The sequence below is a fragment of the Phocoena phocoena genome, chromosome 14, assembly GCF_963924675.1.
Source record: "Phocoena phocoena chromosome 14, mPhoPho1.1, whole genome shotgun sequence".
Classification (NCBI taxonomy): Eukaryota; Metazoa; Chordata; class Mammalia; order Artiodactyla; family Phocoenidae; genus Phocoena; species Phocoena phocoena.
The window spans coordinates 54,098,090-54,242,268 of record NC_089232.1 but is presented as its reverse complement, the minus strand read 5'-3'; the positions used below and the strand labels follow the sequence as shown (position 1 = coordinate 54,242,268).

At 37.5% G+C, this 144,179-nt stretch overlaps 1 protein-coding gene and 1 non-coding gene across 4 annotated transcripts; one reads left to right on the top strand and one right to left on the bottom strand.

The window, feature by feature from the left end:
• Positions 1-16,137: 16,137 nt before the first annotated feature.
• On the bottom strand, positions 16,138-16,262 carry LOC136134250 (small nucleolar RNA SNORA25). Its single transcript, XR_010656534.1, has one exon. It is a non-coding gene; the product is annotated as a small nucleolar RNA SNORA25 (small nucleolar RNA).
• A 39,708-nt stretch (positions 16,263-55,970) lies between these two features.
• Positions 55,971-136,162, top strand: PPM1B (protein phosphatase, Mg2+/Mn2+ dependent 1B). Of its 3 annotated transcripts, none has more exons than XM_065890971.1 (6): positions 55,971-56,395; positions 102,416-103,275; positions 117,657-117,774; positions 122,633-122,744; positions 123,123-123,195; positions 132,508-133,554. In XM_065890971.1, the coding sequence occupies exons 2-6, from the start codon at positions 102,430-102,432 to the stop codon at positions 132,811-132,813; spliced, it is 1,455 nt and encodes a 484-aa protein (XP_065747043.1). In that variant the 5' UTR covers positions 55,971-56,395; positions 102,416-102,429; the 3' UTR covers positions 132,814-133,554. The 3 variants fall into 3 exon arrangements, with proteins under 3 accessions (XP_065747043.1, XP_065747045.1, XP_065747044.1); XM_065890973.1 differs by lacking the exon at positions 132,508-133,554 and adding an exon at positions 134,409-136,162 and having other exon boundaries at positions 56,329-56,395; positions 123,138-123,195; XM_065890972.1 differs by lacking the exon at positions 55,971-56,395 and having other exon boundaries at positions 102,430-103,275; positions 123,138-123,195; positions 132,508-132,813.
• Positions 136,163-144,179: the final 8,017 nt, after the last annotated feature.

Sequence of the window (144,179 nt, the reverse complement as noted above, 5' to 3'; positions counted from 1 at the left end):
ATAGACCCACCAAGAAGTGGTATCATGAAGTGACTTCTAGTAAAATCTGCCCTTTATTTTATCACTCTGGTCCTCACTAGACCCTGCAAATATTTCATCATGCAAACCCGATCAAAAGTTATTGATCATGAAGAAAGAATATATATATATATATATTCATATATATATAAAGAATATATATGTGTGTGTATAACTGAATCATTTTGCTGTACATCTGAAACTAACACAACATTGTAAATCAACAATATTTCAATAAAACGTTTTTTTTCAAGTTATTGATCGTGAGTCTATGCAATGTAAGCAGTCTCTTTCTCAGCTTCTTCCTGGAAGGGAATGGAAAAAAAAGATGGCCGTGGATCAGTTAGAAGTAAAAGTGGCATCTCCTCTCCTTGACATTGAGTGCAGAGGCATAGCCCAGGGAAGGAGAGCAGATGGAATAAAAAGTAACAAAGGGCAAGAAGTTTACCTGTTCCTGACCTTGATGTGCTCCCATCTCCCTAGTCCCACCCCACCCTCATCACATTTCACCTATATACACCTGTATGTACACCTATACCTCTTATCACCTTATTGTAATTTCAGTGCTGTACAAAACTAAAGCTTTTGTGTCAGCAAAGTATTCCCTCCTTCCCCCACAAAAGAGCATGAAATTTTGTAAAGCGGTTCATTACCTTCCTGGAACTTACCTCATTGTAGAAAGACCTGAAATTAAAGGGGCTTCCGTTCCCTACGGGCAGAGACTCGACATGAGACTCGACATAGACTATTTTAGTTCAAGCATCTCTTCCTTTTTGGAAATTAACAGCTCAAGTCTCTATTGATTTAACATGCTGTCCCTGTGATGCAGTGGGGATTTCACACAACTAATGAGGACAGGCCGTTCTGTGATTACTTAACCCTTCCGGTCTTTTGTTTTTCATATTTTCTTTAAAATGAAAACAACTCAAATATATGAATCTCTTAGAGCAAACAAGACAGAAATATCTGCACTTCCTCTTGTATTTTAAATATATATATTAAAATATACGGTCAAAATAAGGGAATTTCAGTCTGTGTCTCTGCAATGTCCTTCTGATTTTTTTATAAAAGAGCAGGCTCCATGACACATTAGGACAAGAAGTAAGTGACTGGGCAGAGGAGGGAGGGAGGAATGAATATAAGCCTTCATTTTCTTTCTTGGGTCTCTGTCTCTCTGCCTTAGAGTAAGTCTGGGGCTGTGTTTGCTTGCGATGATATCAGCTTGCTGTGGGTAGAAATTATGATGGACTAAATTAGGAACCATGACCTCAGTGTAGGAAGAAGGAGGAGGAGAAAGGAAGGGAGGCCAGAGCTGCTGTTTAAAGTACAGTTAATGGAATAATTGCCAGGATCCATCAGGTACTTTATACAAAATTGAATTGTCAGGGAAGATTCTCCACACCACCCCCCCCCCACCCCCCACCCGCCCGCAACTCTTTTTTATTGAGGAAGAGACAAAGTCCTTTTACCTCATGATTTTAAGGGCAAGGAAATTCTTCCAAATTATGGGGGTAGGGGAGAGATAAAAAAGAAGTCTTATTACCCAGGCCACTTAGCAAATGTTCAATGAGCACCTGCTATGTGCAAAAGCCTGAGCGGGGCAGAGGAGAAACCCCACCCCCATCACGGAATGTGGAGTTGCCTGGGTGGAGAGCTCACTGTAACATCCTGGCTTGGGCCCTGCTTAGACAATGTCTCAGTCTCACACACTATCATAAGTTGGTAAAATTTGTCTCTGGAATCCTCCTCTCCACCCCTACCTTGTCTGGGGTCATTGCTGTGTGGTTGACAGGTATTGCTTTTGTGGCCCCCAGCCAGAACTCTTCCCTTTTGTTTGTTTTAGTTCTTTCCTGAGTGGGGTAGTTGAAAGAGCCCTCCCTGGGTGAATTTTGGTGAGCCATTTCACTTCTTGGAGTCTCAACTTTTTCTGTAAATAAGAATAGTAATAACGCTAACATTGTGAGGATTAAATTAAATAATGAATGTGAATTAACCACAGCTAATTTTTATAGAGATTGTAGCTTATGACAGGTACTGTGCTGCGAAATGTTCTGTGTACAACATCCCATTTCATCCTTCCGACAGCCAGTCATGCAGGCGTTCTCATCCCCCTTTTACACGTGAGGAAACTGAGGCTTAGAGAGATTAAGTAGCCTGCCCAAGTCACAGTGCTAGTTCCTTTAGGTGTTAGGATTTGAATTCAGTTCTGTCTTACTCCAAAGTCTATGCTGGTAACAACAGTGCCCCACTGCCTCTATAAATATCCCTGTAAAATGCTTTGTCAACAGAAGATAATTTTATTAGATACAGCTAATACACGGAACCATTTATTATTTGATAGATTTGAAGGTACCAAAGACCACATCATTTGCATACAAAAAGTACAGAACAATTAATTTACGTAGAATTTCAGGCTTTTACAGGTGAAAGGGAACTTTGAGATGATCTAGGCTGTGTTGTTCAAACTCAGCTTCTCAGAGGCCCCGTACTGAGCTATGCTTTTATCTGTTTTAAAATTTATTATGATTTCTAAGTAGGATTTTGTCTAAGATTTACTCTTTTCTAATTCACTCACTGTCATTTTACAGTGGCCTTTTGGCAGGGCATTAAGAGATAAAGAGACTCAAGATTTCCTGACTTCTGTGCAGGTCTCTCTTTACTCCTCAGGGCTAACTCTTGACACGATGTGTCCAATATGGTAAAGAATTGAGAATATGAAAAATTATAATCAAGGGAGGCTTTTTCAAAAAAAAAAAAAGAGAGGCTTTTTCAAGGGAATTTCTTAAGAACGCACATACATCTTTGCTGATCTAAGCAAAGGCAGTGAAGGACTCAACAAGTGGAAAGTAATTAGGCATGGTAACAAAAATGAGAAGAAAAGATTTCAAGGGGGGCTTGGAAATGATGTCAGTGATAACTATTCTGTTGTTGTCTCCTGTGGGAATAAGCAGATAAATACCATCCAGTGAGGCCCTTAACTTCATTCGTTCCTTCAAGCATCATTTATGAAACATCTACTGTTTGTCAGGCACTGTACCAGGCAGAAGGACCACAAAGATGAACGTCCCTGCACTCAAGGGGCTGACTAACTGGAGCGGGAGGCAAGGAGGCATAGGCATCAGTGTGGTGAGAGCAATGATAGAGATTTACAAAGAGTCCTGGGGATACTTTGAGAAGAGACATCTCATCCTGGTATTAGTGGGGAGAGGATGGTGGTCAGGAAACCCTTCCCAGGAGATGTAACATCTGAGAAGAATTTAAATTCGAGGAAACTGACATGGGAGGACATTGTTCTGGCCTTAAATAGAAGAGAATTTAGGTTTTTTCTACCTTTTTCTGGTGAGGCAGAGATGGGCCATCCAGCAAGCCTCCTTGACCATAAGCCACACACTGATCAAAACCCTAACCACATTGCCTCAGGGATATTGCTAACTAGAAGTTCTGCTTTCAATTACTATAAATAGTTTCTTTTTACAAAGATGAAAACAGCTATTCTTCAGAATCAGAGCTGGGTGGCACCTTCCTCAGTGATCACCTCGGTCTCATCTCCTTTGGATGATTTCTAAATAAGCTTATGCTGTGGGAGCCACGCTACATATCTATTGGGTACTTGAGAAAATACAAAAATGAAGTGTACTAGTTAGGGAAGGCTAAATTGTTGAAACAAATGGACCCTCAAATACAGTGGTTGAAATCCAGCAAAAGTTTATCACTAATAAATTGGAGAGTATTCCAAGTCAGCAGCAGCTCTCTTCCACATGGAGCATTGTAGCCCCAAGCTCCTCCATCTGAGATTCTGCTTCCCTGGGGCCTTGATGTCTATGTTCAGTTAGAGGATGGGGAAATAAGGAGTAAACACTTTCTGAGAGAGCTACACCCATGACAGCACCTACCATTTTTTCTTGTATTTTATTGGCAAAAATGAGTCACATGGCCACATGCGGTTGCAGGATCTGCTGGGAAATGTGTTTCCAGACTGAGCAGCTGATTTCAAGCACAGCCGTTGATAAGGAAGAAGATTTTGATGGGCAGCTACTGCTTTCATCGTATAAACTGAGAGAAAGAAAATGGATAATCACAGAAAAATCTAAGCTAGAAAGTTATTAATAAAAATGGCTCTCACAGGGACTTCCCTGGTGGTCCAGAGGTTAAGACTTCATGCTCCCCATGCAGGGGTCTCAGGTTCAATCCCTGGCCAGGGCACAAGATCCCACATGCCACAACTAAAAGATCCCGCATGCTGCAATTAGAAGATCCTGCACACGGCAGCGAAGATACCACACGCAGCAACGAAGATCCCACATGCCGCAACTAAGACCCAGCGCAGCCAAATAAATAAATAAATTTTTTTAATAAAAGGGTGGGGAGCCACTGGAGAGCCCTGAATGAAGATGAGGCTCACTGCCCTGAGAAGACCTTTAAAAAAAAAAAAAAAAAAGAATGGCTCTCACAAATCAACAAGTGGTACACCTTAAAGTTACTCAAGGTTATATGTCAATTATACCTCAATAGAGCTGGGAAAGAAGAAAAGCATGCTTCTTAGCTCCAGAGCATTTTATAGTCATTCGCTTGGAAGTATCAAAGGATTTATCAACCCTTTCAAGTGGATCCCCAACAAGGGTCCTCCTGCCCAGTGTCATTGGAGCCAATCGAACAAGACCAAGTTTGGTTCAAAGCAAAGTTCTATCCTTTAATCAAAGAACGGAGAGGTGCAGCCTTGCGCGCTAGAGCACAGGCTCTCAGGACAGGCCGTGGGCGTGGGCGGGGCTGCTTCATAGGGAACTTGGCAGTAGGGGAACGGAAGGGAGTGGAGTTCCCGCAGGCAGTGGGCGGAGGGGTTGGCGGAGCCGGGCGCGGTGCCGGGTGCAGCATCTCTGCACACGGCCTGCCACCGCCATCTTGAATTGGGTGTAGTTTGCAGCTTCTGCACACGGTCTCGAAGCTGAAGTGTGGGGTGCAGCCACGTTGCACCAGGATCTCTGGTCTGAGGTGCCGGGGGCAGGGCCTCTTGACACAACGCCCCGTGAGCAAGTGAAACCAGACTAAGCACAAAGGAAAGGAAAAAAAAAGGTTAGACTTTATTACCCAGATTCTGTTTTTATTTCCTGAGTATTGTTAATGGACTTTGCCGGTGACACCTGCCTGCTTTCTTAGAAGAGTCAGAAAAAAAGCCTCTTCATAAATGGAAAACACAGGGCCGCAGCCACAACCAGGTGATGGCTTGTTGGTTAAAACGCTGATTAGTTTAAAAATAATTAAGGAAGCTAACAACTAGGTAGATAATATCAACAGCAGTAAATCATGAGCAACTGTCAGATTTTTCCAGTCAGAGCAATTTAGTAATACTACAAATATTTTCCAATGCCTTTCCTGCACTGAATACTTGGGAGTAATATAAAAAAAGGCGTTGTCATTTGAAAATTTAAAAAATATATGTGTGTGTATATGTATGTCTAAATGAAGATTGAAATAGAAGCGATATAGCCCAGTGATACTACTGATTGCCAAATGGATTGCACAGAAGAAAAATGTAGGTATGGTCAGAAGCATGGAGAAGGCAGGATTTGGGCAAAGTCTCAAAGTGTATGTGAAATGTTCATAGGCGTAATGGATAGGAAGGCATTATGTATGTGAAAGTTCCAGAAATGAAAGAGAACAGAGAGAAGATTGTGGATAAAGAAATGGATGACGTTGCGTCATTATGGTGGTGATTGTCTATGAATGGGGCGAGGGTGGGTAAAATAGGAAGCAGTCTTCTCCCTGTGGAGCAGAAATGAGGCAGAAAGCTGTGTGTGTTGCTTTAACAGCTCCCTAAGTAATGCTCTTATACATCTTCACTGAAACATTTTGAAATACTATTTAAATATGTTATATTCGTTTATTGAAAATATTTTGCTTTTGTTTAAACCTGGAGTAGACTTCAAGTTTTGAAGCACCTGAAAAATCTTTCAGACAAAAATTAAGATTCCACTTAGTATAACTGTAACTGGTACAGTGTGCTTAATAAGTGGCCAGTTGACTATTGAATTGATAGACACCTTAAGGTAGGTTTACAGAATAACACGGGATAGGCAGAATTCTAAAGGTGTCCCTCAAGATTCCTGTCCCTGATTATTCAGTCAAAACTAATATAAGTAGTGGTGTGAAGCAGCTATAATTACGGTCCCAAATTAGTTGCCCGTAAGACACAGAGAGCCCTTTAAAAGCAGAGCTTTTTCTCTGGTCGGTAGCAGAAGAAGCAGAGATTGGAAGTGTAAGGACTCAGTGTACCATGGCTGACTTTGAAGATGGAGGAGGCCATGTGAGAAGGAAGGTGGGTAGTCTCTAAGAGCAGACAGTGGCCCCTGGATGACAACAACCAGCTGCCAGACACTAGATTCTACCAACAAGCCAAATGAAGTTGGAAGCAGATTGTTTCCAAAAGCCTCCAGAAAAGAGCCCCACCTGGCCAACACTTTGATTTTGACCTTGTGATACTCTAAGCTGAGAGCCCAGTTGAGCCTGCCCAGTCTTTTGTCCTGCAGAACTAAGAGCTAGTAAATAAATATTGTTTTGAGCTGCTAAATTTACAGCTATTTGTTACATGACAATAGAAAACTAACATAAACAGATACCTGAATTCAGTTAAGCAGAGGTTGTACACTTCAAGACTCAGCTCCAATCCTCTGTGAAAACTTTCCTGATCACCCCAGAGTGATCCTTTTCTCCTCTTTAGTCCTAATGGACTTTGTTTTTATCATTTCGGAGTTAGATATCACAGTATTGCCTGGTAGTTTGTGTACATGACCTTTTTATGTCCCTAGATGGTAAACTCCTTGATGGCAAGGAATCCAGTCTTTATGGTTCTGCTTCTAAGAGTATGGGAGCATAGGAGGAGGTGGTAGGCAAGTCTGATTTTCAAGAATTTTCTACGAACAAAAGCAAATGAAATGTTCTTGAGACAGAGCAAGTAGCTGTCGTTTTCTCTCAATAAGTAAGAAGCTGAAACAACATTCAGCTGCTAGGATCAAGGTTACGGATTTCCTGTAACTGGCAGCCTGACCAGGTCCTATCGCTACATAATGGGCAAACCAGAATGACTAGTCTGACTCATAAAGGTATAATTGAGACCCTTCTAGTTATGAGTCTGTTTTATTCTTAGTGCCAGTTATTACTCCATAAACATTGCTTCATCCAGTCCCTGTCAGCTGCTGAGGCTGTGACCATGGCAGGGTGGTAAGCCCTGACTTGAAAATTATTGATACAACGTTCTTTTCTTAGGTAATCACATGAAGACAGTCTTACCAGCTTCCAGGAGCAATATCCTTTTTTTTTCCTATAACTTTATTTATTTCATTTATTTATTTTTGGCTGTGTTGGGTCTTCATTGATGCGCACGGGCTTTCTCTAGTTGCGGCGAGGGGGTGCTACTCTTCGTTGTGGTGTGCGGGCTTCTCTTTGCCGTGTCTTCTCTTGCTGCGGAGCATGGGCTCTGGACTCGTGGGTTTCAGTAGTTGTGGCACATGGGCTCAGTAGTTGTGGCTCATGGGCTCTAGAGCACAGGTTCAGTAGTTGTGGTGCACGGGCTTAACTGCTCTGTGGCATGTGGGATCTTCCCAGACCAGGGCTCGAACCTGTGTCCCCTGCACTGGCAGGCGGATTCTTAACCACTGCGCCACCAGGGAAGCCCAGCAATATCCTTTATTTCTGAGAAACTCTCTCATGCATATGTAATCCTAATATGAGTGGATTTTATCCTTTTATCAGTACCTCTATGTGTGACCCACTAGTGTAAATAACAAATTTTAAAAGCACCCAGCACATTTTATACACCTGTAGACTGATTCTGTAACGAGTTAGCAACGTTCTTACATAGTTCAGGAAGAAAACGTCTGCTCCAGGACAGGGAATTAATTTCTCCTTCATCCCCCCATAGGTAGGAAAGGAAGAATGATCCTCTTTTGAGGTGCTCTATAGTGCCAGAAGGAGTGATCAGACAATACCTGAAATAGAAGAGTTTTGCTTGGGACCAGTGTCTAACCTGAGGTTATAATGCCTGGTTTTAGGAAACTCTCATGACATTCAATGGTGATTTTATTTGTTAAGTTTCAGAAACTAAGTCAAACACAGATTTAAATTTTTTTTCAGATAAAAAAGATTTTTAAATTTACTACCAATATTTTTATTGGACTTTCTCAGCCTCATGCTGTAATTGTCTTTTTATTTCTAGACTGATCTGTCTACTCATTTTCCAGTTTTGCAGTAATTCAGAAAGTATCCTAAACTCCGCCTACTCAGTCACCATTCCCCCCCACCACATTCAAGTTCAAATCCAGGATGTTCTACCTGCAAAATATCTTTCAAAAACATTCTCATTTCTCCATCTTTATCCTCACTGCATTGGTTAAGGTCCCCAGTCTCCCAGACAGTCTTTCCTGAAAACTAGACCTGGAATTATTTTTCTAAAACAACAATCTAGTCACATCATTCACTGTTTTGCTTAAAATGTTCTGTCCCGCCGCCAGAGTATACTTCAAACTCCTGAGCCAGACGGGTTGTATCTTTGCCTGCTTTACTAGCCTTACCTCCTCCCTTCACCCACATCCTTTACTTCTTCAGTGTTTCTCAAAATGCTGTCCTTGCACCATCCCCAAGAAAATCACCACTTATTGGGAATTCCCTGGTGGTCCAGTGGATAGGACTCCGCGCTTTCACTGCTGAGGGCGAGGGTTCCATCCTTGCTAGGGGAACTAAGATCCTGCAAGCTGCATGGTGCGACCAAAAAAAATCCTGGGTCCTGTCTGAGGTCTATAGAATCAGAAACCGTGAGGTACGGGGCCAGAAATATGCATTGTTAAACTCTGGGTTGATTCTCAGGCAACATGAAGAATTCGGTAACTGCCAGGAGCATTTGCCAACTACTTGTTCAATGTCCCACATTCTCTCCCCTACATGCCTTTACCTTGTGCTGTGTGACACACACACACACGCACACACGCGCGCACACACACACACACACACACACACACACGGGTTTTTTTGCCTGGCTGAGTTTGGACTCTGCTTCTAAATTAGTTCTAAATCTTCCTTAAGAGTCACCTATGGCAAACCTTCCTTGACTCCCCTAGGCTGGCTGAAGAGCTAACCTCTGTATTGCCCTTAAGGCATACAAGTGCAATTTGTTATTGTTGCTGCCGGTTACGTGTCTATTTCACTGCCAGGTGAGCTGTTTACAAATAAGTGCTGTTTCTTTCACCTGTGTCCCCAGAGTCAGAGTCCTGGGAATGTAGTTAGTGGTCCCTAATAAGTATTTGTGAATGTGTGAATAAATAAATGCACAATTTTAGGATCTTATTAAGAAAACATAATTACCATAAAAAGATAAAAATTTTTAAAACCTGGGAGTATGATTAATCCAGACGATCATGTCTGAGAAAATTGATTAAAAAAAGACAAAGAAAGAAAACATAATCTGATATAGAGGAAAAAATTAAAAGAGCTTTTCAAACTCAAGGAATTTTGCTTTTCTCTGGTAGATGGTCATTGGTTGTGACTCATAGCATCAGTGATTCCAATAGCTATCACTGATAGATTGCCCTGTTAGAGATAAAAATTCCTGCTTCTCTGAACTGTATTTCTTTTTTTGCGGTACGCGGGCCTCTCACTGTTGTGGCCTCTCCCGTTGCGGAGCACAGGCTCCGGACACACAGGCTCAGCAGCCACGGCTCACGGGCCCAGCCGCTCCGCGGCATGTGGGATCTTCCCGGACCGGGGCACGAACCCGTGTCCCCTGCATCGGCAGGCGGACTCTCAACCACTGCGCCACCGGGGAAGCCCTGAACTGTTTATTTCTTCCTGATGATGTTCTGAGTTTGGATGCACTGTGCTATAGAAAGCGTAGATGAATCTGGGAGTTGGACAGTCCTGCCAAATACTAGCTGTATAACTTCAGGCAAATTGTTTTTCTCTGAGTCTCCTTCCTTATTATGTAAGTCAGAGAAGACTTTCTACATATGCCCAGAGGGAATAATACATGTTCTCCTAGAGGGAAAATGGGGTAAAATGAAATAAAGTGTGTAAGACATACTAGGTAGTGAAAAAAATTATTCTTCTCTTTATAGTAAGAAAAAAACCTAGATTGTTTGAGTATCTATTGTATGTCAATTATTTTATTAGATATTGGGGAGGGAAGAGGAATGCAAAAAATAGAGAGTGCATATACCTTCTAATTCAGGGCTGCCATAACAAAACACCACAGACTGGGTGGTTTATACTCTAGAAATTTATTTTTTCATAGTTCTGGAGCATAGAAGTCTAAGCTAAGTTACCTGGCAGGTTTGGTGTCTTCTGAGTCCTCTCTCCCTAGCTTGCAGATGGCCACCTTCTTGCTGAGTTCTCACATGACCTTGTGTCTGTGTGGGCACATCCCTGCTGTCCCTTCCTCCTCTAAGGACACTAGTCATATTGGATTAGGGCCCATCTTAAAAGCCCCATATTAACTTAATTACTTATCTTTAAATACTTATCTCCAAATACTGTAGGTTGGAACTTCAAATATGAATTTAGGAGGAGGACACAATTCAGCCTCTTAACAGTCACTGCAGTTTGGGGATTTACTTTGTCATCACAGCGTGGAATAGCTTATTGTGATCAAAACAGTTTTCCTAGGAACAGGAATGAAGATGTGTTTGTTTTGAACATACAAATTTATGTTTATATATGAGGATGTGTGTTGGCGTAGGTGTGGGTATGTGTATATGTGCTGTGCAGAACGTTATAACCTGTGAATGAGTTATGTGATACCAAGATATTGTTCATTCATCCTTGAGATAGCTAGGTAGGTCCTGGGAGGTGGGAATCCTAGACTACTCAACTTAGGTCATGAGCAGCCCCCTCTGTTCACCGAGTGTATCATACAAATATTATCTTCTATGTACGTAATGGTTTTTAAAAAATTCCAAAGTACTTTTACACACTACGAATAATTATATACCATGTCAACATAAATATTTTATGAATGTCCCCTATTTTATGGAATATAGAGAAAATTTATTGATAACCTAAGTGCCAAGCACTGTTCTAAATTCACTATTCTAATACATAAAACTCTAAATGAGTTATATATATTAACTCATTATATTCTCAAAATAACCCTACAAAAGAACTTTACAAAACTATTGATATCCCATTATACAGATGAGGAGACTGAGGCACAGGTGAGTTAAAGACTTGCCCATTTACAAAGATGGTAAAAAGCAGAGCCAGAATTTGAACCTAGGCAGCCTGTCTCTAGTCTTTCTGGCACAGCACTTAAAGCCGTTGACAATTTCAAGCAAAAAATAAAATTAGTGAATGAATTTCATAGTTGAATTTTGGGATTTCCTTTTTTCCCCCTCATGTCTAACAGGCAGTGATTGAGTCAAGTTTACCTCTTTGATGCCTTTGAAGTGTGGTTATTTTGCTTTGTAACAAAATTAAATCCTTGCTCTGAAAAACGATGTACTCCAAGACATGAGTAAGCACAGTGTAAGCTGAAGATCAGTGCCATAATTCCAATCAATTCGATTCAGCAAAGTATTTGTTGAGTAACTACCGTGTGCTAGGCTTTGTGTTGTGTGCATGGAATACAGTAAAGACTGAGATGACACTGTTCCTTGCATAATAGCCACCGTTACAGAGGGGTTTATGGTATTTTCCTCAAATGTGTTACTGAAGAAAAAGTTAAGGGCCATGGTGGTTTAGATGTCTACTGAGCTACTAAGGAGAACTAAGAAATTAAAATGGAGAATTTAAAAATATTTATTCATTCATTTAAAATGTAATAAACCCATTATATGTTAACAAAATATATTTTATGAAAAATAATTATTTCCAAAACCAAAAAATCCAGTGAGAAAAGTGACATTTGATTTGTTTTTTTATTTGCTTGGCTGATTTCCATAATGTCATGCTTAATAAAAACCAGATTCTCGTATTTGCTTCTCATATTTGCATTCAGTTTGTTGACATATGTTGTTTGGGTTGAAGCCCATGAAAAAAATCTAACCTCACACAGGTAGTTGGGAAAGGAGGAGAATTTTTAACAGTCTTTTCAGATGATTATGGACAGTCTTTGATATTATACCAAAACTTGACAAGTTGTAGTTTCTTAAAGGTTAGCTGGAATCTAAAAGCTGACCTTTTCATATGCTGTTATATTAAAATCAATTTATCTATCTCACACTTTGAATGGACATTTTACCTATGCATGATTTTATAACATCATGCGTTATCATTCAGAAGATATTGAATGATAACTTCTGTGAAGTTAAGCAGATCTTCCAAGTGTTGACACATGTTATACAAACAAACAAAAATCACATTCTTTAATATTACCACTGATCTCATTGGCAAGGTCTTTAAACACTGGGAAGCTGTCAAGTTCGCAGTGTCAGATACAAGGTTCCTAAAGCTTGAAAGCTCAAATTTATCACTGGCTACAAATACCGTCAATTGTTTTCCTTGAAGTGACAGACCTACTTCATTCATTTTTGAGAAAATGTCTACCAAATACCCAAGTTTAAATAGCTATAATTTGTTTACCAGTCATTCTTTTAAGTCAAAATGGTGTTCCATGAAAAAAGCAGTTAGTTCAGCTTGTAACTCAGGGAACAAGTGCTTTTCCTCATAGCCCCCTATTTCAGTATGCCACACAAGGGCTTTATGTGTACTTCCCATTTCATCACAGATATTAAAAAGACACGTACTCAGGGGTCAAGACTGAATAAAATTGAGATGTGTAATTGTTTCATCAGGAACATTCTTAAGTGAAAATGGCATCTGAAATTTATTTTTTTGTTTGTTTACTGCTAGTGTTTGGCAGAGAACAATATAATGGCTATTATTACAGTTTGGTACAAATGCTTTCATTTATGTTAAGGCACCAGGAGTTTTACCCACCATTGCTTTTGTAGCATCAGTGCAAATGTCAACGTAATGAAAAAGGCAAATAATAGTTAATGTTATTAGGAAAATAGTTTTGACCTTGTGGACCTCATGAAACGGTTTTGGTGACCCCAAGGGGTAGGCAGACCACAGTTTGAGAACCACCATCACAGAAAATAACCATATTTCCTCACAAAGAATCTTTGACATCTGAAACAGAATGCTGGAGTAGAACACTGATTATGATATATGCCTTTTTAATAGGGCAACTACTATAAAAATCACATAATGGGAAAACAATATGATTTAGGACTAATTTAGATTTTCTAATATGCTTAAAAACAAACTTCGGGTCAAAAGTTTAAAGACTTTAAAGTTAGCTTAGCTAATTATATTTTTGTTTTCAAGCATTAAAAGATCTGTCAATGAGATAGTTTTCTCTCTCCTGTTACTTATTCTCTAAAAAATAATTACATTAATGGGAAAGTATCTGAAAAGGCATTTCTCCAAAGAAGATACACAAATGGCCAATAAGAATATGAAAAGATACTCAACATCATTAGTTATCAAGGATATACAGATCAAAATCACAATGAGATACCACTTCACACCCACTAAGATGGCTAGAAATAAAAAAGCCAGATACTAACAAGTATTGGTGAAGATGATGAGAAAGTGGAACCCTCATATACTGCTTATGAAAATGTAAAATGGTCCATGTACTTTGGAAAACAGTCTGGGAGTTCCTCAAACAATTAAACATAGAATTTCACCAAGAGAAACAAAAACATGCCTACACAGAAATTTGTATATAAGTTCATAGCAGCATTATTTATAATAGCCAAAAAGTGAAAACAACCCAAATGTCCATCAACAGACAAATGAATAAACAAATGTGATATATCCATACAGTGGAATATTATTTGGCCATAAAAAAGGAATGAAGCACTGATATATTCAACAATATGGATGAATCTTGAAAACATTATGCTACCTGAAAGAAACCAATCACAAAAGACTACGTATTATATGATTCCACTTATATGAAAGTTCAGGATAGGAAATCTATGGAGATGGAAAGTTGATTAGTGGTTACTTGGGGTGTAGGGGTAAGGAGTTTGCAGGGGTAGATGAGTGATAGGGGTTTCTCCTTGAGATGAAAATGTTCTAAAATTGACTGTGGTAATGACTACACATACCTGTGAATATCCTACAAACCATTGAACTATACACTTTAAATGGGTGAATTGTACGGTATGTAAATTATATCTCAATAAAGCTGTTCTCTGCCCCCCCCCCCAAATCAACTACATTATAGAAAAAAATTAACCGTATGAAAAAATTTTAGATAATTTTATAGAGGGGGAGACTAAAGCCCCAGAGAGAGGGATGATTGACCTAAACTCACTCAAAAGCTGGGACTAGAACCCAGGTTTCTGGTTCCTGTAATAGAATGCATTTCATCCCCCAGAACAGTATTACAATACCCCTTTCACTTCTGGGAAGAAAATTCCAATGATCATACCAAATACATTCAAACTGGAGTCAGCCTAAGAGGTAAAAAGAAAGTATCTACTAGAAAAGTACTCTATCTACAATTCTGCTCTGAACAAGGTCACCCTTTGTGGAAAGAAATGGGAAAATGAGCAGAATAAGAGAAGAGAAATAGAATTCACCTTCTTGCTTTAAACACTAGGCCATTTATGGGCAGGCTTGTAAGTAGTCACACTAGTTGCACAGGCTTTTGCCAACTCCTTTAAAAATAGCTATTCATAAAAACAGTAAACACAAAATGTAGCACAAACGTTTTTGTAGGTCCACAGACTAGTAAATATCATACCCCTTCATGGTCAAACATATTGTAGTGGACAGCTTGGTGCTTGTCTCACAAATGATTTGGTTCCAGTGCTAGGCAGAGCTATAGGGATGCCTCTGATATGTGTAACACTTTGAATTTCAACCTGCTTTTACATAGTATCCCTTCTGATGCTTGCAACAGCCCTGTGAAATCAATAGGGTAGGTATTATTAGCACCATTTTGCAGAAAGGAAACTATTTTTAGGTAAGTAGGACAAGGTTTTGTTATCATCCTCATTTTATGAATGAGGAGTCTTATTTTACACAAGCAGTATGATATAAATAGCTGCAAGAGAGAACTTAAACTTGTAGCTGATACATGAAAATTTGGGAACTATTTAAAACTGGAGAACAAGGGAACAGTGTACAGCAGGGATACTCATGGAAATGACAAATTTATTGGTGCTTTATATTTATGACTTCCATAAACTACTTTTAACCAGACCAGACCCTGAACTTGCAAGCCCTGATATGCTGTAGAATGATTGAGAGTGCTGCCTCCTTGCACAGCTTCAGGGGACACCATTCATATGGAGGTGACACCATCCCCATAGCATTAGACATTAGTGGTAGGTGTCCCGTGGAATTAAATCAGATTCCTAAATTAGACATGCTATGTAGATATCACAGACATGAGTCAGGAAAATCTCAAGGTCCATCACAAATTCCACCTCCGCCAAGAAATCTGCCCCAATATTCTGTCCTAGCAGTCCATTATATGCATTGTATATTTTGGTATTTCTTTATATTTAATTTCATTTTATTAATTTTTTAAAGACACATTGTTTTCTTTCTAATCTTACAACTGATACATGTTCATTTCAGACAATTAGGAATACATAAAATCATAAAGTAAATAATAATTAACATCCATAATCTTCATCCCTTAGAGATAACCACCATAGCCTTTTGATGCATTTCCTCCCGTTTCCCCTCCATTTTAACTATAATTTATCTTTTTATATTATTCTTCCATGTTTCATCTTTAAGTATTTGACCCCTGTTAAGTTTTATCTTCTTCAAAATATGGTAACTTTTTGAGGATAAAAACCATATTATTTTCTACTTCTTTATGCTCTATGCTTTCTTATGCATAGTGATAAGTACAGTAGTCAATAATTCAATTGAATTAGTTTATCTTCAATAATTTGAGTCATTTGGTATTATAGGTACAGTAAAGAATGTAAGTAAATCTACAAATATATCAGTTATTCCATGAATAATAGTTCCCTTTGAATTTACTAGGTTACTTACATTTCATGTATATAATTTTTTGTTTGTTTGATTGTTAGTTTTGGTTAAACTTGGGAGACTTTATTTACTTCCCCACATCACCAATCATGGATATGAGTGGCTAAGGCTTCTATCTCCTCAGGAAAACACAGCACAATTGAGTGATCACAACCTTTGGAGAACTTCAGTCTTTGGTTGCAGCATTTAAGAGCTCCTGGTTTTGGTCCCACAAGCCCTTTTTGAAGTGACCTATGTATGTTTTTGGGGTTTTTTATTTTCTGTGTTGGGTGTTCATTGCTGCGCGCGGGCTTTCTCTAGTTGTAGCGAGTGGGGGCTACTCTTCGTTGCATTTCGCGGGCTTCTCACTGTGGTGGCTTCTGGTTGCAGAGCACGGGCTCTAGGCACGCAGGCTTCAGTAGCTGTGGCACGCGGGGTCAGTAGTTGTGGCGCACGGGCTTAGTTGCTCTGCGGCATGTGGGATCTTCCCCGACCAGGGACCCAACCCATATCCCCTGCGTTGGCAGGCGGATTCTTAACCAGTGCGCCACCAGGGAAGTCCCTATGTTGTGTTTTGAGGTTGGGATTATTGCCTTAAATCTTTTTGCTTCTTTTGATGAATCATATGGAAAACAAATTTGAATTCTGTTTATTAATGCTATTAAGTTTCAAGTGCTAACTTCTGGTAGAACAAATACCCAATGATTTGAACTGTTAAAAGATAAATTGAGGCATATTAAAAATTTTAAGAGTTTATTTGCGCAAAAATCAGTTTAAATCAAATCACCAAAGTTAAATCAAATCACCAAACTGGAAAGTGCTCCACCAACAGGAGCTAGGGGAAAGATTTTACAGAGAAGAAGGAAGCAAAGCAAGGAGATTATTTGATGGGCTATAGCTTAAGCATTCACTTTACTTGGGAAAACCTTATTGGCTGTTTATGATCGGTTGTCCTTAGAATTTAATTTCTTAACCTTGAGAAATTTACAGGATTGGGTTTGGTTTGCTTATGTAATGCCACTAACACATTAGAACCATCTCAGTTTAATGACTTCCTTTTTAATTAATTTAACAATTGCTATATCTGGATTGCATTTTCTAAGAAAGAAAATATTATGTAGCTCATAATTCCAAATAGTTAATCTAAAAGTTAGGGCTTTAAGGAAAAGTCTAAAATAATTTATAACAATTAATTATTTAAAAAAAATCAGGGGTTGACTTCAGATGCATATAATAGAAACTTGACTACAGTAGTAGCTTAACCAAATAGGAATTTAATTTTCAAATAGCAGGAAGTCTATAAGCAGATAGTGTTGCCAGCTTTAACAAATAAACATACAGGGCATCTAGTTACATTTGAATTTCACATAAACAATTTTTTAGTATAAGTGTCCCATGGGACAAATGTAACTGGGCCACATGCATTTTATTTGGCATTCATAGATGCAAGCTGTTTAGGGCTGGTGCAGCTGCTCAAGGATGTCAGCAAGTTCCTTCTAGCATCCTACTCTACTATCCTTTCTTTGTGGCTTTTGTCCTCATGGTTGTAAGATTGGATACTGTACCTCCAGGCATCAAATCCATGTTCTAGGCAGGAATATTGGGGGAAAGAAAAATGGAGAATACAGTAGTCCTAAACCAACTGAGTCTGATCCTTTGAAACAGGAAAACAGTAGCTTCTCTGGAAACTCCATCTTGTAGACTTTACTTATATTTTATCCACCAGAACTGGGTTGCCTGGCCACTGCTAGCCGCAAAGATGACCAGGGAAGTGAATATTTTTAATTGGGTACTCTGCCACTCTGAAAAAATTTGATTTTCATTAGGAATGAAGGAGAGAAGTGTAGACATAGGATAGGCAACATGCGATATCTGCAATGAAAGGTAAAAGTAATTTTCAATGACTATTTTGAATTTTATTTTGACCACACAAATATGCATGGTGAATTTGAAAGGTGAAAGGAACTCAAAAAGAATTTCCCATTGTTAGTCTTAACTAGTCTTAGGGTCCTCTACCTTCCTGAGAAATTATCATCCATAGATTTAAGGATAGCCTTAACTCTAGCAAATTAGTGGTGAAAGCTAAAGAGACTGCTGGTAGTTTGACTCAAAAATGGAAATGGGGTCCCTAGAGCCATGCCCCAAAGACTATAGCAAGGAAAGTGTGTCTCTTGCTATAAGATGCATATTGATTATGTTAACTTACTGAAGTCTATTAAAAGAAATTCATCTAAAATAGCAATAGTGAATCCTATCTCCATAGGCCAAAAACTCTTAAACCTGATAGAACAATTGTCCTCTCATCCAACACAATTTTACGATGAGATTTTCTCCCTTATCTAAAGTGATTTTCTTACCAAGAGACAATTAACTAACACTGGACATTAACACCTCTCTCAACCTTTTCAAACAATTAGCATCAAATTATTTCTTTTCTTGTGGAAATTGAAGAGAAAATCATTAACAAATGGTACCAAATTATAAGATTCTTTTTTTCTATTTAGTATTTCTATTTTGCAGTGGTTTTACAAACACTATTGGTTCTTTTTTTTCAGCAGGAGTTTCACAATCATGATGGGACATTTTCTGCCAATAACAAAACCAGGGGCTCATCTAATTTGGGACTCTCAAAAGCAGTATCACGTGGTGACTGTAGCCAGTTTCATTTTTCTGTGCCAGCAGAGAAGTATATGTAAAATAAGAATATAATTTTCACCATGACTAATGCATTTCCAGTAATTATTACTAAGGTAAATTCTCAAAGAAAAACAGACATTTAGTTGTACTGAACTTTTCTCATTTTGTTTTGTTTTTACAACTTGGCTGCCTGTCTGTCTTCATTAAGGTAATACTTATTTGATTTCTAGTTAAAATAAAAGATTTTTGTCCAACCGAATTAACAGAATGATCATCTTGTCAGGGAATAATGAAAATGAATATTTCCTCCATTTTTTGGAGTGGTATAGTTTTTACAAGCTCCACAGAGGAGAGCATTCAGATAAGGTCACACCAAATAGGAGTTTTGCTCATTGGATTAAAAATAGATCAGCTCAATGACTCAGCAGGTAGCTTATTGCAGTTGCCTACTAAGAACATCCTAATTCTTCCTTGTACTACATCACAGTGAAGTACTCATGTGGCTTTATGGGGATTAGCTTATTCAGCTATTAGAAATAAGATCACAGTATATCTAGGACATTCTGTGAGTTACAACAGCGCTGAGAGTATTATGGGTCAAATTCTGGTTAAGTATAAGTAAGCATACATTCAAAGATTTAAGTTCCTTTTAATAAATCTGTAATAATGTGGCTAAATTGAAAGTGAACTGTGGAATCAGGTTACAGAGAGCACTTGATTGTGCTTGGATTTTAGAGCAGTGCCTGTTTCATTGTTCCATGAGGCTTCCTACCTGATTTCCCCTCCCCCTGCCATATGGGAAACCTCAGGGGGGCCTTTAACGTTTTCCTTTTTTCTTACTCGCATTCAGGCAGTGGCCAAGTCACCTCCAGTCCCAGAATATTCCGGGATGGTCTAACAAATGGAGTTGGTATTTCTCCTGAAAGGAGACAGGAATAGAAGGCCTACCTCCCTCAAAAATATCTCCCTCCAAAAAAAAAAAAAAAAAAAAATCTCCCTCCAAATTATTGGCTATCCATAGGGAAACACTTTAAGCTAGTATCTTCCATTAACATATATTAATATATCCAGCAACTGCTTGATAATCATCCTTGTACAGCCTCCAGATATTAGGTGCCAGAGTAACGTAGATGAATAAAACCAGATCTTGACCCTCTAAGGGCTCCTTTTAACTCCTGATTTATTAGACCCCTGAGTAAATAGATAGGTAAGTTACAATGTGAGGAAAAAGAAAAGTAGGAAGGTGGGAGAGTCAGATCTTGCAGGGCCCTGTACTGAAGAGTCAGCCAAGGTAGCAGGCCAGGGAGAAGGAATGGCGTGAAGGCTTGTAGGGGCTTTGAAGGGAGAGAAAATTCAATGTAGAGGCTCTGAGAAGTGCAAAAACAAGTTTCATTCTCATTAATTCATTTTTTTATTGGAGTATAATTGCTTTACCATGGTGTGTTGGTTTCTGGTGTGCAACAAAGTGAATCAGCTAAACATATACATACATCCCCTCCCTCTTGGGCCTCCCTCTCCCCCCCTCCCATCCCACCCATCTAGGTCATCAGTAAGGCTCACCTTGGAAACACTGCCTAGTGCAGCCCATTCCTCTCCTAGGTCAGGCCCTCAGCAAAACAGAGGTAGCTTCAGTTTGGTTGGCAGGCAGTGTGTTTTCCGTTTGGGTGGCTGTTTTTCCTCCAGGATCACCAGATTTACCTCCCCCTCCCCACACTCCCATGTGGAGACCTGTTCTAAAGCTACTGACTGAGAGTAAAAAGTTAAGGAAGACTTCATTGATAAAGGCTTGAAGTGAGATCCCTGCCAGTAATGTTTGCTTTTTTACACAGGAGTCTGGGAAGCTCTTAAGACTGTTCAAACCAGACCACTAAACTCCAATCTAATGCCATCCTATAAGGTTAACTTAAAAGGTATTAACATTAATTCAGCAAGGAGGCCATTAGACTGAGGTGGCTCTGATGTACTGGCCGCCTACGGAAGCAAACCAAAATCTAAGCGTGCAAATGCTGAAAAGTTAGGACAACCAATCACAAACTGCCATCTAGGCTTTAGCTATAGCCAATCAGTAATTTCCTTACTTTGCTTCCACCTTTTCTCTATAAAAGGCTCACCCTCACCGCCGCCCACCGCCCCCCACCAGCTCCTGTGGGGGGAACGCTTCTAACAACTTCTGGTTTGGGGCTGCCCAATTGGAATAGACTTTTGCTCAAATAAGCTCTTAAAATGTTCAATATGCCTCAGTTTATTTTTTAACAAAGATTAATCTTACTCAGTATCTCAAGTCTCTGTCCTCGACCTCATAGTTTTACTTATTTTCATTGTGTTAGTTACCCTTGTAAATGGCTTTCCATTCATTTGTTCAGAGTGAATGCTATTTTTGTTGTCAAATATGAATCCCAATGAGAGCAGTAAAAAATATTTATACTTCCTTTGAGAGCAGACCTGACTGTAATAATAGATAGATAGAGAGAGAGAGAGAGAGAGATGAATAGATAGGTGGATTGATAATTTTCCAAGCATTATTTCAAGGTTCATCGATCTTGCTTGGGAGCCAGTAATAAGGCAGACTTGAACATATCCTCTACTCACACATTTCTTGGAACATGATTGTTCATAACCTCCAAGAGGGCAGAGACTCATCTATTGTCTTTGGTCCCCAGCACATGGCTCCTGCCTAACACTGGTCTGGGGATCAGTGGATTGAACTGCAACAGCTTCACAGTTGCTCCCAGGTGCTTGAAGCTGAAAGCTGTCAATCATTTCACAAGATTTACTGAATCTTCTTCTTGGCAGAGGAATTGTGAGTTTATATAAAGAGAATATATAATATTTAACTGTGAGTTTATATATCGGTCTAAGAAAATGACTTCAAAAAATTTACAAGGCAATATAAAATTGAATATAAATAAATGGAGTGAAAATATAGTGTATAGAGTTAATCTCTGAGCATACTGACTGACCTTAAGTGCTGGAATAAGTATAAGGGCAAATACAAATTTTCTCCCCTCTGAAAATAAGCAGAGAGATTTTCCCCTTCTCCATTTACTTTCTGAATTTCTTTCTCTGTCCTTGTCAAACTCAGGAATGTTTCCTCAAGGACCTGGGAGCCATCTCTTTGAAGTGTAATCATCAAGGAAAATAATTCCAATCTCCTGGAAGATGAGTTTTTTGGGAAAAGATGGGTCTAATTTGTCACTTGACTGTAAATTGTAAAAGCTACCTAAGTATTGAATGATTTGTGTCCACTTAGCTGTATAAAAGAGGGAGATTCCCTTCTGTCTTTGTAATCCCTTCAGCAGGTTACCTGTGTGGCATATCACGTTCTGGTTTAATCTTATTAAAAAAAAAAATTTCCCTTTTTTTTTTCTACCCTTGTGGAGAGCTTTTGAATTGAAGAAAGATTTGTTTTGATTATATTTCCCCAACACAAACATGGGCTGAGCTTTCTGGCAGCTGAGATATTGATGTTTGGTAGATTTCAATCATGACATTAATTCTGTTTTCTTTAAGTAATGGAGAATCAGTGTAGCGTGGTGGTCAAGGATGTGAACTCTGGAGTTAAAACACTTGCCTTCAAATCCTGGCTCAGTGACTCACCAGCGGTGTGGCCTTGTACCAGTCAATTGGAAATCACATCGAACTTCCCTGAAGTCTAAATTTCCTCATCAACTTTTTTTTTTTTTTTTTAAATAAATTTATTTATTTTATTATTTATTTATTTATTTAGGCTGTGTTGGGTCTTTTGTTGCTGTGCACGGGCTTTCTCTAGTTGCGGTGAGCGGGGGCTACTCTTCGTTGCAGTGCACGGGCTTCTCATTGCGATGGCTTCTCTCGTTGCAGAGCACGGGCTCTAGGCACATGGGCTTCAGTAGCTGTGGCACACGGGCTCTAGAGCACAGGCTCAGTAGTTGTTGCGTACTGGCTTAGCTGCTCCGCAGCATGTGGGATCTTCCCAGACCAGGGCTTGAACCCGTGTCTCCTGGATTGGCAGGCGGATTCTTAACCACTGCGCCACCAGGGAAGCCCCCTCATCAACTTTTTAAAGCCTCAGTTTCCTCATCTCTAAAGTTGTGAATGACACATCAGCCCTGCCTGAACCTCATGGAGAGCATCCCCCCACAACAAAGAGAGGCTCTGTGGCTGGCAGAAGTAGAAGGGAAGGCTAGGCAGGCCACAGCAACAGCTGTGAATCTGCCTCTCCGTGCTAACTCTGTGAGGGATGGGGCTGTGTCTCACTTTATAGCTTCAGTGCCCAATGTAATACCTAAGACTTAATAGTTGTTCTATAAATGTTATTTTAATGAATAAACAATGAATGAGTAACTCCCATAAGCAAAGTTTTCGAGGTCACAAAGCTGAAACAAGGACTACAGAGAGTAACAGTGGGAAATACAATTAAAATGTAGGTTAAGACCATATAGTAGGGAGGCTTAAATGCTAAGCTGAGGTATTCATGCACTATTCTGTAGGCAGTAGGGAACCGCTAAAAGTTTCTGGGCAGGGAAATAATACGACCAGAGCTAAAGCTTAAGAAGAGTAAACCAGTAGCAACATCTAGAATGAACGGGTGGCAGGACTCCTAGTAGATGGGAAGATGTTTCTAATAGATGTTTCAAACAGAAGGCAATCATTCAGGTTAGAGCAGTGGTTCTCAATTGGGAGTGATTTTGCCTGTCAGGGGACATTTGGAAACGTCTGGAGACATATTTGATACTCATAGCTGAGGGGGTGCTATTGGCATCTAGTGGTTGGAGGCCAGGGATGCTGCTTGACATCCTACAATGCACAGCAAAGAGTTATCCTGTCCAAAATGTCAGTAGTATCCCACTTGAGAAACTCTGGGTTAGAGATGATTAGAACGCATAACAAGAAGAGAACAGATGCGGCAGACATGAGTGGCACTGTGGAAGGGGAATACATAGACTTTTGAAAATGCCTGTGTCTATAGAGCAGAGGAGAAGGCAGAATTAGAAGCAAACAGACAACAACGAAAGAAAACATTCCAGGGTTTAAAGCAGGTATCTGGGAAGATGATGTCAGGAACAGGAATAGAGAAGTCAGGAGGAGGGCCAGATTTTAAGGGGGAATGATGAATTTGTTTTGAGTTTGAGATCTAACTGGATACCTTAGCATAATTCCAGAGGCAGCTAAAAATGTACTTGTGGAGCCTAGAAAGAGGCTAAGACCAAAGATATAGATTTTAGGAGACATTTGCAGTGAGTTACTGGTTAAAGGAAGGTAAGCAGGTAAGAGTACTGAAAAGGGGCAAAGAGGAGATGTGGTCTGAGAACAGAATTTTGAAAGACTGGGAGAAAACACAAAGGTCATATTACTATAAGACAGTGATGTTTATAAAATCATCTTATTTTTCAGAATATTGCTCTGCTTTAGCAATTAATTTCCTCCCACAAATCCAACATATTAATTAGACTACCTGGAAGTGGGTCATTCCTAACTGTTCCTATACTCTTCTTAAATCCATATCAAAGAACCTCTTGTTCTCTTGTTTTTAAATAATAGTTTTATTAAATTCCTCAAATCCTCTTATAAATCCCAAACATATTCTCAAGCTTGGCTCAGTGGAACAGCATTTTTAAAGCATTCTTTTCCTTTTATTCTGTGACTATCTTTAGCATTTAAGAATTATTTAGAAATTATTTTCAAGACTGGCCTTCCGCAAAATTGAGAAGTATGTTATTTGATTTCAGACCATAACAAGCCTCTGGCTTATTTGCTGTCCATAGAGGAAAAAAGTGTGAGCATGAGTTTATATCCCAGCTTTGCCATGAGTGAGCTATGTGATCTTTGGTAATATTCTTTCTCTCTCTCATTTAGAAAATTTAATTATATCTACAAAAAGGTACATGAGTTTTGTCAGAGACTAACATAAACATTTAATGTGGTAGTTGCCCACAGACCCATCCCAGTATAATATTACCCAAATCTTTACTGTAAATTCCTAGGCACAATTCAGGGGCATTACAGATTTTTAAAAACTTTCCAAAGTTTTTATTTTGAAAAATAGCAAACCTACAAAAAGTTGAAAAAATAGTGCAATGAGCAGCCATATACCCTTCACCTAGATTCACCTATCATTAACTTTTGTGACATTCGGTTGTTCTGTCTTTGTCTATCTATCTACCTACTTATATTTATTTTTTGTTAAATGACTTGAAAGTAAGTTATAGATATCATGAAACTGTATCCCTGAATACTTAGTATACATAAGAACATGGACATTCAGCTATAAAACCACAATATTATTATCTCACTCTAGAAATTTAACCTTGATACAGTGTACTATCTAATATATACACAGATTTTAAAATTGTTCCCCAAAGGCCCTGTAAAACAGTTTTGTTTTTTTTTTCAAGGTAGGATTTAGTCAAGGTTCATGTTTTTCTAGTCTGCTTTAATTTAGAAAAGTCTTCTACATTCTTTGGTCTTTTGTGACACTAATCATTTTGAAGATTACAAGCAAGTAATCCCACAATCTGGAATTGTCTGATTGTTTCCCCCTGATTAGTTTTGGGTTAAATATTTTTATAAGTATACTACACAGTATACTACACAGAGGATATAATGTATCCTCTCATTGTATCACTTCAGGAGACACGTCATATCAGTTTGTCCCATTATTAGCAATATTAAGTTAGGTCACTAAATTAAGTCTTTCAGACCCCTCCTTTGTAAAAGTGGCTTTTCCCTATTTTAGTTAATAAGTAATCCATAGGGTGATATTTTAAGACATGTAACTAGCCTGTATTGTGGTCTTGGAGTTCTCATCTGGCCTAACCTTCTTAGTAGTTTTTGCCAGTTTATTAAGTATGGTTCACCAGAAAACTTTTTTTTTTTTAGTATGTAAAGTATCCCTGTTTTTTTTTTTTAGTATGTGAAGTATCCTATATAATTTGTTTTGTTTTATTTTTTGCTTGAGTTAGCTAGAATTGGCTTCTGTTGTTTTCCACCAAATACTGATTCCTACAATGTGAGAAAACATTGTATAAAATTCCTACCTCACTGGGGTAAAGATCAACATTATCTTCAGGGTTTCAAATATGACTATGATACCACACAAAGGCCCATGCATACAGGACCTCCAGATTTTTCAGGATACATGTAGAAAAACATTTTCTATCAGGATGTGCAACTGGTGAGCCCTCCTATGCCTCAGATAAATGATACACAAGCCCATGGACTGATCGTTGTCACCTAGCTGCAATGAGACTGTGCTGTTTGTGATGCTTAGTCATTGCCATAACTCTGTGGACAATGTAGCATGATGAAACTAGTGACAGACATTATAAGCAAATCCCAGTTGCTAGATACAGATGACCTGGCTTGCTAAAGGCAGATTTTACAACCATATTAGGTAATTTTGCTGGGATTTCAGGGTGACGTGGGTTGTATTTGTTAATATAATAGTCGTAGTCATAGAAAAACTAAAATCTCAATGACAATTCAATAGAAACTTAATTCCCCTCTCAGTCAATGTCCAATTGGTGTTTGGTGAATGATCTTCCACATAAGAACTCAGACTCTCTGATATCTTCCGTCTCATGATCTGCCATCTTCTGGAGCCTTGGGGTCCTTTGCTTCCAGTGGCAGAAGAGAAAGGTCACGTAGGTTTTTGATTTTGGTTTTAGAAGTACATGGTTTATACAATCAATTTTAAACATAGAACAAGAGGAAAGAGAATGAGATAAATAACCAGAGTTAAAATAAGGTACCAGTAGGGTGGACGGATCACTGGAATTCTGTGTTATGCAGTGTTCACAAGTGGTCGAGCAAAGAGTTTCAGCATATGGAAAGCGCCGACACAGGCTACTTCCACTGGGGAAAAGCAGGGGCAAATACACCCGGCCAAAAGCTATTGCTCACTGGCAACTATGCGGGAGGGTTTCATGGGCCAGGCTGAAAGTGCTGCGTATCACTTCTGCCCACATTGACATTCTGTCAGCCAAGACTCAGACCACACCCATCTGTAAAGGAGGCTAGGAAACATGGTCTAGGAGCAAAGTGATAACAGCTTTGAAAAGAGCCAGTCATTCTCTCCCACAGAGGCTGTAGGAGTTTTGGCAAACCTCCACCTCGTGGTTACCTGTGAAGCTGAGAGGGACTGTGAATGCTAGAGAAGTTGCAGTCACCAAACACTCCAAGCCTGATGGCCTCTGTTGTTTTTGGCTGGTTTGGCCTCACTGCTGCAAACTTTTACTTGTATTAAATATATGTCAGTGAGTGCTACGTTTCACTGAGGTCTCAAACTTACTCCTCTGCAGGATTACTTCAATAGCTGAGAAGCACTCCCACTACTTTCTTAATGTTTCTTTAGAAATGTTAAAGGCACCTCTAGCTAGTCACCTAATTGTAAAGAGTGTATGATAAGTTTTAGATAGAAGCTGAGCTCAGCAGTGTACAAGTATGAAAGTGACCCTATTCATCACCACCAGTTTTAGTTAAACGTCCCTGCCCGGGTGAAAACTCAGACTTATATCCAGTTACTCCCCAGATAACAAGTCCTTTCGTCTCTTTCAAACATGAGGGGGTCTTGTCCAGATTTCCAGAAGTATGTATGTCCAGGAGAAAAGTGACACAGTTTTGGTGAGCAGCCAAAAGTCTGTAAGAGGTTTGGTAAACCCTCACTTGTGGTTTTACCTGGAATAAGTTATTGAAAAAAATATTTAAAATGTGCTGCTGTCTGGCATGGTGCAAGGAGAACTATTAAGGCCTAAAATGAAGTTAAAGCAGGAATTCAAGGAGGTAAAGTGAGCACCAAAGTTGGATTAGCCCTAAAGTTTCTGAAGAACTCTGGTGACCTTGAGATTCCACTCTGATGGCTGCACAGAGTTTGGGGGACAGGAGATAAAGGTTAGGGCTTATTCAGGTAGAGCGTCTACTAGGAGATCTGCATAAAACCAGGACCCCAAAAATCTCAAGGAAAAATGAACTTATCACTCAGGAGTAGACAGCAAGAAACTTGCATCTTGAACTTGATCCTAGTTGAAGACAATGAGATAGAAAAATGAGACAGAAAAATTTCCCCTGAGCATTTATAACACAAGCTGATCTCCAAGTGGATTTTCATTCCAAAAGCCTGCCCCCTGTGAGGTTTGAAAACCTCAAATGATCATTGAATTTGAAGTGGTCTCAGGTTGGTAGTTCCCCCAGGCAACAGGCAGGAGGACTGCAATTTCAACCTGGACCTCAAAGAAATTCCACAGATGAAATGCCAGGGCCAATGATTCAGCTCTCAGTAAAAAAAAAAAAAAAAAAAAAAAATCTAACAATGCAAGGAAATAAGGCACTCAAAGCTAGAACTAGCAGAAACAAAACAGAAGAATCAGATCTGCAAAGACTTCAGAAATTGCAATTGTCAGGCCCAACATAAAAGTACTGTGTTTAATGTGTTTAAAGAAATAAGAGTGGCTTGAAAACACAAGCAAGGAAGAAAAGACTATAAAAAAGGTTAAGCAGATATGATAAAGAGCCAAACAGAATTTCTGGAGATGAAAATTTTAATAATTAAAGTTGAAAACTCAGTGGACAAATTAAGCATCAGAATACACTACCCAGCAAAGTTATCATCAGAACTGAAGGAGAGATAGAGTTCTCCAGATAAGCAAGAGCTAAAGGAGTTTATCACCACTAAACTGGTCTAACAAGAAATGTTAAAGGGTCTTCTTTAAGATGAAAAGAAAGGGTGCTAATTAGAAATAAGAACACACATGAAAGAGTAAATCTCATTGGAAAAGTAAATATATAATCAAGATAGTGTGTTAATTACTTAAAAAGCTAATATAAAGGTTAAAAGACAAAAGTAGTAGAAACAACCATAACAACAGTTAAGGGATATACAAGATAAAAAGATGTAAAACGTGACATCAAAAACATAAAACATGGGTGGGGAAAGAATAAAAGTGTTGAGCTATAGAATGGGATCAACCTTAAGTTGTTATCAACTTAAAATAGACTGTTATAGACATAAGCTGTTATATGTAACCCTGATGGTAACCACAAAGCAAAAACCTATAGGAAGTACACAAAGATAAAAAGAAAGGAATATAAGCATACCGCCAAAGAAAGTCATCAAACTACAAAGGAAGAGAACAAAAGAAGAAGAAAGGAACAGAGAGGAACTACAAAGAGAGCTAGAAAATAATAACAGTATGGCAATAAGCACATAGCTATCAATAGTTACTTTAAATTTAAGCGGACTAAATTCTCCAATCAAAAGACAGAGTGGCTGAATGGATTAAAAAAAAAACAAGATCCATCTGTATTCTGCCTGCAAGAGACACACTTTAGATGTAAGGACACATACAGACTGAAAGTGAAGGCATGAAAAAAGATATTCCATGCAAATGAAAACCAGAAGAAAGCTGGAGTAGATACCCATGTATCAGGCAAAGTAGACTTTAAAACAAAAACTGTAATAAGAGACCAAGAAAAGGGTATTACATAATGACACAATAATAAAGGGGTTAATCCAACAAGAGGATATAACATTTGTAAATGTTTATGCACCCAACATAGGCGTACCTAAATATTAAAGTAAATATTAACAGGCCTAAATGGAGAAATAGACAGCAATACAATAATAGTAGGGGACTTTAATATACCACTTACATCAATGGACAGATCACCTAGACAGAAAGTCAATAAGGAAGCATCGGCCTTAAGAAACATGGTAGAACAGAGTGACAACAAATATTTACAAAACATTCCATCCAAAAGCAACAGAATACACATTATTCTCAAGTGGAATATGGAATATTTTCCAAGATAGACCATTTATTAGGTCACAAAACAAGGCTTTATAAGAGAATTGAAATGATATCAAGAATCTTTTCTAACAATGGTATGAAACTAGAAATTAATTACACAAAGAAAACTGGAAAATTCACAAATGTGTGGAGGTTAAACAACATGCTACTGAATTGCTAATTGGTCAAAGAAGAGAAACATTTTAAAAATACCTTGAGACAACTGAAAATGGAAATGTAACATACCAAAATGTATGGAATGCAGCAAAAGCACTTTTAAGAGAGAAGTTCTTAATGATAAATGCATACCTCAAGAAATAAGAAAAGCCTCAAGTAAACAACATAACTTCACACCTCAAGGAACTAGAAAAACAAGAACAAATGAAGCCAAAAGTTAGTAGAAGGAAAGACATAAAGATTAGAGCAGAAATAAATGAAGCAGAAACTAAAAAGACAAAGAGATCAATGAAACTACGAGCTGGTTCTTTGAAATGATAAACAAAATTGCTAAACCTTCAGGTTGACTCACCAAGAAAAAAAGAAGAGAGAGGATTCAAATAAATAAAATCAGAAATGAAAGAGGAGATATTACAACAGATAACACAGAAATATAAAGGATCATAATAAAATACTATTAAAAATTACATGCCAACAAATTGGACAACCTAGAAGAAATGTGTAAATTTCTAGAAACATACAGTCTACCAAGAAGGAATCATTATGAAATATAAAATCTGAACAGCTCAATTACTAGCAAGGAGCTTGAATCAGTAATCAAAAGCCTTCCAGCAAACAAAAGTCCATGACCAGAGAGCTTCACTGGTGAATTCTACCAAAGATTCAAAGAAGGATTAATACCAATTCTTCTCGAACTCCTCCAAAAAATAGAAGAGGGGGAAAATCCTCCAAACACATTTTATGAGGCCAGCATTCCCCTGATACCAAAACCAGACAAGGATACTATTAAAAAAGCAAATTACAGGCCAATATCTCTGGTGAACATAGATGCAAAAATCCTCAACAAAATATTAGCAAACCAAATTAAACAATACATTAAAAGGGTAATACACCATGATCCAGTGGGATTTATTCCAGGGATTGCTAGGATGGTTCAGCATCCACACATCAGTCCATGTGATATACCACATTAGCACAATGAAAAATAAAAATCATGTCATCATCTCAATAGATGCAGAAGAAGCAGTTGACAAAATTCAACATCCATTTATGATTAAAAACTCTCAACAAAGTGCATATAGAGGGAATTTACTGCAACAAAATAATGGCCATATATAACAACTAGAAGAAATGTATAAATTTCTAGAAGTATACAATCTACCAAGAAGGAATCATTATGAAATATAAAATCTGAACAGATCAATTACTAGCAAGGAGCTTGAATCAATAATCAAAAACCTTCCAGCAAACAAAAGTCCAAGATCAGAGAGTTGACAGTTGACATTATACTCAATGGTGAAAGGCTGAAAGCATTTCCTCTAAGATCAGGAACAAGACAAGGATATCCATTCTCTATGATTTTATTCAACATAGTAAGCCCTAGCCAGAGCAATTAGGTGAGAAAAAGAAATAAAAAGCATCCAAATTGGAAAGGAAGAAGTAAAACTTTCACTATTTGCAGATGACATGATGTTATATATAGAAAGACTATATAGACCTAGACTCCATCGAAAAACTGTTATAACTAATAACATAGGTAAAGTTGCAGGATACAAATTTTTTTTTTTTGGCTGCGTTGGGTCTTCCTTGCGGCACGTGGGCTTTCTCTAGTTGCAGCAAGTGGAGGCTACTCTTCGTTGTGGTGTGCGGGCTTCTCATTGTGGTGGCTTCCCTTGTTGCAGAGCACAGGCTCTAGTTGTGCAGACTTCAGTAGTTGCAGCATGCGGGCTCAGTAGCTGCGGCACGTGGGCCCTAGAGTATGCGGGCTTCAGCAGTTGTGGCACATGGGCTCAGTAGTTGTGGCACATGGGTTTATTTGCTCCACGGCATGTGGGATATTCGCGGACCAGGGATTGAACCCATGTCCCCTGTGTTGGCAGGCGGGTTCTTAACCACTGCGCCACCAGGGAAGTCCCAGGATACAAAATTGATACACAAAAATCTGTTGTGTTTCTTTACACTAATAACAAACTATCAGAAGCAATTAAGAAAACAATCTCATTTACAATTGCATCAAAATAATACAATACCTTGGAATAAGTTTACCCAAGGAGGTGAAAAATGTGTATTTTAAAACTGCAAGACATTAATGAAAGAAATTGAAGAAGACACAAACAGAAAGATATTCCATGCTCATGGATTAGAAGAATTAATATTGTTAAAATGTCCATAGTACTCAAAACAATATGCAGATTCAAGACAATCTCTAACAGAATTCCAGTGGCATTTTTCACAGAGATAGAACAATCCTAAAATTTGTACAGAACCGCAAAAGACCCTGAATAGCCAAAGCAATCTTGAGAAAGAAGGACAAAGCTGGAGGCATCATGGACCCTGATTTCAAACTATATTACAAAACTATAGTAATTAAAACAGTATGGCATCGGCATAAAAACAGACACACAGATCAGTGGAACAGAATGGAGACCCCAGAATTAAACCCACACATTTGTGGCCAATTAATTTACAATAAATGAGCCAAGAATATACAATGGTGAAAGGATAGTGTCTTCAACAAATGGTACGGGGAAAATTGGACAGCCAAATGCAAAAGAATGAAACTGGACCACTATCTTACACTATACCCCAAAACTAAATCAAAATAGAATAAAAATTTGAAAGTAAGAGCCTGAAGCCATAAAACTCTAGGAGAAAACATAGGTAGCAAACTCCTTGACGTAGGTCTTGGCAATGATTTTTAAAATCTAACACCCAAAGCAAAAGCAATAAAAGCAAAAATAAACAAGTTGGGACTACATTAAACCAAAAAGCTTTTGCACAGCAAATAAACCAACAGAAAAACGAAAAGGCAACCTACTAAATGGGAGAAAATATTTGTAAATCATATATATGATAAGGGGCTAATATCAAAAATACACAAAGAACTCATACAAATCAATAGCAAAAAGCCAAACAATCTACTTTAAAAATGGGCAGAACATCTGAATAGACATTTTTCCAAAGAAGACCTACAGATGGCCAACAGGTACATGAAAAAATGCTCAACAACATTAATCATCAGGGAAATGCAGATAAAAACCACAATGAGATATCACACCTGTTAGAATGGCTATTATCAAAAAGACAAGAAATAACAAATGTTGGCACAGATGTGGAGCAAAGGGAAACCTCATGCACCATTGATAGGAATGTAAATTGGTGCAACCACTGTGGAAAACAGTATGGAAGTTCCTCAAAAAATTAAAAATAGAACTACCATATTATCCAACAATTCCATTTCTATATATTTATCTGAGAAAAACAAAAACACTAATTCAAAAAGATATATACACATCCATTTTCATTGCAGCATTATATACAATAGCCAAGATATGGAAGCAACCTGAGTGTCCATTGATGGATGAATGGGTCAAGAAATTGGGTACACATATGCAATGGAATATTACTCAGCCATAAAAAGAATGCCATTTTTGATAACATGGATGGATCTCGAGGGCATTATGCTAAGTGAAATATGTCAGACAGAGAAAGACAAATACTGCATAATCTCTCTTATATGTGGAATCAAAAAACAAAGCAGGCTCATAACTACTGAGAACAGATTGGTGGTTGCAAGTGGTGAAGGGTAGGGAGTGGAAGAAATGGGTGAACTTTTTTTTTAGTTTAAATAAATTGAATAAAAATTTTAAAAAATAGGGCTTCCCTGGTGGTGCAGTGGTTGAGAGTCCGCCTGCCGATGCAGGGGACACGGGTTCGTGCCCCGGTCCGGGAGGATCCCATATGCTGCAGAGCGGCTGGGCCCCTGAGCCATGGACACTGAGCCTGCGCGTCCGGAGCCTGTGCTCCGCAACGGGAGAGGCCGCAACAGTGAGAGGCCCGCGTACTGGAAAAAAAAAAAAAAAAAAAGTTAAAAAAAATAATTTAAGTTGAAAACTCAGTAGATGAATTAAGCTTCAGAGTAGAAACGGCTGAGAAGAGAATTTGTAGAAGAGTCCAGTTCAAGCTTTTAATCTTGTAACTTCAGTTCCGTTGAGGGCAATTTCAAAATTCCAGATTTGTTCAAAGCTGAATCTTCTTTGCTTCTCTAGCGCAGGCCTGCTTCAGGCCTCAGAGCCTGAGGTCGGGGAGATGGCCTTGTCAGCTGCTTCTTTCCTCCCAAAATACCTCCCCCACTTCTGTGGGCTGTTTCTGACCTCTGCCACCCTGCGCCAGGGGAAAAAGTGATTAGGGGGAAAGGGAAACAGTTTTGTATGCCTGGTACTGTGTCATCTGGTGTCAGTGCCCTCTGGGTATGAAGACTATCCAAAGATGACACTTTTTCTCCAAAGATGACACTTTCTCTCCAAATTTTTTCCCAGAAGTACGCCATCTGCTTCCACATATTCTGACTATAGCTCCTTGTTGCAGACAGCACTTCTCTGGCTGTCAGCTTTTGATAACTCCCTCAAATCTGGACTTCTGGTGGTTTCTTTCCCAATTGGGGAGCAAGAAGGCAAGATTCCTTTTCAGATGATCACAGGCCAGTGCTTTTTGTGGATTCCACTTTATTCCCTGAAACATACTACCCTTTGCCTCCTGTATATGAAAGGCCATTTTACACCCAGTATGGCCCTGCAAACAAGTCTTCAGCTGTGTCTGCAGCCTTCACATTGGCAAGGATCAGACCCAAGTCCTTCTTCCTGAGACTCCTGGAGACAAGTTCTGGGAGGTCTCCTTGAGGTACTTCTCATTTGGTTTGAAGTGAGGGGGGAGCACACTTCTCCCTGACCCCATGTGAAGGTGGGGGGAAGAGAAAGCCCTTTCCAAAGAAAGCCTCACCTTCCCATCTTCTCTACCTCAATCTCCTTATACTGTCAAGGTCAATGGTGAGTTCATGAAAGACAGAGTATTTACACACTTAGCAGGTCCAGAGTGACTTGGGAGTACTGGTTACCCATTGTGTTGATTTCAGCTTTGGGAGCCTGGCCAAAAATGAAGAGAGAAGTGCCATTTGAATATCTTGTTTCATTGGATTTTATCTCAAATAATTAAAATAATTACATTTTTAAATGAAGCAAAAAAATGCAAATAAGATGCTATAATTTCTTTGATGTCAAAAATTCAAGACTGAGGGCTTCCCTGGTGGCACAGTGGTTGAGAATCCGCCTGCCAATGCAGGGGACACGGTTCGAGCGCTGGTCCGGGAAGATTCCACATGCTGCGGAGCAGCTAAGGCCGTGCACCACAACGAAGAGTAGCCCCCGCTCGCCACAGCAAGGGAAAGCCTGCACGCAGCAACGAAGACCCACCGCAGCCACAAATAAATAATAAAATAAAATAAAATAAATTTATAAAAAATAAAATTCAAGACTGAAAATGCAAACCACACAAGGGCAGAAGATATTTGCAATGCATATTACAAAAGTTAATGCATATTATTCAGACTACATAAAGAATTCTTACAAAGAAATAGAAAAATGGACAAAAACTTGAACAGGCCCTTCAAAAAAGAGGATATCCAAATGACCAGTGAACATAAAAATGTGCTCAAGCTCAAGAGTTATCAAGGAAAAGCAAATTTAAAACAATGAGATACACACACACACACACACCCCATTATGCACTCACCAGAAGAGTTAAAATAAAAAACGGAAGATACCAAGTATTGATGAGAATAAGGAGCAGCTAAATTTTTCCTACACCAGTGGGGTGAGGGTGTAAATTAATACACCCACACTGCAAAAATGCCTAGCAGTAGCTATTAAATCTGAACTTTTGACCCAGCAATTTTATTCCTTGGGTATTTACTCAATAGACCATGCATGTTGTGCTCTAAAAGATATTCTCATGAATGCTTCTATCAGCGTCATTCATGACAGCCCCAAACTGAAAACAATTCAAGTATCTATAGATAATAGAATGGATACATAAATTGTGGTATATTCTTACAATGGAATACCATACAGGAATAGAAATGAATGAACTACTGTTACAATAAAATAGATGAATCTCATTTATGTAAAGGAAGTTGAACACAAAAGTATTCATACTGCACAATTTCATTTATATAAAGTTTGAAAACAGGCAAATGTATGGTATTGAAAGTCAGAAGAGTGATTTCCTTTTGGGAAGAAGGAGGGAATAGTGATTGGGAGAGGACAGAAATGTCATATCCAATTTCATGCCCTATTGGTATCACATGGTGTGTTTGCTTTGTGATTACTCATTGAACTGTACCCGTATGATTTGTGCACTTTTCTGTACCCATTTTATACTTCAATAGAAAAGCAAGTTTTTTAAGGGGGGAAGAACATTCTATAAGAAGACAGAGATCAAATGTGGGTCAGAAATATTAATAAACACTGATTTTGAGTCTGTGTTGTTTCCTTCCTAGATTAATGACAACGAACTGATCTCTGTGAGGCTCAGTTTCTTCATTTATGAAATAGGAATGATGTAATTAATCCTTCCCCAGAGGATTGTTGTAAGTGTCAAACGACAGGATATATATAAATGTGCTTTGAAAACTGTAACAAGCATCAGGTACAATAGCAGATACATATAAATGATAAAAATTTCAAGGCCAATTTTTCTTCACAAATTGTTCTCTTTCAAAAAATCATATAACACCCAACTGAGAATCAGTTAACGGAGCCCTCCCGTACTATTTAATCCTCATGAGTCACAAACAGATGTACTATATGGCCACATAGATATGTGAGTCTACAAGATAAATTTAGAAGCTTTTCACGGTAACAAAATATTGGCATCTTAACACAACTGACTTGTCTCGGTGGACAAGTGTAGGAAAGACTCTTAATCTCGATATCTCAACTATTTGGTTGCAAATAACAGAAACCAACTCAAGCTAACTTAAGCAAAAAAGAATGTGGAGATGTCTCAAAGAACTCAAGGGTAGTAAAGCAGTTGGGCTTCTGGAATCAGAAACTATTCAGCCTTGAAGAACGTGGCAGAACTTGCTCTCCTGTCTCAGCCGCGCCTCTTTAAGGTTGTCTGCTTCATTCTTCCCTCACAACAGACTGGTTCTCTTTCCTTCCCTGTGCACAGAATGGGGAAGGATGGTCCTAAAACAGTTCTGAGCTGACAGCCTTTCCTCTCAAAAGACCAGCCTAGCCTGATGGGCAATTTCTTGGCCTCAAAGAAAATTTCCTGGGAGAAAATCAGTTTAGCCTGGCTTGGGAAGAATGATCACTCTGGTTTGGTCAACTGGCCAGAAGTACAGTGTCATTTAGTACAAATGTGTTTAGTGCAAATAGTCCACTGGGGGACTACTCCAGTGGGCAAGACGTAAGTTTTCAGAAAAAGGGAGTTATGAGCTGGGAAGACATCCATAAAAGCTTTTGTTGCAATTTCCTATAGATTTTAACTGTAGTAGTTGCATCAACCAAGTTGCCTGCTTTCTACTTTTCCTCTTCTTTGAGAGTTGTTCCCACAACCCTGCTGAGAATGGATATCAAACCACTTGACTCTTGCTATCCAGGTGACAGCTGACTGGGCCAGGGTTTAATATCTGACACATTACAGGCCAATCATAGTTTTTCTGTCTGAAATTTGGAAATGGGATGTAAAAGCTGGGTCAGTTACTCATGGGTCCTGAACTTGTAAAACCATGGAAGGTTGATATTGGAGTAGCCATGCTAAGGCACATTCAGGCAAGGGAAACTGACCTACAGATACACAGTGAGATAGAAGCAGCTGACTGGAGAAATGGAAGAAAGACCATGCTGGTTTTTAGAAAAAGACACTGACTGGTTTCTGACCTTCCAATTCCCAGGTTCAGTCTCGTGCAGTCTTAATCACCAGTGTGCAGTTGGGTTCCATGAAATCATCTTGTCTGTTTATTGCAGATAACAAACTAGCTCAAACTTGAGTAGATTTATGTTTACTGTAACCAGGGCAATCTGAATGAATTTGAAAACATCAGGGCCCAGCGAGTGTCCTTTCTACCCCACACAGACATGAAGTTTTTTTGCTTTGAGCTCTGGCCACAGTTGTACAAAATCAATGGCTCTTTTTAGATTTTCCAGCAAGACATTATTTCATGCCTACCATGTTTAGCATAAAAAGCATTAACAAAGAAATAAGACACGTGGTCATAGCCTCAGGGTCTACAATCTAGTTGAGAAGAGAATACAAAACACACCTAAAACAATTAGAGACTAGAAAAAAACAGTATATAATTAAGTGTTAAATTTCAGGACACAGAAACATTACTATCATACAAGAGACAGATCAAGATCCTTGTGGCTTGAATGGGCAGAGCTGAGAGAGGAGGGGGAAGGGTTCCACAGTGAGCAAACCAGCAGGACTGGAGAAGAGGGTTCCCATGGCTAATTGGTAGGAAATTTGCTTAAGAATAGTTCTCTTATTTCTGATTACTAGCTTCTGGTTGGTGGAGAGTTCTCTTGTAATGTTGGGAAATTATGAAAGCACATTGCTTTAATTGATGTTGTTCTTCTCTGTAATCTCATAGCATTTTCAATGCTCAGTCTGCTTTCACTCACTTCAGCTTAATATAAGGAGATTAAATTTCCTGAGGCCAATCAGCTCTTTGTCCTACTCAATGAAGTATTTTGTAAAAAACATTAACAATTGTGTCTAAAAATCTCACTTTCTTTATTGTATGTTGTCCTGTATGACGATGATTAATCGCAAATAAACCAAATACAGTCATCTAAATATGAACAAACGTGAATATTCATGTAGCAATTAAAATTCACAAAGTGTTTTGCTTTATAAAATAATCACCCTACAGTAAGTACATAGAAGTAACACCAGGAAGTTATAATAAAAGAAAATTGTTACAGTCATTATATATAATCTTCTAAGACACACAAAAAATATAGCCTGGAGAATGAAACAAAAATATATGTACAGGGCTTCCCTGGTGGCACAGTGGTTGAGGGTCCGCCTGCCGATGCAGGGGACACGGGTTCGTGCCCCAGTCCGGGAGGATCCCACATGCCGCGGAGAGGCTGGGCCTGTGAGCCATGGCCGCTGGCAAGGTTAACACCAAATAAAGGTCATTGTTCATTAATTATACAGGTCAATTCTGGAATTCTAATAGTAGTTTCATAATAATGTCATAAAAGAATGTACATATATATCTATTTTTTGCAGCACGTGGGCCTCTCACTGTGGTGGCCTCTCCCGTTGCAGAGCACAGGCTCCGGACGCGCAGGCTCAGCGGCCATGGTTCACGGGCCCTGCCGCTCCGCGGCATGTGGGATCTTCCCGGACCGGGGCACGAACCCGTGTCCCCTGCATCGGCAGGCGGACTCTCAACCACTGCGCCACCAGGGAAGCCCAGCAGGCGGATTCTTAACCACTGTGCAGCCAAGGAAGTCCCATATTTGTTATTTTTTAAATGTCGTATTTTAAATTTATAATTCAGGCATAAATACTATCTAAGCAAAATTTAAAACATATTTAGATTAAAATGTTAATTTAGGGCTTCCCTGGTGGCGCAGTGGTTGACAGTCCACCTGCCGATGCAGGGGACACGGGTTCGTGACCCGGTCCGGGAAGATCCCACATGCCGCGGAGCAGCTGGGCCCGTGAGCCTTGGCCGCTGAGCCTGCGCGTCCGGAGCCTGTGCTCCGCAACGGGAGAGGCCACAGCAGTGAGGGGTCCGCGTACTGCAAAAAAAAAAAAATGTTAATTTAGAATAGTAACGCTTTTGTCTTAAATTGTTTTTAGAAATCATTTTACATAAGAAACTCAAAATGAGGGTTCACAGATATTACTTTCAAAATATAACTCAGAAGCAAAGCAAGGTAAAATGTAGTGTAAAACTCCAGTCTGGACGTTCTTTTGCAATTCACTTGGCAACAAAATATTCAAAGAAAGAATCATACATAAGAAGTTTACCAATCTTGAAATACCCCATTCTTAGACAAAAAATAGGGACTTAGGGGAAAGGAACCGGCATTTATTAAGCTTCTATGCTATGCTAGGCATTTGCATAATTATCTCATAGTAATCCTTACTTTACAACGTAGATACGATCTCCTTCTTATGTAGTAGAAAATGAACCTCATAGCAGCTAAATAACTTCCTCAAGGAGTCCTGACTAGTGATTGCTGGAACCCAATTATTATCGTGTAAATTCACAGTTTGCTCTTTTCCCTTCAGTAGCTATTTTATTTGAAACTGTGTCAACCAATGATCAGGTTAAATTTCAAAATCTCAGAATCTCAGAACAGGAATTTCTTTTTCTGTAATCAGATGAAACTGAAAAATGTCTCTCTTATAGAATTATTTAACATTATTAAAACTGTTTCTACAACTCCCTATCTCTTTTAAAAGTCGATGAAATAAAGAAAGAGGGAGGGAGTCAAGATGGCATACCAGGAGGACGCAGAATTCGCATCTCCTCACAACTAGGGCACCTACCAGGCACTGTGGGGGACCACAAACACCTAAGGGGACGGGAGGAACCCCCAGCAACTGGTTGTTTCCATTATAGTTTTACTCTTACTAATATATTCTTTATCTTTCTAATTTTATTTCCTTTTTTACTCTTTGATATTTTACTGTTCCTTTTTTCTTTCTTTCTTTCTTTTTTACTGCGCCACAAAGCTTGTGAGATCTTGGTTCCCAGGATGGAGGCTGGGCCTGAGCTCCTGTGGTGGGAGCTCTGAGTCCAAAGCGCTGGACTAACAGAGAACTTCAGACCCCAGGGAATATTAATTGGACTGAGGCATCCTGGAGGTCCTCATCTCAGCACCAAGACTCAGCTCTATCCAACTGCCTGCAAACTCCAGGGCTAGACGTCTTAGGCCAAACAACCGGCAAGACAGGAATACAGTACCACCCATCAAAAAAAAAGAAACGACAAAAAAATATCTTACAGATGAAGGAGCAAGGTAAAAACCTACAAGACCAAATAAATGAAGATGCAATAGGCAACCTAACTGAAAAAGAATTCAGAGTAATGATAGTAAAGATGATCCAAAATCTTGAACACAGTATGGAGAAAATACAAGAAACATTTAACAAGGATCTAGAAGAACTAAGGAGTAAACAACCAGTGACGAACAACACAATTACTGAAACTAAAAATACTCTAGAAGGAATCAACAGCAGAATAACTGAGGCAGAAGAACAGATAAGTGACCTGGAAGATAAAATGGTGGAAATAACTGCCAGGGAGCAGAATAAAGAAAAAAGAATGAAAAGAATTGAGGACAGTCTCAGAGACCTCTGGGACAACATTAAACACACCAACATTCAAATTATAGGGGTCCCAGAAGAACAAGAGAAAAAGGGTCTGGGAAAATATTTGAAGAGATTATAGTCGAAAACTTCCCTAACATGGGAAAGGAAATAGTCAAGTCCAGGAAGCACAGAAAGTACCATACTGGAAAAACCCAAAGAGAAACACGCCAAGACACATATTATTCCAACTATCAAAAATTAAATAAAAAGAAAAAATATTAAAAGCAGCAAGGGAGAAGCAACAAATAACATACAAGGGAATCCCCATAAGGTTAACAGCTGATTTTTCAGCAGAAACTCTGCAAGCCAGAAGGGAGTGGCAGGACATATTTCAAGTGATGAAGGAGAAAAACCTACAACCAAGATTACTCTACCCAGCAAGGATCTCATTCAGATTCAGTGGAGAAATTAAAACCTTTACAGGTAAGCAAAAGTTAAAGCACCACCAAACCAGCTTTACAACAAATGCTAAAGGAACTTTTCTAGGCAGGAAACACAAGAGAAGGAAAAGACCTACGATAACAAACCCAAAACAATTAAGAAAATGGTCATAGGAACATATATATCGATAATTACCTTAAATGTAAATGGATTAAATGCTCCCACCAAAAGACATAGACTGGTTGAATGGATACAAAAACAAGACCCGTACATATGCTGTCTACAAGAGACCCACTTCACACCTATGGACACATACAGACTGAAAGTGAGGGGATGGAAAAAGATACACCATGCAAATGAAAATCAAGAGAAAGCTGGAGTAGCAATCCTCATATCAGACAAAGTAGACTTTAAAATAAAGACTGTTACAAGAAACAAAGAAGGACACTACATAATGATCAAGAGATAAATCCAAGAAGAAGATATAACAATTGTAAATATTTATGCACCCAACATAGGAGCACCTCAATACGTAAGGCAAATGCTAACAGCCATAAAAGGGGAAATCGACAATAACACAATCATAGTAGGGGACTTTAACACCCCACTTTCACCAATGGACAGATCATCCAAAATGAAAATAAATAAGGAAACACAAACTTTAAATGACACATTAAACAAGATGGACTTAATTGATATTTATAGGACATTCCATCCAGAAACAACAGAATACACTTTCTTCTCAAGTGAACATGGAACATTCTCCAGGATTGATCATATCTTGGGTCACAAATCAAGCCTCGGTGAATTTAAGAAAATTAAAATCATATCAAGTATCTTTTCTGATCACAATACTATGAGACTAGGTATCAATTATAGGAAAAAACTGTAAAAAATACAAACACATGGAGGCTAAACAATATGCTACTAAATAGCCAAGAGATCACTGAACAAATCAAAGAGGAAATCAAAAAATACCTAGAGTCAAATGACAATGAAAACACAACAACCCAAAACCTATGGTATGCAGCAAAAGCAGTTCTAGAGGGAAGTTCATAGCTATACAAGCCTACCTCAAGAAACAAGAAAAATCTCAAATAACAATCTAACCTTACAGCTAAAGGAACTAGAGAAAGAAGAACAAACAAAACCCAAAGTTAGCAGAAGGAAAGAAATTATAAAGACCAGCGCAGAGATAAATGAAATAGAAACAAAGAAAACAATAGCAAAGATCAATAAAACTAAAAGCTGTTTCTTTGAGAAGATAAACATAATTGATAAACCATTAGCCAGACTCATCAAGAAAAAGAGGGAGGGCTTCCCTGGTGGCGCAGTGGTTGAGAGTCTGCCTGCCGATGCAGGGGACACGGGTTCATGCCCTGGTCTGGGAAGATCCCACATGCCGCGGAGCAGCTGGACCTGTGAGCCATGGCCGCTGGGCCTGCACATCCGGAGCCTGTGCTCTGCAACGGAAGAGGCCACAACAGTGAGAGGCCCGCGTACTGCAAAATACATAAATAAATAAATAAAAGCATGTAAAGAGATTGATGGGATCCAGGGCACACTACCCCAAAACATGGAAAACCATTTCCTCCTCTACAAGATATAACAAACAAATGCAATGCATACAACTTTATTGGATCCCGTTTAGGAAAAAAACAAATAGAAGAGATATTCTTGGGACAATGGGGAAAAATTGAATAAGAACTGGATATTGAATGACATAAGTGAATTAATTATTAATTTACATTGGGTAACATCTTACGGAAAAACCCGAATGAACTTTTTGGCCAACCCAATATTTAAGAGGTAAGTGTTATGATACCTGCAATTTATTTTTAAATGATTCAGCAACAGTATAAAATATGTATAGATAGTTCATTGGTGACTGATGAAATAAATATGGTAAAATCATAAAAATTGTTTGATCTGGGTGGAGAGTATACAGATATTCATTGTAATTTTCTTAAATTTGTCTCCATGTATGAATAAGTTCATAATAAAAAGGTTAGAGAGATAAAAATCAAGTGTGTAAACTTCTGCTTAACCTCAGTTTTTTTTTTTAAGGACACCACAAATTATGTAAATTAAATAGATGAACTTCAGTCAACTGTCCTACAAATTCAAATCAGTTTCATTCAAAAAGTGAGTTTTATTCATTTGTTGAGTATCTACTCAGTTGATAACATTGCATTCATGCAATGCTGATTCAAAAGTGATGGAGAAGACAAGAATACAGCGTTTGGGATTAGGATTAGCGCATGTTAAGAAATTAGGATAATAACGAGTGTTGGAGAGTTTAAGAGTAATGGGAGATCTCTGAGGACTGCACTGGTGGGATCTCGAGCCTATCCTTTAAAAATGGGGAGGATTTGAAAAGGAAGAATTAAAAGATTACAGTTGAGTGAATCAAAATGAGCAAAGACATGGAAGTGAGGAGGAGTTTACATGTTTTATAAATCAAAGGTATAAAACTGTCATTCTAAACTTCAGATCTCTTGGAGAATACTGGTACTTCTTCATTGAGTTGGCATAATTCCAGACTAAAAGTAAGAAATGTGGTCAATGCCACAATATTACAAGTAAATGCATGATTTCCTTTAGGTTTTTTGAAATATTGAAAATAGCTATGTTAACCAAAATTTCAGAAATGGAGACCTAATTGAAATTAAAAGGTGCTTATTTGGGGCCTTTAGAAGCCTCCCCCACTTTGTATTTGGGGTTTGTTAGGACTGCAGCCCAGGAGACACAGATTCAAAAAGCACTTGAACTATTATACAAAGCGGAGGAGGCTTTTAAAGGCGAAAACAGCAACGGTACATTAATTACATGAATTGTTTATCAAGAATTATAATTGGAGCTGGCAAGAAGTACAGGTGCTTGTTAAATAAAGATTAGTTGGGGTCTAAAATGGTTGCAGAGTTACAAGGGGAAACTCTGAGACCCATAAGGTTGCAGTTGGCAGGTGCTATTCTGAATATGGCAGGTGGTGTCCTTGGGTCTGGTACAATTCAAAGAAAGTTCAAGGCCTCAGAGATGGTGCAGAGATGTGTCTAAGACTAGATCCTGAATGGCTGCCCAATGCATTTTTGTGTGCCTGAACTGTGAGCTCTTAGGTTCCTTTGATTAATTTTGCACACCATTAGAGGTGTTAGCTACTAATGTAGGGGCTGGTAACTTTCATTGCCAGTAGCTATTAGGTTCTTTAGGTGTGAGGAGATGTTGGTCTGGGCTAATATGGTAGGCAGTAACTAGTGGCAGCTGGTAAAATAGGCCTCATGTAAAAGCTAATCTGGGCCCCTCCACGAGGGGCTCCAACATATAAGGGAGATGAACAGATGATCTCTCTGCACATTGTACGGAGTTAGGCAGGCCATGAAGTCATTCTCAGAAGTATCGTCCCTGGTTCTTTTTTGTGTGTGTGGTACGCGGGCCTCTCACTGCTGTGGCCTCTCCCGTTGCAGAGCACAGGCTCCGGACACGCAGGCTCAGCGGCCATGGCTCACGGACCCAGCCGCTCCGCGGCATGTGGGATCCTCCCGGACCGGGGCACAAACCTGCGTCACCTGCATCGGCAGGCGGGCTCTCAACCACTGCGCCACCAGGGAGGCCCGTCCCTAGTTCTTATAAACATTATCTTAGCCAATTTTAATGACGTTCTTTTTCACATAAAACTAAGGCCTACTTGAAACCTGCTGAGTTATCGAGGGTTATGGGGTTCTGATATTCATAAGCTAAAATTAGTGATTTGTTAGAATTTAGTGAGGACTAATGCAGTGTTCTTCTAGGAAGATAGGGTGCATGCAAAGCTATAGCATATGCACATAAATGGTTGGTGGAAATTCCCACAATTTTCAGGAAGGACACTTTTGTTATCATTGCTTCATCAGTATTCTTTTAGGTTGGTTATGGTTTTCCAAAGTTGCTGTTCTTCCATTCCATGCTCAATTCTACTGCCTAAAGCTGTCATTGGCAAAAACTGTTTGAGACCAACAGTTCTTTTCCTATTACCTGCTATTCATAAATGCCAGAGCTTTCTCTTTTTATGAACAAAACAGCAATCTAAATTATACAGGGTAAATTTGACAAATACTATGATCTATTAATATTAAAATATCCATCTGTTTACATTTCTTCTCTAGAGTATAAAATTGCTAATCTGAGAAGCAAGACACTGATGGCATTCAGACAACAGAACTTTTCTAAAAGGATTGTTTTAATGGTCAGCCGTTAAAAATCAACCCAATGAAGTGATGTAAGAATTATTTGCTGTAGTAGTAGTTAGAAGTGACAGCATGATCTACTTAGGATATAAATGATGGCTTAATTTTTCTGAGAAACTGCTGTTTCAAAGTGTTAAATTGAAATTTTATATCTGTACATATGTTACATGAATATATAAAATGTATATGAATATTAGCTATTAAGCTTATAATAGATAAAATGGTAAAATGTCTCTTTTTTTTCTTTCATCATGCACTTTAGGATACCTAAACTCCAGAAAATTCTTTGCTCTGTTAAAGATTAAGCCACAGAAATTTAGCATGAGTGATTACTCACTGTTCTGTGTAATCTGAGTTTACGGGTGTTTTTTCAGTTATGAGGATGGACCGTAAAAGATGCCGTTGATAGGCTGATTGGTCTAACACTGGCAGAGGTGTGTTTGGCCCAGGCAATTTTTAAAAAGGAATTGAATTAATTCTTAATATTGGAAAACTGGGAAATTTACATAAAAGTCCAGATGCGAGGTTTCTCTTGGGAAAAAAATAAAAAAGAGGAATGCTTTTGCCACTGGGCCTTTATTCACTACTTAGCCAGAGTGGTGAATTAGCTGGTCCATTAGCTGGATACCTGTTATTCCCTGACATGGATACTGAGGACCAACTGCCATTTAATATCATGCTAGTGCTGTATGTTTTTTTATACTCACGTGCTTCACTCAGTTACTTCTTGGCCTCTGTAGGCATTTGAGTATAGGATATCTGAGTTAACGTACAGAGACCTTGGGATATTTATGGAATTTCACCTACTGTATTATCATGTAGGCTCAGTCCCATATAAAAGTGGGAGACAGGTACCAATTTCAGAATGCTGCCCCTGTATTTTTAAGGAAAATCCAACTACAGTTGATTTCTATTCAAGTATAATTTCATTTGTTAGCTAATGTTATCGTGTTCATTAAAAATACACTGCCTTAAACATTTTTCCAGTTATGTTCTGTGGAACTCCAGAAAATGGTGACTGGAAAACAAATGCCTCTCTAGTCAATTAAGTTAGGGAAGCACTGAACAGTAGTGTCTCCTCTTGATTCTTAATGCACAGAAGCGTGTAGAAGGCTCTGAGAAGTCCTGGAGCAACTTTATTTAATGGTTAATCGAATAAACAAACTTATTTGGCAGAGGAAGATTTCTTTCTCTGAAAAATTATTCACTGAAAAATCTTCACTTGGAAAATGCCTCATCCATCCCTCCATTCATTCATTCAACAAATAGATATTGAATACCCACTATGTGCTAGACTCTGTGAATAAGACAGAGATGGCCATGACCAATATTTTTACATTATATAAGCCCCTCACTTCTCATGAAGGCATTAACTGCACTATTTTTTGTCTTGCCAGTAAGAGTAACTTTGTTAATGGAGAGAAAGAAAAAGTTGGAAAGAAACATTGACAAGGGCTTCCCTGGTGGCGCAGTGGTTAAGAATCTGCCTGTCAATGCAAGGGACATGGGTTCAAGCCCTGGCCTGGGAAGATCCCACATGCCGCAGAGCAGCTGAGCCTGTGCACCACAACTACTGAGCCTGTGCTCTAGAGCCCACAAGCCACAACTACTGAGCCCACATGCCACAACTACTGAAGCCTGTGCACCTAGAGCCTGGCCTCTGCAACAAGAGAAGCCACTGCCATGAGAAGCCCCCACACCACAACAAAGAGTAGCCCCTGCTCACCACAACTAGAGAAAGCCTGTGCACAGCACCAAAGACCCAACACAACCAAAAATAAATAAATAAAATTGACAAAACTGGCTAGATATGGGGAATTATATAGAAGACTGAATGGGGAAATCGCAGTGCCTTGAAAGAGGCAATAAACTTGAGCAAGCTTTGGGGAAAAGAAATCTTATTTGGGGCATATGTATCAATTAGGATGTTTTGGGCTATGAATAATAGAAAATTCAACCGAAGAGACACATATAATAAGGAAAATTATTCTCTCCCTTACTGAGAAATTCAGGGATAGAATGATTCCAAGGTTGTTTAATTCAGTAACTTGACATCAGTGATTAAGGTCCTTTCTACATTTCATCTCATGTGCAGTGAGCTGGTCTTTCTCCTCAAGCTTGCCCCTCCATAGTCACAAATGGCTGCCACAGCTCGAAGCATCACGTCCTTATAAAATAATAATAATTGCTAAAATTTACTTCATACTTTTATTTATTTATGTATTTATTTATTTGGCTGCATTGGGTCTTTGTTGCTGCACGCCGACTTTCTCTAATTGCGGTGAGTGGGGGCTCCTCTTTCGTTGCTGTGTGTGGGCTTCTTATTGTGTTGGCTTCTCTTGTTGTGGAGCACGGGCTCTAGGCACACAGGCTTCAGTAGTTGTGGCTCGCGGGCCCTAGAGCGCAGGCTCAGTAGTTGTGGTGCACAGGCTTAATTGCTCGGCGGCATGTGGGATCATCCTGGACCAGGGCTCGAACCCATGTCTCCTGCATTGGCAGGCAGATTCTTAACCACTGTGCCACCAGGGAAGTCCCTACTTCACACTGTTGATAGGCCAGATACTGTTCTAAACACTTTACATATATTAATTCCTTTGTCCCTTACAACAACAACGCCATGAATTGTTTCTGTCATCCTATTTTACAGATAAGAAAATTGAGGTGTGGAAGTTATGTAACTTGTTCAGAGTTACCTAGCTAGTGAGTGGCATCACTGAGATACAACTGCAGGCAGTTTGGCTCCAACAAAAGAAGAGCATACCTTTTTCATGTTCCCTTATAAGGGTAAGGACAACTCTTTAGAACCCCCCATTTCCTGCCTCTTGCCCCTCAAGTGTCACTGGCTAGCCTGATTCGCATCACATGCACATTCCTAAACCAAATCACCCTAAGGGGAATGAAATTATCATAGATAGTTTAGACTAACCAAGAGTAATCTCTGGGGCTGGAGGGTAACTAAACCTCCCCCTATACATCACCTAAGTGAGGTTCTTCAAAGGAAGGGGCTTGTGCTCCACATTTGGGGCTCAGATTCACTGAGGCAGTAGCGGGAGTCACAAGAATGGGACAAATTTCTGAGGGAGATGGTATAGAAATCAGAGGGCTAAAAACTGAAACTTAAAGAAGTTGAGGGGAAGGATGGTTGAAGCAATATAGTCCAAATGTTGAGAACTGTTTACGCTATGCGGTAGGTACATGGGGTTCGTTATATAATATCACTGTCTATTTTTGTGTGTGTCTGAAAATTTCCCTAATAAAATTTTTGAAAGACAAAGTAAAACAAAAACCAACCATGGAGACTCTGGAAACTCTCACTTGGAAGGGACTTCCTGTCCTTGCTTCCCCAACCCCTCTGCGGCCTTGTACCTTCCGTAACCCTTGTCTAAGGTTTGAACCCACTCTGGGACTTTGAGACAAGTTCTGGTCCCAGGCAGGGAAAACATAAGAAACCCTAGTTTGGCCTCTCACTGGTTCGGTTTCCATTCATTTCTGCTGCTGATCTCCCCTGGCTGTTCTCGGATTCTCTGGCTTCCTCTCCTGTCGCCATTTCTACTTGGCCTCAGAGCCTGAATTTCTCAACCCTGATCTTCAATCTTTCTGTGGCCAGGTCCTGATAAGATACCTGCCTCTGGACTAGTTATCTAACTGCTGGGGTCTCTGCTATTTTCCAGAAATATAAGGCCTTTATCTAAAGGACATTAAATGTGGGCCTTATTATGAAACATTTTAAACTAATAGCATTCAAGCCCGGCATGTCCCTTTCATCATGAATTTTTCATTTGAGAGTTTTCTTACAACTATATCCCTCCATACTTGTCGCTAACATACCCAACCTGTGACTTTACTCCTGTGCTCATCACCTTGATGACTGCTTCATCCTGACACTCTGCTTAGATTCTCAAGATCAGCACTCGTATCCAGCTTTAATAGCAGGAGATAAAGAGCTTTCAGACAAGGTAAACAGGAAAGGAGTACTTGCAGGTGTGGAAGAAAAATAAGGGAAAAGTAGCCCAATGTTTCCCTTTAGGTTTCTGAAACATGAGCAAACTACCAGATTGCATAAGCAAATGGAAGTGCTACCAAGAAGCAAAAGATGAAAAGTTGGCAGAAATGTACAGTTTACTGTAAAAAGAAAATAAAATATAACAAAGCAAATGAATAATGTAAATGAATTTGGGCATAAATGCTCAACATAAATGCCTGATAGTAGTTTTATACAGCCAAGCATTTAAACATTTTGTAGTTTTGCAGAATTTATATCGCTGGGCTCCAAGTAAAAAGTGTTTCTGATAACACCCCCTGTGTTGTAACCATAGTCTCAATGATCTCTTATGCATGACACTCACTTTAAAACACAGAGGCGCATCTAGCTCTGAGGCAGCCAGCTTTGGCCTCCAAGGCTGTGGGGATTGCATGCAGGATGGCGAGAGCTTGATCAACTTCCTCTCTTCAGAGGAAGCAGGGCAGGGCCTGCCCAGCCTTGGCAGAGTGGCATTGAGGAAGGGGAAATCATCCAGTGAACCACTCGAGATCCCCCGAATTCAATTCAGTAAGTGATTATTGAGCAGCCACTGTGTACGATGTACAACAAAAGAAATAACATCTTTGCTGAACTGGAGATTACTGTCTCAGCAGGGTTATTACTCCTGAGAGTTTACCTTTTCTTTTCTTTTCTTTTCTTTTTTTTTTTTGCAAAGGGTTCCTTTGGTGAATCCTGTGGATCCCTTCCCAGGATAATGTTTTAAAATACATAAAATAAAGTTCATAAGATTTCAAAGGAAACCAATTATATTGAAATAGTCATCAAACTTATTAAAGAAGCAAATTTGTGATACAGTGGTGTATATATTTCTTTATGAATAAAAAGATGTAATGGTGAGTCTGATAATTCCTATAATTTCAAAATAGTGTTGATTGTAAATATTTTGAGAGCTCTGTAACAACTCTAATATGATATAAAGAGATCAGCAATCTATGATGATAAAGTCACAGTACAGTTACTGCTACTGTGGTATGTTGTCTACATTCATAAGAAAGAAAGGCTAAATTTCAGTTAGAGGTTAATAAAAATAAATGTGTAGCTTTTTTCCCCTCCAAATTCATAAACTTGTGAATTCAATCCCTTGGACTCTGGACCTCAGGTTAAGAACTTCTCATTGGGGGTGTGTGTGTGTGTGCACACATGTGCTCATACACGTGTCCTTCAGACGGGGTAGCATGTTGGAATTATAAATTACCTAAATAATTAAAATATGAGGTAGAATAGGGTAAGTGCGGTAGGATTGCAGCAGCAAAGTGCTACAGGGATTCAATAGGGAGAGGAAATCTGAAAAGGCTTAAAAATAGGTAAAGGGGAAGAAAAGAGAGTGGAGAGAAGGGAGGCAGGTATATTAGCTTCTGGGTCATCCTTTTCTTCCCATCCTCCTACTCCTCAGCTCATTAAACTACCACTGGCTTACTTTTGGATCTGGCCCTAGGTGGAGTATGATTTAGAGCAGTTCTCAAACAGTCTGATGTCAGTATCCCTTTGCACTCTTATAAATTATTGAGTATCCAAAGAGCTTTTGTCTGTGTGGGTTATATCTATAAATATTTATTATACTAGAAATTAAAATTTAAAAAAATTATCAATTTATAGTATATGTTACATAAATAGCATTTTTTGGTGACATATCACTATTTTCTATAATAATAACAAAAATATTAGTGAGGAAGGAGACATTGTCTTATATTTTTGCAAATCTCTTTAAACTCTGGCTTAATAAAAGACAGTTGGAGGGGCTTCCCTGGTGGCACCGTGGATAAGAATCGGCCTGCCAATGCAGGGGACACAGTTTCGATCCCTGGTCCGGGAAGATCCCACATGCTGCGGAGCAACTAAGCCCATGCGCCACAACTACTGAGCCTGCACTCTAGAGCCTGTGAGCCACAACTACTAAAGTCCGCCTGCCTAGAGCCCATGCTCCACAACAAGAGAAGCCACTGCAATGAGAAGCTCGTGCACCACAACGAAGAGTAGCTCCCGCTCGCTGCAACTAGAGAAAGCCCACATGCAGCAACAAAGACCCAACACAGCCAAAAAAAAAAAAAAAATCCTAGTTAAAAAAACAAAAAAAGACAGTTGGAATCTGTATTTGCTTTTGCATTCAGTATGTTGCAAAAGCAACATACTGTTATATAGCCCCTGGAAAGCTCCACTGTATTCTTGTGAAAGAACAGGAGTGAAACAGGCAAATAATGTCTTAATATCATTGTGAAAATAGTTTTGACCTTGTAGACCCTCAGGGGTCCTCAGACTTTGAGATCTTTGATTTAGGGATTTCTTCTAACATTTTTCTTGTTTTATGACTTGAATTTTCTTCAACTACGGAAAAAGACGAATTCTATAACTAGAAATAAATATGTGTGTGCTTGTTGTCTTCAAATATATGTGTGTTGGATATCTCTTGGTGTCCCTCTAGACATCCAGGTGTCCCTCCGTTTCTCCATCTTGTTCTGTGACCTATATGGATAGCATCAACAGGCTCCAGTTGGGTTTGGCCAATGGGTAGCACCTGTGGGAGATCAAAGGGAGGGAGGAGAGTGAGGCTGGGGTATTTATCCCCTACTTGAAGAGGGCTTACTTTGTCCTTCACCACAGGTCAGAGTTCTTGTCATGGAACCCTCTGCATACAACGCTCTCCAGGTACAGGTTTCTGGAAGCCCTTCCTACTCTCATCCCTTCAGGAACAGAGGTGATACCATGCTTCCCTATTACTAGCCTGAGGGGATTAGACTTTATGATTTATCTCTACCCTGCCTGCATCTTTGAAAATAGTCCCTTTATTACACTCTCCTCAAAATTCCTAATTTGGTTGCACCAACTGTTTCTTGCCCAACTCTGATTAATGCAAGCTTTGAGAGTTACATGACCTTAAGGATAAATTTCAGTTAAAGTATCATCCATGGCACCAGATCCACTTAATCTTCATGGAAGTTAGAAAGCTGTGAAGCCCTGGTGTCTCAGAGCCTAAGGTCTTTAATGGCTTGGGAATGAAAGAGCTAGGTGTGTTGAGGACCTACTGGTATCTGCAAAGATTTCTTGGTTTTGCCTCCGCTTGATTTTACTTTCATCTGTGCGTGCATAGATAAAACAGAAACATGGCTGCAAAACTACGTTTGGATGAAGACCAAATATATATTTCTTATTATACCACAATATCAGTTAATTCCACAGGCAGCAATGCCTATCACCTACCATAGTACCTGATTCACAGTGAACGCTTAATACATATTTGTAGAGTGGAGCTGGTGAAATTTTTTTAAGAAAACAGGTTTATTAGTGGAACATTTCCAGTGGTTAAGAAGGGAGAGGATCATTCTGCTCAAATCAGACTACTTGAAGTTTGATTCTGAAGCTCCTTGTCAGAGAATATAGAGAATATAGTCATCTGCATATAACAGGCACGTAAATATGCTGAATGAATAAATGAGATTTCTTCTCTATGACATATATTCTGATTCAACTGTGACAGGCACTGTATTTGGTGCTATTATATACCATATCCCATTTAATCTTTAAAATAGTCACGTGAAGTAGGTAGCACTGGATTACCAAGTGTGGGCTTAGTGCCCCAGCAAAACTGGGGCACTCAAATTTGGAAAAAATTGATATTTGATGTCTTATTTAAAAAATAACTTTAGAATACTATAGTCAACATTGGAAAAATTAGAACCTTTTCTACATTACGTTTAGTATTATTTCCATTTTAAATTATGTATTGGGGAGTGCTTTGTATTATTACTGAGAGTGTCTAAAGCTCTTCATCTGACTTTGGAAGATGTTATGATTGCTATTTTACAGAAGGGCAAACCAAGGCTTGTTGACTAGCTGAAGATAGCATAGTTACTAGCTGAAGCCACATAGCTAGTTTGTAGAAGAGCCCACTATGATGGTACTCAATGTTTCTGACACATTATATGTTATAATGGTACACATCAATTTTGTGAATCTTCTTGGACCTTCTCTATTGGTTTAGTGTTTTAATTAGATAAAGTATATAACAAAGTTAACCTAAAATCTTTTTGATCCCTGTTATATTCTCAGCACCTAGAACAGTATTCAAAACATCCTTATTTTTAGTGATTGAAAGAATGCATGATGAGCCCACCTAAATGATTGTGCTTTGTATTAATTTTGAGGTCAACCAAGGGAAAGTGAGAAGGACATCAAGCAGACCCAAGAAAATTCTCTGATGCCCTTTGCGGTTGCTTGGATTCTCAAGACAAGGGTCCCTAGATGTCTCCATTTTTATGACCTTTAGCGTTATTCCTGTTTTGGAAGCTGGGATCCTAATTCCCTTACCCCTATATAAGGTGTGTCAGGCAAAGGAGTATGATTTAAAGAAACAGATTTTATAAGTCATTGAAGAAATATTTCCTGAGGACTGTATGATCCCATACTGATAATAAAGGGGACAAGGGAGAGGCAAAATCTAAATGGGCCTACTTCTTTTTCTTATTATTTGTCTTCCCAAGGTGCAGAAGTAGGGAAACTGAATTTTAGTTTATGGTGTCTTCATTACCTATGCTAGAAGGTCTTAATTTTTGGTGTTCATAAAAACCACCTTGGGGAATCGTTAAAAAATTCAACTAAGTCTTGTCCCCAGAGTCCCTGATATTATAGATGTGAGTGGACCCAGGAATCTGCACCCCAGGTGATTCTGATGCTGGTGGTCTAGCCACCATGCTGTAAGAAACACTATCCTTACACAAACTTGAGTAGATCAAGAAATCTGAATTGCAATCAAGTCTTTATTTCTGCCATCCTCACCATGGCTAGGACAACTGCCCTATTCTTAAATTTGCCCTTCTCCCCCAAACACTGACAGCCCTTAAGGTGAACAGCACTCTGTTGGATCTTAGCTTAAATTGTCTACCCAAACCAATTTACACCGAAGTATGAATAAGGTTTAAATTCTTTTTCAGGGAATTTTCATTAAAAAAAAAAAAAGTGTCTTAAGGTACTAGAATGCCTTCATTACACTCTAGTTATTCTTTTGTTGGGGGTGGAGGAGGGGCAGATTAACCTGGCAGTACCTTTTAGTCTAATTCAGTTGCGGGAAGAATTAAGTCCACTTCCCTCACCCTCCTATTGAGTCATTCATTCTAGACTAATCCTGTATCTTTGTGAAGCCTTCCTCCGTAAACTTACAGGAGATCCTTTACTTCACCGTCACCACGTTTCAGTTATAGCACCCATCATCTTATACCTAATTGTTGTACTTCAGCTCTCCGAACAGTGCCTGGCAAATAGCAGGCGTTCAATAACTGTGGAGCGAACGAATGTCAAAGACTAGGCCAAGAGTTTCTAAAATCAACGTTGACTAAGAAACAAAACACGGAAATGTCAAGGGCTGAATGCTAGGCAGTGCGGGCCGAGAAGAATAAAAATAACCCCTAACAGCACAGAATCCTCCTGAAGGGATCGCCGGTCTCATTTTCTCACGCCGCTTTTTGTCCTCTCCTGACACCCCAATTTCCCGCTCTCTAACTCATTTTCTTCGCTTCTGGGGACAGGTTAGGCAGGTATCCCAGTTCAGCTGCTCTGATTGGTCGGCGATGATTTCATTGTTAGGGAGCATCCGGGCCTTTCCCCTCCCCGCAACACCTCCTCCAGAGCCCTGCCTCCCGAGGTTCCCTCTCCCGCGTGCGCCCCACCCGCTGGCTAAAGCAAAACAACCGCCTCTCCCTTCATCGCTTCTTGTCCTCGCCTGCGCCTTCCCTTCCCGTCTCGACGTCTAAGAGAGGCGTTTATATCCTCCAATGAGGGCCTAGTAGGACTTTGTTTGCCAATCAGCAGCCAACCCCCTGCAATTCCGGGTGGGACTAGGCCTCCACACCTATAATTGGACAGCCCGCTGGCTCCTTTATGGCGTTTGTTTTACGCGAGGCTTGGAGGTCAAAAATAAAGGGACATGGTCCTCACAGAACGAGAAGGCTCCGCAAAGACTCTGGGTTTGACCGTTTCCGAAGACTAGCCAATCGCTTTTCGAATACTTCCCCGCCTTTTGCGCGTTCATTTAAAAAAAGCCGGTGTGACGGACTTGGAAATTGGTTCCGTGACGGACATGTAGAGAAAGCCAATGATTGAGAGTTCGGGCCACCCTTTATACCAATAAGAAAAGACTATCGCTAGGACTCGGGCTTTGAGAGGCGGAGCGCAGGCGGGCGTTATTTGATTGACGACGGTCTCTACGTATGGCTGTTAGGGTGGGTTGGTCCTTGACGTCCGGAGGTATAGCAGAGGCGGGGCTGAATGAAGTAAAGGGTAATGAAGGGTTGGGTCTCACTCAGTGGGCGGTGTTTGATGGATAGTTGACCTTGCCAATTGAAGGTGGTCACTGATGCCCAATGGGAAATTAGGAACACAGAGGCGGGGCATTGTGGGCGGGGAAAACTAAGGACGGCGGCACAGGGCCTGCGGGACTGGGAGGGAGGGCGGTGATTGACGGGCCGTCCAGCAAACCGGGTACAGCGAGATACCGCGCGGCGTCCCAATGGGTGGGAGCTGGGGGTGGGGCTCTCCGAGGGGCGGGGAAGGACAGGGTGCGGGGAGGGGGGTTGCAGAAGGAGCGGAGCGGCTGCTGCTCAATGGCGGAAAAACCGCCGGTGTTCTGACCGCTTCGTCCCCCTAGCAGTTGCGGGGGAGTTTCCTGCCGGCGCGGCTGGAGTCTCTGTTTCTCAGGGTTCGGTGGCTGGAAGATGCTCCAGAGAGACGAGGCTGCGGCGGAGGAGGTGGCGGCGGCCGAATCGGCAACGGCGCTAGGGTGGAGAGAAGGCGGCAGCGGCGGCGGCGGCGGCGTGCGGGGCCCAACGGTGTAAACAGCCCCGGAGGCGGCGGAGGCGGTGGCCAAGACCCTGAGGGGGAAGCGGCGGCTGAGCCAGGGTCGCGCCTCCGTTGGAAGCCTGGGCTGAGTGCAGCAGAGGGGTTCTGCGGCGGGCGCGAGCGGACGCCTTAGACCTCGCCTCCCTCCCTCGCCCCAGGTAAGGCCGCTGGGCGCCCCGCCGCAGGGGGAACGGCTCGCGGGCACCGCCGAGGCCCCGGACCGTTTTCGGGGTGCCGCCGAGCTGCGGCCGGGACCTCTCCCCGCTTAATCCTCGCCTCTTTCCCTCGGCCGCGGAGCCCAGAGGAGCGGAACGCCGGGCCTGGCTCCTGGCTAGGCCCCTTCCCCAGCCGCCGCCTCCGCGCTCGGCCGAGGCTGGGAGAGGTTCGGGGCAGGGAATTTTAGTTTGCTCGAAAGCCTGGAAGTAAACTGCTTGTCCCTGTTCTCTGCGAGCATCTCTTTCACCTGAAAGCACTGGGGCTACTCCAGGCCGTAACTCGTCCCTTCCTGGTGCATGCCTGTTTGAAAACACTACCTTTTCCCATTTGTTTCCTCATTAGCTTCTGCCTTCCATTTCACTTCCTCGTTAAATCTTCTTTCTCGCTCTTCTGTCTGCGCGTCTCACCACCTCCTTCCTCCTTAGCGACTTTATTTAAATCGTTTCTCTTTTTCTTCTCAGGAGACTCCGGTCTTCTCTTCCCTGTCTTCCGCAGCAGTCCTTTTCGGGTGTCATTCTTTTTACTAGTGAAGTTCTTAAATGAAACTGCTATCGTCAGTATCCCAAATCTACCAGAGGCCCATTAAGAATAGACTCACCAGCTTTAAGTGGCAGATCAGTTTCTGATTTCACCGAGCCTAACACCCTTTTTAAAAAATTGTATTATTAAATGTAGAGTGTGGAAATAGCCCTGAAGTTATTTTTAAAATGAAGGGCTCAGTGAGTGTTGGAAATAGTTATTTCATTTTTCAAGTTGCATGACCTCTAATGTCAGATTGAGCAGGTCTAGAACATTTTTGCCCATCTTGTTTGGCAGAATGCTTCTTAAGCGTTTTGATAGCAGCTCACATTCATCACTATTCAAGTTGGCTTAAAAACAATTTGAAAACTTTAGAAAAAAGACATTATGAGAACAACTAGGAAGCTGTTTTGATGAAGTCACTGTTAAATACCTTTTAAAATAGGCTCCACATGTTTAATGTATCAAAATAAAGTTGGCGGGAGTCTTGTAAAAAGGATTATTTAGGAATTTGAGTAGTCTTAAGAGTTATGTAGCTATTTTGGGAAAAACATTCTTTTTCTGTTAACAAACGTTTACAACTCCTGTGATGTGAGAATTACCAAGGTTTACTGTGGGATTAACACAGGAACTCATTTTATTTGAGCTACTGCATGGATGTGGAAGTGGTAAATTGTTCAGGTTAGCGTAGATCAGTATGTTCTAGGAGATGCAGAAACATGTTATCAACACTGAATGTTAATAGACATTATTTCATTTACTTTCTCCGTTGTGCAATAGCAAAGTTCCTGTTGTTGGCCTGCTTTTAAATAGAGCATTTCTAAATAAATGGTGAGGCAAGTTCTAATTATTATAGTAGTCTTTTCCAAGTGTATAGCCTTTTAAAAAGATATAGTTGCAGTTTTACTATTAAAATGGTAATTTCTTTTTTAAAAAAAATTATTTATTTATTTTTGGCTGCGTTGGGTCTTTGTTGCTGCCCACAGGCTTTCTCTAGTTGTGGCGAGTGGGGCTACTCTTCGATGCGGTGCGGGGCTTCTCGTTGTGGAGCAGGGGCTCTAGGCACGTGGGCTTTAGTAGTTGTGGCTCGCGGGCTCAGTAGTTGTGGCTCGTGGGCTCTAGAGCTCAGGCTCAGTAGTTGTGGCACATGGGCTTAGTTGCTCCGCGGCATGTGGGATCCTCCCAGACCAGGGCTTGAACCCATGTCCCCTGCATTGGCAGGTGGATTTTTAACCACTGTGCCACCAGGGAAGCCCTGAAATGGTAATTTCTTAAAGGAATAATATTGTAGGCTTCTTGAATGGACAATGCGTTGTTTCAATAGAACTTTTAGTATTTAGAACAGATTTTGTTAGTCAACAGATTTTCTTTCAGGGATAATCCTGATTTTTACTGTGCTTCTTCTCTCAGTGTCTTCTTTATCTTTTTTTTTTTTAAATGGTTGTTTGTGTTTTCTCCTCTTCATTTATTTTTGCTCTCATAAAAAGTCTTACTACAGTTTCTGCAGTGTTTATGTTGCACTGTCAGCATGGAATAATATTTTTATTTGATCTTTCATACCCATTAGTTAAGATTTCCCCAGTTTCTTGGACATTACCCTTTGGATTTGTTCATGTTGTGATTATTCTCTGTGATGTGACCATCAGAGCTTTCAACACCTGTTTTCTTATACTGGGTGTGATTTCTATAAAGACTCCAGGAACAGGTGAAAGCCTTTTCAGTTTGTCTGATAGGTCAGTAAATATTAGCTTATGTTAGTAATTCACACGTAATTACCAAATCCCTTAAGATTACATCATTTGAAGGAATAATATAGTGTCTAAAATATCACAAGTTGACGAGGTCAGAAAAAGTGGCTGTTGTTGAAAGTTTATTTTCTTATAACGTACATTTTTTTATGGAGTTTTTTGAATTAAAATGTGACGCTGATACACTATCTCTTGGCATTCGTGGAAGAGTAGAATTTGCCATTGTATTGTTTAGCGATTGTGGAGTTTCATTGAAAACTGGCTAAGCCAGTAGTGGAAAGATTGCAAACATGTCCTTGTAGATGGATTGGTAAACATTTATTGCACGTGATACTGGGAGTGAATGTTCCCCCCCATACTCAGTGGTGGTAGTTACATATAATATCTACATTATATGAATATTTGTATATTATATGTAATTATTTAAAAATATTTTTTGACATTATCTAGCATAGAAAGTAAATAAAATAGAACTCTACAGTAATCCTTCATAAGATATTAATAAGGTGAATAAAATTAACTTATTAAAATATACATGGCATTTTACTTTTTTGTGAAATATGCCTTTCACAGTTCACTGATTTTAAGCAAAAATTAGTAGGGAAACAACTGAAGTATGAGAGTTCTAGGAGTTAAAATTGTTTTAAGTTCCAAAATTCTAATAGGAAAATTTACTTAAGTAATACTTAGGTTAAAATTACAATGAGTGGTAAGAGAATTTTGGGGAATATGGATTTTTGATGATTTTTCACACTGTGTGGATTAGGAGGATTGAATAATTGGGGATATGAGTAAGATTCCTAGAAACTGAGAAAACTACAAAAGTGTAATCTGGATTACTACCCATCTCACTATCCTGTACTCAAACTGAACAGTGAAGGTAAAATAGTGTCGATTTGGGGAGTATTGATTTTTATAGTTTTTGCTTGACTGTCATAAAATTTATAAAGTAACAGAGCTTGTCATCAGCTTCTAGCAGCTGATCTAACAAGTACAGGTGAAGAAAAAGATACATGGAGGCTTCCCTGGTTGCGCAGTCGTTGAGAGTCCGCCTGCCGATGCAGGGGACACGGGTTCGTGCCCCGGTCCGGGAAGATCCCACATGCCGTGGAGCGGCTGGGCCCGTGAGCCATGGCCGCTGAGCCTGCGCATCCGGAGCCTGTGCTCTGCAACGGGAGAGGCCACAGCAGTGGGAGGCCCGCGTACCGCAAAAAAAAAAAAAAAAGATACATGGGGTTCATAATCTGTTTTTTATTCTTGTCTTTGTTGGTGATACTTCTTTACATCAAAACATTGATTTAAAATAAAATAACTTTTGATCTTTCCAACTAATTTAAGTATGCTTATATCTCCAATTAGCCATTTTTGAATCTTTTTTTCAAATGAAACATTTCTAAGGTGATTTAACCTCCTTGTTTAGATTTGACTTGAGTTACACTTTTCAGCATTCTGTCTCTCTGGTTTGTCCCCAGACCACCACCATTTAGACTAACTTGAGTGATTTGATTAGGTAGTTGAATCAGTGTTATAAAAATAAGTCTTCACTGAATTCTTGATAAAGGTATAAAGCTTTCCAAAAGTGTAGTCTATCTACTGTAGTTTCATTTCTCAGACGTTATGAAGATTTTGAGATTTAGTTTTTAGTATCATCTAGCAACCTAGGAAACAGATACCATGTGGTAGCTCATACCTTTTTTTTTTTAAGTTTTCAAGTGTTTTATTTCTCCTCTTAAGTTTAATGTTAATGACAGACATAAACATTTTGCTCTGAATTATGGTAAGCCATGACACAGAATTTCTCAAGTAAATTTTTTTCTCTTTTACTACAGCTAACTTCTGACCACATCTACAATATCTTAACATGATACCCTTCGTAATAACTTATTGAAGAACCCAGTAGTTTAACAATCAATTGTAGTATTTTAACTTGTTCATATATTTAGACATTTAACATGATTTGTAACATTTAAAGCATAGTTTGCCAATTTCATGCTTTTATGACTTAATAAGTAGTTTAATAGTAACTTGCTAAAAATGGATTCATAGTTTTCTTTTGGAGTATGTTAAAATATCAAGATTATATTTATTGGCTTTAAATGGATTTATTTCTTGAAAATTAAAGATCTTAAAGTTAAGAAACATAATGGTAGTTGGAAAACTTGTTTTGCATCCTTTTGAATAAAAGAAGATCTACTAAAACATGGTCTGAAGTTTAGATGAGAGAGAAACATTGCAAGACTTGTATTTAATATTAAGGAACTTGTTTTACTTTTAGAGATGGGACCAATTACTGGTAGTAATATAGGAAGGGTAAGACCCGTGTCTGGTATTGCTGGTGCTTTTTGTCTATGTAGAATGATCTCCACTTCAAAATAGGCTGTGAATGAAAAGTGCATTTGTATGAAAGAAACATGAAAAACCTTCTCTTTCATGGAAAACTGTTGTCAAATGTGGTTATGTTATTAGGTATAATCAAGTTTGTTATATAAGAAAAAAGCCAAGTGTACAGATTTTGTTTGATAGGTAGTACATACCTGAGAAGTAGGTTTGATAAATTTGTGAAGTTCTGAAGGATTTCAAAGAACTTTTAAAAGCTTGAGGGTAATGTCACTGATTCTTAAGTATAATTGCATTTTCTTGGTGTAGGTATGTATAAGAGCACTCCTAACCTTGAAAAGGGATGGTTAAGTTAATAGATGTTCTTATGAATAGGAGAATCTAGGAGTGTCCATATTACTCATGGGTGCTTAAGCTATTTTGGCAAAGAGTTTTTCTTTTTCCCTTTTCTGATTAAAGCAATCAACTCTGAGTTAAGGAACTGGTGCTATCTATTGAACACAGGTGGCCCTTCCTAGTCTCTTACAAAGAGCAAATAATTAAACTCAAAGCAACTCTAAATGATAGAATGTGTGGGAGATCAAGTTTAGATATGAGAGGCTTCTTGTTACTTTTACTTCTCTAGGCTACCAACCCAATGAGAAGTAAAAAATTCAGTAGAGCTTAATAGTATTTAGTCTGTGGGCTACCCTCCTCTTACCCCCCAAATATTCTTGAATTCACTGAGTGCCTTCTAATATGCAAGGTTCCATTCCAGGCAGGAGGCCCAACAAAATCCCTGCCCTCGGAGATCTTCTGTTCCGATAACAAACTCTTCCTTAATTTACATTACAACTCTGCTTCCTTTGTGGATGATTTAATTATGAGTGGGATTTGGCATGTATGGTGTTTTCTACACTTTGCTGAGAAGCTATGATTAGAGCTTTACTATTTTTGACGAGAGAGGGAAGAAGAGTTTTTCTGTAACTGGACAAAAACTGGAATATGAAAAGAGGAAGTAGGAAGGGGGAAATATTGTTGTACCTAAGATTAAAACGTGAGCCAAAGACAAAAAAAGAAATCCCTACATTAGGCATGAGGGAAGCTGGGGGAAACACCATGTACTGTCCAACTTTGGATAGAGGGGTTCTTGGACAGGAGAATGGGAGAAAAGATGGGAAAATGGGAGGAGGGTAAACAGGACTTTTAACAAGTCTGGTTTAAATAACTTGGGATGTACCTATAAAATATATGTTATTATTTGTGTTTAGAAAAGACCCTGTTGTTTCTCTTTTGCGAATATAGCTGAAAGGTTAATGGTTGGCCAATAGTGTCTGAAATACTGTCACTGATTTGTGACTGCTGTTCTGTCTTTAGTTATAAGACCATTCTCTTGAAGATAGCTGATGGAGTCAATCTGTCTCTTAGGTTTATTGTGTTCATATTGATCTGTATATAGCCACTGCTTCCCTTAATTCCGTAGTTGTGGTATATTACTTGAAGTTGTGTCTTTGTCTTCCTGCATTGTAAGTTTCTGCATGAGGGTGTCCTCTTGCACTTAGTGATGAAGTAGGTGCTTAGTTTTCTAATTCTGTTCTTTAACTTTACTAGTGATGATCCAGTTTGGTAAAGATGGCTCTTCTTGAGTTTACACAAACATTGCACACTTTTAAGATAAGCATGAGAGATCTTTGATGTTTGTTTTTGTTTTAATGCATAATGGTCTTTTGCTTTCATTAGTGAGTCATTGAGTTAGAGTTTCATGTGATCTTGCTTGCTGCAGTGAATTGAGATTGATTTTTTTTATTTTAAAGCAAATCAACTTTGTTTATTTCAGTGCCCCAATATAAAAATGAACACTAGTTCCATTCATGACCTAAGATACCTCCTTTATAGCACTCAGATAAGCCGTCAAATTTCTAGTTTCACTTTTAATGTGTTTATCACTTTTATCAAAACTGATGTGCAAAAGAACTTGTACTTTTGAATATATTAAATTTAGTACTGTAATTCAGACCAGGTTCATGAAGCTGTTCAACATTTGGACATCTTTGAGTGCCTGTATTTTAGATGGAAAAACAAACCAAAAACAACCTTACTTGATTTCTTAAATTATCTCTTATAATTGGGTTTGTTTATATGATTCAGAATTTAATTAAAGCTTTGGTGGTTCTAGGTCCTAAATGTAAGGAAACTGAGTTCAACTTCTTTATGTTCAGCTCTTCTGGAGTGTTTTGAATCAAAATGTGAAAGTGAAATGGTAACTTTTAGCTCAGTACATAATAGAGTTAAGTTATACTTTCATTTTGTTTTTGTTTTATAAAATCTAACTCTAGTTCATAAGGGAAGTAGAGGCTTATAAGGATTAAGTGATGATTTAGAATGTTATTGCTCTTATCTTACATCTTGAGTCTTTTTCTCAGGGATAGGTTTGTATTTTAGTTCAGGTTATTTGCTGTTGTACTTTTGATTTGTGTTGCTTTTTCTGCCTCTGTCTTTGCTTACTTGATTTTTATTTAAGTACAGGGTGGCTACCAGGTCTGGAAACACAGATGCATACACAATAAATGGTTTATTGATGTTATAGAATATGTTAAAATAATATTTATGTTTTCAGACTTTATGACCATCCTACAAAGTGGAATTCATGTAGGTGGGTCTTTTGTTTTGGTTCGGATATATATTACATGGCTAAGTTATGGAGTCAGGTATAAGGTATATTTTGAATATAAAGGAGTAGAAATGCATAGTTAATTATAGAGAGCTGTCTGGAATAACACTGACCCTGGGTTTTAAGAGGACTGAAAATGATCTAACAAGGTAAAAATAAGTGTGATGGTTAACTGGTTGTGTGATATTTTGTCTAACAAAGTTTGGGAGATGCTAGATAGCAGTAGCTTCAGGATTATACTTGAACGATGGTCAGAGGTGCTGGCCAAACAGTGATGACATTAAAAGAGTATGTTTTTAGGCCTTAAATCTGTTATTTGTAATTCTTCTTAGTCACCTAAGAATGAAAACTGGTCTACATCCACAGACCTAAGTGAGAATTACTGTTTCACAAATGTGCATGAGGCGTCTTTTCCAAAGATTTAGATACATATTTCTGAATCTTTGCTACTCTATGCTTTTAGGTAATGCCGTAGGATGCTTGGCACTGTTTTGTTGCGTATGTTTGTATGTGTATATTAAGTGTAAGAAAGCTTTGTACTAGGAGTGGGTTATGGTTTTGGAAAAAGTTCCAAAAGGAGGAAGGTGATTGGAAGCATAGACTCTAAAGTCAGACCACCTGGATTTGAATCCCTCTTCCACCACTCTGTAGATGGGTAATTTAAAGCAAGTTACTTAATGTTTCTAAGCCTCAGTGTTCTTGTTTGTTAAGTGAGGATATTTCATAAAATTGTTGGGTTGGGGTATTCCAGGTAGTCATTACCATAGAGCCTTGGAACATTTGAGTGCTTTCTCTTATTGCTATACTAAATGATATATGGTAAACCAGGAGGCAGAAGACCCTGTTTGAGGTTCCCACTGAACCTTTTAATGATCCTGTGATTTTGTGAGTTACTTATTCTTTCTCCAATTTAGTGGCTTTAATCTGTAATGTAATATTTTTGCACTAAGGCAGAGGGCTGGACCATCTGATGTCTTGAGGTCCTTTTGACTCTTCAGTTAAGAGTTCTGGGCTTCCCTGGTGGCGCAGTGGTTGAGAGTCCGCCTGCCGATGCAGGGCACATGTGTTCGTGCCCTGGTCCGGGAAGATCCCACATGCCGCGGAGCGGCTAGGCCTGTGAGCCATGGCCGCTGAGCCTGCGCGTCCGGAGCCTGTGCTCCGCAGCGGGAGAGACCACAACAGTGAGAGGCCCGCGTACCGCAAAAAAAAAAAAAAAAAAAAAGAGTTCTGTTTTAAGATTGTCATTTTCTACCAAAGTGTAAGCAACATAGGGACAACAACTGTGTTAGTTTTGTGTGCAGATTTATCCATGTATCTATATTATATTCTATAAATAGTTGCTGAATAAATTTTCCCATAAAAACCGTATCTTTCAGGGGGAGGAGAATAGAGAGTAAGAAGAGGGGAGGGAGGTTTGCATTCCTTCTCAAAGACTTGATGCTTAACGTGTTAAAGGTATGAACACAAATTTCCTGCTATTCAATTTTTATTTAGTAAGTAAATATTGTCTGCTAGTGTTAGATACTTTGGGGGACAAAGATTATCTGAGTCTGCCATGTGTGGTATGAGGAAAGGAGTAAACGTGTATATGAATTATTATACAAAGTGAAAAGTAAAAATGCTATAAAGGAATTATAAGTATGTTTTATATTTTAAGAATCTTTATAAAATGTATAAAAGTCAAATGGCAGTATAATTAGATTGTCTTACCTTATAATTGCCTTGTTCTCACTTTTAGAAATCAGATGCTTAAAAGGAAAAACATCAGGGTTGTGAACTTTAGGAAAGTTTAGGACCTTGAGAGCTTTTAGGGAAACTTAAGACTAATATTTGTGGAGGAGATTGATGAAAAAAATTTAATAAGTATATAATCTCATTGCATTCTGGCGTTTTTATTATGAAAATTTTTAATCCTATGGAATATTGTAACAGTACATTGAGTTCGTATATGCCACCACCTAAATTCGATGGTATTTTATATTTTTGCCCTATTTGCTTCATCCATAATCTTGCCGAACCATTTAAAAATAAATTATAGACATCATGTCACTTCACCCCTAAATACTTAAGTATGAATCTCCAAAAAATGACATTTTCCTCAATACTTAAAATATTTTTATCGTACGTAACACAATTATCTAATCCCCAGAAGTCATGTAATCCCCAATCCAGATGTATACAGTTTTTTCCCCTCCATACCAAGGTCCAGTGAGGATCTTGTATTACATTGCATTTGCTGTTGTGTCTCAATTCACTTTTAAATTTAAACACCAGTTTTAAAAAATGACTTTCTCAAGAGACCTATTATTTTGTAAAATGTCCTGTATTCAGAATTTGTCTGATGGTTTTTTTTAAACTTGTTTAAAACTTAACTAAAGACTGCGTTGAATTCAGGTTAAACATTTGGCCGGGATACTTCATAGGTGATGCTGCTTCATATTACATCACATCAGGAGGTACAAAATGATTGCGTCGCACTATTCGTGGTACTAAGTTTGATTGCTGGGTTAACGTGGTGATTGCTAGATGTCTCCATGGACAAGAAACATTTTCTCTTTTATGATTACCGGGTAATTCATGGCATACTTTGTTACTATAGAAATCCATTTCTCCTTCAGACTTTGACTTAATGGATTTATTGATTTTTTTTAAAAAAATTTTTTTTAATTTTATTTTTTGGCTGTGTTGGGTCTTGTTGCTGCGCGTGGGCTTTCTCTAGTTGTGGCGAGTGGGGGCTACTCTTCATTGTGATGGCTTCTCTTGTTGTGGAGCACAGGCTCCAGGCACGCAGGCTTCAGTAGTTGTGGCACGCGGGCTCAGTAGTTGTGGTGCACAGGCTTAGTTGCTCTGTGGCATGTGGGATTTTCCCGGACCAGGGCTTGAACCTGTGTCCCCTGCATTGGCAGGCGGATCCTTAACCACTGCGCCACCAGGGAAGCCCTTGATTTCTTTTTTAAAGACGGATCTTGACAGGGGTTATCAAACCGTAGCTCACTGGCCAAATTTGGTCTGCTGCCTGTTTTTGTAAATAAAGTTTTATTGGAACACAGCCATACTCATTTGTTTGCATACTGTCTGGCTGCTTTCCCACTACTATGGCAGGATTGAGTAGCTGTGACAGAAACCATATGGCCCTGCAAAGCCCCGAATATTTACTATTTGGTTATTTAAAGAATAAGTTTGCTGACCCCTGATTTGTATTCTTCTGTTTTTCTCATTATGTTGATAGTAGTGGTATAAAATTGGTGTTTATATAATTGGTGTTTAAATGTTGCCTCTCCTGCATCCTGATGTTATTCAAGGTATAAAGGTTGCTTTTCGCATGATTAAAATTGTGAAGTTTTTGCTTATGTCCCCCAAACCATAAAGTATACCCAGTTATAGTGCTATACATGGTATACAAAATCATATGTTAAAAACAAATATTTCAGGCATGAAAAGAATAAAGATCATAAAGTACCCACTACTCACTTATTTTAGGGTATGGAACACTATCGGTATAGCTGAAGCCCTTCTGTAATCTTCCTGGATACCATCGTTTCTTTCCCACTGTCTTGAATTTTGTGCCTACCCTCACATATACAATCTCCATGTGTGTATCTGTGTGTAAATAGCGTATAGGACTGTTTTAAGATAGTTTATAGTTGCTGAGCATGATTGTATATGGAATTTTTAAAATACAATTAGCTTTTTTTACTTAACATTTCTGCAGAGTTTTTCCTTGTTGATCTATTCCTCTTTTTAAATAGTATTGCATAGTATCCCATTGTGTGATTATAACACAGTTTGTCTAGTGTTTTTGGATGAACATTTGGATTATTTTTGTATTTATATACAATCGTGCTGAAACATAATTTACATCTTTTTGTATATATGTGTGAGAGTTTCTCTAGAGCACAAAGTTAGGAGTATAACTGCTGAACTGTAGGTTATTCTTATCCTACAACCCACCTAAATATTTTGAAATTCTCTCCAAAGTGGCTGTACCAGTTTATACTCTGACCAGTGGTATATAAAAGTGCCTGTTGCTCTATATCAATATCAGTGCTGTCCTATATAAATATAATGTTGGTCATACATGTAACTTAAAATTTTCTTGTAGTTACATTAACAAAAAAGGTGAAGTTAATGTTAGTGATGTATTTAGTATATCAAAAATGTCATTTTGGTATGTAAACAATAGCAGTGAGATTTTTGCATTCTCTTTTTTCTATTAAATCTTCAAAATATGGCATGTATTTTATGTTTAACAGCAAGTCTCAATTTGCATTAGCCACATTTCAGATTCTTACTAGTCACAAGTGGCTAGTAGCTACTGTATCAGACAGCACAGCTTTATATCCTTGTCTCCATTTGGTACTGAGAATCTTTTCCCCCCCTCAATGTAATGAGAGAGAAATGATGTTTCATTGTGACCTTAATTTTGCATTTTCCTATTACTGTGAGGATGAACATTCTCATATGTTTATTGGCCATTTGAATTTCCCGTTTTGTGTATTTGCTATTATCATTTCCCCTATTTTCTATTTTCTTGTTTGTTTTTTTCTTTTTTTAAAATTTTATTTGTTTATTTTTGGCTGTGTCAGGGCACGCGGGTTCTTCATTGAAGCAGGCGGGATTGTTCGTTGCGGGCGTGCGGGTTTTCTCTTCTCTAGTGGTGGTGCGCAGCCTGCAGGGCATGTGGGCTCTGGAGCTGAGGCACCGCGTGGGCTTAGTTGCCCCGCGGCATGTGGGATCTTGGCATGTGGGATCTTAGTTTGCTTACCAGTGATAGAACCGGTGTCCCCTGCATTGTAAGGCGGATTCTTTACCACTGGACCACCAGGGAAGTCCCGTTTTTTTCTTAATGACAAAATCTTACAGGCATAGATATGGATTTACTTTGCCATTAGAATGCTGGTGTTTTTGTTAATCGTGTTTAAGAGTTTTTACGGATTAATTAGACAGTATCTCTATAAAATGACACATTAAACATTTTAACCTAAAGCCAGTTTTAAAATGACTCCAGAAGTATTTGGATTGAAGTGAATGCTTGGAAGAATAATGCTTGAATGGTTATATGAGGGAGAGAAGGGGGACACAGTGATTGCTTTATACTTAACAATCCTTTGTGTATATTTGTTTTCCTTCCCTTTGCTCGGGGCTTAGTCTTGCTGCTTCTTTCCTTAACTCTAATCTCAAGGACCCTTAGGAAGAGCTAGGGGTGGATTCTGGCCTAGAGCCAAAAATGCTTTCAAAAAGGGCTGTAGGGCTCCACTGAGGTAGGGAGTTGGGGATACTTTATGCTGCATCTGGAAACAAACCAGGTGACAAATTCATTAGTGTGTCCTCTGTCTGCAGTTAAGTGGATATAGTTGTCTGGGTGCTTTAAATGTGAAACGCAAAAAGTAAAATTCCTGGAAATCCAGAACTGCCTGTACTTAATAAATGTTACAGTGGATGATAGGGGTTAATCAGTCTTCCAATATAATATTTTTGTGAATGTTGGAATGGCTGACAGGATATCTTTTCTTGAAGAAGTATTTTTTAACTTACTGTGTATTTTACTCAATACTTGCTAGGTGCCAAGGTCACAGATTAGGATGTGAGGGAATAAGGAAGGTGAAAATGTTGAAAGGAATATAAATGATTGTATAGGAATGGTGAGAGGGTGGGGTGAAAGGTTGAAGAAGGCATCAAGGAGGAGATGTTATTTCATAGGCGTGTTGAATGATTTGGTTAGCTTAAAGAGATAGGGCAAATTGTGAGGTGGGAGTAAGCATGATGTACGTGGCCTGTGTAAGTCCTCGGCTGGGCAGGTTAGAGAAGAAGGTTCCAGACTGGATATTTTGTACTCAGTTTTAGTTGGGGAGTGGGAAGCAGCTTTATCTTTTGGGAACAGGTAAGGTATGTTTTAGGGAAATCAAGTTGGTGGTAATCTGTAAGGTGGATTGAAGGAAAGGGAGATTGAAGTCAGGGAGACCAATTAGGAGGCTGTTAGATAATCCAGAGAATAGGTCATAAGGCTCAAGATTATGATGAAGGACAAGTGAGGTACTTAAATGGAACATGTGTTGGGACATGGTATGTAGTGACTGGATTTATATAAAAGATTTATGGTTTCTAGTCCAAGTTACTAAAAGAGAGATTACGAATGGGTAGATTAACAGGTAGTTAATACAAATAGTAGTTAGATTGGGATATGAAGGTGGTTTGGGAACAGAGATGAAGATTTTGGTTATGTTATGTTTGAAGAGCTGTGTACAGCTGTGTACAGCAGCCAAGCTTAATGATTAAAATCTAGACTAAAATTCATCCGAGAAGTCTAGAAGTGATGGTTGAAGCAATGAGATTGGATCAGAGGGCAGATACTATGTTTTGGGTTGAAGGCTAAATACTGTTTTGGGGGGCCCACTTCCCTCTTGAATTTAGGAGGCTGAAGGAAAAAGTATGAACATGAATGATTGTGAGTGTTTTGAATTTGAGTGTTTTGAAAGTCAGCAGAAGTGTCAAGAGTTTCAGGAAGGGAGGAATTATCAGTAGTGTGAAGTGCCACAAAGTACCTTGTCTTGAGAAGCCTCCTTTTTAGGACCAGACTGATATATGAGCTAATTTTATTGAGCAGGAGCCAATTCTACCAAGCAAAGCATCAGTGTTTGAGTTGTTTTGCCAGGAATATTGGGGATTTTTGTACTGATATGGTTATATATTATTTTTTTTCTTATAAATTTATTTACTTTATTATTTTTGGCTGCGTTGGGTCTTTGTTGCTGCGTGCGGACTTTCTCTAGTTGCGGCGAGCGGAGGCTACTCTTCGTTGCGGTGCGCAGGCTTCTCATTGCAGTGGCTTCTCTTGTTGCGGAGCATGGGCTCTAGGCACGCGGGCTCGGTAGTTGTGGTATCTGGGCTTTAGAGCTCAGGCTCAGTAGCTGTGGCACGTGGGCTTAGTTGGTCTGCGGCATGTGGGATCTTCCTGGACCAGAGCTCGAACCCATGTCGCCTGCATTGGCAGGAGGATTCTTAACCACTGCGTCACCAGGGAAGCCCTGATAATGGTTGTATATTATATCTTGAGAAAATATTCTCTGTATGAAACATTCTAGATAAGTTGTTCATACTATGACCATGTACCAGGGTAAAGTAAATTCACTTTGGTGAATATTAGGATTATGATTGTACTTTAGAGTCATGTTCTGTTCCACTTCACTAACTTCTTATAAACATCGCACTAAAATGATTAGATAATCAAACCTGCAAATAAAATTTTCGCCAAAAGCTTCATGAAACCTTTGCTCTCTGATTTCTTTTCTTTTTTTTTTTTTTTTTTTTTTTTTTTACTTTTTGTAATCTGGAGTCATTTATTTAGGATGGAGAAGAGGACAAAGAACAACCAGAAGTAAAATCATGTAGCCCTGAGCTTATTTTTTGTCATTGCTAATTGAAAAACTATTGGGATTAGGAAGAGCAGTTATTTTATTCATGAGCTGCTTTGCTGAAGTTAAGAAAGGTCATTTCTGTCAATATGTATGAAGTCAGTCTTATAGTAAAATGAACAAGCATACAATCATGACAAAGTCCAAGCTACCTTTAGCCCTTGTTTCATCATCCAGGTAGTCAAATACAGGTAGGACATGAACCCCCTCTGATTTCAGCAGCTTGAGCTGAAAAGGACAGTGTTAGGGTCAAGGGAGAAAATGCTTTAACCTTATAATATCAAGCTTTTAATGGACACATGCAGGTAGCTGGTGATGTGTTCTTTATACCAGCCTAAACTACTTTCTTTGGGCTTTCCTCAGCCTTCTTCCAAATCTGTGAGGGCCTGAAATTTTCAAGAGCCATGGAAGCAATAAAAAGGAACAAGCTAATGATAAACACAACATGGATGGATCTCTGAAACATTATGCTAAGTGAAAAAAGCCAGACACAAAGGAGTACATACTGTATGATTCTGTGTACATGAAATTTTAGAAAAGGCAAAACTACTCTGACAGCAGATGAGTGTTTGCCTAAGTCTAGAGGTGATGGGGAGATTATCCTCAAAGGGGCACAGAGGAACTTTTTGGAGTGATAGAAATGTTCTGTATATTGTGGTGGTGGTGGTTACACAAGTGTATACGTTTGTCATAGCTCATCAAATTGTATATGTAAAATGGGTACATTTTATCATACGTAAAACAACAGCAGCCGGGGTCTTCAGCAACAAAGACAAGTTGGGCAGCAGAATGGAACTTTATGGATTGGACTCTAATCCGAGGTTTTCGTAGTGAAGTGACCTGTTTTTTGACAGTAAAGCTATCTAACACTGGTGTTACCTCTTCATGTGTCCTAATAGGGAGTTATACATATGAGAAGGTAATTCAGACAAATGCAGTGGTTTTACTATGTTGGGAATATAAGTAAACATGTATATATATAAAATCAACTAAAATGGTCTGATAATATCTAGTTTATTAAAAACTTTTTTCTGGTTTGCTGGTTTCAGAAGTCATTGAAAGGATTTCAGAAATGAAAAAAGCTTTTAAAGAATATTTAGTATAGTTTTGCCTAGTTGGAAAAACTTGAGAGTTCAATACATTATCCATGGGACCGTCATTCTCTTAAACATCAGATATTTTCTAATGTCAGTTTGTATATGAATAGTTGATCTGGGACATAAAGTGTACTTTTTTTTTTTGCTATTTGAACAGATCTGATTTTTATGTATTATGTTGCTTATGATAGACTAAGGTATGATTTGTGGATTATAATGATAGTAATAGGTAATACTTGTAAAGCACTTTATGCCGGACACTGACCTATGCGGTTAACCTGCACTGTCTTTTTCAGTTACTACAACTGCTCTGTGATATAGATGCTTTTATTACTCCTGTCTCTTAGATGAATACATCGTGGCTTTGAGGAAATTAAATAATTAGGTCAGGGTGACACAGTAAGTGGTTGAGCTGGCATTTGAATTCAAGTTTACTTCGTTTTAACGCCCATACCTTTTTGTTTTTATTTTTTTTAATGTAAAAAAGAAGTCTTGAGGGGGGAGTGGTAATTTAAAAGAGAGGGCATGACTTGGGGTTTCTGCAGATCCTGTGACTCATAATAAGTGTACCTCTGATACCAAAGAATCTGACATTTCTAGCTTTTGATACCTCATGATGGCAGGCAGTGCTTCATGGATCTGGTCATGTTGGCCGTTGGGAATGAGGTTTCTGTCATTCCTAAGGTCTTTCGTGCAACATTCTGGCTCTGTGCCTTCAGGAGACCCTTTCTCCTCTTTCGCTTCCTCATCCTCACGTGCTTATGTCATTGTCTCAAATCAGGTTCCCCTGGAAGGCCTCATGGGAACAATATTTCCTGAGTTCTTGCATGTTCATAAGAGTTTGTTTATGCTCTTGTACTTGAAAATCAGTTTTGCTGTATGTAAAATCTATGAGAAACATTTCTTTCTTTGCATATCTTAAAGTATCATTGTTTTCTGGCATAGAGCATTGCTGTCAGTTTGATGAAAATCTGACAAAGCCTGAATGCATATTCTTCACAGTTCAGATATGCATGTAGTCTAATTTTTAGAGTACACTGTACATATCCAAGCAGTGATATGTTTTTGTTTTCTCATTAAATTGGCAGCTAAAACAAAATGCCACTGTCAACAAAGCTGTTTCCATTTTATGACCTACTTTTTCCTTACTGAAGGACTATGGGAGGGATTAAGAACTGGTACTGTTACCCCAAATTTGAAATTTTTAGCTATGGTTTTGAGTTAGAACAAGAAATCTAAGTTATTCTCGTATATGGTGAACTTCACTTATAAATTCATTTCACAAAATCTGACTTACTGAGTTGTTTTCATAATCTAATCTAGAGCTTTAGTTTCCAAATTTGGGGAGATTCTTAAAACTATGCAGCATATTTTCATCAGTAACATCTCTTTATTACTGGAGCTGGGTGTAGTCAATGCCTAGTTACCCAGCTATAATGAAAACTGTTAAAACTATCAATTTAACAATTATTCAGACCCTTTTGAACTTTCCATATCTACTATTATTTCAAAAATCTTAAACAAATGCCACTCATATAAGAATTCACCAGAGTTGATTTGGAGGCAGAGAGAACTTTTGATTTAATTCTGAAAGCATTAAGAATTGGAAGGAAGGATGAGAGCCAAATGTTGTGTTTAGTGAGAGGGAAAAGTATTCTTCCTTAGCTGCTTATTCAGAGACTAGTGTTTAGGATTTGATGCAGATATTTGTGAAAGAATATGTTCTTTAAGGCTCTGGATTGGTATTAATACTGTGTGACTCACAAGTCCCAAGCAATAAGCTTTGTGGGGGTTTTTTATTTTTATTTTTTTAACATCTTTATTGGAGTATAATTGCGTTACAATGGTGTGTTAGTTTCTGCTTTATAACAAAGTGAATCAGCTATACATATCTATCTATCTATCTATCTATAGCTATACAGATATATCCCCATATCCCCTCCCTGTTGCGTCTCCCTCCCACCCTCCCTATCCCACCCCTCTAGGTGGTCACAAAACACCGAGCTCATCTCCCTGTGCTATGCGGCTGCTTCCCACTAGCTATCTATTTTACATTTGGTAGTATATATAAGTCCATGCCACTCTCTCACTTCATCCCAGCTTACCCTTCCCCCTCCCCATCTCCTCAAGTCCATTTTCTACATCTGCATCTTTATTCCTGTCCTGCCCCTAGGTTCTTCATAACCTTTTTTTTTTTAGATTCGATGTTTGTGTGTTAGCATACGGCATTTGTTTTCCTCTTTCTGACGTACTTCACTCTGTATGACAGACTCTAAGTCCATCCACCTCACTACAAATAACTCAATTTCATTTCTTTTCATGGCTGAGTAATATTCCATTGTATATATGTGCCACATCTTCTTTATCCATTCATCTGTCGATGGACACCTAGGTTGCTTCCATGTCCTGGCTATTGTAAATAGAGCTGCAGTGAACATTGCGGTACATGACTCTTTTTGAATTACTGTTTTCTCAGGGTATGTGCCTGGTGTGGGGTTGCTGGGTCATATGGTAGTTCTATTTTTAGTTTTTTAAGGAACCTCCATACTGTTCTCCATAGTGGCTGTATCAATTTACACTCGCACCAGCAGTACAAGAGGGTTCCCTTTTCTCCACACTCTCCAGCATTTATTGTTTGTAGATTTTTTTTTTTTTTTTGCGGTACATGGGCCTCTCACTGCTGTGGCCTCTCCCGTTGCAGAGCACAGGCTCCGGACGCGCAGGCTCAGCGGCCATGGCTCACGGGCTCAGCCGCTCCGCGGCACGTGGGATCCTCCCGTACCGGGGCACGAACCCTTGTCCCCTGCATCGGCAGGCGGACTCTCAACCACTGCGCCACCAGGGAAGCCCTGTTTGTAGATTTTTTGATGATGTCCATTCTGACTGGTGTGAGGTGATAACCTCCTTGTAGTTTTGATTTGCATTTCTCTAATAATTAGTGATGTTGAGCATCTGCTCCGTATTTCTTTCTCAAGATTGCTTTGGCTATTCGGGGTCTTTTGTGTTTCAGTACAAATTGAATATACAATTCAATACAATTCAATACAAATTGTGCCATTTTTTGTTCTAGTTCTGTGAATAACGCCATTGGTAGTTTGATAAGGATTGTATTGAATCTGTGGATTGCTTTGGGTAGTATAGTCATTTTCACAGTGTTGATTCTTGCAATCCAAGAACATGGTATATCTCTCCATCTGTTTGCATCATCCTTAATTTCTTTCATCAGTGTCTTATAGTTTTCTGCATACAGGTCTTTTCTCTCCTTAGGTAGATTTATTGTTAGGTATTTTATTCTTTTTGTTGCAGTGGTAAATGGCAGTGTTTTCTTAATTTCAGTTTCAGATTTTTCATCATTAGTGTATAAGAATGTCAGAGATTTCTGTGCATTAATTTTGTATCCAGCTACTTTACCAAATTTGTTGATTAGCTCTAGTAGTTTTCTGGTAGCATCTTTAGGATTCTCTATGTATAATATGTCATCTGCAAACAGTGACAGCTTTACTACTTCTTTTATGATTTGGATTCCTTTTATTTCTTTTTCTTCTCTGATTGCCGTGGCTAAAACTTCCAAAACTATGTTGAATAATAGTGGTGAGAGTGGACAGCCTTGTCTTGTTCCTGATCTTAGTGGAAATCGTTTCAGTTGTTCACCATTGAGAAGGATGTTGGCTGTGGGTTTGTCATATACGGCCTTTATTATGTTGAGGTAAGTTCCCTCTCTGCCTGCCTTCTGGAGGGTTTTTATCATAAATGGGTGTTGAATTTTGTTAAAAGCTTTCTCTGCATCTGTTGAGATGATCATTTGGTTTTTCTTCTTCAATTTGTTAATATGGTGTATCACATTGATTGATTTGCGTATATTGAAGAATCCTTGCATCCCTGGGATAAATCCCACTTGTTCATGGTGTATGATCCTTTTAATGTGTTGTTGGATTTTGTTTGCTAGTATTTTGTTGAGGGTTTTTGCATCTGTGATCATCAGTGGTATTGGCCTGTAGTTTTCTTTCTTTGTGACATCTTTGTCTGGTTTTGGTATCAGGGTGATGGTGGCATCGTAGAATGAGTTTGGGAGTATTCCTCCTTCTGCTATATTTTGGAAGAGGTTGAGAAGGGTAAGTGTTAGCTTTTCTCTAAATGTTTGATAGAATCTGCCTCTGAAGCCATCTGGTCCTGGGCTTTTGTTTGTTGAAAGATTTTTTTGTTTGTTTGCGCTACACGGGCCTCTCACTGCTGTGGCCTCTCCCGTTGTGGAGCCCAGGCTCCAGATGCGCAGGCTCAGTGGCCATGGCTCACGGGCACAGCCGCTCCATGGCATGTGGGATCATCCCGGACCGGGGCACGAACCTGTGTTCCCTGCATCGGCATGCGGACTCTCAACCACTGTGCCACCAGGGAAGCCCTGTTGAAATATTTTTAATCACAGTTTCAATTTCAGTGCTTGTGATTGGTCTGTTCATATTTTCTGTTTCTTCCTGGTTCAGTCTCGGAAGGTTGTGCTTTTCTAAGAATTTGTCCATTTCTTCCAGGTTGTCCATTTTATTGGCATATAGTTGCTTGTAATAATCTCTCATGATCCTTTGTATTTCTGCAGTGTCAGTTGTTACTTCTTCTTTTTCATTTCTAATTACTGATTTGAGTCTTCTCCCTTTTTTCCTTGATGAGTTGGGCTAATGGTTTATCAATTTTGTTTATCTTCTTAAAGAACCAGCTTTTACTTTTATTGATCTTTGCTATCGTTTCCTTCATTTGTTTTTCATTTATTTCTGATCTGATCTTTATGATTTCTTTCCTTCTGCTAACTTTGGGAGTTTCTTGTTCTTTCTCTTATTGCTTTAGGTGTAAGTTTAGGTTGTTTTCTTGAGTTGTTTCTTGTTTCTTGAGGTAGGATGGTATTGCTATAAACTTCCCTCTTAGAACTACTTTTGCTGCATCCCGTAGGTTTTGGGTCGTCGTGTTTTCATTGTCATTTGTTTCTAGGTATTTTTTGATTTCCTCTTTGATTTCTTCAGTGATCTCTTGGTTATTAAGTAGTGTATTGTTTAGCTTCCGCGTGTTTTTTTTTTTTTTTACAGATTTTTTTCCTTTAATTGATATCTAGTCTTACAGCATTGTGGTCAGAAAGGATACTTGATATGATTTCAGTTTTCTTAAATTTACCAGAGTTTGATTTGTGACCCAAGATATGGTCTGTCCTGGAGAATGTTTCATGTACACTTGAGAAGAAGGTGTATTCTGTTGTTTTTGGATGGAATGTCCTATAAATATCAATTAAATCCATCTTGTTTAATGTGTCATTTAAAGCATGTGTTTCCTTGTTTCATTTTGGATGATCTGTCCATTAGTGAAAGTGTGGTGTTAAAGTCCCCTACTATGATTGTATTACTGTGGATTTCCCCTTTTATGGCTGTTAGCATTTGCCTTATGTATTGAGGTGCTCCTTTGTTGGGTGCATAAATATTTACAATTGTTATATCTTCTTGGATTGATCCCTTTATCATTATGTAGTATCCTTCTTTGTCTCTTGTAATAGTCTTTATTTATTTTTTAATAGTCTTTATTTTAAAGTCTATTTTGTCTGATCTGAGAATTGCTACTCCAGTTTTCTTTTGATTTCCATTTGCATGGAATATCTCTTTCCATTCCCTCCCTTTCAGTGTGTACGTGTCCCTAGGTCTGAAGTGGCTGTCTTGTAGACAGCATATATGCGGGTCTTGTTTTTGTATCCATTCAGCCAGTCTTTGTCTTTCGGTGGGAGCATTTAATCCATTTATATTTAAGGTAATTATCGATATGTATGTTCCTATTACCATTTTCTGAATTGTTTTGGGTTTGTTATTGTAGGTCTTTTCCTTCTCTTGTGTTTCCTGCCTAGAGAAGTTCCTTTAACATTTGTTCCAAAGCTAGTTTGGTGGTGCTGAATTCTCTTAGCTTTTGCTTCTCTTGTATTCAGATCCTTTCTTGGTAGAGTAATCTTGGTTGTAGGTTTTCCCCTTTCATCGCTTTAAATATGTCCTGCCACTCCCTTCTGGCTTGCAGAGTTTCTGTTAAAAGATCAGCTGTTAACCTTGTGGGGATTCCTTTGTATGTTATTTGTTGTTTTTCTCTCGCTGCTTTTAATATTTTTTCTTTGTATTTAATTTTTGATAGTTTGATTAATATGTGTCTTGGTGTGTTTCTTCTTGGATTTATCCTGTATGGGACTCTCAGAGCTTCTTCAACTTGATTAACTATTTCTTTTCCCATATTAGGGAAGTTAACAACTATAATTTCTTCAAATATTTTCTCAGTCCCTCTCTTTTTCTTTTCTTCTTCTGGGACCCCTGTAAGTCGAATGTTGGTGCATTTAATGCTGTCCCAGAAGTCTCTGAGACTGTCCTTAATTCTTTTCATTCTTTTTTCTTTATTCTGCTCTGCAGTAGTTATTTGCACTATTTTATCTTTCAGGTCACTTTTCCATTCTTTTGCCTGTTATTCTGCTATTGATTCCTTCTAGAGAATTTTTAATTTCATTTATTGTTTTCATCATTGTTTGTTTGCTCTTTAGTTCTTCTAGGTCCTTGTTAAATGTTTCTTGTATATTCTCCATTCTATTTCCAAGATTTGGGATCATCTTTACTATCATTACTCTGAATTCTTTTTCGGGTAGACTGCCTATTTCCTCTTCATTTGTTTGGTTTGGTGGGTTTTTACCTTGCTCCTTCTTCTGTGTGTTTCTCTGTCTTCTCATTTTGCTTAACTTACTGTGTTTGGGGTCTCCTTTTCGCAGGCTGCAGGTTCATAGTTCCCATTGTTTTTGGTGTCTGCCTGCAGCGGCTAAGGTTGGTTCAGTGGGTTGTGGAGGCTTCCTGGTGGAGGGGACTAGTGCCTGTGTTCTGGTGGATGAGGCTGGATCTTGTCTTTCTGGTGGGCAGGACCACGTTCAGTGGTGTGTTTTGTGGTGTCTGTGACCTTATTATGATTTTAGTCAGCCTCTCTGCTAATGGGTGGGGTTGTGTTCCTGTCTTGTTGGTTGTTTGGCATAGGGTGTCCAGCACTATAGCTTGCTGGTCGTTGAGTGGAGCTGGGTCTTAGCGTTGAGGTGGAGATCTCTGGGAGAGCTTTTGCTGTTTGATATTACATGGAGCTGGGAGGTCTCTGATGGACCAGTGTCCTGAACTCTACTCTCCCACCTCAGAGGCACAGGCCTGACACCTGGCCGCAGCACCAAGACCCTGTCAGCCACACGGCTCTCTCTGGGCTTCTATTTTGACAGCAACAACGTGACTCTGGACAGTGTAGACCACTTTTTTCACCAATTGGCTGAGGAGAAGCGTGAGGGCGCCCAACGTCTCTTGAAAATGCAAAACCAGTGCTGTGGCCGCGCCCTTTTCTAGGATGTGCGAAGCCTTCTCTAGATGAGTCTGGTAAAACCTAGGAGGACACTGTGGAAGCCACCATTCTTAGGGAGAAGAACCTGAACCAGGCAGTATTGGATCTACGTGCCCTGAGTTCTGCCCACGCAGACTCCCACCTCTGTGATTTCTCTAAGCAATAATCTTTGAGTATTTGTGTCTTCCCTCAGCTTTGAGAAATTGTTTTTCTTGTATTCCTTCTTTGTTAATTAGTTCTCTTGTTCTGTTTCTGGAATACTTATTTCGTCCGTTGTTGTACTTCCTAGATTGAACCACTATGATGTGCACTTTTTTTTCTTTGTATTTGTCATACAGTCTGGGAGGTTGCTTTGACTTATTTAAACTCCCAAACACTCTCCAGCGAGGGTTATTTTGGTGTGGGGGTGGGAGTGGGGGAGTGGTAGAGGTAATCACATATTTAAATCTGAAGATCTATTTCTCATCCTGTGTTCCATTTTCATAGCATCCTGTTCTTGTTTTATGGAAACAAGAACCAATATCTTTTTCAGTTTCTAAGGATTCTGATTTCTGAAAAATCCCCTTTTGTTGTTGAAATTCCCTTTACAGTGGTGTCTTTGTCCCCTCCCCTACTGTTTATCATGGTCTTTGCATTTCATACTGCTAGGTTTCCTTATATGTCTAATTATCCTTGGCTGTCTGTTCATTCTTAAATATGAGTAGAAAATTCATCTTAAGTTTCTGATTTTTGTTTGGGGGTAAAAGTCTGACAGAAGCTTTTCTGCATACGGACTAGGTGTGAACAGAGGGTGAGGTTAATGGTTCTCTATAACTTTCACTCGCTCCCCCTATTTTCATTCATGTACAGTCTCCCATTTTACTGTGTCCCTGCGCAGGCTGTGTCTGAGTTCTGTCCAGGAGTCTCTCCCCACTTCTAATTTGTTACTGGCATATTCTAACTGCCAATCCTTGCATTCTGTTTTGTTAATCACCATGCTTCCATCTGCTTTATACCTTCCAAAGATTTTTAATATCTCTTCCCATGGATGGTGCACCTCTTACTTCCCTCTTCTGCCTCCTAAGTTGTCATTGTTTTTTCTACTTTAAAAAATTCTTTTACTAATATTTTGATGGTGTATTGGGAGGGATTGGAGAAAATGGCTGCATTCCATGTCTTGAACTAGAAAATCGTTTATCACTTGGGTTAATATATCAGTATGAATCATTATTTTCGTTACAAAAATATTTCACTAAAGATTAAGCTACCATAGGGCATTTGTTTGTGCACAGATCATTATTTGAAAATAGTAGTATAGAGAAATTTAAAAATACTGTATTTTGAGAAAATATTGAAACTTTTAAGTCTCATGTCTTCTTTCCTATAGCACTTTTGAAGCTTTTCTCCCATTTACTTTTTCCCATTTTTTGAAAGATTTTTTCTTTTCTTTTGAAAATAATTTTAAAGAACTCTCAAAATTTAGTAGGCTGATGAAGTTAAATGAGTTAATCTCTTATTTATAAGTGTTAGACCAGGCGTCTGTTAAGACAGAAGTGACATTTATTTTGGCTAAACAGTTTCTGTTCTACATATGTGTTTACATAGCATTTTCACACTCCATAAATTGAACAGAGCAAGTGGGTTGACTAAATTTTACTGTAACATTTGTCAAGGAAATGGGTATAGATGACCATTCAATAATAAGAGAAATTGTTGCAGAATTATTCTGTTGAAATTTTACAGGGGTGTGCAGCTTTTTGAACAGCATGAAAATTTTCTTGCAGCGTGAAAATTTAAATTGATTCTTGACATAAGGATTTATGTGCCCATCATCAAGATTTAATGGACATTAAATTTTGCTGTTTGCATCAAACTGCTCTCATAAAGAATGAAAATGTTACCAGCTTTATCTGAGTATTATCTCACCCCATCTCCTCTTTCCTAGAAGTTCCTGATTCTCTATGTGTGACCTGTTCTTTTCCCTCTGGGAATTTTCAGGGTTTTTGTCTCACCAGTGTTTTGAAATTTCGGTTACCTTTTTTGTTGTTCTTGTACTTCCATCAGTTACTAGGCACTTTCAGTCTTGACATTTATACTTTTTAGTGCTGGGAAACTTTTCTGAATCATTTCTTTGATAAAGTTCTTCTCTTCGTTTTTCTTGTTCTCTCTATTAGTTGGACTGATCTGAAAATTTTCTTAGTTTCATTCTCTCCTATTTTAAGTCTCTCTGTTGTTGTTTTTGGCTGGGTGTGGGGGTAAGGTGCAGAGAATCTTTTTGGGGTTGTTTTTCCAACTTGATTTTGTGACCTTTTATTGAAAAACGTCTGTCCTCATTTTAGTTCCTAAGAGTACTTCATTTTTCTCTGAAAAAAATTTTTTATAACATCTCATTCTTGTTTCATGAATACAATACTCTTATTTCTCCTGATGATTTTTTTTTTCTACTCTCTTTTCTCTCTGATTCCTTTTTGTTTCTTTCTTTGATTCTGTTTTTCGTGTTGTATGTTTTCCTTCTATGTCTGGTAATCTTTGGATGCCTATTCATATTTAAGTTTGGAAGCCTTATGTGAATGGATGGGGACTGTCATCTGGCAGGCCTCCCTGTAGGGTGACCTGACGATTTTGTAGAGTTCCTGTAAGTAATCTGTAAGGGATTTTACTGAATTTTCCTCAGAGAACAGTAGAGCTGTTGCCTGCCTGAGGTTTATAACATTTCTGGAAGTCGAGTTGAGAAAGAAGGCTGAGGGTTTCACTAAGACTTTTTTACTCTGACTCTCAACTCAATCTGTCTCTGAATCCAGAGCCTTTGTAGTTCAGCCTTTTCAAAGTAAACCTCCAGTCTTTTCCTGTGTGTAGTAGTTTTTTTTTTTTTTTAATATTTATTTATTTATTTGGCCACACCAGCTCTTAGTTGCGGCGTGTGCTATCTTTAGTTGCAGTATGCAGGGTCTAGTTCCCTGACCAGGAATCGAACCTGGTTCCCTGCATTGGGAGCATGGAGTCTTAGCCACTGGACCACCAGGGAAGTCCCCCATGTGTAGTACTCTTAGTACATGTCTGCAAATTGTTTTTTAATCCTCCTGTGTAAGAGGTGTGTCCGTGTCCCTCTGCACTGTCCTTAGTAACTTGCTTGTAACCTACAGCATGTAGCTCTGGTGACACTCAGAAGAGGCCATGCAGCTTCTGCTTGGTTCTCTTGGGACATTCCCTCTGGGGAAAGCCAGGTGCCATGTAAGAAGTCTGACTACCCTAACCTAGTCAAACTGGAGAGACCACTTACAAGCACTCCTGGGGACAAGTCCCACCTGAATTCCTAGCCAAGAGCTTCTAGCAGCTGCTAATCATTAAATGAGATTTCAGGTGACTACCGTCATCCCTTGGTATTGGGGGGTGGGTGTCTGAATTGTTTCCAGGACTGCTGACAGTTAACCAAAAAATGGTGAAGTATTGGCATATAACCTATGCACATCCTCCCGTATATTTTAAATCATCTCTAGATTACTTATAATACCCACTACAATGTAAATACTATGTAAATAGCTGCCAGAGCATGGCAAATTGAAGTTTTGCTTTTTGGAACCTTCTGGAATTTTTTTCCCCCAATTATTTTCAATCTGCAGTTGGTTGAATCCACAGATCCAGAACCTGTGGACATGGGGGACTGCCTGTGTCTCCCCAGCCATTATCTGTGTGCAATAATATGAGAAACCCCAAGTGAGAACTGCTCAATTGAGCCCTTACAATTAATGAGCCAATATTGGTTATAAGAATAACTAAAGCTCATACTTATTCAGCGTCCCATTTAAGATATACCACATTACATTTAATCATCATATCTCCTTAGGCCCCTCTTGGCTATGTGAGTTGCTCAGACTTTTCTTGTTTTTTTTGACCTTGACAATTTTCAGGAGTACTGGTCAGGTATTTTGTAGAATGTCTCTACTGAGATTTGTCTGATGCTTTCTCATGATTAGACTGGAGTAATGGGGTTTGGGGAAGAAGACCACAGAGATTAAGTGCTATCTTCATCACATTGTATCAAGAGAACATACAGTGAACATGATTATGACTGTTGATGTTGACCTTGATCACCTGGCTGAAGTAGTGTGTCAGATTTCTCCACTGTAATTACTCTTTTTGCCCCCCTTTTCATTTCATGCTCTTTGAAAAGGAAGTCTCCAAGCCCAATCTACACTTAAAGGGTGGGACGTTAAATAGTCCATCTATTTGAGTGTGGAGTATCTACATAAATTACCTGGCATTTGTCCACGCTGGAGATTTGTCTGTTCTCTTATTTATTCATTTATTCAACCATTTATTTTTATCAGTATGGACTCATTAATATTTATACTTTGGGTTATAATCCAATACTACTTTATTTTGTTGCTCAGATTATTCTAGCTTTGAAGAAAAAAAATTTTTTTTTTTTTGTTTGATCTACCATAGGCCAGGAGTGGTGAATTAATTCTGTTCTGTTATTTCTGGTTCTTTACCCTTGTGTTACTGGTAGTTTTTACTTATGTATTTTGGTGTAGTGTTATTCCACTTATGGAAAAACAGAAGACTTTTAGGAAAGACAAATAGGTCTTTAGGAAAGTAGATGGGAGTTACGATAGTCTTTGACAGTGTTTGATTTCTCATCTCAGGTGATAGGAGTCAATGTCCTCTATTATTGGAAACCTCCCTTGAAAGTGGCATTTTTGTCTAGTTAAATTCTTTTGGAAGACTCTGCTTTTTAGGTAGATAAGGGGAGTAGGGTTTAGACAAAGCCTCTTTCTGCATCTGTTGATTTTCAGATGTCTCGAAATAATTTTTATGCCACTGGGAGATAATTTGCATCCCTTCACATGTTTGAAAGAACAACAGTTGAGTTAGTGATAAAACACTCTGTCATGCTTTGCTTCCTTGAAGTCTGACACTGTGCCACTTCCCTGTGCATAGCACTTTGGAAGACTGAAAACTAGCCTGATTTATCTTTTCCTCTCCTGCTTTAAGTGGCTTTATTTAGAAGGGTGTGGGAGAGTGAGGAATTGAATTCTCATGGCATTCTTTAATTGCCTTTAAAATCAAATAGCTTAAATATAGCGGCTAGTTTTTCCTTAAATTGTAAATACGTTTCCCCCACATCCTTTGTAGACGTGGCTGTATGATATTTCATCCTGTAGATGAGGGCTTATTAGCCTCAGCACTGTTGACATTTGAACTGTTCTTTGCTGCAGGCCTGTCCTTTGCAGGGTAGGACATTTTACAGCCTTCTTGGACTCTTATTAACTAGATGCTAGTGATATTCCCTCCCCACATCAGTTGTGACAATCAAAAATGTCTGTAGACATTGCCAGATGTATTCTGGGGGCCAGAATCTCTCCTGGTTGAGAACCACTGCTATAGATATATTCCATTCCTCTGTTGTTAGAAATGCAAGTTATTTTTATATTCAGTATAAATAACACTGTAATGAACATCATTATACACAAAGATTTTTCTCTTTTGATCTGTTATTAATGGTGAATTACATTAATTTCCAAATATACAACTATTTTTCTATTCCTATTATAGAGGATTTTTCACATGCTGATAGATTCTATTTGCTAGTATTTTTAATATTTTAAAATAATAACACATTATTTATGTACAATTGGGGTTGTTTCTTTAGGTAACTTCTGAGAAACAGAACCACTGAGTCAGAGTTTCCAATTTTATAATCTTGGTATTTTTAGGATGTATTTCTAAGCCACCCTAGCATGATGGGCAAAGAGTCACAGGTAGAAAGATTTTCCCATAGCCAATTTATAATCCTTGTTTTATCCACACTTTAAATTTTGAAATAATTTTAGATTTACAGAAAAGTTACAAAGATAGTAGAGACAGTTCCTGCATATCCCTTAACCACTTTGGTCAGTGTCAACTTCTTACATTACTGTGGTGTATTTGTCTAAACTAAAAAACCAACATTAGTACTATTCTATTAACTGGACTCCAGACTTTATCTGGATTTCACCAGTTTTTCTGGTAATTCCCTTTTTCTGGGCCAGGATTCAATCTGGGTACCACATTATATTTAGTACCCTTGCCTTTTAGGTCCCCATACATTTGTATAACTATCTTTGATTTTTAAAAAAGAAGGAAAAGTTTGTAATGCATCAACTACTTAAGCCTTGAGTTTAAGAAGATGAATTCTAGGCTAGTCTCCTTTGGTTTGAATCCTGACATGCCACCTAAGTTGTATTGTCTGGATGCACTAGGTATCTCACTTTTCTCAATTGTAAAATAATAATATTAATAGTGCTAACTTTACTAAGTTGTTATTCGATTTAAATGATACAGTGCACATCAGTCTCTTAATGTAGAGCCTAGCGTGAAGAGCTAACAAAAAAACTAAGCATTTTTATTATTGCTGTTTATATTAGTTTTTTAGTCAAAAGAACAACATACTAATCTTTAGAAACCCTTGGGGAAAATCTTGTCCACGGGCCTTAGGCATCCCTGACACTACCTCTTCTGTTTGATAGGAAGCAGATGGGATTGACAGATTGTGTTATTCTTGTGCAGGGCTTGCCAATGTCCATGTGCCCCCTCTAAGAAATAGTGTGCCAAATGTAGAAAGGAGAGGGGGAATTTTGCAGTATCTGAATGTCCTTGGTTGAAATTTTATGATTTGCTTTGTTTAAAGATTTTTGGTTAAAGGTCTCTTTGAGAATTCTTTGCTTTTTTGATATTTGTTTTTTTAAAGGGTAGAATTTAAATGAGTTAATGTTTGTGAAGCATTTAAAACAGTGCCTGCCACAGAATGAGTGTTGTGGAAGTATTTACTTATTCTTCAGTGCCTCAAATAAAATAAAAGCATATTATGATTACTTGTTATAATGAGCCTCTGGAGCAAAAATTAACTGAAATAAGAGGTGAGAGGACCATTAACCCTCTCAGATTAGTCACCTGGTTGTCCTTGAAAGGGTTTGGTTTCTGACCAAAGCTCTCTGCAGTCCATCCCCTCATGCTGTTGAGACAGCAAAAGATTCTTACCTTTGGCCAAGAGCCTGATAAAAGTGTGAGAACTATCTGGCATTTGTAATTATGAGGGGATAAAGGCAGAATGAAGTGGTTCAGGCATTTTTTTTTCTCTACATGTCCTGCAATTTAAATATCATTACAATTAAAAGTATCTAAGTGTGGTTGCTCAGGAATAAGTGGTCTTAATTTTGGTAGAACCTAGAGAGACAGCATTAAATTAGTTTTGAAACATTTTGGTTATGGAAAATTTCAGGCATACGTAAAGGTTGAAATAACAATGTAAATTGAGCCCCCATGTACCTATCACCCTACTTCAACAGTTATTAACATAGAGCCAATTAAAGATAGTATTTTTAAATTGCTGTGAACTCTCATAACATCATCAGTCTAACAGCAATCATATTCATTTTTTGTATATTTTCCTTTATATGTACAAATTTTACATTATTACATGAGTACAATTTTTGTATTATTTATGTTTCTTTCTAAGTAGTATTAGCAATAATCATTTTAGTGGGGATCACAATTTTTATTTTATGCCCCTGAACTCCCCCTTCTTTATTAGCTCCTCTTTCCATATTCTATTTTGACTTTAGCTTAGAAAGGGCACTCATATTTTTATGTTGCAGTAGATGCCAAGATGATGCATCTTGGTTTCTATGTATTTATAAACAATAGACATCTTCTAATATAGAGGTGTCTTTTTCTCTTTAATCTTTGGTGGGAGTAGGTGAGGAGTGCGTGTAAATTTTTAAAAGTTAAATGATTGAAGGACATCTGTACTCCAGTTTTTAACTTAATTGCATCCTTTCAGCATCCCTAATAAATAGCAATCTTTTAAGAAATGTCTTAATGTTAACCAGACACCTGCTAGATCTGCCCTCTGGAATAAATGAATATGCCATTTCTTCTTTTACAAGGACACGGGGACTTATTACCTCCTCTCTAGTCTAAGCAGTCCCAGGTTCTTCAGATGTTTGTTATATGATGTGTTTTTTGAGCTGCCTGCTGTTCTCATTCTTCTGCTTGGGATATATTTTAATTTTGTCAATGTTTCTCTTAAAATGTGGTACTTCAGAACAGAATGTGTTGTTTTATATCTTTGGTAAGTCAGAGTACTGAACCTTATAGCTTTAATGAGTTTGACTTGGGAACCATGGTTCAGCCTCCCATAATGTGAGCATCGTCAAATGCAGATTATTTCTAGTAAGCCAGCTACTTCATTTGGTGCTACTTGCTCATTCAATCATTCCATAAATATTTATGGAGTGCTTACCATGTGCCACGCGTAGTTTTAATCATTTTGTCAGTGAGCAAGACAGATGTTTCTCTTCTCTTGGAGCTCACATTCTGGTTGGTATCAGAAAAGTAAAGAATTTAATGAGAAACTGTTTCAGGAAGCTATGAGTAAAAGAAAACTGGAAAATGAGCTGTGATGTTATTAGGGGAATGCTTTAGATTGGGTAGTCAGGAAAGGTCTCTTCGAGTTGACAGCTGGGCTGAGATCTAAATGTCAAGAAGGAGCCAGCCATGCAGGTATGGGGGTGGAGAGGTAAGGGCGATTCCAAGAAGAGAAAACAGTAAAAACAGGAGTCCAGAGATACGGGAACAAGCTTGACATGTTGAGTGAATAGAAAAGTCCACAGTGGCTAGAGAGTGTAAGGTTGAAGACCTAAACAGGGGTCAGATCATAGAGGGCTGTAGTAAGTTTGGGTTTTCTTTTAAATTCAATGGGAAGTCAAGAATGACATGATTTCATTACATTTTGAAGAAAGATCACTCTGGTGAATGAATTACAGAGATGCAGAAGTGGAAGCAGGACCACTAGTTACAGTAGTATTCTAGGCAAGAGACGATGATCACTTTGGGATGGTGCAGCTGCAGCTACAGATGAGAGATGTGGACTGATTCTGATTCTGGATATATTTGCAGATATAACTGATAGGATTTGCTAATGAAATAAATGGTGTGTTTGAGAGAATGCAGAGTCAATGTTCTGACATACAGATATTTTTGTTCATGTGAGGAAACAGATTTGTTTCAACTCTGGAGGAAAAAACCTGGCATATTTTATTTTATTTATTATTATTATTTTTTTTTTTGCGGTACACGGGCCTCTCACTGCTGCGGCCTCTCCCGTTGCAGAGCACAGGCTCCGGACGTGCAGGCTCAGCAGCCATGGCTCACGGGCCCAGCTGCTCCGCGGCATGTGGGATCCTCCTAGACCGGGGCACGAACCGGTGTCCCCTGCATCGGCAGGCGGACTCTCAACCACTGCGCCACCAGGGAAGCCCCACTGGCATATTTTAAATATTTACTATGGTGTGTGTTGTTGATGGTTAAGAGAATGGACTCTGGAGCCAGACAGCTTGGTTACAATAGCTCTTCTGCCTACCTTGGACAAGTTACTCAGCCATTCTTTGGCTCAGCGCCCTCATCTATAAAATGAGGACAATAATAATATCTACCATATAAGGTTGTTGCAAAGATTAAATGAGTTGATTGATATAGGTGTATTAGGCTTCAGTGGCTGCTAATATTAAAGAGCCTATGTAAATGTTAACTTTTATTATTTTAAAGGTTTTTGCAAGGGTAATTTTGAGTCGACATCATGTTAGCCATATGCTGACTTTATACACTGATCCCTATGTAAGATACAGTTCTCTTTAATTGGAACTTTGTATTTTTTGTTTTTCCTCAGGGACATCTGTAATTTTTTGTTTACTGCCATTGTGAAAATATGAAAAAATTTTTTTTTGTTTTCCTGTAGCTCTGTGTTGCTAGCTAAAATCTGCTTAATACTGCATTTGTACCAAGTCTCTTTCAGAGTGTGCTTATACTACAGTATCTTACACTGAAGAAATGTCTTGCAAGAGGTACCAGAAATATTGGGTTTTTGCTAACATGCCTCGTAATACAGATTTTATATTCCTGTTTAGAGAAGTATCTGTTAATCCTATTTCTGTAAAATTATAAAGTACACCATGAGAATTTTGTTTTCACCTTGTCTCTTACAGAAGTGCAGTTCATTTAAGTAGAATTTGATACTTTTATTTATATCATAGCAGTACTAAATATTTAGTCTTGTTCTAAATTCTTTTCAGAAAGGGGCTTTTCTGTCTGTTAGTGGTATATACATCTCTTTATGAATTTATGATATGCTTTGCCCTAGTTTGATGCTAACTTATAGAGACCATTAATTACATCTCAGTTTTTATCTTGCATTGAGTGTAGAATTCATGCTTTTTATTTATTCTTTTTAATAGCAAGATTCACCAGTGGGTTTACTACTTCAGGGAAATGACAGTATATTAAAATGAACAGGATGTATCTGCTAGGTGTTAATGGCTCACTCACCATGTCAGTATGAGTGATTGTTTCTTTGATTTGTTTGCAGGGAAAAAAAAACCTTTGGGTATCAATATATTGATATTTATAATGGTTTACATTTTTATAGATTATAGCTTTTGATTGCTAAAGAAGGATTCACTATAAAGGAATTTTCCTAGTTGAAATAACATTCATTAAATGTCATTAAATTTGTTATTTAATTTTTATTACATTTACATGGTTTAAAATGGAAAAGGTACAACATAGTGTATAATGGAGAGTATATCTTTCATTACTGTCTTCCAGTCTCTTGATTTTTCTTTCCCAAAAGTATCAGTTCTTTGTATGCTTCCAGAAAATGAATACATACATTTATGCATGAATATATACAGCTATGCATTGTACACACGTGTATATATTCTTTTTAGAAAACTGTAGGGTGTTATGATTTATGTTTTATCATTTAGTATGTATCATAATTCATCCCTATTAAATAAAATTATCAGTTCCCAAATGAGTGATACTAAGATTTTTTTGTGTGTTTTACTTCTGCCTACATATCATTTTGTACATGTAGGAGTAAACCTGTAAGTAAATTTTTAGAATTTGGCTGAAGATTATGTGCAACTGTAATTTCTGGTAGACTTTATTAAATTGATTTCCACTGAGATTGTACCAGTCTGTTGGTGCCAGCAGTGTATGTTTCTGCATCATCTCGTCAAGAGAATGATTGCCAAACCTTTGATAATCTGACACATGAAAAATGTTACCTTAGTGTAGTCTTAATTTTCATTTCTTTTTTGAGTGTTGGGTGCAGTTTAAGATCCATTTGTGGGTTTTTTTGGTCCATTTTTCTATCATGTTGGTCATTTTCTTACTGATCTATGGGACCTTTTTTATATTAGGGAAATGAGCTCATGATATGCAATACGGTTCTTTATTTCTTATCCACGTAGTGTGCTTTTGTTTTACTTTATGCTTCCTTAATTTAGTGTGTTTTCTTTTTTAATTAAAATAAACATTTACACAGTTTAAAGAACCAAATAGTTCTATAAGCTCCTCTTCTTGGAGAAGATTCCCCAGACCCATTTCGAACTCTTGCAGCTGATTCCTTTGGAATTTATCTTCAGATTTCTAAACAACTGTGCTTCTTGATTTTTTTTAGTTCTAGGAATTATCTATCCCATTATGGAAGGTGAGATTTAATCACTCCATTACCCCAAACACACACGCACACACACACACACACACACACACACACACACACACATATACTCCACATACTCTTCTCCCCCCCTCCCCGTTCTTCCTCATGTTTTCCAGATAGGATTACTTTTTATTTCCTGCACAATTTCTTGTTTTTCTTGGAGTTAATAAGTTTTGTTTGGTGTACTAATCATTAATTTAACCCCTAGTTTTCCCCCAGTTGAGATCAGTGCCATTCTGATTCTTGAGCTTTTGTATGAAACTTTTTTCTTTCTCTCTGAAAGCATATAGGCTCTGCCTACCTCCAGTGTTCTGAAATTTTTGATAATGTGCCTTTGTAAGTATCTGTTTTCATCCATTGTGCTTGGCACAGAGTGGGTCCTCTCAGTCTTGAAATTGATGCCCTTCAGTTTGGAAATTTTTTTAGATTATTTAAAAAAATTACTTCTTCTCTTCAATTTTCTGTGTCTCTTACTCCTGTTATTTGGCTCTTGAACCTCCTGGACTGATCCTCTACTGTTTTACCATGTCTGCCTTGTGCTCTAATTTCTGGGAGTTTCCTTCAATTTTTATCTTCCCAGCTTTCTCTTCTATGATTATGTTTTTACTTTACAGGAGCTCTTTTGTTCCTCTGAATGTTCTGTTTTTCCTTTTAATAACATCCTGTTATTTCATGAATTCAAAATCTTATCTTTCTGAAAGGAGTTTGCTCACTTGCTTCTTTCCTCCCTTCTTTCCTTAAATTTTCTTTTCCTAACCTCATCCCTTTCTCTTCCAAATTGCCGTTTTCTGCTTGTTTTGGCCCCCCTCTCTTCTTCTAGGGAACTTCTTCTGTGTTTGTCCATGGACTGTCTGCTTATATTTTAAAGTGGGCATTGAATAGCTGATTGGAAGCTCTGTGCTTGTCCGTGGGATTTGTTGGCTGTGGGTTTCACTGTAGGGTGATTTAGCTGAAATATTTGTTTGAGTAACCTCCATTGTTAGCACCTTTTGACCTTCCTTTTGGGCCAGTGAGATTCTAAAGAGTAGAAAAACAAGGGTATACATTTGATTGCCATCATTTTGAAAATCAAGTGTCTGAAAAAGGTTAGTATGTCAAATAATAAGTATAAACTTTCACTTATGTTTTTTAAGTGTAGCTTCCAGCTCTCATCTCTGCCTGGTATTCTTCAGTTCCCAAAGTCCTGTTTTACCTTCTTCAGAAATAAGCCTTCTTTTTGGGGAGTGAGCGTTGTATTCATTCATTCTGCTACACTGAACGGGAGAGGAGAATTCTGGGGAGTCCAACTACTTCTTCAGTACACTTTCAGTCAGTGCTCCAGTTTGTAGCCCCAGCTTCACTTCCACTTCCAGAGGAGTTTAAGCTAGTTTGCTTTTTTCTTTCCTCGCAGCTGGCTTAGTTTGTAACTTAGCATTCCACTAAGGGTCTTGGTTCTTCTGCTTCCCAGGCTTCACGTGTACTTGTTGCTGTCTCCACTCCCATTAACTTTATCTTTATGGATATAAAAGGTCCCTTATGAAGTGTAGCAGAATTTTAGAAGAGAAACGAATGTTTATGTTCAGTCCTTCATCTTTAACTGGAAGTACTTTACGTGAGTCGTAAAATATTTTAGCTCATTCAGAGATAAGCTTGGATCAGGTAGAGCTAAATGTCTCAGCCTTTTTGTGGCTGTTGTTTTTCATCTGTTTGTGCTATCAGAAAGTTCTTTGAGAATCTGATGAATGTTTCGAACTTCCTCTGAGAAAAAATATTTAAAATAAATACACGGTATTTTGTATACATTTTATTTTTTAGAATTTACATTCTATGAGTTAGGGGTATTCTCTACTGAAATGTTAGTCCCTTCTTTTGTCAAACAGTGCTCAGCAACATGGAGAAGCATTGACTTCCTTTATGTAGAATGTAAAACTAAAATTCCCCCAAAGATAGCCGTGCCAAACTAGTGACTCCTTTAAAAAAAAAAGAAAGAGAAAATCCAAATTGGGTAAATAAGAAAAATATAATAACAAGCAAGTATAATTCTGTGAAAAGGTAAATTTCAGCAAGAAGACTGCTTTTGGTTTGAATAAAATGTTGACATTGAAACTTGGTTCCACATGACATGAGCACATTTAGAGTGGTGTAAATGTTAATATTTAATATAAGGCTTATCATAAAACAGTATATAGTTAATTGCCTTGTGTGTGAGAGACGCTACTTCCAGGAGTTCAGAAGGATGATAAATACTTTTGATTGGAGTGTTTTATAAAATTTCATATAAGAGGATGTGCTTGACTTGGAGGTTTTGTTTTATTTTTTTTTTAAGTTGGAGTAGAGGATATGGTTGCTATCATTTTGGAAGCTTTGGGGAACAAGCGCACATAACTTTTAACTTTCATTTAGAAATTGAGAAATCTGGTTCAAGTTCCTAAATCCTTTTTTATTCTTTTTTTACATTAATCAGGTATTGCATATGAAATATGAACTTGGCCAGTGGTACTGTTCTATTATGGGTTGTATTTTGGTCTTACAGTGTCATATATAATCTTTTACCTGTTGGTAGCTGGTAATTCACTTACTAATCAGACTCCCAAAACATAGAATTTCAGAACAGTAGATGTTCAATATTGTTGTGTATAGCTTTTTTTCTAAGAAAACAGATACTTGGTAGAGCAAGGAATCAAACCCAATGTTTAGGCATTCTTGTTTCCTACAGTTCACTGTCTTGAGATTATGTTTATTGTATGTGTATGTATTTTGGGTACAAGTTGGTACTCTTATTTATTATCAGAAAATGTTTAATTTTTTAGGTGCTATAGGTTTCTTGGTTCTTTTGATGTCTAGATAGATGTGTGTACTCAAACGCATAGTTTTCTAGGGTTTCTGTTGCATGAAGGTTTCCCAGATCATTTCAGTAAAATATGGCACTTGGTCCTAATAATCTCATCTAATAGATACTTTTGTAATTCATATGAGGAAATATTCACGGCCAAACCTTATAGTTGATTCTATGAAGGGAAACTGTTAAATGTCATAACTGTTAAAATGACTTTATGAGTATGTGAGAGTAAACTGTTACTTCTTTAAAAAAAAAAAAAAAAAAATCCAGGTCCAAGCAGGTAGAGGTCAGTCCTCTCATTCCCAGCTCTTTTTCTTAAGCCAAAATTTTTCTCTCCTTTGGGAGACTCTGTCCCTTTTTACTATTGCCCCTCAGTATTGACTGAGGCAGAGAGCATTCAATTTACCTTCAGTGCCCTCTCTAGAACATGGACATGAGACTTTTCCTACTTAATTTGACATGAGATAATTGAGATAAGAACTTTTAAACTTTATTAAAGGTAGAGGAAATCCAAGGGGGAAATAAACATAGAGCACAATAGCCAAATACATAATCTAGTCTGTGCCTAGCCTGTGTACAGCTTCATTCATATGGTATAATTCTTGGATTGCCTTCATGTAGTGGACACCATTTAAGCATCCATTATTCCAGATTCCACTCCTGGATGCTGTCCTCCCTGGAAGTCTTCCTTTGAGAGAATGAGGGTCTTCTATAACACAGGAGTGATGAGTTTCAGGGATTTTTTTTTTTTTTGGCTTGAGTCCTTTCTCTTTTCGGTAATGTAAGAAATGTCTATTTTCTTTATGGAATCTACTCCAGTTCTAGGGGGTGTATGGACTAAGGGTAAAGGCCACATAAGAAATTTATCACATTTATTGGGGATGGAAATGTTGCTTTGTTAAACCACTTCTGTCAAACTAATTAAAAAAAAATCTTCCAACACTAATTTAGTATTTGTTTTGGCAGGAAAATAAAGAAACAAATTACTGTTTTGGGAAATAGGTATACACAGAAGGACCGTTAATTATGCAGAGCAGCATGTGCTAAGTGCTAAGTGGATGGTAAAGAACTGTTAATGAAGTTTAGTAGAGCACCTTGGGGGAAAGGATTTCTGGGAAAGATAGGACCCAAATCTGACATTTCAGGAAGGATGTAACTGTGCAAGGATGGGAGGAAGTTAAGGAAGGGGAGGGCACAATTTTAAAAATAATTCATTGTCTAAATTATGGTAGACAAAATAGTCCTTTTTTTAAAAAAAATATTTATTTATTTATTTGGCTGCACTGGGTTTTAGCTGCGGCACGCGGGATCTTCATTGCCGTGTGCGGGATCTTTTAGTCGAGGCATGCGGGATCTAGTTCCCTGGCCAGGGATCGAACCCGAGCGCCCTGCATTGGGAGCACAGAGGGAAGTCCCAACAGTCCTGCTTTTGATTTTAGACTATATTAGAATCAGTTAGTACAAATGTTCAGTACGGTAAGTGTTTTTTCCTTCACCTTTCTATTTCTAAGTTACTTGTTATTTGAAAAAATGAAGCTATATTCTTTGAGGACCTATTATTGTTTCCTACTGTGCTGTCAATTTTGTTTATAAATATGTAATATAGGTGGGCTAGATTGTAAACTGAGGACAGCTTTGAAGTAAGTTGGTCCCTCTTACTTGATTGATGAGAACAAATCAGCCAGTCTGCCAGCAAAGGCAAGGGAACTAGAACTTTAAATTCAAAAGAATTTTTAAAACACAATGCTTCAGATAATTTTTCTTGTTCTTTGTCAGAGTTTATCATCAAAATAAATTATTAGCCAAGTGCACTATGTTTAATGTTTTTAGGAATAGTAGAGAGTTTTATCCAGGGAATCTGGTGTTTTGTAAGTCGAGATTAGCTTTTGTTCTTCTCCAGCAACTATGAATCCACTTCTTTAGATGAAGTTCTAGTCCCTGGATATGTTTAGAGGGAAAGGGAGAAAAAAGCCTCTGTTATATGGATCATTTGACTTAAGGAGTAGAGATGACTTTGAGTGAGCTAAAGAGGGTTTTAGAAAACGGGAACCTAATACTCAGTTTTGAAAGTGTTTCATCTGGTGATGAGTAGTGTTAGTATCTTAGCTTTTGCATGTATTTGACCTTATTTTGAACATTATAGTAATATTTCAATTTGAGTATTTAAACAGCCCTTTAAGTTTCGTTTAACCTAATTTTGGCTTGTTATGTGTAAAGATTGCCCACCCTCTTCCCTCACCCTCTTTCAGAGTTGGTTTGTAAGCAAGCTCAAAGGTATCAGATTTTTTTAATGTGGAGGCTTATTCCAGAAAAAAATGTCAACTCCAAATCTACCTATCTAAATTTTAGGGCCTCTAGAATTTTTTTTCCAGATTTGTTCTTCTCAATGAAAAGCAGTTATTATCAGTTTGGTTTGCTACTTGCTTAGGCAAGAAGGGCATGACACATCTTTGAGTTCCCAAATCTGTGATTCTAAGATAAGTAGTCAGTGGACATCTCAGTAGGAAATAGTGTTATTCTTAGAATTTCAGTGCTCCTGCTTTGCTCCTTGAAATGCTCATGTACACACACACACACACACACACACACACACACACACACAACCATACCAAATTAATTGTGCTCTTACTCTTCTTCTCGTCTTTGTATATGCTGGCTATTTCCTTCTCCCACTTACACCTTTTAGGTCTCAGCTTAGGCTTCTTCCTTTGGAAAAATTTTAACTACATAAGACTTTTTTGATACCTCTTCTTGGCATACCTGTATTTATCCCATTATAGCCCCTGTATCACAGTGTGCCTTCAAAACCTGTGCACTGGTCTTTGTCTTCCACCAGACTATACATTCCTTTAGGGATGGGGGCATCTTATTCCTAGTACTTAATACAGTGCCTGGCAGGTAGTAGGCAGTCAGAAAATGCTTGAGTGAGTGTCTAATGTACTGTTGTTAAAGTACGTTTAAGGTATTCCTGTGGCGAATACAAGTATGTATGATTTATTGCTGTATTTTATGTACTGATTCTGAATGAAAAATTTTAGAATCAGCCCAGAATTGAATGCTATATACTATATACACACATGTGAAACCTTTTAAGTGATTATTAAAAATGTGATTACTTAAGGTGATTATAGCAAACTACTTAAATAAAAAAGACAGCCAGTAGTCCCCAGTCTTCCGTGTATAACTCCTTTTAAAATACCATTTCTCAGGTGCTTACTTTATAGTACAATTACTGTGTTCCATTGATTAAGCAAGTAAATAATAACATTATGCTGCTGTGAGTTCAGTAATGTATTCATCTCAAAGAAGGCAATGGAAAAAGACAGATGTGCAGAGAATATTGCTCATTCAGTCTTTAAACAATGCTTGCTATGCATATATTCTCTCTCAGTCTTGTAAAACCTCTTAGGCCCACAGAGTTGTATAGACCAAGTGGTCTCTACAGGGAGTATGCAGGACCATCCATCAGCATTAATTTTTTAAAGATTAGAACCTTTGTTTATTGTCTTTCATCTTGAAAAAGGCAAATTACATTTAATATAGTGATTGACACTGGCTTCCCCACACTGTTAGTATGTCAAATGGGCTGGTGAGAGATTCTAAGGAACGGTAGAATTTTTACTTCCTCACTTGTATTCATTGCTGTATCACATTGAAGTTTACATGTGATTACATTGATTTCCATGTGATCCAGTTTTTTGTTGTTGTTGTTGGTCATGTTTTGGTTTTGTTTTTTTAATTTGTCTTTGGCTGCATTGGGTCTTTGTTGCTGCGCATGGGCTTTCTCTAGTTGCGGCGAGCTGGGGCTACTCTTTGTTGCGGTGTGCGGGCTTTTCATTGTGGTGGCTTCTCTTGTTGTGGAGCGCAGGTTCCAGGGGCGCAGGCTTCAGTAGTTGCAGCACCCGGGCTCAGTAGTTGTGGCTTACGTGTTCTAGAGCGCAGGCTCAGTAGTTGTGGCTCGCGGGCTCTAGAGCGCAGGCTCAGTAGTTGTGGCACACGGGCTTAGCTGCTCCGCGGCACGTGGGATCTTCCCGGACCAGGGCTCGAACCTGTGTCCCCTGCATTGGCAGGTGGACTCCCAACCACTGAGCCACCAGGAAGTCCCTCCATGTGATCTGGTTTTAACTAAACAGTCTTCAAAAAATGAGCAAGTGACTGTAAAAGATTCCTATCAAAACATTAGATTGATTTTAATTATAATAGAGCACATACAAGCACACAGCGTAAAAAATGTTAGAACTCCTAATCCCAGTATGGGCTCTTATGGGGTAAAACCTATAATATAATCAGATCTCAAATATCAACCTCTCAAAATTTGCGATTGTCAAAGATTATTTGAAATGTGGATCTCAATTTACTGTTGTTGAAACCATAGCTTGCCTAAGTGTATAGTGTGCTTGACATATGGCTAAATCATAGTATAAAATTATAGCAAATTAGCAAGACATTTTAAAAATTGCATTCTGAGGGTAAAAACTAACCTTTATGAGTCCCCCCCCCCCCACAGGTGTTTGATAGAGCCATATAATATTCAATACAGTAACTACAAAGTTTCACTAAATTTAATTATAAATGTTTACAAGGCCCTTTGAGGTTTCTTGCTGAGTAGTAAAAGACAGAGCATACCACTGGGGAAACACTAGTTTTTCCTGCCTTGGTCAAAATGACTGAAATAATATGTAGAATATATGGCCCCAAATTAAAATACATTCCTTTTTCATCACATGCCTTTGAAACATGTAGTAATCATTGCCAAGTTGAAGAAACCAGTGTGAGAACTATTACACATGGGAGATTTAAGATTGACTAAAATATAGGTGTTTGTAACATACTTTCCTCTTGGTATTTGCTAAATTTTGTTTCAGTAATAAAATCTGTTTTTTGGGGGGAGTGAAGAGTAAAAGCAAAGAGATGCTAGACAAATGTATCTCAACAGTAAATGCTTCTTTAATAAAGATAACCTTTTTTGGAAGAAAAATCATAGTCACTTAAGGTGAAAATTGTTCACTGCAACATACATAGGAAAATTACTGCAGCAAAGAAATTGAACCAGGAGTTCAGAGCTATTAGGGTGTCATCAGTGTAGTTAATTTTATAAAAACAAGACCTTTAACTTTAAGATTCAGTGAGCTATTTACAGTGGTGATGCCAAAATATGCAGATGCTCAAGCCCCCTATATAAAATGGTGTGGTATTTGTATACAACCTATGCACAACCTCCCCATATACTTTAAATCATGTCTGGATTACCTAATACAATATAAATCCCATGTACAAGTTGCTGGTGCAAGGCAAAGTCAAGTTTTGCTTTTTGGAACTTTCTGGAATTTTTTTTCCCTGAGTATTTTCAACTTGTGGTGGGTTGAATCTGAGGGTGTGGAACCAGCTGATACTGAGGGCTTACTGTGAATGAAATGAGAAATGACCAAGAAGGTACAGTCTGCCACATAGAGTTTTGATGATTATCTCATAGCAAAGTTTTTTGCTTTTGAAGAGTTAGAGAACTTAAAATAGTAATTGCTGATTCCTATGCAGATATTTTTGGATAAAAGAAAATACACTCTTAATCATGCCATTCAAGATGAAGCTTACTTACTAAGAAAGTAATTGTCTTAAAGAAAGTAGTGTTAGTGAAAGAACAGTTGAGAAACAAATGTTTGGAGATGGTTTGTTTTGTGATTTTTGTTGGAAAAAAGATCATCTATATAAACTTTAAGCACTTGGGAATTTAGGTATATGTTCTAGGAAAACACATATGTGTACCACGATTGTTCAAAACAGCTCTGTTTTATACTTTAAAAAATGAGAAATAACTCATATTGATAGTGGAATGGATAAAAATTGTGGTGCAAACATACAGTGGCATATAGTGAATGAACTACAGCTCTATACATCAATGTAAATGAAATACAGTGTTGAGCTGGAAAAAAAAAGTACTAGAGTAAAACATACTGTATTTTACATCAGTGTAAGGTGTCAAACATATAAAACTAAACAACCACACATGAATATGGTTAAACTAGAAGAAATACTAATTAGAAAATTCAGGATAATAGGAGGCTTCAGTGGTCTTGATAATGTTCTACTTCTTAAACTCTATGGTAGTTTTAGTACTCTTTAGCTGTGTGTATACATTATATAAAATATGTATGATATTTCATGATGTTTAAAGAATTAAATCATTATGGGACAACCGTAACTTTAAAATGAGATCAATATTGAACGTAAAAACATTTTTACTAATTTGTGAAAGAATGCAGTCCCAGTTACAGCCAATAGGTGTGCTGGTGACCAGAGCTCAGTCAATTAGATACTTAGATACCTGTTTCCCAAACTTTGAATCTTGAGAAAGTGACTTTCAGAAAGAAATTAGACGGAACGTAGACGATCACTGCAGCAGCAGGCAAGGCTGTTCTTGGTGTAACTTTCACAGTGTTTGGCTGCCCAGCCTCAGGGCTCCTTTGTTTCCTGATGGTTTTCCAAGCTGGCGTTCCAGGCTCCCTTTGATTCTTCGGGTCTCCTATAGCTTTTTATTGAAGACTCCTCCTTCCTTCTCTCTTTATCCCTAAATTAAAAACAAATTTGGAAATAGAAATTTCCAAACTATTTTTAAAACTCTTCTAAATGAGGAGCTCTTGTGAATTTTGAGCCCATTTCGTGAAATGTGAAACAGCAGAACCTTAATTCGAAGAACATCAAGATAAGGGAAATGATAACAAATTTTTTTTATAATTGGTAGTTGGGATTGAAGAGTGGGTGATAAATACAGTCAACAATTCAGTTTCATTTGCGTTTAGGTATCTTTATAAGGGTTTTTTTTTTTCAGGTGAAATAAGCATTAAAAACAATCTAAATTAAAATGTGCTTAGAACTAGGCTTTCAAATCATTGTATCAAAATATCAAACCAATGTGCTAACAAATAAGCATATTCTATTACATTGTTCTCAATACAAAATATAATTTTTTATCATACTTGAATGAAATTAATTTTTAGGTCTGAGTAAAATCTTGTCCTTCCAAAATTCCTTTTTATAAATATTTGTGTTTGTAATTTATTAGTACAGTATTATATATAACTCATGAAAAGTTATAAAATTGCTGTAATTTATAAATATTATATGTGGTGGTTCATTGGGTTTTTAGGAATAGGAATATTTAGTTTTATTGTAAAGTTAGGTAATGGTTACAGCTGAAAAAGATATCTCACAAAGATACCTAGATCCAAATGAAAGTCAGTTGATCTAGACCAGTGTGTCTCAAAATGTGATTCTTTAGTCACCAGCATGCTTTTTTGAAGATCCCATCCGAGATCTACTGGAAAAAAAAAGAAAATTGAGGGTGTGGGGATAGGGCCATGGTATTTGCATTTTGAGCAAATAATAACAGCAAACATTTTATGGTGTTTACTGTGTCTCAGGAACTGTTCTAAGCACTATATGTTAACTCATTCTTCACTGCAACCCTGTCAGGTGTAGGTACTATTGTTATTATTCCCATTTGACAGAGAAGGAATTTGAGGTACCAGTGACTAGGAAACTCAAGATCACACAGCTAGCAAGCGTTAGGGCCAGGATTGTATGTGGAAAACGTACCAGGCATTTTCATCCCCACTGTTCCAGTCCAAGTCATTTGAAATTGGAAAAGCCTTATTCTAAAGTAATAGTAAAGCTGAGAGGGAGGGTGATGCATAGTGGTACTTTACAGTTCTCTCTATGGGCTTTAAGTCTTTGTCAGCCAGCACTGAGTAAAAGCTGTCCTAATGCTACTTCATGGATTGTGAAGCACGGCAATATTAAGTAGTATGTTCTTTAGCACATCATTAAAGTTATATTTATTTTTATGGGTTAATGGGCTTCAGTCAATCTAAGTAAAGTTTTTTATTTGATGTGCAGTAAAACCTAAGTAAAATCACATGTTTGTTAAAACTGAGATTTTGTGTTTTAATTAATTTGGGGGGTTGTCTTCAGGATTACTGGGGGGAAAATACCTGACTACAACACTTGCTTTTGGAAGTCTTTCTAAAATGTGTTAGCATACTTTTCTACCTTAGTAGATTGAACAAGATGTTGCAACGTTCTGAATATTCTCACTCCTGCGTCTTATATATTGAGCCCTAGAGTTATCTTATAAATTGAATTAAAAAAAAAAAAACTTAACCAGGTTTTGTTTCTTGGTTTCCTTTCTCCTAGAATGGTGGTTCTCAACTTGCTCTACGGACAAATCACCAGAGAGGCAGTTTTAAAAAGATATTGATATCTGGGTCTCATCCCCAGAGACTCTAATGTGCTAGGATTGAGAAACTACTATTCTAGAAGAAGGGTATATGGGGACATTTTCTTGGTTTCTTTTTTGTTGTTGTTCCAGTAAATTTTGATAGTACTGAAAAATATACTTGATCAGGAGTTACTAGAAAATAGATAAAATATTGTAGATAAATGCTCTATCAAATTTAAACATGTAACACCTACAATTTTTTTTTTCCTTTCAGATTCATTACTAAACATGGGTGCATTTTTGGATAAACCCAAAACTGAGAAACATAATGCTCATGGTGCTGGGAATGGTTTACGTTATGGCCTGAGTAGTATGCAAGGATGGAGAGTGGAGATGGAAGATGCACACACAGCTGTCGTAGGTATTCCTCACGGCTTGGAAGACTGGTCGTTTTTTGCAGTTTATGATGGTCACGCTGGATCCAGAGTAGCAAATTACTGCTCAACACACTTATTAGAACACATCACTAATAATGAAGACTTTAGGGCAGCTGGAAAATCAGGATCTGCTCTTGAGCCTTCAGTGGAAAACGTCAAGAATGGTATCAGAACTGGCTTTTTGAAAATTGATGAATACATGCGTAACTTTTCAGATCTCAGAAATGGCATGGACAGGAGCGGTTCAACTGCAGTGGGAGTTATGATTTCACCTAAGCATATTTACTTCATCAACTGTGGTGATTCACGGGCTGTTCTGTATAGGAATGGACAAGTCTGCTTTTCTACCCAAGATCACAAACCTTGCAACCCAAGGGAGAAAGAGCGAATCCAAAATGCAGGAGGCAGCGTAATGATACAGCGTGTTAATGGTTCATTAGCAGTGTCTCGTGCTCTGGGGGACTATGATTACAAGTGTGTTGATGGCAAGGGCCCAACAGAACAACTTGTTTCTCCAGAGCCTGAGGTTTATGAAATTTTAAGAGCAGAAGAGGATGAATTTATCATCTTGGCTTGTGATGGGATCTGGGATGTTATGAGTAATGAGGAGCTCTGTGAATTTGTTAAATCTAGGCTTGAGGTATCTGATGACCTGGAAAATGTGTGCAATTGGGTAGTGGACACTTGTTTGCATAAGGTATGTAAGTCTTTTTTGTTATAATTAAAATGCCCTATTAATTTTGAAAAGACACGGTAAGTAAAATTAAGCAAACTTAGTTTTAAAGCTTTTAATATTTTCATTGGGGAAGACCTATATATTTAAAAATTATTTTCTTCACCAGAAATGAAAGCTTTTTTTTTTGGTTGCCGTCCTCATTTGTCTTAATCTTCTAATTTGCAAATTAAGTTTAATAAATTTGTGGCATTTGTTGTCATTTAAATAATTTATGGCTTTTTGTTGTGGCAGAGGCATCTATACACAGTTGTGACTTTTGATTAAAATTCTCAACATTGGCAGTAGCCGTCTTTTTTTTTTTTTTTTTTTTTGCTGGGATGGGGGGCCGCACTGTGCGGCTTGTGGGATCTCAGTTCACTGACCAGGAATTGAACCCAGGCCCCGGTAGTGAAAGCCCAGAATCCTAACCACTAGGCCACCAGGGAACTCCTGGCAATAGCTGTCTATGCAGCAGTTTCATAAAAAAAACATGTACAGAGGGTATGATTCTATATTAGATATACAAAAGATCAAGAGCCACATAGTATTGGAAGATACACCAGAAGCCTAGACTAAGTAAAGTTTTGTAATTTAGTTCTGAGCCCACTAGCAGCTAAGACAAAAACTGAAGTAAGAGTTGTATATTTCTTATTCTATAGTAAAAGAAGCTTTTTCCTAGCATAAAATCTAAAAGGAATTTACATGTGACTCTATATAAATAATATATGACACGGTAGATAATATTTTTAGAGGAGATAATCAGAATTCTTTTCATACAGATGTTTTTATCATTACTGATTAAAAAACCAAAGACTAATATAAAGTGCAATCTTGTTAAGAATTCCTTTGGAACACAAAAGTTTAATTTACATTTGCAATATTTTATGAATCTTAACTTGATACAATAATAGGGAAGAAAGTACAAACTAACAGATAATTAGCAGTTTCCTTGGATGTCTTTAAAATGTTCAGTAGTTTCAACTGGGTTTTTGACAGCGTCTACATAGCAGTCAATTAAAATTTGAGTTATCTGGCCAGTGCCTAGAATATATAAGTATTCTGTGACTCGGAAAAGCTATCAAGACAAAACCAACCTTTGGTTATGTGATACAAAGGTTTTGCCTTACTTATTCTGTCTAGATTAGAGCCACTCTATTTCCTCACCATGTAAGATGCTGTGGAAGATACAGGCATAGCCAAAAAAATTTTCAAAGGATCTCTGAGTCTATGGAAATGCCCAGCTTTTGTTGAAGTATCTACTTCTTTTCCATAGAATGGGAAGAGACAACTTCAAAAAGAGAAAATGTAAGGGCTGGTGTTTCCAGCTTTTTTCTGAAAGGATTTTCATGATGGTGTCTCTAGCTCTTCTGTTTTTTTGTTTATTTGTTTTTGTGTTGTATCCTTTTTGCTTCTCTAGATGAATTAAATACAGAAATATTGATAGTTGTCAGTGCTGGAATGGTAAGTGGTTCTAAAGATGTCTATCTCCTTGGACTCTATATGGAGAGAGTCTGACCTGCAGCTTTTTGAGACAAAAGCAAGCATATGTTTTTGCCTAACTAGGAAGTGAAAACAACATTTTCCCGATTATTAAAAAAAAAAAATTATTGAAAAGCAAGCCAGATAATACAGAATTTATATATATTTTTAAATTTATATAATACAGAATATGTAAAGAAACACTCAAAAATTTTGCCACCCACCTAAGTAGGCTATCTTCGTAATTGCAGTGTTTATTTTTTCAGTTTTTTGCCTGCCTCTGAATGTGTATATTTTTATAAAAATGAGATCATTATATTTGTTGTTCTGTAGTCTGCTTTTTCATTCAACAATATATTGTAGAAAGATCTCCATGTCCGTATGTGTCTATCAAAATCATATTTCATGGTTGCATAGTAGAGTGTCATGTAGTTTTGAGGGAATAGCCAGAAATCTATTAGATCTGTAATTTGGAGTAAAGAAAGAAGTTTATATTGTGGATAAACTGCACTCTCCCTTCCATTGAAAGGATGTTAGTTTTCAGGAATTTTGACCCAACCCTTCTGAATGGGGTTTGAATGATTCTGGTGGTATATCTTCATTTGATAGGTTTCATCAGTTTAAATTGATTAATTTTTTTTGTTGATGGTGTTAAAAGATTCTAGGCAGAATCCCAGAATCTCAGAAATGATAAGGGGTTGGAACACAAGGGGTTGGAACACCAACCTCTTCATTTAATTTAGTTGATTGAAGTTGACCATCGTAGTTCCCTTTGAATGAAGTTGCATTTAAATTGAAATCAGTTTTGAGAAGCTTAGTTAGCTGTTTTGTGTTGAAACACAACAGACATATGAATTTTTTGAACTGCCACATGCTACTTATGGAATTAGATAAGCTTCTTATCCATTCCTGTTTTTCTGACTCCATAATTTTGTCATTCCACTTGTTTGTATTGTAAAACCAAGGGTTAGCAATATTATAAAACAATAGGATTAAAATAGAACATATGATTGCTTTGAATTTAGTCTGAAAAATTGAATTTAAATTTTAAAATCCATGGAAAGCAGGTAGGCCAGTGCTAGCCGTTAGCAATTGCTCAGTAGGTGTTAGCTGCATTTTTTTTTAATGGTGGAATAAATTTATTTAAAAAAAAAATTTAATTTTTTATTGGAGAATAGTTGATTTACAGTGTTGTTAGTTTCTGCTGTACAGCAAAGTGAATCAGTTATACATATATATATATCTCCACTCTTTTTTAGATTCTTTTCCCATATAGATCATTATAAAGTATTAAGAAGAGTTCCCTGTGCTATACAGTAGGTCCTTATTAGTTATCTATTTTATATATAATAGTGTATATATGTCAGTCCCAATCTCCGAATTTATCCCTCCACTCCACCTTTCTCCCTTGGTAACCGTAAGTTTGTTTTCTACATCTGGGACTCAATTTCTGTTTTGTAAATAGGTTCATTTGTACCATTTATTAAGATACCACATATAAGTGCTATCATATGATATCTGTCTTTCTCTGTCTGACTCACTTCACTTAGTATGAAAATCTCTAGGTCCAGGTGTTAGCTGCTTTAAGAGAAAAGATAGAGTAGATCGGGTTTTTAAGTAGGTTTTTTAAAGATATTTTCCTGATAATAGATTTAAATTAAGTGTTGGGAATTCCCTGGCGGTCCAGTGGTTATGACTTGGCACTTTAACTGCCAGGCCCTGGTTCGATCCCTGGTCAGGGAACTAAGATCACACAAGCTGCATGGCGCAACCAAGAAATAAATAAATAAAATAAAATAAAAAATAAATAAATGAATTAAGTGTTAAAAATTTTCTAGCACTTCTAACGTTTGTCATTCCCTAATAGTTTACAGGGACTTTTATATGTTAACTCATGAACTCTTGGGAGATTATAACCATCAAAATCACAATAGTATCAAAAAATTGCTTTTTATGAGCCAAATGCAGTATACTCTAAGCACTTTACACATATTTTAATTTATTTTTTCACAACAACCATAAAAGGTAGCTAGCATTATTATTGTTAAGGATAATTTTTCAGAGTTGCTATTTAGCAACATGAAGCTACAAGTGTTGGATGACTCTGGTCAGGTATTACCCTATTTAGATGATTAACTCTAGGGAAGAATGGTTCCTAAGAAAGCAGCTTTCCCATTTTACTGCCAGGGCTGCTAGCATTCGTGGTGTTTGTGCTAACTAATTTCAGGTCACATAGAATATGTGACAGCTGTTTGCATAGCCTTTCATAACTTACAGATCACACTCATTTTATTTATCCTCATAGTAACCTTCTCAGGTGAAAAAAAATTAAAATTTTAATTTCCAGTTTGCAAGTAAGGAAATGGAGGTTTGTCATTAAAAGACTTTAAGAAAAATAAAGAAAAGGAAGAAAGAAAAGCTGTAAGTCAGATATTTGGTGAGTTTTGAAGCAGAGTCTAGAATCCAAGTTATCTGACTTAAGTTTTGTATATATGTCGCCAAACTTTCCCAGAGGATTTGATGAAAAATTTTTTCCTAAGGGAAACATTAAGACTTTCCTTTTCTTTTTTCAATAATTACAAGATTAAAAAATTTTTAAACAAATGCAGTGATGTTTGAAGTAAAGTTATTAATCTTTATGTCCCTCCTTGTCAGTCTCATTCCCCTTAGGTAACCACTGTTTACAGTTTGCTATGTATCCTTCCAAATAATTCTCTGTGTTTATTCATACAAATAGAAGTATAAAAACAAGGTTTTCTTTCCTTTTTAAAAAAATTTTTTTATATTTTATTTATTTTTTTATTCAGCAGGTCCTTATTAGTCATCAGTTTTATATACATCAGTGTATACATGTCAATCCCAATCGCCCAATTCATCACACCACCACCCCCACTCCCCTGCCGTTTTCCCCCCTTGGTGTCCATACGTTTGTTCTCTACATCTGTGTCTCAATTTCTGCCCTGCAAACCGGTACATCTGTACCAATTTTCTAGGTTCCACATATATGCGTTAATATATGATATTTGTTTTTCTCTTTCTTACTTACTTCACTCTGTATGACAGTCTCTAGATCCATCCACATCTCAACAAATGACCCAATTTCATTCCTTTTTATGGCTGAGTAATATTCCATTGTATATATGTACCACATCTGCTTTATCCATTCGTCTGTTGATGGGCATTTAGGTTGCTTCCATGACCTGGCTATTGTAAATAGAGCTGCAGTGAACACTGGGGTGCCTGTGTCTTTTTGAATTATGGTTTTCTCTGGTTATATGCCCAGTAGTGGGATTGCTGGGTCATATGGTAGTTCTTTTTTTAGTTTTTTAAGGAACCTCCATACTGTTCTCCATAGTAGCTGTATCAATTTACATTCCCACCAACAGTGCAAGAGGGTTCCCTTTTCGCCACACCGTCTCCAGTATTTGTTGTTTGTAGATTTTCTGATGATGCCCATTCTACCTAGTGTGAGGTGATACCTCACTGTAGTTTTGATTTGCATTTCTCTAATAATTAGTGACGTTGAGCAGCTTTTCATGTGCTTCTTGGCCATCTGTATGTCTTCTTTGGAGAAATGTCTATTTAGGTCTTCTGCTCACTTTTGGATTGAGTTGTTTGTTTTTTTTAATATTGAGTTGCATGACCTATTTATATATTTTGGAGGTTAATCCTTTGTCCATTGATTTGTTTGCAAATACTTTGTTCCATTCTGAGGGTTGTCTTTTCGTCTCGTTTATGGTTTCCTTTGCTGTGAGAGAGCTTTGAAGTTTCATTAGGTCCCATTTGTTTATTTTTGTTTTTATTTCCATTACTCTAGGAGGTGGATCAAAAGAGATCTTGCTGTGATTTATGTCAAAGAGTGTTCTTCCTATGTTTTCCTCTCAGAGTTTTATAGTGTCCGGTCTTATATTTAGGTCTTTAATCCATTTTGAGTTTATTTTTGTGTATGGTGTTAGGGAGTGTTCTAATTTCATTCCTTTACATTTAGCTGTCCAGTTTTCCCAGCACCACTTATTGAAGAGACTGTCTTTTCTCCATTGTATAACCTTGCCTCCTTTGTCATAGATTAGTTGACCATAGGTGTGTGGGTTTATCTCTGGGCTTTCTGTCTTGTTCCATTGATCTGTGTTTCTATTTTTGTGCCAGTACCATATTGTCTTGATTACTGTAGCTTTGTAGTATAGTCTGAAGTCAGGGAGTCTGAGTCCTCCAGCTCCGTTTTTTTCCCTCAGACTGCTTTGGCTATTCAGGGTCTTTTGTGTCTCCATATAAATTTTAAGATTTTTTGTTCTAGTTCCATAAAAAATGCCATTGGGGCTTCCCTGGTGGTGCAGTGGTTGAGAGTCCGCCTGCCAATGCAGGGAACACAGGTTCATGCCCCGGTCTGGGAAGATCCCACATACCGCGGAGTGGCTGGGCCCGTGAGCCATGGCCCCTGAGCCTGTGTGTCTGGAGCCTGTGCTTCGCAACGGGAGAGGCCACAACAGTGAGAGGCCTGCGTACTGAAAAAAAAAAAAAAATACTGTTGGTAATTTGATAGGGATTGCATTGAATCTGTAGATTGCTTTGGGTAGTATAGTCATTATCACAATATTGATTCTTCCAATCCAAGAACATGGTATATCTCTCCATCTGTTGGTATCATCTTTAATTTCTTTCATCAGTGTCTTATAGTTTTCTGCATACAGGTCTTTTGTCTCCCTAGGTAGGTTTATTCCTAGGTATTTTATTCTTTTTGTTGCAGTGGTAAATGGGAGTGTTTCCTTAATTTCTCTTTCAGATTTTTCATCATTAGTGTATAGGAATGCAAGATATTTCTGTGCATTAATTTTGTATCCTGCAACGTTACCAAATTCATTGATTAGTAGTTTTTTGGTGGCATCTTTAGGATTCTCTACGTATAGTGTCATGTCATCTGCGAACAGTGACTGTTTTACTTCTTCTTTTCCAATTTGTATTCCTTTTATTTCTTTTTCTTCTCTGATTGCCGTGGCCAGGACTTCCAAAACTATGTTGAATAATAGTGGTGAGAGTGGACATCCTTGTTTTGTTCCTGATCTTAGAGGAAATGCTTTCAGTTTTTCACCATTGAGAATGATGTTTGCTGTGGGTTTGTCATATATGGCATCTATTTTGTTGAGGTAGGTTCCTTCTATGCCCACTTTCTGGGGAGTTTTTATCATAAGTGGGTGTTGAATTTTGTCAAAAGCTTTTTCTCCATCTATTGAGAATATGGTTATTCTCCATCTATTGAGAATATGGTTATTCTCCATCTATTGAGAATATGGTTATTCTTCTTCAGTTTATTAATATGGTGTATCACATTGATTGATTTGAGTATATTGAAGAATCCTTGCATCCCTGGGATAAATCCCACTTGATCATGGTGTATGATGCTTTCATTGTGTTGTTGGATTCTGTTTGCTAGTATTTTGTTGAGGATTTTTGCATCTATATTCATCAGTGATATCGGTCTGTAATTTTCTTTTTTTATAGTATCTTTGTCTGGTTTTGGTATCAGGATGATGGTGGCCTCATAGAATGAGTTTGGGAGTGTTCCTTCCTCTGCAATTTTTTGGAAGAGTTTGAGAAGGATGGGTGTTAGCTCTTCTCTAAATGTTTGATAGAATTCACCTGTGAAGCCACCCGGTCTTGGACTTTTGTTTGTTGAAAGATTTTTAATCACAGTTTCAATTTCATTACTTGTGATTGGTCTGTTCATTCATATTTTCTATTTCTTCCTGGTTCAGTTTTGGAAGGTTATACGTTTGTAAGAATTTGTCCATTTTTTCCAGGTTGTCCATTTTACTGGCATAGAGTTGCTTGTAGTAGTCTCTTAGGATGCTTTGTATTTCTGTGGTGTCTTTTGTAACTTCTCCTTTTTTATTTCTAATTTTATTGATTTGAGTCCTCTCCCTCTTTTTCTTGATGAGTCTGGCTAATGGTTTATCAATTTTGTTTATCTTTTCCAAGAACCAGCTTTTAGTTTTATTGATCTTTGCTATTATTTTTTTTGTTTCTATTTCATTTATTTCTGCTCTGATCTTTATGATTTCTTTCCTTCTGCTAACTTTGGGTTTTGTTTGTTCTTTCTCTAGTTCCTTTAGATGTAAGGTTAGATTGTTTATTTGAGATTTGTCTTGTTTCTTGATGTAAGCTTGTATAGCTATAAACTTCCCTCTTAGAACTGCTTTTGCTGCTTCCCATAGGTTTTGGATTGTCTTGTATTCATTGTCATTTGTCTCTAGGTATTTTTTGATTTCCTCTGTGATTTCTTCCGTGATCTCTTGGTTACTTAGTAACGTATTGTTTAGCCTCCATGTGTTTGTGTTTTTTACATTTTTTCCCCTGTATTTCATTTCTAATATCATAGCGTTGTGGTCGGAAAAGATGCTTGATATGATTTCAGTTTTCTTAAATTTACTGAGGCTTGATTTGTGACCCAAGATGTGATCTATCCTGGAGAATGTTCTGTGCACACTTGAGAAGAAAGTGTAATCTGCTGTTTTTGGATGGAATGTCCTATAAATATCAATTAAATCTATCTGGTCTATTGTGTCATTTAAAGCTTCTGTTTCCTTATTTATTTTCATTTTGGATCATCTGTCCATTGGTGTAAGTGAGGTGTTAAAGTCCCCCGCTATTATTGTGTTACTGTCGATTTCCCATTTTATAGCTGTTAGCAGTTGCCTTATGTATTGACTTGCTCCTGTGTTGGGTGCATATATAATTGTTATATCTTCTTCTTGGATTGATCCCTTGATCATTATGTAGTATCCTTCCTTGTCTCTTGTAACATTCTTTATTTTAAAGTCTGTTTTATCTGATATGAGTATTGCTGCTCCAGCTTTCTTTTGATTTCCATTTGCATGGAATATCTTTCTCCATCCCCTCAGTCTGAAGTGGGTCTCTTGTAGACAGCATATATATGGGTCTTGTTTTTGTATCCATTCAGCAAGCCTGTATCTTTTGGTTGGAGCACTTAATCCATTCACGTTTAAGGTAATTATCGATACGTATGTTCCTATGACCATTTTCTTAATTGTTTTGGGTTTGTTTTTGTAGGTCCTTTTCTTCTCTTGTGTTTCCCACTTAGAGAAGTTCCTTTAGCATTTGCTGTAGAGCTGGTTTGGTGGTGCTGAATTCTCTTAGCTTTTGCTTGTCTGTAAAGCTTTTGATTTCTCCATCAAATCTGAATGAGATCCTTGCCAAGTAGATAATCTTGGTTATAGGTTCTTCACTTTCATCTAAGTATACCATGCCACTCCCTTCTGGCTTGTAGAGTTTCTGCTGAGAAATCAGCTGTTACCCTAATGGGAGTTCCCTTGTATGTTATTTGTCCTTTTTCCCTTGCTGCTTTCAGTAATTTTTTTTGCCTTTAATTTTTGCCAGTTTGATTACTATGTGTCTCAGCATGTTTCTCCTTGGATTTATCCTGTATGGGACTCTCTGCGTTTTGTGGACTTGGGTGGCTATTTCCTTTCCCATGTTAGGGAAGTTTTCGATTATAATCTCTTCAAATATTTTCTCTGGTCCTTTCTCTCTCTCTTCTCCTTCTGGGACCCCTATAATGCAAATGTTGTTGCGTTTAATGTTGTCCCAGAGGTCTCTTAGGCTGTCTTCATTTCTTTTCATTCTTTTTTCTTTATTCTGTTCCGCAGCAGTGAATTCCACCATTCTGTCTTCCAGGTCACTTACCCGTTCTTCTGCCTCAGTTATTCGGCTATTGATTCCTTCTAGTGTAGTTTTCATTTCAGTTATTGTATTCATCTCTGTTTGTGTGTTCTTTAATTCTTCTAGGTCTTTGTTAAACATTTCTTGCATCTTCTCAATCTTTACCTCCATACTTTTTCTGAGGTCCTGGATCATCTTCACTATCATTCTGAATTCTTTTTCTGGAAGGTGGCCTATCTCCACTTCATTTAGTTGTTTTTCTGGGGTTTTATCTTGTTCCTTCATGTGGTACTTAGCCCTCTGTCTTTTCATCTTGTCTGTCTTTCTGTGAATGTGGTTTTTGTTCCACATGCTGCAGGATTGTAGTTCTTCTTGCTTCTGCTGTCTGCCCTCTGGTGGATGAGGCTATCTAAGAGGCTTGTACATGTTTCCTGATGGGAGGGACTGGTGGTGGGTAGAGCTGGCTGTTGCTCTGGTGGGCAGAGCTCAGTAAAACTTCCATCTGTTTGACTGCTGTTGGGTGGAACTGGGTTGCCTCCATGTTGGTTGTTTGGCTGGAGGCAACCCAACACTGGAGCCTACCTGGGCTCTTTGGTGGGGCTAATGACTGACTCTGGGAGGGCTCACATCCAGGAGTACTTCTCAGAACTTCTGCTGGCAGTGTCCTTGTCCCTACAGTGAGCCACAGCCACCCCCGCCTCTGCAGGAGACCTGCCAACACTAGCAGGTAGGTCTGGTTCAGTCTCCCCTGGGGTCACTGCTCCTTCCACTGGGTCTCGATGCACAAACTACTTTGTGTGTGCCCTCCAAGAGTGGAGTTTCTATTTCCCCCAGTCCTGTTGACGTCCTGCAGTCAAATCCCACTAGCCTTCAAAGTCTGATTTTCTAGGAATTCCTCTTCCCGTTGCCAGACCCCCAGGTTGGAAAGCCTGACGTGGGGCTCAGAACCTTCACTCCAGTGGGTGGACTTCTGTGGTATAAGTGTTCTCCAGTCTGTGAGTCACCCACCCAGCGGTTATGGGATTTGATTTTACTGTGTTGTGCCCCTCCTCCCATCTCACTGTGGCTTTTCCTTTGTCTTTGGATGTGGGGTATCTTTTTTGGTGAGTTCCAGTATCTTCCTGTTGATGATTGTGCAGCAGCTAGTTGTGATTCTGGTGTTCTTGCAAGAGGGAGTGAGAGCATGTCCTTCTACTCCGCCATCTTGGTTCAGGGCCTCTTCTTTCCTTTTTTTGTTTTTTGCTTTTTACAGAAATGGATCATGTTATGCATGTTACTTTGCCACCTGCTTTGTTTTTCTTAAATCATAAAAGTCAATATTCCTTTAAGTTGTTTTTTAAAAATAACAATTTGATTTCCCTTAATTCAATTTATATATCACCTGTTAGAAGCTTATTTATTTTAAAACATGAGATATAATACCTGATAGTTGGATTAAGTTAGGGGAAATTAATAACATTTTCCAAAGGCAGTATCAATCCAAATTATTGATAAAACATGGAAAATGTACTTAATTGTATACCCCCCAAAATAATTGTTTAGCCCTGAACTCAGGAGTTTTTCCATTATAGTTTTCAGAAAATATCATAAATAATGCTACTTTAAAAGTAGACATAGATAATATTAGAGTGGGGTGTGGCTGGGTTTTTTGAAGTATGGAAGAGAAGGATGTAAAAATACAGTATATGTAGTGTAGACATCCCCCAGCTTTCTTTGTTGATGGTGTCTTGAGTATCTCGGTAAGTTTTTTTACAGTGCTACTTAGCCGTATTAATACGTAATAGTTATGAGTATTAAGTAGTTAGAGCCAAACTTAATGAGTATACAAAGTAATTAACAAATAATACACATACATTGAAAAAACGTTTTATTTCATTCTTTTAAAAACTACAGTTACATACTGATGACATGTGTGCACCTGTTGGACAATGCACAACTTCTCAAACCTTGGAATCATTAGGCACTGTCACACTTGTTTCCTGTATCACATTGATTTTTATGAGGACTTGCTTTTTAATCACAGTAACTCCCAGAACCCCAGCTTTGGAAAAATAGGATGTCATTGAGAGGAATATAGTGCTGTCTAATGTTAAAAGTGTGAACTACCTTGAGCTGGTTTGTGAGGTGTCCACAGATGTTGAGTATCACTGTGTCGTCTCCTTCCCCCCCTGCATTTAAAATATCTCTGAGTACACTGTGGCATCCTGGGGCTTCTTGGCACACTGTTTAGAACCACGGGTTTGGTATTAGAACCAGACAGCTGGATTTTGAATTATGCTCTGCCACTTAGTGCAAAGCCTGAGTTTGTTCATCTTATAAAATAGAGGTAATAATATCTTCTTCATGGAGTTGCTGAGAGTAAAGCTTTTGGCAAGTGCACGAACAGTATCTGGTTTACAGTCCTCAATAAATTTTAGTTCTGTTGATGATGGTTATGAAACAGAGGTAGATTTGTATGAAGGGAAATATAGGTTCAAGCAATAAAGAAATGGTGGGAGAATTGAGTATTCTTGAAAGGAAGTGATGATAGGATGCATCTTTCATGGATGGCTGAAAATTTGGGCTATTCCTTAAGTTTGGCTGGTTTTTGAGCTCTGTGCAAATGAGATAACTGCAGTGAGCTGCAGGTTAAAAAATTTGATTTAAAAAATGAGGAATATTTATGGTTCACTTATCAGATACTCATTTACTAACTTTGGTAGTGTTAGAGATTCTGTTCACAACCTATTTCATATGCTGTGTAAAGACTTGATCCAGAACACTTCTTTGTAACCATGCAGCATTCATCTTTAAAGCTAACAGCATCAAATTATTTAATGATTAATTTTAGATACCCTTACTTATAGCAGGGGCACTGGCTACTTTGATCTATAACTGTCTATTAAAGCTCTGATTCCTTAGAGTACTACTGCTGTGCTATTGTCAAAATTAAAAAATGAAAAGGGGCTGAAATAATTAGTTTTAAACATCTGGCTAATTGCCTTAGTTGTTCAACTTGATTTTTTTTTTTGAATCACATTTCAATTCTGGAATTTGCAGAAAATTTATACTGAATATGCAAGGATGATTTATCTCTAGAAAACTGAAGAGGCATAAAGGGAAGTATCTTTTTCAATTGCTGTATAAAAATTACTGAAACACTCATACTTTGTGTTTAGGGGAAAATTCTCTTTATGTAGAAATAGAAACACCATCATTGAAATCACACGTGCCAAGGTGTTAATCTAAATTATTTCCTTTAAATATCTTTGGGTACTTAAACTTCTTGAAACTATCTTTTAGTTAATTTTCCAAATGATAAGATGTGTTTTATAACTTATAAAAATCTAATGGAAATTATATAGATAGATTGATTAGGAATGGCTAAACAATCATGCTGTTGTTAACAAAATAGAGAATGGTTAGAAGAAACTGGATTTCTAAAAATGTAAGGTGTGAATTCTGTTTATTCATGAAATTGCTTTAAAAAATAATCATTGGTATTCAAGTGATGCTTGATTCTTGAATATCTGTGGTATAAAGATTTTGCCTGACCTGAATTTATATGGTAAATCCTGATTCCTATGGAATGTATTGCTGTTTGGAACCATAGGGTTTATATGTGGGATATGTGTGTGTATATCTTCATATATATATATATATATATATTTTTTTTTTTCATATAGCCAGTGTAGTATTTCTAATATTAAGTCATTATGCAAGTTTTGGTGGGTTTCATTAAGGAGTAAAATTCTTTTGGGCCAATTTGGAAATCCTAATTCTTTTTCCAGATATTGAGAACTGGGATATATACTCATCATGATTCTTTCTACTAAAGCATAAGAATTCTGTGCAGAGCGTTACTCTTTTTGAAGCCTTCTTAAGACCCAGCCTTTAGTGCCTTCAAACTTTGCTCCACTGAGTTTTAGGAGATTGTGGCAGAAGTTTTTCAAGACCTGCCTATCTTTGGCTATGTCATGTGGGTCCCAAAAAGGTAGCGAGTCTTAACCAAACAATGCTTGCCTAGATTCTGGCCATGATGACTGAAAAGACTAGACTAGCATGGGTGTGGCCTTGGCTCTTTTCACTTGGGTTGGCAAATCCCACCGCCATTGACTTAGTTTTTTAGAGTGGTGAATAAAATTTTAAAAAGGGAGTTAATGGGCTTCCCTGGTGGCACAGTGGTTGAGAGTCCGCCTGCCAATGCAGGGGACACGGGTTCGTGCCCCGGTCCAGGAAGATCCCACATGCCGCGGAGTGGCTGGGCCCATGAGTCATGGCCGCTGAGCCTGCGCGTCCGGAGCCTGTGCTCCGCAACGGGAGAGGCCGCAGCAGTGAGAGGCCCACGTACCGCAAAAAAAAAAAAAAAAAAGGAGTTAAAAAAATCACTATTCCAAGAACAGTTTCTTTCTGTTCTAAAAAAAACTCAATAAAAGTAATATACCTATAAGAAAATTAGTGAGAAAATGTTTTAAATTTATTGCTTATAGTCTCACAGTAATAGAGTACTATATATTGTTTCCTTTTCCTTTTGTGATGGTGTGATTAAAAAGGCAGCAGTAAAATTTGTCCTTAAATTAGCAGTTTTAGCTGCTCTCTACAAATCCTGACACTGTAATTCTGTGTAACAGTCTGATGTCATTTCTTCAAAAGTTATTACATCTGACTACAGTGTATCTCAGTTTAATTGTTTGATAGTGTACCCTCAGAAGAGTTTCCAGTTTAACTTTTCTTCTCTGCTTGTTCATTTTAGTGTCTTGGGTATCTAATGATCAACAATTTTCAGCCAAGTCAGTTCAATAGAGTTTCAGTAGCACTGCTCTGATGCAGGTTAATTAGCTAGGAAAATAATGTATATTTCTTTGGGAGGATGCATTTGGGGCTTAAGTCACTTTGGGAATATGCAATCTTGAGTGGGAAACAAAGTTTTTAGAAGATTTAATATATGTGAAGATATCTTTTCTCAGGTTGTGGAATGGTGGTGGATAAGAAAAGGTACACGGAATCAAAAGTCATAAAATAATTATGATCTATGCATACCTGGAGTCCTTGTTTCTTCAGGGTGTGCTTCAAATAGTTCTTTGGAATGAAAATGAATGTGTTGAAGGTGTACATTCTAGATGATTAAATAAGTAATTGCTTATTGTAATTAAATCTGTTTTGAAGTAAATAATAGAAAGTTGGTAGACTATTGAAGTATAATTTTTCTTTTTCTTTTTTTTAATATACAGGGAAGTCGAGATAACATGAGTATTGTACTAGTTTGCTTTTCAAATGCCCCCAAGGTCTCAGATGAAGCAATGAGAAAAGACTCAGAGTTGGATAAGTACTTGGAATCACGGGTGGAAGGTAAGACAGATGCTTTTTTTTTTTATTATTTAGAAGGAAAGGAAGATTATTATTCCTTGTTTATCAAATAGTTCTTTTAAAATTTCCTGCAGCTTTTGGACTAAAAATCAATTATTATTCAGGAATGAGGGGGAGGAAAACCTAGTCTCTTTATCTTCAACATAATTTGCTAATTTGTTTGGGTTTAAATCTGTTATCTTACTTGTTTACGTATGTTCCATCTGTTCTTTTTCCCTTTTTCTCCTTCCTTCCCTTTTGGGTTAATCAGTATTTTCCATTCCATTTCATCCCTGCATTTGCTTATCAGTTATACATCCTTTTAAATATTAATTTAGTGGTTACCCTGATAGAGAATACATGTTAGAGTCTATGACAGGATCTCCAACTTAATACTTCATTTTGATTTTATACGTGCTGATTTTTAGATATAAAATTACTTTTTATGAAGTTATATTATGTCAGTTTTATTTATTTATTTTGCCTTGATATCATTCTTAACAAAGTTCTTTCCTCAATTCAGGGTTACATTTTTTTTTTGAACAAAATGTAAAATTTTGTTTTATATATTTTTAACTTTTTATTTTATATTGGAGTATAGTTGATTAACAATGTTGTGATAGTTTCAGGTGTACAGGAAAGTGATTCAGTTACACATGTGCATGTATCTATTCTTTTTCAAATTCTTTTCCCATTTAGGTTGTTACATAATATTGAGCAGAGTTCAGTGTTACATATTGACCTATATTTTTTCCTAACACCGTTATGGCTTGATTATTATTATTTTTTAATAGTACACTTGAATGATATAATTAATGATTATGTTGCAGTCAGCTTGTCAAATTTGGCCTATTACGAGTCATGTTTTAGATGAACAGTAGCTATAGTAATTGGTAATAGTTTGAAATGCAAAAATTTGCAATTTCAAATGTGTAATTACCAAAGGAAAACTACCTTCTCTTGCAGATTTAGAGAGCGGGGACAGATGTATCTTTTCTAGCTTTACAGCTGTCTAGCCACACACCATAAACAAAGGTGCATAAAGGTTTTGTTTTTGTTGGTCTGCAATTTCTTCAGCTCTGAATTGTCAGTGAGTTCTGTTTTCAGGGTAATGGAAAGGTAAGAAACGTGGGAACACTTTGAAGACAATGTCAGAGGCACTCTTATTCCTGTTGATAATATCATAATTATTAAGAGGAGCTGTTTATAGGAGTTTTTAATAATACACGTTTTCTAAAAGGTCTAGTGTATTTGGGTGGGGGATTGCTGGCTCAAATTTACCAGAAGGCAAGAAGAATTTTCTTCCTTTTTTTTTTTTGAACATCTTTATTGGAGTATAATTGCTTTACAGTGGTGTGTTAGTTTCTGCTTTATAACAAAGTGAATCAGTTATATGTATACATATGTTCACATATTTCTTCCCTCTTGCATCTCCCTCCCTCCCACCCTCCCTATCCCACCCCTCTAGGTGGTCACAAAGCACCTAGCTGATCTCCCTGTGCTATGCAGCTGCTTCCCACTAGCTATCTATTGAATTTTCTTATTGTCCTATTTCTTCATTCACAAAGAAGAAGCTAAATAGTTTTCATTTGGGGAAGAACTCTAAAATTTGTTCAGTTACTAGTTGTATGATCTCAACCAACTTGCCTAATCTCTTAAGGCTCCAGTTTCTTTATTGTGAACTAAAGGTAAAAACACCAACCATACAGTTTGTTTTAATAATAAATGAGATAACTTTAAGTACCTGGTACGGTGCCTAAGTCCTCAGCAAACTGTAGGTTTTATAAACTCTTCTATAACAGCTAAATTTTAATTTCTTCTGTTTATTTGTTTATTCATTCATTCATTCATTTATGGATGCATTGGGTCTTTGTTGCAGCACGCAAGCTTCTCATTGCAGTGGTTTCTCTTGTTGCAGAGCATGGGCTCTAGGTGCGCAGGCTTCAATAGTTGTGGCATGCAGGCTCTAGAGCGCAGCTCAGTAGTTGTGGCGCACGGGCTCACTTGCTCCGCGGCATGTGGGATCTTTCCAGACCAGGGCTCGAACCCATGTCCGCTGCATTGGCAGGTGGATTCTTAACCAATTTGTCACCAGGGAAGCCCCCTAAATTTTAATTTCTTAAATGTGTGGTCAGTTCAGCTCAATGTGGGTTAACATTTAATATTAATTTTCTTCTGTATAGTTTTAAAGTTTCCAAAATATATGTTATATGGCAAAGATGACAGATATGTAATAATATGATATGGTCTTGGGGACTGTGGTAGATACTTGATTATTAACCATTCAATCAAAAAACACTTAAAAATCCTTGAAGAAGCAGCCACTACAAATCAATATGCCTTGGTACCTAACTTCTTTTTCATAAGGTAGCGTTGTTCAAGAGCATTATATTTCTATTAGGGTTTTAGATCATGTAATCTGACATTAAAATTTTGAGGTGAAATCATTCTGTGTATTGGCAAGTCTTTGTATGTGTTTTTATTGGGAATGCAGAGGGGAGGTATATGTTAACCAGGGAGTAGCCTTTAACCTAAATTGATTAGATATTTGGTGAATACCTTCTACGTGTATTCATTTCTTCAGCTGTCCCTGAGCATGTGTGTTACTGGGAATGCAGCAGAAAACAAAACAAATACATTCTTGATCTCATGGAGTTTATAATGTGGTAGAGACCTTTTTTTTTAATAGAAGAAAAACAACAGTAAGCAGACAGTACCAAGGAATATTGGTTAGGCAGGTCTCTGAGGAAAAACATTTGAGCAGATACCTATATATGGAAGAGAGTGGCTATCTGGGGAGGAACATTCCAGCAAAGGGAGCAACAAGGACTGAGGAGGGAATATGCTTAGAGTGTGTGGCTAAATGAGAATGAGCTGGTGGAAAAGTGAAAGATGAAGAGAGATTGCTAAGAAGCAGATCATGTAGGGCTCTGCAGACTAAAATGAGGTCTTTGGACTTCATTCAAATGGTGCTGGGAAGTCATTGGAAGAGTGCGAGAGTGACGTGATCTGACTTTTTTTTATATAAATTTATTTTATTTATTTTTGGCTGCATTGGGTCTTCGTTGCTGTGCGCAGGCTTTCTCTAGTGGAATGCGGGGGCTGTTCTTCTTTGCAGTGCGTGTGCTTCTCATTGCAGTGGCTTCTCTTGGGGCAGAGCATGGCCTCTAGGTGCGCAGGCTTCAGTAGTTGTGGCATGCGGGCTCAGTAGTTGTGGCTCGTGGGCTCTAGAGCGCAGGCTCAGTATTTGTGGCGCATGGACATAGGTGCTTCCCGGCATGTGGGATCTTCCCAGACCAGGGGTCGAACCCATGTCCCCTGCATTGGCAGGCTGATTCTTAACCACGGTGCCACCAGGGAAGTCCCTTGATCTGACTTTTAGAAGGATCTCTCTCAGTTGCCATGTGAAGAAGAGATTGTCAAGAGTGGACAAGAGAGGAAGCCAAGAGACCAATTAGGAATCATGCATTAAAGCAGGTGGCAGATGATGGTGGAGGACTGGACTGCAGGGGCACCAGTGGGTTGTGAAAATTGGCTGGTGAAGTGCTAGACTGCAGTGGTTCTCAGCGGCCGGTGTGGGGAGGAGGATGGATTTTGTCCCTCATGAGACATGTGGCAATGTCTGGAGACACTTTTGGTCTCATAACTGAGAGGGTACCACTAGCGTCCAGTGAGTGAGGCCAGGATATTGCTTAACATTCTGCAATGCATAGGACAGCCTTCACAACAAAAAATTGTCAAAAACATCAGTAGTGCTGAGGTTGAGAAACCCTGCACTGTAGAGATACAAGTGTAATGTAGAAAAATTACAATCCTGCCTTCAAGAAGCTTGCGGTCCGTGATCTAGTAAATATCATGTACAGTTGGAGTATCTAGCAATACACCTATGCCAGGTGTGGGTCAGAGAAGAATTTGAGAAAGTGACACATAAAGTTGAAACCTGAAGTATAAATACACTTTAACCATACAAAGAGGCTGGTTGGATTGGTGTAAAAAGTGTTCCAAACCAAGGGAGGAAGTATATGTGAAAATATAGAAGGTTTCTTTGAATAGCACCTTTGGAGATACAGGTAGGAGTCGGAGCAGAGTTGAATGGGAGCAGTGAAAATCAAGGTCACAGTGAAGTCCCTGTGAGGGACACATGGGAAACAGTTTGGAGTTTGCATCTTGAGGGCTGCTTAGGACTCTGCTTTTTTGTTGTCTTAAAAGTAAGTTTGCTGTTGTCTGATTTTTGAGGATTTTATGTCTTAATACTGGCCAAATGATCATGCTTTAAAAATCTGTTTTCCATAAATTGTAAATATAAATGAAACATGGAAATGTTTTATTTTGTTCTGAGTATTAGCAAGTTCTGAGATTTATTTTCCTTTTCTGTTTTAAATAAATTGTGGAACACAACTAGGTATCAAAAAACCTATAAAACAGTTTTTAATTTTCCCCTTCTTATAGTCCTTATCTTTCCATTGCTTTTGTTTTCCTGTAATTATAGCATTAATAACGTTTATATTTTTATATAAAATAATAGACCAAAAGTGTTTTTCCATGTGGTTGTGCTGTGCTCATAGGGATCATTTTTACTGATTATAAACCATTTCACTCAGTGGCTATACCAAAATTTTCTTAACTGTCCTTTTATTGGACATTTAATTTGTTCCAGTTTCTGCTTTTATGAATAATGCTAAAATGAGTATATATATATGCAAATAACTTTTTATCTTACTTTTTTTGTTCCTTGTGTGATAGTAAGGTAATATTTGCATTTTATATTTTAAAATAGGTACTACCAAATAGGACCTCTTGTTTCACTGTGTGAATTCTGAGTTATCACATTAATTTAGGAACTCTTTTTAAAAACCTACAGAAATTATGGAGAAGTCTGGTGAGGAAGGAATGCCTGATCTTGCCCATGTCATGCGTATCTTGTCTGCAGAAAATATCCCGAATTTGCCTCCTGGGGGAGGTCTTGCCGGCAAGTAAGTAGAAGGAAAAGAACAAATTTTGACTTCATTTATAGTTAGTAATTAAATAATTTTTGGTAAGAAGTACATCAATTATCTAAAGATGAAATGGGTTGATAGTTCTTATACTAGAGAAGAACTCTAAAATTTCATCGAGAAGAGATTTTCTTTTCAAGGCATTATTTATTATACTCTTTGAGGATGAAGGTCCTTCTTTCCTTGGTAAATGAGAACAAATGGATTGTGCAGGATCAAGTTCTGAGTGAAATGCAGATATTATGTTCTTGGCAGGTATTTAATGAGGCAATTAATTTTTGAGTGTAGTTAAGATATGAAGTATTATTTAAAATACTCAGAAGCTTAACAACTGTATGTAATTTAATAAAACTAAAGCATATTTCTTTTTAGGCGCAATGTTATTGAAGCTGTTTATAGTAGGCTGAATCCACATAGAGAAAGTGATGGGGTAAGCTTTATTTTATTTCTTAAGTATTTTAAATAATTTTATAATATAAATACTGGAAATTATGACTGCTTTTTGTTTTAAGGAGTCAGTTAAAATTAAAGGAAATATATTGAAGTGGAAGGTAGAGATAAAGTTCTGTTTTGTAGATAGGTTTGTTTTCATTTAATGGGCATCAAATACCTTTTTGTGTGGGCTGTACTTACTTCTTCCCTGTATGTCTGCCTTTCCTTCTCTTTCTCCCTTAAATCTTAATTTTGAGGCAAACAAAGAATGTGCTTTTAAATATGTCAATTTCTCCTCCAGCAGGCTGTTAACATCACTGGAAGTTAGCAATAGTGATGTTATTATTTTAAAGAGTAGACCTTTCAGTGCCCCTTTGTGCCCAGTTGAACACCTGAGGATAATTTTTTAACGTTCTTGTTGTGCTGTGGGTATATATGTTGAACTGGGATAACCATTTTGTTGTATCCTGCTGTGCTTCATCAGAGCAAAACTCTTTGTCCCTTTACCTTCCTTAGAAATACTGATCAGCTGCTCCTGTGTAAGTTTTTTGTTTTATTTTAATACTAGTACGAGCAGGCAAAACAGTGTCCTTTTTAAAAAAAACTGCCCTAAATTTCAAAGTCAGTAATTCAACTAACTGTCTTCTCATAGACAAGTTATGAGTTTTCAATCAGAGACAGATTATGAGTTTTCAAGTTTTTGGGCATCTAAAAATGAACAACTTAATTTTAACATGTATGCTTCAGAGATTTAAGGGAGCCAAACATAGTAATGAAACTTGTTGAGAAGAAATAGACTCATCTTCCAAGTCTCTAGCTCCTCTTGGCAGGTCTTGAGAGAGACATCAGCCACTGGTAGAAATTATGTATCATCTCAATTGCATTTTTTCCAGTGTTCATTATTGTACAGCAATATCATATAATTTTTTTCTTAACAATAAAAGTTACACTGACAAAAAGGGAAATTTTTATAATTAATGCATTTTAGTTAGTTGAATGAATGATACTATATATTGCTAATAACAGAATTTATACCTTGTCCTGGAGCAGTGATTCTGAGACTTTCTTTTGTGGTACGTCCCTTAAAGTATTAAGAATTGTATACAAAGATGTGGAAATTAAAAATAAAGATATGTCATGTGATGGATTGAAAGAACCCTAAATCAAACAAGTGAGAATAGGATGTTGATACAACTAAAAAGATGGTAGTAATTGGGAGGTAGAGTAAAGAGAGTCTTACCTCTTCAGCTAGATTATAGGTTCCACACAGCATCCATCACCAGGTTTGGAGGAAATGAGACCTCAAATAGTTATTGATTCATTATTAGCTATGTAAATACTCCTGTTCACTCATGTGTTTGAAAATGCAACCCCAGTGTGTAATCTGAAAAAATTATTTCATAATATACTTGCTGGATTTCTTGGTTTCTCAAGAACGTTGGCAGCTTTTACTCCAAAAAAAAAAGAGTTTATAACCCAGAATTTCTGTTTAACATCTACCAAGGATGAATTTTAAACTTTTTTAAAAAATAGAAAATACTTATTATACATAGTAGCTATATAAACAGTGAATAAACAGGCAACAGAACCATGAAACTCAGAAGAGATGCTTGGATATAAAACTGGCCTTAAAGACCATTATTATATGACTATAAATTAAGGAGGTATATAGTTAATCACCTTTATATATAAGCTTTCTAAGACTAAACACTGACAGTCCACTGTGTAATGAATTGATATGGGAGGAGACTATGAAACAAGGCATGGTCCCCCATCCCTACTCTCAATGCACCTGGCAATGTAGATATAAACATACAAATTAATTAATAAAAAGGTTTCACATCATTTACTAAAGGATAAAAAGAAATGACAAAATACAGAATGTGATTAATTGCCATGTGAATTGTACAGTGATTGCTTGGGAAGTCAGATTTTCAGAGAAAAGATTGGTTTTGAAGAATGGTTTGAATGGCAGAAAGTAAAGGAGGAGGATGATAGTTCACATGGATGGTCAAGGCAAGAACAAAGTTTAAGCTATCTTTGAAAGAGAGGACATCGTTTTGGCTAGAGCAGAGAATTGCTATGGTGAAAAGTAAGAATTCAGGATGCCAGAAGTATTTGTGAAGAGACTGGACACACCTTTTGAACTTTGTATTTTAGAGTGTAGAGCCACCCTGTGTTTGCAGCATAAGAATGACAGACTCAAAGGAGTATCTGGTATTTTAATCTGTTAGAAACATATGCAATATTAGATTAAAGAGATGCTGTAAGTCAAGTAGTTGTGAAATGATCACAGAGATGATAAGTATAAACTCATCATTAGTACATAGATGTGTGGATTAGAGAAACTTCCTTGTTTACTGTAAAAACTCACTTTTGCAGCCCAGAATCCTATTTTGGGAAACATTACTTTACCCTTTCAGAATAATCACAACCTTAGAAAAATGTTGAACCATAATCACAAGTAGAAGAAATGTACTAAAAATTACAAAAGAAACAGAAAACTGAAAAACTTATAGAGGTTTGATTAAATTCTTAGCTCTTAACTTTACCTACTATAGCAGTGAGTTAGACACAGAAGTGCTCCATAAATGCTTCTCAGCTTGGTTAGATCCGTGCCATGCGGAAGATGCTGCCAGGAAGTACACAGTGGCAGGGGCTTACTTGCAGAATGGGAAAGACAGAGGTATGGTAGAAATACAGAGGAGGAGACAGTTGGGAGGTGTTATTTTTTTAAATTTTTTTAAATAACAAAAATAATTTTTTATTCAGATATTTTTAAAAAATGAATGCTCGTCAGAGTAAATCAGAGATTATTTAGATTCCTAAAATGTCTACTTTATGTCCAAGATAGAATTGTTCTGCTGTGAATGCCTATAAGTAGTACCATTAGAAATAGGGATTTATTCATTTTTCTTATATTAAAAAAATCTTTTGATTAATAAAAGTATTTTTAAAAGCTCAGTTGGGTATAAGTCAAATCATTTAAAATATATTCAGAAAGTTCATTATTTAGGGGACTCTTCTTAAGTTGCTTTACTAAATTTTTATTTTTTATTTCAACTTTCTGGAATATGTTCAGTCTTCTTAATATAAACAATATTGATATTTTCCCAGCTTTAAAATCAAAATCTGTGGAAAAGAGTTAAGCATGGATTCTTAATAAAGGGGTTCGTGAATCCCCCCAAAATTTTTGCAAATGTATTTATGTGTGTGCATACACATTATTTAATGATTTAGAGTAAGTCTGTGGTTTTCATTAGTTCCTCAGAGGAGTCTGTGACTCCCAAAAGAATAATCACCCAGAGGATCAGAAAAAGTAAAACTGCATTTTGCTTTAAGTTGTTATATAAGGTAGGGCTCTGGAATCACCCCCTCCCCCGACTGCCCTTCTTTTAAAATGCTAGTTAGCTTGTTTTTAATGGAAGAATAGTTGATTTACAGTGTTGGGTTAGTGTTAGGCGTAGAGCAAAGTGATATACAGTTTTCTGTTTTGTTTATGTATTTACATATATATATTCTTTTTCAGATTCTTTTCTGTTATAGGGTATTATAAGATATTGAATATAGTTCCCTATGCTATACAGAAAGTCCTTGTTTATCTAAAAAAAAATGCTAGTCTGGTTTTATTACTAGAATTTAAATTCTTTGCGATCTGGGACTTCATCTGATTTGTTTATGGCTATATCACAGCACCTACAGCAGTGCTGAGTTCTCACCTGGCATACAATGAGAGCTCAATAAATACTAGTTAAGTTAGAAATATTTCTGTTTCTTTCTTTCTAGTAGTTTGCAAGACTATCTTTTTTTTTTACATCTTTATTGGAATGTAATTGCTTTACAATATTGTGTTAGCTTCTTCTGTATAACAAAGTGAATCACCTGTATGTACCCATATATCCCTATATCCCCTCCCTCTTGAGCCTCCCTCCCACTCTCCCTATTCCACCCCTCTAGGTGGTCACAAAGCACCTAGCTGATGTCCCTGTGCTATGCAGCTGCTTCCCACTAGCTATCTATTTTACATTTGGTAGTGTATATATGGCTAAGACTATCTTTAAGTCATGTATTTTAAAAAATAATATGAGGTTACTAATTAGAAGGAAAGTTTATTTTTTGAGCTTTATTTTTCCATGCCAAAAGGTTCACTTCTTCCCTCAATGGAGACTTAAGATGCTTTAGAATCAGTATACCACTGATCAGGTAGCTATGTAAGTTGATGATTTTCCAGTGATAAAGGGGGAACTTGTATTTACCCAACTCCTACTTGTGCTAAGCCATATCTATATCTAAATATTAGTTATAGGTAATCTCCTCAACACCCTTCTCTTACAGAGAAGACTAAGAATTGGTGCAGAGTAGCTTGCCCAGCTTGCAAAGCTAGATAAATCGAGTAGCCAGAATTTGAATATAACTCAGAATGACTCCAAAAACTATTCCCTTTACACCTTTCCATGCAGCCTTTCTAAGATATTTAGAGATTACATATGTGTCTGTACCCCCACCTCTGTCTGTTGTGCAAGAAAAATCATTTCCCGTTCTTTAGTGAATCTCATGTTTAATAGTCTTAAAATACTCTGTTTTTTGATGAGGAATATTTTATAAACTTGTTGAGACTAAGTAGTGAAGCCCAGTGTCTTATTAGTTATTTTTCATTTAAATACACATTTTTATTCTAACTAAAAAAACTTTTTAAGACATTTGGATTTTGAGAAGGGGAGGGAAGACAGGACAAAAGCCCCCCAAAATCTCTCTGTTCTGTTTTCACGTTATTAAGTTTTATATACAGTCTTCTTTTTAATTTTATTTCAAAATAGATCAATTATATCACAGTTTTAGGATTTTGTGAATACTAGGTTTTTTGTAAATTGTTTCTTGTTTACTTTTTCACTTGTCAAAGCATTTTATGGAGAAGACCTACCTACACTGTTTGAAAATGCACTAATTTTAGTCACTATTTTTTTTTTGATTTTTTTTTTTTTTTTTTTTTTTTTGCGGTACGCGGCCCTCTCACTGTTGTGGCCTCTCCCGTTGCGGAGCATAGGCTCCGGATACGCAGGCTCAGCAGCCATGGCTCACGGGCCCAGCCGCTCCACAGCATGTGGGATCTTCCCGGACCGGGGCACGAACCCGTGTCCCCTGCATCGGCAGGCGGACTCTCAACTACTGCGCCACCAGGGAAGCCCTAGTCACTATTTTTTAAGGTGTCATTTGACATACCACTTCTTGTAACTATGTGGTCTTGACCACTTAAGTGACTTTTTTAAATTATTTCAGATTGATTGAAGTTTACATGATCCTTGAAGATAACATAATTTATTAGATTCTTTATTAGTCACTGTTAATTGTATCTCATGAAGTCATATTTGAGAATCTTCTAAAAATTATTTTTAACCTGATAAGCAGGGCATGGGACTCCAAAAAACATAGTAAATATACTAGCATTCTTCACTTTCTCTCCACTGTTTTAGCTAATCATTTGAAGAATTTCACTAATGACAACTATTTTTTAAAAATTGCTGCAAATAAATATTAGCTAGTTAAATTCCATTAAAAAAAATTTTCCCCCCTTCTCTTTGCCCTCTGCTTGATTTATCCATATTCCTGTGTCTTATTTGGTGTAAGGCAGTGTTTTCATAATGAGAAATTTGATTCTCAAGCTGTGTAAGTCTAGATGACAGTAAAACCTTAAAAACAAAATCTGAGGGAAAAGTCCTAAATTCCCATTTCTGTAATTGCCTTAAATTTATTTTGCAGAATAATTTAAACCATCCCATCTAATATGATTTTTTTGTCCTATAATTTTATTAATTTTTCTGTGACAAGGAAATGCATTATAGACTTCAATATGAAATAATTTGTGGTCCAATTCTACAATAATTTTAACCAATATTTATTTAGTAAGTGTCTATTTATATGAGGCACTTAGTATGCAAAAACTGTTACCATAGTGTATTCAAAAGAACATTCAGAGGGACATTGATGTTAATTAGACCTGTACACAAATCTGAGTTCTGTCACTTACTAGCATTGTTACCCTGACAAATAACTTAAATCTTTCTGAGCCTTAGTTTCTTCACTTATAAAAACTAGAGTTGCAGTATCTATTACGTAGGGTACCTGTAAGGATTAAATGAGATTATGTATATAAAGTTCTTAGCCACAGGCATTAATTTTCTTCTCTAGGTGGTAGGGAGGATACAGAAAGGAATTGAAATTTTCTTTATCTCAGAGATTTTACAGAGATTTGGAGAGACTTGTGAACAGTTGCAAGGTGGAATTAATTGCTGTGATAAATCTATAAACGTGATGTGCTTTGTGTGTGAATTCAGGTAAAGAAGGTGCAGCTAAACAATAGATTCCTTTTCTGATATTAATGAGAATCCATGAGAGAGTTGTATAACATTATTTTGAAGAATCAAATGAAATGGCTGGGGAAGAGGTTTCACCCATCCATTGTCTATCTAGCACAATAGGAAAATGTAATTTGCTATAATATAAAATGACTTAAATGTGGTCATTAACTCAAATTCTTTTCAATTGGCCATTGTAAATCCATCCCTACTTAATTTACAGTTTGGGTTCTAATGTGTTTTTTATAAAGCAACTACTTTTCTCTCCCCAACTACCACTATTACAGCAATTCACAGAAACAGATGATTACTGTAATAATAAATGTGTCAGATGGAGAGTGAGATACATCCAAATACAACAACCTTTGATCCAACCGTATCAGTAAGCTCAAAGAAGTAAGACAGTTTATCAGTGGTTCTCAACCTTTGCCGTATGTCAGAATCACCTATCAGGCTTTAAGAAAATCACCCCAACCCACTGAATATGAGTATCATGGGATGGAGCTTTGGCATCTGTATAGTTTTGAAAATTCTACAGGTGATTCTGATGTAAAACCAAGGTTGAGCTCTCTATGTGTAACTGTCCACTTGAAGCAGATTTTGTTTGTGTCCTAGGGAGTTGTCAAAGGGAGTTGTTGGTTTGAGGGGTTTTTATTTGGAGGGCAGAGAGGAGTCTTATGCCCTCCATTAAAAGTTCTTTGTGGGCTTCCCTGGTGGCACAGTGGTTGAGAGTCTGCCTGCCGATGCTGGGGACACGGGTTCGTGCCCCGGTCTGGGAGGATCCCACATACCGCGGAGCGGCTGAGCCTGCGCGTCCGGAGCCTGTGCTCCGCAACAGTGAGAGGCCCGCGTACCGCAAAAAAAAAAAAAAAAAAAAAAAAAAAGTTCTTTGTGATATACTCTCAAATAGAAAATTTCCTTTTGGCAGACCTGATTAAAGACTGATAAGGTTTACGACTAGCAAGCATTTATCTCATTGTTCCATCTTAACCTTTCCTGAGTAGATTCAAATGAGAAACTTTATTTAGGGAAATAACATTTATTTAGTACAGAAGGAAAGGTAAGGGGGGAAAAAAGAGAAAAATCTTAACAGAGAGCACACTTTATTATGTTCTCTCCACACAATAAATTTTGCAAATTAAAAAAAGTTATTTTGATAGTTAATATGCTTGATGTAGAAAATTGGAGAATTCAAAAAAAATAAAGCTTCTGAAACTTCACTACCCATTATTATCATTTTTATATTGCTGTATTTCCTTTCTTCCCAGACATTTTACATAATAATATCCTAAAAAATATGGACAGAACACACATATACCTACACATAAAACATATGTTGTACACAGTATCATTTCTTGTTTTTTGCCACAGGGGCGATTTAAAAAAAAATTCAAGTGCTCTGATTTTTCTAATAAACATTGCCATTTATTATGTGGTTATAGTAGTATTATCTTTGCTGTAGAATTATAGAGTAACAGCCTCCAAAGATGGTTAAGAGTTTGTAACAGATCATCTATATCAGTAACCTTTTTGTATTTTATTTTCCCAACACTTTATGATGAAAACTTTCAAACATATAGAAAAATTGAAATAATAAAGTGAACACCTGTACACCTTGTACCTAGACTCATGTTTTAACATTTTACTGTATTTGCTTTCTCTCTCTCTATACGTAGATGACTTTTTTTTTTTTTGGACTGAACCTTTGACAGCAAATTGCAGATATAATATTTTAGCTGTAAATATTTTGGCATGCAGCTCTTGAGAATGAGGACATTTTTCTGTATACATAACCATAACATTATTATTATACCTAAGAAAATTGATAATAAATTTAATATTATCTAATATTGAGTCCAAATTTTCCCAGTTGCCCATAGAATGACTGTTATAATTGTTAAATGGTCTAGTCCAGTTGTTATCAATCAAGCACATTAAGCAAGCCTTTAATGAAGCTCCCAATTTTTTTTCCCATTAACACTGAATATGAAGAGTCTAAGCCAGCTTTTTATAGGATGTCCTACATTCTGGATCATATGATTGTTTCCTTGTGGTGCCCTTTCACGTGATTCTTTATTCCCTGTTTTCCTGTAAATTGGGAATTAGCTTTATTAGAGTCATATTAAACATTTTCGGCAAGAACACAGGACATAACTTTGTACTCCCTAACGCATCACATCAGGAGTCACATATTACAAGGTTGACTTGCTCTTAGTCTGTCAGCATATCAGTATGATCAGCTTGGATATTAGAGCTTGTTCTGTAAACAAGATTAAGTAGCTACTATTGTAGAAACCTGTAGGTTTTACAAAATTCAATAAAATATAAAAGAATTGAGTAGTTTACTATTCATATCTTATTATAATGATTAAAATGATTGTCTATTTTAATCTAGAGATGTTTTTAGTAAAATATTTAAAGACAAAAAGTAAATAGAAATTTTATCCACAGAAGCTTTACAATTCCCACAAAATCTAGTTTAAATTTATATAATTTTACATTTTGTATCTCCTCTCCTTCCTGTCATTTAGCAGAAATGAAGAATCTGATGGCTTGCTTTTCTGTCCTTTCCTATTGCTTTAAACACTAATTTCCTTTTGTACTAAATAATTATAGCCAATTATTGTTTTTTTAATTAAGTAAGTCAGTTTTAGGAGATGCTTGTGTTGGTGTTGAATTTTAATAGCCAAGTAAATTTCAGATTAAGCTTCAAATATCGATGTGAAATAAAACATAAACTAGTTCATGATCATTTGCTAAAAATTACTTGAGATATTTCAATTGGAAATTTTGTTAATTGACACAGGTAACACTTGATACTTATTTAACGAAATGTTCTCGTTCTTAGACTATATTACTCATGGTAGAGAAATGAGTGTTTTGCTGTGATATGTTATGAAATACATGTGATATCCTAGTTTGTCTACTGACACTGGGGTCTTGAATCTTAAAAAAAGGCCTCCGATGAAGCAGAGGAAAGTGGATCACAGGGGAAATTGGTGGAAGCTCTCAGGCAAATGAGAATTAATCATAGGGGAAACTACCGACAACTTCTGGAGGAGATGCTGACTAGTTACAGGCTAGCTAAAGTAGAGGGAGAAGAAAACCCTGCTGAACAAGCTGCTACAGCTACTTCTTCGAACAGTGATGCTGGAAACCCAGTGACAATGCAGGAAAGCCATACCGAATCAAAAAGTGATCTTGCTGAATTAGACAGCTGTACTGAAGATGCAGGGACAAAGATGAGTGGTGAAAAACTATGACTTTACTTTGTGGTAATATTTTTGTGATCTTTGATTTGATGGTTTTTACTTAGGAAGTATAATGTATGCATTTATATAACCGTTTTGTTATTTGAATCTTGGTAAACTAGTTTTATTATAGTCATAGCCTTGTTTTTTAAGAAGGCCTTTGCATACATCTTTATCAGATAGTTTAAAATTGGCTATTTAGAGTACTTTGAATTTAATAAAATTATATGTCATTTCATATTGTATGCCAGAAATGAGGCTACCAGTTATTAAAGTCAGTAGTTAAATTCATACTCGATAGGATTAGAGATTACCAATTAGCAAGATTACTTTACGTTGTGGAAGAACTTGTTAATGTAGAATTATACTGCTTCACGTATTAGTAGACTCATAGTTAGCTTTGTAATAAATTTATGTTTTCTTTAGTAATTTCAGTTCTTCAAAGAATGGCAGATGCTGGCCTGTAATTTCTTTTTTCAAGGATGATAATTTGTGTGTTCTTTGACTTGTTTATATTTTACATCTCTGTAGTTTATTTTTTAGTAGTCTGAGGTACTGGTTGTGTGGTTATTTTTCCTTTCTGTATTCTTTATGAGACATAATTTTTGAAAAACCTATGTATTATTCATACAGCTTTGGTTTGTATATTCTGTATAGCCTAACTACATACATCAAAATGTATGTCAACCAAGTGTTTAGAATGAAATTATAAGTGTTTAAGTCCAAATAAAGCATGTGATGTGGAATAACCTATGCATGTTGTACTTATTTTTAAATTAATTTTTTGAAAACAACCAGGTTTGGTATATTGGAAAAATACTCATTTGAATTTCATTTGTATGTATATAAAATTTAGAAAACTTTGGCTAGGTGCGGTTTTCATTAATTAAAAGGAAAAGATTTTTGAGAAGTCTTGCTTACTCAAAGTAAATGTATTCTGTTTTTTATCCCCTTTTTGTGATACAAAATATTAATCTTTGGACACAGTATGGACACTTGTAGACATGTCAGAAAATTGCTGTGATGAGCTTTTTAAAGATTGTAAGACTGTGAGTTTTGCTATAAGTATTCATCAGATATAAATGCAAGAATTATAAGATATTTTAAATAGTGGCACATATGAGTTTGGCTTTTGCTAAAATGAATTTTTAAAATACAGATGACTCAGTCACATGGGAAAGTATTTTTAAAAACAATTATTTTGTGTATGTAGAACAATTTAACTTATCTTTTTCATGTTTTATATTTATCATGTGTCTAAAGTTGCTTAAGTTACCATAAGTTGAAACTTTGGAATCTTCGGATGTAGCTGTTGTTTTTTTGATCTATTTTTCCAATGCCAGAATATTTTTAAGTGGTTTGAGAAAGAGGAAGGCATTTGGTGGAAAGGGGAGAAAAAACCCAACCAGTTATCTGTCTATGTTAGATAGATCCATGTGTGTATACACACAATAAACAGTACACACACCTCTATGTAAAAATTACCTTTTCAAACAAAGAAAGGAAGGTAACTTGTTCATCTAATTTTGTTTTCTTTTGAAGTTCAATCCAACCTGGAAGTGGTGTAGGTAAATAATAATAATATTCTTCCTTTTCTCTTCCTGTAGGGTGCTGGAGATCTAGAAGACCCATGGTAGCCTTATAAGCCTTCTAAAATGCTTTTGATTCTGAAAATTGGGGGAAAAAAACTTAATCACAATTTTCTTCAGTACAAGGGAAAAAATATTCTTGTGGATTCCCAGCGTTTTGTGATATGAGCAGAAAATCATTAGCATTTCCCATCATTTGTTCATATTTGTGTTTTCTGGTAATTGCCACTTGTAGCATTGCCTGTACTACAGTATTTTTTGCCAACCTCAGGCATACTGGTTACATCTATATTGAACTTTTGACCCTAGAAACCAATGGAGTTATTTCATCACAAATAACGAATATGCCTGAGGTGCATGGGAATATAGTTAGCTGTACTCTGAAGATACATTATGTGTTTTTTTTTTTTTTTTTTAAACAAGACACACAACATATAAGCATGTAAGAGTAAAGAATTGTATGAGATGTTCCTTTTTTCAGTTCACCAAGTTGGAAGCCTTTTGCAGCTCTGTGACTTAAAATTTCATTTGAGCAATTTACTATAGGATTTATATTTATTATTAATTGTTATTTAATTTTTTTCCAATTTTACCTGTATTACCAAACTGGGTTCTCCAATAATGTCCAAATTGTAATGTTGCCTGCTTCAAGATAAAGTGTATTTGGCAATAATATTATAAACCTTTACAAATTTTATGCATGTACCTACCACATCCTTCAACTCTCAGTAGAAAAACCTCTTGAAACCAAATGGATTAATTTATGGCTATTTATAATTTGCTTTGCCATCTCACTGCTGCAAATTTTTTTAAATGAGATTTGCCTTTATAATGTAAATTGTGATTTTTGTTTTACATGTGGGTTTCTATAGTTTTAATTTTTCAGCTTTTAAGATACAACAAGTTTTGTGTAATTTGGTATAATTTTTAATTGTTTACGTTATTTTAAAAGCTCAGAATATCACTGAAATGACTATAAATACATTTAAAATTATCTATTTTAGATCTAAGGAAATATTACAGAGATATTTTCATGGGTTCAGTAACCTTTCATTTTATAACATTGGGCACGGTACGGAGTGGCTGTCACATAAGGTACTTGAAGATTATTAGTTTAATTCTATTTTTACAATAACCTTGAATCCTTGAATTCTTTGGAGTTTTGCATGTATCCAGTTAATGCTGAACATGAAGAGTGAAATATTTATCTAAAAGAAGCTATTGGGGTAGGAGAAGCAATGAATGTATCCATTTGTACATGGTTTACATGTTGTGGATGCTTTGTAAACATTTTCTATCTGTTTAAATTGTGTTTCAGCAGGATGTAATTGCCCTTGTGTGTAGTTAAAATGAGTCATCATCTGGTCCTGTGTGAAATGGAATTCATGGTATTTTCTGTAACATTTTCCTGAAGCTGTTTCTGGAGAGCCACACATTTGAATACAGCTTTCTTGATCATTTGATTTATTGTGCACCTGATTTTTGGTCTAAAAAGGAATTATTGCCACAACATATTTTATTTATTCTTTAGATTTTAGCCTTGTAAGTTGAAGTGCTTTACATGATAATGTTAAAAGCTGTTTGTCCCTTGACTGGGTTTGGGGGGTTGTTAAAAGCTAGGAAATGAAGAATGCAAAATGGTTTGTTGTTCAAACTGTCCACTCTGATCCAACCCTGTACTGATAGTACCTTTCCAGTATGATATTGTGATGTTTCATACAATGCAGTGAACATAACCAACTTGTTACCTAAATAAAGAATTGATAAAAACAGTGTGACATATTACTATTTCATATGATATTTAAAAATAAAAGTCCAGTTTTGAATGTTATTTTAAACATTTTATATAGTTAGAATATTTATTGTGAAAATTTTCATACAAAACCATGTAGGTGAATTATAATTCTAAGTAAGAATTAACCAAACTCTAAAGGACAATACTAAGTAACCCCTTATCCACTCCAAAAACATTTTTTATACTACTTAAAAAAATCTTTCTTAGGGGGTTTGGTGGCCCTGGAAATATAAATAATGTGTGAGTTAGCAAAAGAAAAACCCATATTCAATACTTATTAATCTGCATTCCCTAGTCTAGCTGTTCTCAACCATTTTGGTATCAGGACCCATTTATATTTCTAAAAATTCAAGATCCCAAAGAACTTTTGCTTTTGTGGGTTATATCTGTTGATATTTATTGTATTAGAAGTTAAAACCAAGAAATTTTACATTACCTGTTAACATAAATAGCATTGTTTTATGAAAATAATTATTTTGTAAACAATTTAGTGTGGAAAGTAGCACTGGTTTTCATTTTTGTAAATCCTTTAATGTTGTACTAGATTCTCCTATCTGCTTCTGCATTCAATTTGTTGCAGTGTGGCACTGTGTTCGAAGTATATGAAGAAATCTGGCCTCACACAAATATGTATTGAGAGTATTTTAATAGCTTCAGGTAATTGTGGATATTCCTCTTTGATGCATTATCAAAACTTCGGAATGGGTAGTTTCTTGAAGGTTAGTTGCAGTGTGAAATCTGAAACTTTTATCAGTTTTGTTCTCTGTTACATTAAAATCCATTTGATCTGTCTTGCAGTGTGAATAGTAGATCTTTGACTTTTGCGTGATTTTATAATATCATGCATTGGTCATTTGGAAAATACTGGTTCATTGAATTATGCAGTTCTTTAGAACATTGACATCTTACTATGCTATGTTTATAATGTTAATATAACTGATCTCATCAGAACAATCTTTTAAATATTAGAAAGCTGTCAAGCTCACAGTGATGGATACAGATTTTTCAAAATTCTAACTTTCATTTGAAAGGGGAAATTTTATCATTGGCAACAAATATTGTCAGTTGTTTTCCTTAAGTGACAGGGCTTTCTTCATTCATTTCAGAGAAAATGTCTGCTGAACAACCATAGTCTGTGCGTCATTCTTTCAAGTAAAAACAGTTTTCATGAAAAGTGGCTACTAGTTCAGCACACATCTCAAATAATCACATAAGAGGCAGCCATCACACTTCAGCATGCTGTATAGCCAGTACTTCTCATTTCATCATATAGGATATTAAAAAGATGTGTACTCAAGGGTAGAGGCGTAATGAAATTTTTACTGCTAAAGAACATTGTTAACTGAAATTGACTAGTTTGATGCTACTTTTTTGGTTCATGCTGGAGTGCCTATAGTTTTGCCCACCATTTCTTTTGCACAGTCAGTGCAAATGTCAGTACTTTGAAAAAGAATAAGTGTTAGTATTATTAAAATAGTTTTGATTTCTCGGACCTCCTTGAAAGGTTCTCTGGGACCCCCAGACCTTCAGAGTTGCTGCCTCATCCTTTTGGACAACTTGACAACGTCATTTATTCCAAATATTAATGTCATAGTAAGTGAATCTTAAGACATACAGATCTGACATAAAATTTACTTGGGGGAGAGAGGTAGTGTTTATATCTTTACTGTTACACTGATACTTAGCAAGATAAACAAGGTGGAGGCTTTAATATTATGTTGGGTTTTTTTTCTCAGAAAATTCCTATGATGGGTTTCAACTTGGAAAATTCATGACTTAAGATTGTTTAACAGTAGAGTTTGACTTTTGTATGGCATATATTTGAATTATTTAAATCTTTTAAGAGGTCTTCAATTGTAGATTTGTGTTATTTCTTTGAGAAGGTCTCACTTCAATATTGAATTTTTAAATTCATATTTTAAATAAAATCATTTTACTATGACTGAGATGTCATTTCAGGTGGGCCAGATAAAGACAGGACTTTTCTTTTTTAATGGTGATTAAGTGGGTCAGGGTTTTATGCTGAATTTTTTTTGTTGTTAGATTTTTAAATTTTCTGAACATTCAACAAGGTTGAGGAAAGTTACCATGGAAGTGTTTTTTTTTAAAAGCACTCTTGGGAATTTCCTGGGGGTCCAGTGGTTAGGATCTGCACTTCCACTTCAGGGGGCATGGGTTTGATCCCTGGTTAGGGCGGACAAAAAAGAAAAAGCACTCAATTTCTGTTACACATTTCTTGCCCAGTTATGAGGCATGGTAATTATAATATTTACTTAAGATACTTGTTACTTGACTTTTTGGTTTTAAGTGTGTTTGGATAGCGAAGAATGACTGCAACTCTCTTTTCTCCCTAAGCCAGGTTTATTCTCAGATGTGTAGGATTCAGTCGGGTCTTGTCTTTTCATGGTCTATCAAGCAATTTATGTTGCTTGAGTTAAACTGAGTTTTTATTCAGCTTCAGTCATTGAAGTTAACCTGAAGATGTCCACTGAATTTCTTTTGCTAGCCAAATCTTATCCTTCTCCTGAATTTAGATTGCATTTTTAAATGATATCTCGTATTTATATTTCTTCTTCCAAATTGCCTTTATTTGTATTTTGAAATTAGTCTGGTTTGATAAGGGAAAGCATTTGATAAAGATTTTAGGACACATTCTGTTTTGGGTAGCTAAATAGTATTATTGAAAAAATACCATGTGATTTTCACATATTAAAACAATGCACAGGGCTTCCCTGGTAGTGCAGTGGTTGAGAGTCCGCCTGCCGATGCAGAGGACACGGGTTCGTGCCCTGGTCCGGGAGGGTCCCATATGTGGGCCCGTGAGCCATGGCCGCTGAGCCTGGGCATCGGAGCCTGTGCTCTGCAACGGGAGAGGCCACAGCAGTGAGAGGCCCGCATACTGCAAAAGAAAACAAACAAAAAAGCAATGCACAATGTGCGTAAAATCTGTAAGATAGTCAAAAGCTAGTGTAATCATTAAGACTAGAATTTAAGTTATTTCAAAGCAATCCTGAGCGTTACTTGCTTTTGCAAATAAATTATTAGGTTCACATTATAACAATTTGCATTGTCGTTTTGTTTTTGTTTTTTATGGCCACACCATGTGGTTTACGAGATCTCAGTTCCCTGACCAGGGATTGAACCTGGGCCCACGGCAGTGAAAGCACCAAGTCCTAACCACTGGACTGCCAGGGAATTCCCATGCATTGTCATTTTTTTATGCTCAATTGCTGTGTAAGATTTTTTTTTTTCTATTCAACTTTGGGGATTATTCTGTAAACCTTAATGAAAATGATAAGCGTTTATTTTTGCCCATTGTTCTGGTGACTTATGGATGTTACATTGTAATTGGAAGTAAAACAGTGTAGCTACTAATACAGAGTAAGTTGCTTTTCAGGCCGCATCACTACTGATTCTCGCTTCTTGCTGGCTTTTCTGGCAATGGTATCTTCTCTCCCTTATTTTCTTTTTTAAAATTAATTAATTAATTAATTATTGGCTGTGTCGGGTCTTCGTTGCTACGGGCGGGCTTTCTCTAGTTGCAGCAAGCGGGAGCTACTCTTCGTTGTGGTGCGCAGGCTTCTCATTGCAGTGGTTTCTCTTGTTGTGGAGCACGGGCTCTAGGCACGCGGGCTCAGTAGTTGTGGCTTGTAGGCTCTAGAGCGCAGGCTCAGTAGTTGTGGCACACGGGCTTAGTTGCTCCACGGCATGTGGGATCTTCCCGGACCAGGGCTCGAACCCTTGTCCCCTGCATTGGCAGGCGGATTCTTATCCACTGCACCACCAGGGAAGTCCTTTCACTTATTTTCTGTTTGTTTTATTCTATCTGGCAAACATTTCTATTAACTATGTACATTGTTTCCCACTCAGGCATAGCTGGTAACTGTGCTTTTCTAATTCAGGAGTGAGGGGGTGCATGATCTTGGTGTTAAGAGATTAATTATTTCTTTTATTTCTTAGTATCCACAGCTCCAGTGGAGCACAAAAGAACCATAACTTATTATACATAGGTAGAAGAAAAAGGTTTGGGATTTTTTCCCACCTTGACTAAAATCCCTACTCTGTAATATTGGCAATATTCATCTTTAGTGATTGTATACCAAATGTATTCTTACTCTTCCCGTATAATATCCACCTGCAGTTAAAATACTTGGGCATGTATATGAGGTGAAGAACACCAGTGCAATCCAAGAATTACTCAAATATATGGGTCTGATAGCTTCTTTCCCTTTCCTGGGTTGTTTATGCTTATTTTCACCTGTGCACTCATGAAGAGGTGGTTTTGCTTCATTTCTAAGTCTTGAAGACATGAAGTGCAATTTATTTTGCCAATGTTCCACAGTAACATGATTTAAAAGACCATGAAGTTTATTTTCATGAGGTTTTGCCTATGAATAAGCATCTTATAAGTAAATTGATATAGTATAAAGCTTGTAGATATTTATATTTAATATTTGTTATTAAAGCTAGTCTTAGAGGGACTTCCCTCGTGGCGCAGTGGTTAAGAATCCGCCTGCCAATGCAAGGGACACGGGTTCGAGCCCTGGTCCGGGAAGATCCCACATGCCGCAGAGCAACTAAGCCTGTGAGCCACAGCTACGGAGCCTGCGCTCTACAGCCTGTGAGCCACAACTGCTGAGCCCACCGAAGCCTGCGCACCTAGAGCCCGTGCTCCGCAACGAAGAGTAGCCCCCACTCGCTGCAACTAGAGAAAGCCCACACGCAGCAACGAAGACCCAACACAGCCAAAATTAAATAAATTTATTTAGAAAAATTAGTCTTAGATAAGAATGGTTATAATTATTGTAACACTTCGATGCTATTGAAATATACTCCTGAATAGAAAGTCAGTGGATTTGTTATAGTTTCTTTTGGAGTCTACAAAGCTTTTCATGAAGAGTTCCCATTTTTAAATTATGTATAGTCAAAAATAAGCTAATAGTCTTGAGAATTTTCATGTAGTTTAATCTCTCCCTAAAATGCTATGATTACTAGAGGAAGTTCTAGGGTACCGGTTCTCCAGAGTGGTTCTGCTTTTTTTCTGTTATTTGTTGGGATTCCACCTAAGATTTCATTTGAATAGAGGTTCTTTGGAAAGTTTGAAGATCAGTAGGCTCAGAGAGTGTATACGTGACTTAGGCAAAGGAAACAAGACACTACTCTTTTACAAGAAAGGAAACTCGATAAGAACAGTGTTTGAGCTGTGAACAATATTTACAGGCTTTGATTTGGTGATCTACCGAAGTATTGTTATTCAACTATATTTATAAAGGTGGGGAAGGGGGTTTTGGGTTGGAGCAAGAGTCAGCTACACAGCCACATACCACGTTTGGTTAGCTTTGATTTTTCAGGGAGTATTATGGGGGAGGAAAGGGTGTTTTTCCCAACGTAAGATTTGAATTTATCTGCTCACATTAGTACCTCTACATCCCACTCTTCCATAAAACAAGCTAATGGTTCAAAAAATAAATAAGCTGGTGTAGTATTCCTTTGTGTGACCGCACCACAATGTGTTTATCCATTCCCACATTGAGAGAGATTTAGATTATTTACAACTTTTTAATATTTAAAAAACGAATGCAGTGGGCATCCTGGCATATGTCCCTTGAGCACGTGTACTAGTGTTTCTCTAGTATTTGCCTAGAAATACTAGAGATGTAGAGTATGCATATCTTCAAGTTAATATTGCAAATGCATTATACCAAAGGTGTACTAACATACTTTCACTAGAAATGTATGAAATTCCTGTTCCTCTGTCCCTCCCTATCCTCAGTAACACTCAGCAAATATTGTTAGGCTTTAAATTTGCCAGTCAGTTGTATGTGAAATAACATCTAATTTGCATTTACAATTACATGTGAGGCAGACATCTTTTCCTGTATGTGTTGGCCATTTGAGTTTCCTCTGAATTGAATGCACATGGCTTTTACCCATTTTTCTTTGGGGTTGTTTTTTTCTCATTTATTTGTAGTTTTTTTGTGTGTGTAGTGAGGATACTAGTTCTTTGTTACATGTTTTGCAAAACCCAGTCTTTATTCTTTTACTTTGTGTATGGAGTTTTTTGTTATTTATCCATCTTTTTCTTTATGGTTTGTGTCATTGTCTTAAGAAGTCATTGTCATCTCAAGTTCTGTATTCTCTGTTTTCTTTCAGGAGTTTTAAAGTCTTCTTCCCACCTCCCAAGCACATATATTTAGATTTTTATTTCATCCTGAACTTACTGTTGTATATGGTAGGAAATAAAGAATCCTTTCTTTTTTTTTTTTTTGCAAACAGGTTAATTGTGCCAATACCATGCCAGCCCTGTCCAATACCAATTTCCCATACGTATATGATCCATTTCTAGTTTCTAAGTTCAGTTCTATTGTCTTTTTGTCTAATCCTATGCAAATGTGATACCATTTAAATTACTGTAGCCTCATAAATGCTGATACCTGGCAGGCATGCATTGTCTTCATCTTATGTAAACCTAGTTACTTTTAATAATACAATCAATAATCTACATTCTCTAATTCTTAGTAGCCTGCATCCGTTTTGGGAATCTAATACTGAAAACTGTTCACCTTACCTCTGAAAATTACTTTGTGTGTTCCTGTTGCATATTTACATTTTATCTTTTTATTTTTGGCTGCATTGGGTCTTCATTGCTGCGTGTGGGCTTTCTCTAGTTGTGGTGAGCGGGGGCTTACTCTTCGTTGCGGTGTGTGGGCTTCTCATTGTGGTGGCTTCTCTTGTGGAGCACGGGCTCTAGGCACACGGGCTTCGGTAGTTGTGGCGCACGGGCTTAGTTGCTCCACGGCATGCGGGATCTTCCCAGACCATGGATCGAACCCATGTCCCCTGCATTGGCAGGTGGATTCTTAACCACTGCACCACCAGGAAAGTCCCGCATATTTACATTTTAAACTGTAGACTGGTATCACATGCATCACTCTGACCTCCTTCCTTCATCCAATAAGGTTGGACCAGTAAAAGTGCCCTGGCATGCTCTGTTGGAGCTTAAGGCAAAAGGAAAATTAAGTAATAATTGTCACTTTAAATTTTTTGATATTTCGTGCGTCATGGTTTTTGCATTCATTTTGATTCTTGTAACTGTTGGCATTAAAATATTTATCTTGATTACCGAATTTAGGCACCCCTTATATTTTGTCTTCAAGGCAAGTGCCTCACTTGTATCACCTTAGCCCCAACTGATAAATATGTTAATTCTTGGGCCTTTGAAGTGACTGTCTCTAGACAGTTTTCCTGTTTAAAGGCAGACATTACCACAGAGGAATGACTCTCCCTACTAGTCCTCTTTAGCATAGATCAATTTTTTTTTTTTTTGGCGGCACTTAGAGAAATGAGGGAAAGGCTGGTATAAGAAGAGAATCCTGTGCTCTAGAAGTGGCTAGTTGCTACTGAATTTGCTTCCTTAGGCGGTGAGCCATCTTCTTATAGTTTGAAAATGTAATGCTGAGGGAAATAGCAAGTTCCAAAAGGATGTCATTTATGGAAAAGCTTAAATCTCCAAAATATATTTCTAAGTGAACTTTTAAAAAAAAATATTTTAGTATCTTTGAAATTGAGAAGTGTCTTAAGTCAATGGCATCTTACAATTGCCATTGGCTAGGCAGCTGTCATGGCATAGTTGCACCAACTTGTCATAACTTCATATTTTAATTTCATAATTAGGTTTTGTCAAAGTCTAAGTCTTAAAAACCTCTGTTACAATAAGTATAAAATAATCCTAAGTGTTATTAAAGCATTGTTTCATGGTTTAATTGGCAGCATTTTTTCTTAGTTATACATAAAGGAATGGTGCGTAAAATAATGAAATCTTAAAGTTGATGAAGTATGGTACATAATTTATAGACACATAATATGTATAAAACATGCATGGGAAAAATACACATTAATTTAGGACAGTAGTTACTTCAGAAGCATTGGGAAGTGTGAGAGTTTTATTTTCTCCTCCCTCAAAAATAAAGTTATAAAAATGTTAACATCTGTTA

Coding starts and splice junctions, on each gene's coding strand:
- PPM1B (XM_065890971.1), top strand. CDS start 102,430: ATGGGTGCATTTTTGGATAAACCCAAAACTGAGAAACATAATGCTCAT. Junction 122,745..123,122: donor GGGGGAGGTCTTGCCGGCAA/GTAAGTAGAAGG, acceptor ATAAAACTAAAG/CATATTTCTTTTTAGGCGCA. Junction 123,196..132,507: donor CACATAGAGAAAGTGATGGG/GTAAGCTTTATT, acceptor TCTTAAAAAAAG/GCCTCCGATGAAGCAGAGGA.